The sequence below is a fragment of the Nothobranchius furzeri genome, chromosome 12 (genome assembly GCF_043380555.1).
Source record: "Nothobranchius furzeri strain GRZ-AD chromosome 12, NfurGRZ-RIMD1, whole genome shotgun sequence".
Lineage (NCBI taxonomy): Eukaryota > Metazoa > Chordata > Actinopteri > Cyprinodontiformes > Nothobranchiidae > Nothobranchius > Nothobranchius furzeri.
In genome coordinates, this window is record NC_091752.1 from 66,019,747 (window position 1) to 66,154,111 (window position 134,365).

At 42.4% G+C, this 134,365-nt stretch overlaps 7 protein-coding genes, 1 long non-coding RNA gene and 1 other non-coding gene across 18 annotated transcripts in view; 3 read left to right on the forward strand and 6 right to left on the reverse strand.

The window, feature by feature from the left end:
* Positions 1 to 8,807, reverse strand: part of LOC107376315 (phosphomannomutase 1) — a 22,715-nt gene extending 13,908 nt beyond the window's left edge. For both annotated transcript variants that reach the window (XM_070542087.1, XM_015945348.3), the window contains exons 1-2: positions 8,001 to 8,807; positions 4,140 to 4,257 (exon numbers count right to left, since the gene is read on the reverse strand). In XM_070542087.1, coding sequence (XP_070398188.1) covers positions 4,140 to 4,257; positions 8,001 to 8,084 — 202 coding nt within the window. In that variant the 5' untranslated portion in view covers positions 8,085 to 8,807. The remainder of the gene's footprint in view (positions 1 to 4,139; positions 4,258 to 8,000) is intronic.
* Positions 8,808 to 18,873: 10,066 nt separating this feature from the next.
* Positions 18,874 to 61,783, forward strand: gucy2ca (guanylate cyclase 2Ca). Of its 3 annotated transcripts, none has more exons than XM_054750729.2 (27): positions 18,874 to 19,456; positions 22,538 to 22,650; positions 25,355 to 25,422; positions 25,499 to 25,717; positions 25,795 to 25,913; positions 27,868 to 27,967; positions 28,082 to 28,193; positions 28,476 to 28,620; positions 30,961 to 31,046; positions 31,132 to 31,249; positions 32,480 to 32,561; positions 32,844 to 32,937; positions 34,386 to 34,448; positions 34,543 to 34,614; positions 34,712 to 34,816; positions 37,576 to 37,674; positions 37,811 to 37,943; positions 38,009 to 38,146; positions 46,110 to 46,198; positions 46,305 to 46,396; positions 46,567 to 46,725; positions 46,840 to 47,032; positions 48,246 to 48,420; positions 59,825 to 59,923; positions 60,003 to 60,097; positions 60,194 to 60,270; positions 60,353 to 61,783. In XM_054750729.2, the coding sequence occupies exons 1-27, from the start codon at positions 19,246 to 19,248 to the stop codon at positions 60,558 to 60,560; spliced, it is 3,264 nt and encodes a 1,087-aa protein (XP_054606704.2). In that variant the 5' UTR covers positions 18,874 to 19,245; the 3' UTR covers positions 60,561 to 61,783. The 3 variants fall into 3 exon arrangements, with proteins under 3 accessions (XP_054606704.2, XP_015800832.3, XP_070398954.1); XM_015945346.3 differs by having other exon boundaries at positions 37,588 to 37,674; XM_070542853.1 differs by lacking the exon at positions 37,576 to 37,674.
* A 782-nt stretch (positions 61,784 to 62,565) lies between these two features.
* LOC107376313 (uncharacterized) lies at positions 62,566 to 69,896 on the reverse strand. The gene is made up of 4 exons (XM_070542855.1): positions 69,519 to 69,896; positions 68,776 to 68,995; positions 68,443 to 68,619; positions 62,566 to 63,661 (listed from the first exon to the last, which is right to left on the reverse strand). Exons 2-4 carry the CDS (start codon positions 68,930 to 68,932, stop codon positions 63,357 to 63,359), a joined length of 639 nt encoding a protein of 212 aa, XP_070398956.1. The 5' UTR covers positions 68,933 to 68,995; positions 69,519 to 69,896; the 3' UTR covers positions 62,566 to 63,356.
* Positions 69,897 to 73,425: 3,529 nt separating this feature from the next.
* plbd1a (phospholipase B domain containing 1a) lies at positions 73,426 to 83,573 on the reverse strand. Its single transcript, XM_015945344.3, has 11 exons — positions 83,309 to 83,573; positions 82,538 to 82,760; positions 81,942 to 82,025; positions 81,464 to 81,605; positions 80,997 to 81,137; positions 76,637 to 76,781; positions 76,237 to 76,437; positions 74,621 to 74,761; positions 74,358 to 74,543; positions 74,176 to 74,282; positions 73,426 to 74,101 (listed from the first exon to the last, which is right to left on the reverse strand). The coding sequence occupies exons 1-11, from the start codon at positions 83,373 to 83,375 to the stop codon at positions 73,925 to 73,927; spliced, it is 1,614 nt and encodes a 537-aa protein (XP_015800830.3). The 5' UTR covers positions 83,376 to 83,573; the 3' UTR covers positions 73,426 to 73,924.
* Positions 83,574 to 83,681: 108 nt separating this feature from the next.
* trnar-ccu (transfer RNA arginine (anticodon CCU)) lies at positions 83,682 to 83,754 on the reverse strand. Its single transcript has one exon. It is a non-coding gene; the product is annotated as a tRNA-Arg (tRNA).
* A 2,905-nt stretch (positions 83,755 to 86,659) lies between these two features.
* On the reverse strand, positions 86,660 to 92,709 carry pick1 (protein interacting with prkca 1). 3 transcript variants are annotated; one of them, XM_015945340.3, is made up of 13 exons: positions 92,569 to 92,709; positions 92,064 to 92,128; positions 91,803 to 91,914; positions 91,551 to 91,679; positions 90,775 to 90,841; positions 90,592 to 90,681; positions 89,128 to 89,181; positions 88,958 to 89,020; positions 88,751 to 88,884; positions 88,580 to 88,672; positions 88,439 to 88,489; positions 87,811 to 87,955; positions 86,660 to 87,724 (listed from the first exon to the last, which is right to left on the reverse strand). In XM_015945340.3, exons 2-13 carry the CDS (start codon positions 92,102 to 92,104, stop codon positions 87,471 to 87,473), a joined length of 1,233 nt encoding a protein of 410 aa, XP_015800826.3. In that variant the 5' UTR covers positions 92,105 to 92,128; positions 92,569 to 92,709; the 3' UTR covers positions 86,660 to 87,470. The 3 variants fall into 3 exon arrangements, with proteins under 3 accessions (XP_015800826.3, XP_015800827.3, XP_054606705.2); XM_015945341.3 differs by lacking the exon at positions 92,569 to 92,709 and adding an exon at positions 92,307 to 92,442; XM_054750730.2 differs by lacking the exon at positions 92,569 to 92,709 and adding an exon at positions 92,199 to 92,333.
* LOC107376309 (galectin-1) lies at positions 91,570 to 98,461 on the forward strand. Of its 2 annotated transcripts, none has more exons than XM_015945342.3 (5): positions 91,570 to 91,708; positions 95,846 to 95,914; positions 96,098 to 96,177; positions 97,847 to 98,018; positions 98,102 to 98,461. In XM_015945342.3, exons 2-5 carry the CDS (start codon positions 95,906 to 95,908, stop codon positions 98,246 to 98,248), a joined length of 408 nt encoding a protein of 135 aa, XP_015800828.1. In that variant the 5' UTR covers positions 91,570 to 91,708; positions 95,846 to 95,905; the 3' UTR covers positions 98,249 to 98,461. The 2 variants fall into 2 exon arrangements, with proteins under 2 accessions (XP_015800828.1, XP_015800829.1); XM_015945343.3 differs by lacking the exon at positions 91,570 to 91,708 and adding an exon at positions 92,320 to 92,400.
* A 4,105-nt stretch (positions 98,462 to 102,566) lies between these two features.
* cdc42ep1b (CDC42 effector protein (Rho GTPase binding) 1b) lies at positions 102,567 to 112,386 on the reverse strand. 2 transcript variants are annotated; one of them, XM_015945339.3, is made up of 3 exons: positions 112,247 to 112,386; positions 110,931 to 111,469; positions 102,567 to 103,616 (listed from the first exon to the last, which is right to left on the reverse strand). In XM_015945339.3, exons 2-3 carry the CDS (start codon positions 111,382 to 111,384, stop codon positions 103,018 to 103,020), a joined length of 1,053 nt encoding a protein of 350 aa, XP_015800825.3. In that variant the 5' UTR covers positions 111,385 to 111,469; positions 112,247 to 112,386; the 3' UTR covers positions 102,567 to 103,017. The 2 variants fall into 2 exon arrangements, with proteins under 2 accessions (XP_015800825.3, XP_070398955.1); XM_070542854.1 differs by having other exon boundaries at positions 112,145 to 112,281.
* On the forward strand, positions 111,479 to 116,287 carry LOC129166937 (uncharacterized). 3 transcript variants are annotated; one of them, XR_011515785.1, is made up of 5 exons: positions 111,483 to 111,845; positions 111,964 to 112,041; positions 112,240 to 112,836; positions 112,960 to 113,090; positions 116,049 to 116,287. It is a non-coding gene; the product is annotated as an uncharacterized lncRNA (long non-coding RNA). The 3 variants fall into 3 exon arrangements; XR_011515784.1 differs by having other exon boundaries at positions 111,479 to 111,845; positions 111,964 to 112,060; positions 112,240 to 113,090; XR_011515783.1 differs by having other exon boundaries at positions 111,480 to 111,845; positions 112,240 to 113,090.
* Positions 116,288 to 134,365: the final 18,078 nt, after the last annotated feature.

The window sequence follows — 134,365 nt, forward strand, 5'->3', positions numbered from 1 at the left end:
TAAGCTTTGGTGTTGTTCATATCAAGAATGTGAATGGCCATTTCTGAATTGATGAGATATCACACTCCATTTGTATTATGCGTGCGTCTGTGTAGCGGTGCTCTTGAATTAAAACGTTTGAATCTGTCACTGGCGCCACCGTGGCTGGACACTACAGCAGCTAAGTTGCAATGAAATGTGTTCGCGGCCTGTGCTGTATCAGTTCCATTTCTTTTTTTCTTTTTTACAAGACTAGTCCATGTGCAGGGCCAGGCCCGCACTGTCGTTCGTAACGGAGGAGATTGTGTTCATATTAAAATGTTCGGAGTTTTTAAGAGTTTAAAAACTGACTCAGAGGACGAGAGGAGGAGACGAGAGCAGCACAGCACGAAGAGGGCGAATATTGGGATAATGTAGCTACAATTGCTTGCAGGTGTAGCGGAATATAGTTGGTATATTCTTACACTTTATTAAGGTCAAGAGATTAATCTTACCTTAGAATCACAAGAGGTTGTTTTTACCACAGGGAATTTTATTCAAACACTTTGTATTGACTTAGAGACAAGAAAAGAGAAATATGGGACATTTAAGAATATTTATTTTTATAATTATTCGAAACAATTACCAGGACTAACTCTCTAATGATGGATGGATATGGATTTGGATGCTGAAGTGTTGGTGTGTGTGTGTGTCAGTTCAGAATCCCCATCTGATGCGAGGCGAGTCTGAGTGTAAGATGTTGTTTTGACTAACTAACCACAAGGGACTTCAGGAGGAAGAGACATGAGACGCCATCTATGCCGAACTACGTACCTTCGGAGACTCCCGTGTTAGATCCGGAATGCCAGGTCCTCGGACCCTCCTTTGGTGCTGGAACTGATAGCACAGCGTCTGCAGCACGACAAAACAGTCTACGGATCGACTCCCGGTAGCAACGGCAGGTGTCAGCGTCACGTAGAGAGTTCAGCTTTTATTCTGAAGGAACCGTCGTCTTGTTGCTAAACGACAGAATTTTCCAGCTTGACAGTTCTCAGCTTAAAAGTAGAAAATACAGCTGGCCAGTCTGCACTTCACTTAGCGATGATGGATTTGAGAGCTGGTCGAGTCCTTGGTTGGAACTACGTTGAAGAGCTTCGTTCGAACTGACTTAAAATGGCGTTGTTCTGTTTTATTAACTTAGTTGTTTATAATTCTTAACAAATCAGAGTGGACCAATTAAGTAAACACCTCAGTGCTCTGCCCCGCAACAGAAAAGAAGTTCTGATTGGATGAGTGAACAATGTGTCATGTGTTTATCTTATGTGGATCAGAATGTCTGGCTCAGTTAGTCCTGTTACTCATTAAACACATAAATCATAACATTGTGATTTCACAGATTGATAACCTGATTATTATTGACCAACAGTTGTTTTGATTAGCTCTATTAGAAATAAAGTTCGATTAACCAATGAAAAGCGTTCTTCGTCCTTCTTCTGTCTTCTTGGCTGTAATGTAAACATCAGAAGCAAGCGCACGACCTTGGCAATTTATGCACACTGTCACTGCGTCAAAGGGCAGCTGGTAAGGGCAGAAATGAGCATATCCGTAACGCTACACAGGTCTGGTCATTGTTGACCTTTTTTTTGACTTTTAAAATTTTATTAAGATTCTGAGGAAGAATAATGACTCGTGAAAAATATTTACAGCCACTCTGCTGCAACTTTCGTGGTTCTTTTAGATCTCAGCAGGTCGGGAGAAAGATGATCCACGCCACCTCGACTTTATTATCCATTTGCGTTGTTTTTCCTTCTCTCTGACGGACAAATTCACTGATCCAGTGAAAGTGACGCTGTACGTCTGCTGCGTGCAGCATCATCTTTGCTTAACGAGAGGCTTGGAGCTTGCAATCTCCATTCAGCAGATTTGAAGCATATTTTGTTTATTTCACCATGTTAAGGACATGGTGGGTGTAAAAGACAAAAATATAGCTAATGATGACAGACGTAGCAGGAATGTAAAAAAATGTAGGCCAAAAAAGCGATACAGTAGATGTGCTTAAGTGTGGAAGTCAAAGTGTGCCACATCATCATACATATGTATGATTATGGGCCGCCAGGTGAGGGATCAGACAAAGAGCAGCCCAAAGACCTCTTATGATGATTTATATAAATGGAAACCGTGTTCCCTCGCCTGGACGTGGGTCACCGGGGCTCCCCTCTGGAGCCAGGCTTGGAAGGTGGGGCACGTTGGCGAGCGCCTGGTGGCCGGGCTTTCACCCATGGAGCCCGGCCGGGCACAACCCGAAAAGGAAACATGGGTCCCCCTTCCCATGGGCTCACCACTCGTGGGAGGGGCCAAAGGGGTCGGGCGCAGTGTGTGACGGGTGGTAGTCGAGGGCGGGGACCTTGGCGGTCTGATCCTCGGCTACAGAAGCTGGCTCTTGGCACATGGAATGTCACCTCTCTGGTGGGGAAGGAGCCTGAGTTGGTGTGTGAGGTTGAGAGGTTCCGACTAGATCTAGTCGGACTCACCTCAACGCATCTGTAAACATACAGGCCTTCCATTTTGTTGGTTGGTTATGTTCTGGTGATGTGTAGAACTTGGGAGAGCAGGCTGCTGCCTGAGAGGTGGTTGGAGACGGAGTGTCTCCATGCTGCTTTGTTTTGGTCACTTATGTGTGTGAGGCGAGTGGTGTTACGACCCTTCCTGGGGAGTTTGGCTCGTGTGCAGAAAGGAAGGGACGATAACACATGATTTAAAAGTTAAAATGATGATCAGTTTTATTTACAACAACAACAAAAACATAAATCTTTCCATCCACAGGTTGGGAATAATAAAACTAATTCTGCCTGTGGGGAATTAAAACAAAAGTACAAATAAGTAGGGATGTCCCACTGGGCAAAGATTACTGGGTTCTGGACCAAAATAAGGATCTCCAAAGGTCCAAACTCTAAACTGGGTGGTTAAACCAAACTCAAGGTGATATTTTAAACTAAACCAAAAACCCACAACACTCTAAATGTAATAAAAGGGAGATCTGCACCACAAAAAAGATGAACTCTAAACCAAAACGTAACAGCTTATCCAAACGCAAGAAGCTGTTAGCGAAAATGCTAACAGTAGCTTTACCAACGTTAAGTTCAAGTTACCAAGTTTAAATAAACCAAAAATATCCAGCAAACAGACCAGCACGGAGGAGAGACTGCTACCACCAAAACAGCTCTCCTAATGTCTGAAAGAAGCTCCTCTATGAAGGGAGAAACGCTCCCGGTGATTTTCTACATCTGCGGTAGAGACGGAGCAGCGCATCTGACCCCGGAAGTTGTTGTCCGTTGTCGGGAGACGAAGGCGGGCAAAACAGGATAGGAATCTAGTAGCGGACAGACATTGTTTCGGGTCTTCGGTATTTGGTGGAGATGTTAGTGAAGGCGGAGAAGAGGGCGAACTAGAGGAGAAACAGGCAGATTCCTCCTCTATTTACAAACTCCTGGGAATGCAACAAGTGGGCGTGGCGCGTCGACTACCGGATCTGACGTTGACACATTTTTAGAATCGAGCCGTCGACGTCATCGAGGCTTCGCTACAGCCCTAGTGATGATGTCCACACATCAGTAAGTGCATCAATAATCCTGGAAAAATATTCTTTTTCAGTCACATCCGCAGCCTTCCACAAGGTGAATGTGCTCTGCAGGGACTTGTTAGTAGCTGATGACACACCTCCTCATTATGCACCAACACGCCCCTTTTTCCTAAAGAGTGTGTTATGTTAAACGGGTTCATCTTCGGTCCAGGCATGCCCCCTACACTCTGTGTTAGAAATGATAAACCTGAATTTTCTACTACACAGGAACATGAGCAGTGACTCAGAACGAAGGAAGAAAACACGGACCTGCAGCCCTCAAGTAAAACCACATGACCGTTGCTCAGAACAACACGTTTGCATTCCAGCTTAGTCTAACATTTACACATAGGCGTGTTGAAAACCTGTCAGTGCAGGTTGGGTTAAGGTTAAACGCCTGGTGTGTGGCTTGGCAGCAGCTCCAGGAGAGACATGCAACCTCATTGGTCAGTGACAGTGCATGAAGATTGTTGCTCCAGCTCAGAGAAGGAGAAAGGGCTTCCAAAATGCCGTAACAAAAAGGTCATGTCAGGTCAAGTGGATGAACCCGTAAGGAACTCACCATCATCTCCCTCCCCGAGCTGCTCTGCGATTTTTGGGTAGTCTGACCCCCCCACGATGCCGATCTTCACTTTCATGCGCAGAGTCTGGAAGAACTCATCTAGCTTTGGGTCGATTTTCTGCAAATGACAAGAAAATTCACTTAAAAGTGAACAAAGCCTCCATTTGCTGGGAGACGCATGCCCATAACTCATGTTTGGAAAGCAACATGAATGCAGGAAAACGTCATTAGATGGGGTGAACTGGGAGAGAAATGTTACGTCAGATGGTTTGAGCTGCAGCTGCATGGAGGTGCGGATGGTAGCACTGATGCCCTGCAGCAAACGAGTTGCAGGTCTGAATCCCAGCTGTAGCCTCTCTGTGCAAAGTTTGCATGTCCTCTACATGCATGCATGGACTTCCTCCCACAGAGCAAAAACATGCACGATCACTTAACTGGTGAGTAAAAATTGTGGGTGTGAGTGTTTCCCTGTGACACCTGTCCAGTGTCCCTCACCGATGTCCCTCTAACAGGTGGCTCAGAAAATGAGCGAGTGAGTCTGAGCAGCACACTCAATAATCTGTGTCCTCGGATGACCCCATAACCATGACCAAAATGTTAGCATTCCACCCTAAAAATGACTCAGAAACATTAATGCTGACTGGAAGCTAACTACAAATATACATTTAAACTACAAACATGGAGATTTTTACACAGATGTTTGAGATCATGTTTTTAGGATAGATGTAAATGCAGCAGAGCAGAAAGGGCTGGAGGAGGTTCTAGAACAAACCTGGGCATTTTACGGCCCGCGGGCCACATACGGCCCTTTGGTTGACTTTGACCGGTCCGCGTAAGGTTAATTGGAAATTACAAAATAAATGTATTTTTTCATTTTACCTCATGCATGGACTAAGGCTGCATTGCTTTTATTTTGAAGTTGTTTTTTTACGTGCACAATGACGCAATGCGTATAGCAACAAGTGCCCGCGGTTGACATGGTGATTGTAGCCCCCAGAAATGTCCGCTCATGCAAAAAAAAAAAAAGAAAGATAGATGCCGAATGCAGGATTTTCAACAAAAATTGGACTGCTAAGTATTTTTTTTTTTACTGAAGTCGGAGGTAAAGCCGTGTGTTTGGTTTGCAGGGAGGGGATTGCCGTGTTTTAGGACTACAATTTGAGTCGGCATTACGACAAGAAACACTCGGAAAAATACAAGAACTTGTCTGATGCTGAGAGGGCACGGACATCCGAAGCTTTGCTAGCAAAGTTGCAAAAGCAGCAAGGCTGTTTTACTAAGCTTCACACATCCAGGGATGCAGCAACCAGGACCAGCTTTGTGATATCCCACAAAACAGCTAAAACAGCAAGCCGTTTTCGGAGGGAGTTTGTCAAAGAGTGCGTGGTGGACTCTGCCGCACTAATATGCCCTGAAAAAAAAGGTGCATTTGAGCAAATCCCGCTGTCCAGGCGAACCGTGACCAGGAGGATCGAGGACATTGCGGGGAACCTGGAGCTTCAGCTGCAACGTGAAGTGGCAAGTTTTGACTTTTCCTCATTGGCCTTAGACGAGAGCTGTGATGTCCGCGACACAGCCCAGCTGCTCGTATTTGTCCGGGGGATAACGGAGCTCACAGAGGAGCTGGCAGCAATGCGGTCGATGAAAGGGACAATGACAGGGAGTGATCTTTTTACAGAGGTAAATGCGTGCACGGACTCTCTGGGATTGAAATGGGAGAGACTGTCAGGTGTCACAACAGACGGTTGTCCAAATCTTACAGGGAAAAATGTCGGACTTTTGAAACGCATGCAAGATAAAGTGACAGAAATTGATGCAGATCAAAAATAGGTGTTTTTGCATTGCATTATACACCAACATGTGTTGTGCAAGTCAGTGCTAAAAATCAACCATGTTACTGATGTTGTTACTAAAATAATAAACTTCATCAGGGCACGGGCGATGAATCACAGACAGTTTGTGGCTCTTTTGGAGGACTCCACACAGCTGTCAGATGGCTCAGCCTGGGGAAAGTGCTGAAGAGGGTTTGGGACTTGAAAGCAGAGATTCGAGAGTTTTGCGAGAGGAAAGGCTAAGACATCCCAGAGCTCTCAGATGAGGATTGGATGGCAGATTTTGCATTTGCTGTTGATGTGACTGCACTGATGAATGAACTGAACACCAGACTGCAAGGCAAGGGCCTTTTTGTTCATGAAATGCACAGCCTCGTGAAGGCCTTCATGAGAAAGCTGCAGTTTCTTTCAAGTCAACTGGAGAGCAACACTCTCACTCGCAAGCAAACCCTGAACGAAGTCACACCTTCAGCTGATCACCTCAGCAGGTACTCATCCATGTTAGGAGCATTACATGGTGAGTTTTCAAGGCGTTTTGAAGATCTCAGAACAATTGAGGATGAAATGCACATGATTTCCTCTCCCTTTACCTGCAGTGTGGATAAAGCACCCAGTGATGTGCAGCTGGAACTCATTGACCTGCAGTCTGATGCAGTACTGAAGTCAGGATCTCTGCTGGATTTCTACTCTTCTCTTAAGGAGGAGAACTTTCCAAACCTGAGAAGATGTTGGTTCTCTTCGGCTCTACCTACATTTGTGAACAAACATTTTCAATGATGAAGTTTACAAAATCCAGGTAAAGATCCTCTCTCACTGATGATCATTTGTCAGCTGTGCTTCGCATCTCCACCTCAGACATTCAACCTGACTTTGATGCACTCGTTAAAGCCCAGCAGAGACTAGATTTCTCTCGTGTGTGTGTGTGTGTGTGTGTGTGTGTGTGTGTGTGTGTGTGTGTGTGTGTGTGTGTGTGTGTGTGTGTGTGTGTGTGTGTGTGTGTGTGTGTGTGTGTGTGTGTTCTGTCTTCTCGATCCCCAGTGAGTCGTGGAGGATGGCTGCTTATACTGAGCCAGGATTCTCTGGAGGTTTCTTCCTGTTAAAAGGGAGTTTTCCTCTCCACTGTCGCTGCATGCTTGCTTAGTATGAGGATTGCTGTATAGTCACTGACACTAGTCAGTGACTTGATGCAATTTGCTGGGTTCCTTATATAGGAAACATTATTTCTGATTGGCTTAATGAACTGTGAATTGGAATGTTTATTATGTGAAGTGCCTTGAGACGACTCTTGTCGTGATTTGGCGCTATATAAATAAACTTGAATTGAATTGAATCACTGAATAAGAAAAAAAATCGCTTAAAAACACAAAATAAGGTGTTTGGACCACAAATGTAGGCAACTAGCAGTGAAATGGGACACTTTTTTTAAACTTCTTTCTCAAGATCACAGTTCAGTGATTTTATTTTACAGACAATACTGTGTGTCTGTAGAATGCTAAGAACCTCTTTCCAACAATATTTGAAACTCAAAATGTGTTTGTGAGTGAATGTGACTGAAACTGTTAACTAATAGAAGTCACAAGTGTTTAACAAAAACCAAATGCGCACTTTGTTTACCATTGCCTTGGGAAATTTGAATAAATCACATTTTTGTAAGCCGACCTCACTTTTTCCTTTTTGCTCATTTATAACATATAGTCTACTCTTACCAGCTTGAAAGAACAATAGTATTTACTGCTTTTTATAAAGAAATACCATTAATATTATGCATAATTGACTTCAGCCTTTTGGCCTGGCCCTCCACAATATTTTCTGTTTCTCATGTGGCCCCATGGAAAAAATAATTGCCCACCCCTGTTCTAGAAAGGCGTTACAAATGTGTCTGAATGAGCACATGGTGATGAGGAGAGGACACCGTGTGCTCTCTCCTCCTGACACTGGGGGGCAGGAGGAGAGGGAGGAGCTCCAGGAGGAGGCTGGTAAACCAAATAAACACAAATATGATGAGCTAAGAGCGACCAGAGTGTCTTACTTCTCTCGGCTGTGTCAAAGTGCCGTCCACATCAAACAGACACAGCACGCGTCGGTCCGACGGGAAGCCGGTAGCTTTCTCCATTTCCTCTACAAGTCTGAGGTCCGGTTCGGTGATTCACGGATGGAGTAAAGGCATCTTAGTTTGCAGCACTCGGAGGAAATGTTAGCAAAGAAATGTTAGCAAAGAAAAATAAACAGACTTGGAGGTTTTTAACGGGTCTGTTTTTGCTCCTCCTGTCTGCTCGAGCAGAGAGCCACGCCCCCTCCGTTTTCTGGTTCCCTCCGAATATCTCCAGGGTTCGGGTTCGGGTCCGTTCAGCTCAGACTGACCTTGTCAACGTGCCGTACGTGACATGGTTCTGCAGCGGTGGTACAGTGAGCGGAGCCATACACAGCCATGGGGACAGGGCGGGGTCTCTGGAGTGGGCGGGGCTACAGCCAGATGAACTTTTCCCTAGAAAGATGAATGTAGGGCAGGCCATTGTGGTAATTAAGCAAACTGCAGAGACACATTTGGAGATCTGTGGTACAACTTCAGAGAACTTTAATTTTTCTTTGCTGTCTAAAATGATCCATTCTTTCAGTTTTCTTTCACAGATATTTGTGATAACATGGAAGAAGAAGAAGAAGAAAGTATCATTCCTGATGAGATACAAACAGATGCCACAGAGTATGTTGAAAGAAATAAAAATTCTGTTTTTTTAAGAGCAGTTGATGAGGAGATTTATGAGATAGTTAGAAATATGAAGAATAAAACCAGTACAGACTGGAACGATATTGATATGAAAACACTGAAATGTGTGATTGAGGGCATTGTAAAACCATTAACACACATTTGTAATCTTTCTTTTCAAAAGGGTTTTTTTTCCAAATAACATGAAAGTAGCAAGGGTAATTCCTATTTACAAGACAGGAGATAAGCATCAATTTACAGCAGGATCTGTTGGAAGCCACACATCAAATATGTTATGGGGAAGCTTGCACAGGGCATTGCTATATTGGGGAAAGCTAAGTATATTTTTAATCAGAAAGCACTTTATATATTATACAGTACGATGCTACTGCCATATTTGAGCTATTGTGTAGAGGTCTGGGGAAACACGTACAAAAGTAATTTACAAACAATAACGACAATGCAGAAAAGGGCTATCAGATTAATAACAAATGCAGGATATTTGGATCACACAAATGAACTTTTTATTAAAACACGGACAATGAAGTTCCAGGACTTGGTTAAATACAAAACAGCACAAATAATGTATAAAGTAAGAAATAAATTAATGCCTGATAAAATACAGAAACTGTTCACAGAGAGAGAAGGAGGATATAACCTGAGAGGGACACTAAACTTAAAGATACATAAGTTTAGAACAACATTAAAACAGATGTGTATCACAATAATTGGGGTTAAATTATGGAACAATTTAGAAGAAGAAATCAAAGTAAGTACAAATATAAATGTGTTTAAAATGAATTATAAAAAACATATTCTGAACAAGTATATAGTGGAAAATAGATGATTTATGTGGGTGTCCTTTATTCCAAAGAAAAGTAAATTGTATCAATTGTAAAAAGATGTTTTTTTTCTTTTTTTGTTTTTTTCCATATAATTTGGTGGTTTTTTGGTGACTTGTACCATTTTGTTTGTTTTAATGTAGGTTTTGTGTTAGATTTAAGTAAACAAGTAAAAATTACTTTTATAAAGGGGTAGGGATATATAAGTTTCCACTTCAGCCTACTCCTTTTCAAACATAGAAGGGATGATATGTATTTTTTCTGTTTGTGGTACTTTTAAAAAAATTATGTATGTTTTCTTTGTTTGAAATAAACTAAACTAAACTAAAGACATTTGTGATAACATGGAAGAAGAAGAAGAAGAAAGTATCATTCCTATAGCGCCTCTCAAGATAAAAATCACGAGGCGCTTGACAAAAACAAAAAATGTAAAAATATAAAAAGCATTTAGAAAATGTTTAAAAATATATTTAAAATGAGCAAAAATAGACAATTGTGATTAAAAAAATGTTAAGAAAGAGAGAAAGTGAACAGAAAAGAGGGAAGATGGGTGCTCGTCTTTCCATTAACTGATGGCCCAGAGGGCATAGGTCAGGCATGTCTGAACAGCAGCCCAGGGGCCATTTTCAGTCCTCAGGATGAGTTTGTGTGGCCCCCAGTTGCATTTCTAGAATGGTAAATTTTGTCCCTCCAGCACGTAGTGAAAGTGCGTGTGCATAAACTGCATATATGCTGCTCTGACATCAGAACACTTGTTTGAATATGACCAAATGAAACATTAGCCAGCTTAAAACTTCCTCAATATTCCAGGTAATAAATGCGTTCAGGCTGGCATGCTGATACTGACCGGAAGTATTCTTCTGCAGTCAAACCTCTTACCAGCACCCCGTACGGGTAATATTCTAAATTAGAAATGAAAGAGGACAATAAATATCCCAGTAAGTAAAATTAAACTTGTTAAGTAGGTGACTTTAGAACTTTTAATGTCACCAAAGTTTATCTAACAAGCTTAATTTTACTTACCGGGATATTTATTTTCCTCTCCTTGTCTTTTGCACGAAACTGATTTCTGCAATTTACCACCTGACTCCTTCCTGGGCCAACGTGAATGGAGACCTCTGCTTTTAATGCTGTGCTGCATTTACTTACAATCAGACGTTTGAGCTTTACTGTGAAAATGTCATCTTACATTTGATATTTTATGGTTCATATACTCTAGATTAAATGTATTTTTTTGTTTATATGTTATAGAAGAGTGCTGGTGGTTTTAAACTTCATTCACTTTTGGATGCTGGAGGTCACTATGCTGATCGAGACCTTCAAAGATGCAGACATCTTCCCCGGATGTATCTTGTCTCAGAGGTCCACAGACACTACCTTTGACCTCGTGCTTGGTTTGTGGTCTAACCATCGACATATAAATACTGGACAATTCATTTCCATAGGCTCCAATAACACGTTTTTGAGGCCAAATGGGAGGTGGCCACCACCGCCATTTTGACCGTGTCACAGGTTCCTTCAAGCCCAGACAATTCCACAAAAGGGAAGAGAGGTGGAGCTGAAGGTGGGGCTGTAAGGCTGGGACCAACTGACGACACCCGGTCGAACTAGCTACAAGCTAACCTGAAACTAACCCAAAGCAAATGAGGTGGGAGCTAAGCTAACGGAGGTAGCAACCTAGCTACAACCGAAGTTAACTGTGCACAACACCAGAGCTTCTGAGTCAGAGATACGCCGGGCTGGCTGCTGGGTAAAACCGGGTAGAACACAGAGGTCTCCGAGACCTCCACAAGCTGGCAGCCGCACAGCAGACAAGCGCCGCTGCGATCTGAGATGCGCAGAGCTGCCGCTGGGGAGAACCGGGTGGAAAGGTTTCCATCCCAGAGCTCCACAAGCCGGTAGCCCGCGCAGCAGGGGAGGCGTTAGGCCCAGCTACTTGAGCTCAAGCCCCGAATATTTTATGAAAAGCCCCGGATCTCAAACGTGGAAGTAACATGCAGTACCAAAGTCCAACAGAGAGGGAGCAGCTGGCAGTAGTTTGTATACAGCCTGCCTGAGCCTCCACCACTGAAGAAGAAGCTCTTCAGCAGCCAGCTTCTTCTACACTCTCTGCCTGAAACGCATGAGTGAAGATGGACATAAGGATGTTTTTTAGACCAAAAGTACAACGACAGAACCCCAGCTTTGATGAGACTGGTGTTGACTCAGGTTTGTGAGTCTTATTTGAAAATATTAGTTGTGCTGTTGGTTTGCCTAAAGTTAGCTTACTATCAGGTAAAGTTGTTGGAGAAAGAACGGGAATATTTACCATCATCTCACACTAAACACTAACAGGAACAATACTCTGCCCTGAATATGCTTAATATGTAGCTTCAGATTAAAAATTATGTGGTAGAAGACAAATATATATGATGTTGACTAGAGCGTGTCACGTGTGTGTGTGCGCGCGCGTGCGCGTGTGTGTTAACCCCCAGATCATCTTCAGTCCTAAATCCGCCCCTGGTCGGAACCCAGCTCCACCAACATGTTATATTTCAACCCATTTTCTAAAGTGCAGCATTATGTTAAATGCACTGGGTTTTACCCTATTACATTTAAATTTCATGGTTAAACAGTGCATGTTCAAATCTAAGCTCAGCTCGGCAGTGACCTAAAATACATAAATATAATTTTACTTACCGAAAAAAAAATGAAGCAGAGACTCCTTGGACACTCTATTAGTGCAATTAATGCCACAGCAAGTCATTTTGTCCAACAATTGCACAAATAATATCCAAAACAGAATACACAAACACAGAGACTCAAAATCCCGGAACAGTTTCCAGGCCAGACCGAGGCTCTACTGAGGCCTTTCCACGGAGCTAGCTCTGTGGTCACGTGGGACTGATACTCATTAATTATACAGAATTTTAGGCTTTTAATACACTTAAACAGAAGAGTGAGAAAAAAAGTCACCCCCCCCCAGAGTTGTCATGAGTGTAAACTAGATCATTTAAACCAAAAACATGTTTTGGAACCAGGCTGTAAACATGTTTATTTCTGCTGTGAAATTGGTATTTTTAACATGGGAGTCAATGAGGATTTGCTCGCTTCTGACACCAGCCCCTAGTGGATGAGGGTGGAACTGCAATTTTTGGTACTTCCGGGTTGGCCAGAATTTTTGAGCCGCATTGTGGGGGCTTAGGGTCTAACATTCATTCAGGTCTGACTCTACACTGCCCCTAGTGTTACTTACTTTAAATCACAAGTCCTCCTGGAAATTCTTGCTGTTGTACTTTGGTCTGAATCAAAAATCACTTTCAAGAAAAAAAAAAATCTTAAAATATTCAGTCTTTTCGTGGCAGAAAGGGATATATGGTCCCAACATCTTAGTCCTGAGAAGTATTTCTCATGTGACTGATAACTAGCAAAGATCCTGCAGTCATCCATCTTTGTTTTTTTTTTTTTACATGTGACAGTTACTATTAATGCAGGGATTCCCAAAGAGCTGCCGCTAGGGGGTGCGCGAGGTGAAAAGTGTAATGGCTGCGGAGCTCAGAGAAGTCTGTCATATGTCACCATTAGTGTAGAAACTCATTTGTGGGTGGGCCAAAGAAAAAGTAAGTGGGCACAATAAATGTAATTGAAAACAAGTATATTTTTGCGCGCGCGCGTGTCCTCCACATGTGCCCTAGCTTCATAATAACAATGCGCCGAGCTTCAGCACTCTGGCCTGCGCACGCTGATATGTTCCGTATTTGATCATTTTTAACGGTGTTGGAGGAATCTGAAGGTGGTGAGTCATTCTGGCAGATTGTAATTAACACCTGTCTCATGCAGGTGTTCTGACATTGTAAACCTCACACACAGAACATTGTGGATGTAACTAAATAACAAGAAATGATTCCCATTCAGGCTATTGACAGCGCGCTGAAGATCTGAAGTTCAGAGTGCGTCTGTCAGAGGTCAGACGTGTTCCAGCGGAACCACGGCTCACAGGTGCACATGTGAGCACATCTGGGTTGGGCAGAAGGAATTTTACAACATTGGTTTGAATAGCGCCAAATAACGAGACGCGGTGACTTGAGCGGCTGTGACGCGAGCGCGCGCACACACACACACACACACACACACACACACACACACACACACACACACACACACACACACACACACACACACACACACACACACACACACACAGATTCAATAAGCGCGCACGCTGCTTTAACTCCCGCGCTGTCAGACTGAAGGCAGAAATGAACGCTGCCTCCACCGTGATAACAACTTTTAAGAGGTTGTTTTTCATTCAAGGTCAAATTAAGATATTAGCTTCTGGGATGAGTCGGGTCGCTCCAGCCAGTGACTCCTCATGAACCTGACCACAAGTCCTATTACTGCACCATTTGTTATTCCACTCAGCGTGGCAGCAGATCGTAGATTCAGCCTCACCATGAAACAGCAATAAGTCGGTCTGAGGTAAAAGTGAACCTCATGGCTATATCTTGTCCCCTATTGACATTTGATTACGCACAAGTAGGTGATCAGCTCAGGTTTAAGCAGAGCAGAAGGAAGGAGAGCGCTCTGGCCGCGCAGGCTAAACGTTCCTACTTTAAGAAAACCGTTAAATTGCATTGTTTATGTGCTACCTGGGCACTCTAAATATTTATTTAAAATGAAATCAAAGGAAATTGTAATGGTATCGAATGTTTATTAATTACTATTTAAAAAATGAAAGTGATGGGGATTTTTTTTAACCCTGTCTGTTTAGCTTGACATCTGATATATATATATATATAGAGCCATGCCCTGATGTGGGGGCGTGGGGGGGGGGGGGGGGCGTCGACATGGTCGGGACATAGAAGGGGGTGCGCGGCTAAATAAGTTTGGGAACCACTGTATTAATGTATTTGTGGCTTATGATGGACCTCTTCATACCATATAAGTTATCCTATTCATTGGATTTATTTGGTATTCCCTGATTAATTGATTGACAGACTAATTTATTTTTCAAAATTTATTCAATACATTTAATCTGCTGATTTCATGGTGACAGCGTGCATTTTCTGACTGGCTCATGGTTATCTTCAGTGCTTTTTTTAAAAGATTCAACTTAATTCAAGTATGGTGCTAAAGCCAGCAGACCTTAGAAAATGGAAAAATGGCTACACAAACCAGCCATTTTTAATGATTTTGAGCTACAGTTTGATGTAGCTGTAGCTGAGAATAATGCAGAGTTGTTAGGCTAGGCCACGCCAGCAGTAACAGACTCAGCTCAGCTCCTGTTTAACAACCAAGAGAAAACCATAAAATGAAGAGTCTCATTTCTAACGTGTTGTTATTATGTCTTCCATGTTGAAACAGACAGAAAACCCCTTCGCATAAAAATGTAATGGGACTAAATGACAGTGATGCCTGAGCCAGTTGAGCTGTTGCGTCATGGGAGTGTTTGTTTCGGACATTTACGACTCTCTGAACTGGCAGCCGGACATGAAAATGTGTGAGCAGAAGCATAAATGTGTTTGCTTTATGTGATGGTGTTGCAAAGCTTGAGAACTTAGTGGTTTTGTAGGTTTACTGAGAGAACCATCAACAGTAGAATTGGTAAAACAACAAACTTTCCAGAAAATCTGATACAAAACTCATTCAAATTAGTAATAAATACGAAAATAGTTCCCGAGTGTGGCCACAGCTGCAGATCACCGCTCCCCACTGGGATGGGTCAAATGCGGAAATGAATTTCACCGGTGAGTGATGACGACTAATAGGGAGCCTAAATCTCCTCCCTTTCCGGTCCCCAGAAGAACGAATAAATGGATGCAAGTCAACGGGGCTAAAAGAGCTATTTTCTAATCCGTTTAGCCTTAGACCCTGGATCGCACATATGTTTTACCGTATTTTAAATGAAAAGTAATGAAGGGTGTTTCGACCACGTCAGTCACGTACTTTTGAGATTCATCATCTTGTAAAAGTTTGTAATTAGCATGACTACATCGGCACGTCGCATATATGACGACACCACATAATCTCTTCTCCCCTAGCATAGCTGCTACTTACCAAATGGACAGATCTATGATGGTTCTTTCCTCCTGAAGGAAGGATTTGAAGTTTGCTGAACTTACAGCTATTTCCCCTCTGTTTTCTCTGTGTCTAGTTCGATGACGTGACTTTTGTGAGCGCATTTGTAGTCCTGGACTTATTTTCACACAAAACCTAAAATAGTGTTTCCCCTTGTTTGAAATTAAGCGAGTTCTTGGTATCAAAAAGCTTCTTTAAAATTCACAAACATCATATGTGAAATCCATGGAACATAACAGGCGAAATTATAAAATAGTCCTGTTGACTTGCATTCATTTTTTCATTCTTCCGGGGACCCGTGGTCCGGAAGTAGATGGGCGTGACTTAGGCTCCCTATGGGACTCTAACTTTAACAAAAACACATGGCATGTTTGATTGAGTCAATGTGAGTCTTTCCTATCTAAGAACACCATACCATTTGTCAAGCATGGTGGTGGTAGCGTCATGAAACCTGGGCACATTTGAGTGTTTTGAGTGTTTAGGGTCATTGACCTGGTGGTCAGAACTTGTTGCTGATTGGATAAAGCAGGTTAACATCAAACACGAAGTTCAATTGATTATCAACACATTTGCAGTGGTCCCCAGTATAAATTATTGACTTGTGTGGCGATTTCGGTGGGGAAAAAACTCTGGCGCTCCTCTTTCAGGAAGTAGAAGTGAGCAAGAGTAAGCTGAACAGTTAGCTTCTTCTAGCCAAGAACAGCTCTGCTGTTTCCTGGATGCTAAACCAACAACAGCCTTCCCCATTGTGAACCAAAATGGTTGAGTCCATGAATGTTAAATTTCAGTGTGACATTGATCTCACTTGCTTTTCTAACCCGAGTGTTTGCCCATCTATTTCTATCACAACTAATGCAGGAAATAGGAAAAGACTATTTTCACGTTTAGCCTGCGTGTGAAACTTAGAGCGACCGTTTAGTAAAAAAAATGGTTATTCTTTAAGCTTCTGGAATGGCCTTTCAATAATCTCAACCTCAAGCTTGTGGAAATCTAAAGATGTGTTTTTACTTGAAAGCCAACTAAAATAAATAAACTATAACAATTCTGCCCAGAAGACAGATCAAATATTCATCCATTCCATTCCATTTATTTGATAAAGCACATTTAAAAACAGCATGTGAGCTGAACAAAGTGCTGTACAGGGGTAAAAACATATAACGTTGAACGAATAATATAAAAGAATAAAACAGCTAGAGCATAGCACAAAGAACAAAACAAGAGAAGTCGTTGTCGCATTTTGTATCAGCTGAAGGCGAGATAATGCGGCTTTTGAAATGCCAAACAGAGTTGAAATGCCAAACAGAATTGCACTGGAGTATTCCAACCGCTTAAAGATGAAAGTTAATGTTAAACTTCCTAAAGATTAGTCCCAGTGGAAGAACATAAATGCGAAATAAAAGGAGGCCGAGGATAGAACCCTGTGGCACGCCCCAAGGAAGAGCAGCAGAGGGAGATGAACAGTCGTCCATTCTAACTCTAATAGACCTGTTGTCAAAGTAGGAGCAGAACCAGTCAAGCGCAAATCCCTTAATGCCGACCAAATTCTCAAGGCGGGACAATAAAATGTCATGGTCAACTGTGTCAAATGCAGCTGAGAGGTCCAACATCACCAAAGCAACATGGGAACCGGAATCAGTGGCTAAAATAATATAATTAAAAACCCTGATGTGAGCGGATTCTGTGCTGTGATATTGTCTAAAACCAGACTGAAATTTATCCAAGACCCCAAAATTGTTCAGATGGGGCATAATTTGATTATAAAGAGCCTTTTCCAACACTTTTGACAAGAAGGGGAGCTTTGAAATGGGGCGAAAGTTCCCGAGGACAGTTGGGTCTAGGCCGGATTTTTTCAATAGTGGTTGAAGCACGGCAAGTTTATAAAAGGAGGGTATAATTCCCGAAACAAGGCTGGAGTTAGCAATCCAGGATTGTGGAGAAGCTTGTTGATGGATACAATAAAATGTGATCCAGGTGGATCTTCCTGGGAAATTTAACCAAAATCAGCGACAGTGTGTGCATTTACTAGAGGCTGTTTGTGTAATTCTGACCCTGTCTGTGGAATAATGAAAACACACACACACACAAAATTGTTTACTAGTTTTTTGAGGTTGTATGTTGTGTAAACATCCCACCATAAAAAAGAGTGTCTAAAATCAACGATTACATTTTCCACACCATGAAAAAAAAACTATGAAAAAAGAAAGAGTTTTAGCACTTTTTACACATTTGGGTAAATAAGGGTTATAAAACATAAATATAACATATGATAGAATGTAATTATGATCAACTTTTCATTCAAACATTGCCAGCATAGCACTTTTTATTTTGTCCCTCTTATGTTTAGTGCACCTTTAAGACCCCTGACTGGATCTTTTTGTCCCACATAGATAAAGGGAAAACTCTTTCTAGTGAGCCATAAATATGTAAAGTTTTGAACCAGCATCTTCAGTAAAAACTAGGAAACAAGTAACTCATTTAGAGTTTTATGCTCCTTCAAGATGAAGTACAGCATCACCAGACTGAAGAAGTTTCATTCATTCTTATTTAATTTTGGGCATCTGAGGGTTTTTAGACAATCAACAATTTAAAGAACTTAACAGAGAAAAGAGAACACGAAGAGTGAGATAACAAATCCCTAATGGTTTGATATGTGCAGGACGCCTTAATGCTGAGAATAATAAATAAAGCTATTTTAATTCTTGTTTTAGTGATCTACCTTTAACTTTTACATTTGAATGATTAAAGATGTGGGGGTGGTTCCAGTGCACTTCTCAGTAACATGGCCTTTTCTACCTGAAGCACTGACTTGGTTTTAGAGTTGGACAGCATTAAAACAGTTTTTCTGAAAAGCGGTAACGATGGTTTATGAGTGGACTTTTACAGGCTAAATCCACCCAGCGTTTACAACCCTCACTTTTATGGCCTCCTGTGACCTTTGCCTCTTTCGTCAGACGAGGTTTCCTCCCCCTCAGCTTAAGATGAGCCCCTGGAACAAATCAGAGTAGGAAAAAAGGCTAAATAAGAGCTGAACATGTTATAGATGCGTGCTCATTTAAAAAAAAACAATCAATGAAGAGCAGAGTTTATGTGTAACAAACATCTTCCCAACAGTCGCACACATCGTTATAGGTGTTTTGATGTGTTTTAAAGAGAATTAAGATAATCACGTGGCTTGGGCGAGGTGAGGTGTCAGTGCAGATGGAGTGTGGGAGTTTTTCTTCTGTGCACCTCTTCCTCTGATTGGTGCACAGATTGTCAGTTGTTCATTAACCCATTGAAGACAGGTGGAGCAGTCGGAATCAGGAGCCAGAACTGATGTCATTGGAACAAAACACTTAAAAACAGATTTCTTTTTTCTTTTTCTTTCATCCACCTTTTTTTTTTCATTTGAAGAAAGTGTTTCCAGTAAAAACCTCAGAGAAAATCTCGCTTGGTCCAACCTGGATGCTGGATGGTAAATCAAGAGGCAGAGTAACTTCTGCTTAGTCACTCAGAGGCTTCGTTCACTTCTGCTTTTGGATATTTCCTCTTGATGGAACGGATTAAATCTGGTAAACCAAGATAAAAAAATTGCTTCTAGTTTATTCGAACCGACTTTTTCATCACTGACATGTAGAAAGTGGAGAAATCACAGATTTTTCAGTTACAAGGAAAAGTGTCCAAGATCAGGAATGCATCGCTGGCATTGTTTTCTCCACCTGGGAGGGCTGATAATGGTGGCGATGGCCAACAAAATGCTGGATGAATGTTTGAAGTCAAACCCCAAGTACACCATGAATGTGGTGCTGCTGGAGGACAACACCTACGAGTGGAGTCGTCCGTTTGTGCAGAAAGCTGTGGAACACGCCATCGAAAAGGACAAACAGGAGAACATCAACAACAGTAGGAGCTGATTTCCAACACACACACACACACACACACACACACACACACACACACACACACACACACACACACACACACACACACACACACACACACACACACACACACACAGTTTGGTTTGTATGAATTAAAATGATCATTAAAACATGAGAAAACTTAAACTTTTGCTTGCAGATCAACCACTTAGAAGACATTTCTGTCCCTTCGTCTTATTGTGTCAACAAACATAACTAGAAAAATAACAATTTAAAAAAATTTACAAAATATGTTTCAGTAGAAACTTAGGCCTAGTCCACACGTAGCCGGGCTTTTCTAAAAACGAATATCCGCCCCTCCAAAAACTTGCATCCACACCACCTCGTTTAAAAAAAAAACCCTGTCCACACGTTGTCACGGTGTAGGAGGTGGAGACGGCGGACCATGTGTGGATGAGCTGAGCAGGAGGTAAAAATGCAGGCTTCGGATAAAGTAAAAATGGTTTAATGGCAGGATGGGATGAACAGGAACAACACCAACAAACAATGATCTGACAAAGGACAGGGGCAAAACAGGTGGTATAAATACAGAGGGCTAATTAGGGAAACATGGGCAGGTAAACGAGGGACAGGTGAGAACAATAAGGGTAATCATGGCAGGAGAGGAACACAGTCAGGCGGGCAGGGGCAGATCGTGACACACGTACCCGGATAAATACATACCAGACCTGTAGGCGGCAGTACTTCCCCCGAATTGTATCCAGTCAGCGTAACTTTTCGTCTTCCTGTGGTCTTCCGCAAGGAGCAGTAATTCCGCTTGCAAAAACAAACAAGCAGAAAGCGCTTGGACAATTGATAAAGCGAGCGCAGCTCTGAGGGCATCCATGCTGTCGGCTGGTGTAAACACAGGTCGCACACGTGATGTCAGCAAATTTTTTTTGTAGCGGAAAGTGACGTTGCGGACCTTAAAACTCCGGTTTTGTCTGTCCACACGCAGACACCCAAAACGGAGAAAACGCAGATCTTCACTTTGGCCGGAGTTTTTAAAAAGATCCGTTTTTGTGTGAATGACCGGCCAAAACGTAGAAAAATATCTACGTTTTGCCAGATCCCCGGCTACGTGTGGACAGGGCCTTAAACTGTCATGTGCTGCTGCCCAGCCCTCGTCTCCCCTTGTTAGTGTTTAATTAGTTGCACCTGCCTCTTGTTAACCTGGTCACCTGCTCCCAGTGTTTTTCGACCCTGTCAGTCCTGTGTCTGGTGTCGGTTCATCGGTTGTCCATGTCGATGTGCGTCGGTTCCTGTTGTTTCTGCACTCCCAAATCCCTGCAATGAATGGATTTAAGTATTTTATACGTAAAATAGGTTTTTATCATCTCAAGAACATCACCAGAGTCTGCCCCATTCTCTCTTGGGCCAGTACAGAGATGCAGATGCTTTTATCACATCACTCTGGTTTTAGAATCACGGCATTGGCTCCCCGTAAGTTTCAGGATGGATTTAAAGATAGTTTTAATGGTTTTTAAGTGTCTTAATGGTATTGGCCCATCTTATCTCTCGCAACTGCTTTCACCATATGAACCCTCGCGGTCCCTGCTCTCCTCTGGCAGCCATCTCCTTGTCATTCCTAAAGTCAGGACTCACACTCATGTCACGTCACGTCACGTCACGGCGAGGCAAGGCGAGGCGTCTTTTAGTTATTATAGCCCTCGCCTCTGGAACAGGCTGCCGGAGGATCTCAAGGTCGCAGAGAACGTTCATGTTTTTAAGATCAGGCTCAAGACCCACCTTTTTAGTTTAGCTTTTAACTGATTGCTATTTATTGCATTGCTGGTTTTACTTAATTATTTCTTTTAATTACTGTTGTGTTACACATTAATGTTGTTTTATTTATATAATCATATTTTATTGGATATTTTACTATCCGTATTAGCTCTTGTGATTTTACATGCTACGTATTTTAATCCTTCCAGTGTTTCCTCTGTGGAGCCCTCTGCCTCGGGACCGGTGGTCGGTGGGGGCGACTGGGGCGCTCCTTGGGTAGTGCCCAGGTAGTGGTGGGGGGTTGCCACCCTCCCTCCCAGGGCGCTCTGGATTGGTGTCTTGGCTGCTGCCGTGGATCTGCTGCTGTCGAGGCAGATGGCTCCCTTGATGGCGTGTCTTTCATTACCTGTCCAATCTGAGCTCAGCCTAGTGTTTACTCTGGTCTTTTAATGTGGTGTGTGTGTGTGTGCGTGGGCGTGGGAATGGTTTGTGGTCATAACTGTTTTAAGTGTGGGAATGTGTGTTATATGGGTCATTTTAATCTGTTAAGCACTTTGTGCTGCTTGCTTTGCATGAAAAGTGCTGTTTAAATAAAGTTTGATTTGATTTTGCTGCCTCTGAGCAACTCACCTGCAAATGGGTCCACCAACACTCACCATAACATAAACATTGCTATCATGAATCGTTATGCCATTAAAATTATATGAATCTTTGCTATATATTTTCTTACAATGAAGTATAATCATTATTGCCCGAAATCAACAAAAATGCAGTAAATATGTATTTTTAATTTGATGAAAGATGAAATGGCTTACAAACCAAGGTACAGATGGTCTTCATGCATCTGAACTATTGTGATTCACAGAGAAGGACAAAAATCAAATCTAATTTTAGAATTCAGAATGAATTTCAGAATCATATGAGAATTATGTTTATATATTAAATGTGTTAACCTAATCCATAAAACACAGAATCTACCTACAGAAGGTAAAGAGCCTGGCAGACATGTAGGGTTTATTCTCAAATAAAAATCAACAACAGAATCATTTAAAAGTGAAGAAAAAGAACAAATGTGAGTTATAAGGAAAAAGCACAGCAAGGGAACCACCATTATTTTTTATTAACTAATGCTGTAAAAAGGAGGATTGTATTAAGATTGCAGTTTACGGACAGTGTGTGTACTTTTTATTAGCTAAATATCTATCAAAATATAATTAGATCAGAAAAATATTTCCAGGTAATCTGTTTACTAAAATCTGGCTTGTTTGGAAATGCTTCCACGTTATAAATTAATGTTTTTTTGTGTTAATCACTAATATCTTTGTTTCTGTTGCTCAAGACTTGACTTTCACATTGTCTGCAAACTACAACTGGTTCAACACCACCGTGTACAACAGGCAGGGCTGTGGGAGCAGCACGTGTGAAGGCGTGGCGATACTCAAGATGCTGCACGTAAGTTTGCATAAATACACAAAAGTCAATGAAACAACTTGCTCAAAGGGATTCATTAAAACGTTTTATTCAGATTTAGTGAACCAGAGTCCTCACAGGGTTAGGGTCAGTGAATGCTGTAAATTAGCATTCACTGAGTCACCCATCTTGGCTCGCGAGATGGGCTGGCTGTTGTAGATTTTTGCATCCAGGAGAGAACAGAGCTCGTTTCAGCTATAGAAGCTAACTGTTAGCATTAGCAACTCTACAGCATGGCAGAATTCCTCCAGGCTTGAGTTATGTGTGGAGATGAAACATCAACGTTGCAGAGCAAACTGAGTCAGTGATAGAGTTGTGTTGCTGTTAGCCAATCAGAGGTGAGATGTCCAAATATGGCATAATTAAGTAAGACAAATCCTGCTGTTTTCTGCTCACCTCTCCTCCAGCTAACTTCTATTTCCTGAAACAAGAGCGCCAGAGCGTTCTTCCCACAAGCTCACAAGACATTCATTTATACCCAGTGTTGGGAGTAACGCCGTTTAAGTATAACGGCGTTTCTAACGGCGTTCTTTTATAGGTAACGGAATAATCTAATTAATTACTTTTCCCGCCGTTGCAACGCCGTTACCGTTACTGGGGACGGAACGTTGTGCGTTACTATGTGCTTGTAGAACGTTGAGCAGCAGCGTGAGGCTTTCTGACCGCCACACTTCAGCTGCAGCCAGGGAGAGAGAGGTGTCGGTAACACACTTACAAACACGATGATGATTGGCCGGGTGGGCGGAGACCCTCACGGTCTCAGTCGCTGCATTCTGTAGACACAACGGGAATAACTCTGTTTAAAATAACCGCGTTAATAAAAAATATTTCTTTCTGTAACGAGCAAACTAATTAATTACGTCTTCTTTTATCAAAACGTCGTTCCTGTTACTGATAAGGAAATGCGTGCAGCAGCGAATCTGCGGATCTGCAGCCGTGCCCTTAGCATGACAGCGGGACGTCCCGAAGGTCCGCTCACCTGTTCACCGCTCAGACATCCTGATCTTCTACCTTCCTAGATCATCCAGCTGTAACCTGTTTCTGATCATGTCTTTAGTCCCGCTGTAACACTGATGCATCAGTCTCAAACGTCATGGAGCTCAGGTGTTATTAGAACTACCTGTGTGTGTTTACCACCCAGCTTCAGCTCTTCTGTGGTTGGGTCTGACCCAAGTTAGTACATTTAAGTCCTCCATCAGGCTTGTGCCTCTTCTAGTGTCATTTTAAAGGATTTTATTTATTTATTTAACCGTTACTAGATTAGCAGCAACAGAAATGCACCTAAAAACACACAATTATGTGAAGCTGGAAAAATTAGAATGCTGTGCAAAATTACATTTATTTCTGTAATTTAACTAGACTGAGAGACCATTTAAAGGCTCGGGAACCTTTACAGGTGTTTCTTTTTGCAATTTTAAATTTTAGCTGATTGGGTTTTTGTTAAATATCACACAGTGACCTTTTAATAGTCTAGATTAGTGTAATGCTCCTGTTAGTAGTTCCTCCTGTTAAGTGCTTATTTGTTTAACTTATTCAGGTTTATATAAAACATTTGGACATACATTTTATTATGTTCCAGTCATTAGTCATTTATATTTTACTATTGTAGTAATTCTTGCATTCTTTAATGAAAAAAGTAACTAAGTAGTTACTTTTGTTGGTAATTAGTTACTTTTATGATCTTGTAACTCAGTTAGTAACTGAGTTACTTTTTTGACAAAGTAATCAGTAACTATAACTAATTACTTTTTTAAAGTAACGTTCCCAACACTGTTTATACCAGAGACCACTGCACACGTACTGAAGTAATGAGTGAATAAGAGCTTTTAAAATGTAGATAATTATGTTGAAGTGTTCAGTTATTGTGTCAATGTTACCTGTGTTATTTAGTATTTAGTAGAGCCCTGGCAGTGGTCTATGATTTGATGCAGCTTGAACTTGTTTTATCTCCGGTTCTATTCTTCTTCAGCCAACACGTCGGACATGTTCAGAAGAATAGAACCGGAGATAAAACAAGTTCTGGTTCGGAGCAAGAGTTCATAAAGAAGTTAGCAAGATCCAGCATTTATTTTGGTAACCAACTTCCGCTTATTGGCAAGCAAATTTGCATATTAGCTAAATGTTTAAGTACCAGCTAAATATTTATTTTCCACGATTTAGCTCCACATTATATTTTATCTTTTTGGGTCAGACTTAAATATTTATTTCCCAAATACTGATTTTGCAAACTAAATGTTTAGCTCCAAAATAAATATTTAGCTGGGATCTAAATATTTTTTCGAAAAATAAATATTTAATTTACAAATTAAATATTTAGTTGCAAAATAAATATTTAATTAGTAAATTAAATATTTAGTTAGTGAATTAAATTTTTATTTTACAAGCTAAATATTTAGATCAGACCTAAATATTTAGTTTTCAAAATAAATATTTAACTACAAATTCAATATTTAGCTTGCTAACTAAATATTTATTTGGAAACTTTAACATTTATAAATGTATGAATAACATGATGAAAATAAGACTTCGATAAAGTGAACTCCCAATTTTTTCTCTTATGATATGCTAAATAACCAAAAATATTGCTGTTAGATTATGACTGTTTGACTTTACAAATGGCACCCCATATTTTAAAACCTGTTTATAATAACAAAAAAAAAGAGAAAACCTTGAATCTGTGTTTCAGAGCATGGGAGAGGTAGGATGTGTTATGCTGGGCCCTTCCTGTACTTTTGCCACCTTCCAGTTAGTAGAGTAAGTAGAAGTGACTTTGTGCTCTACTTTCTGCTTATTATGTCGATTCTCTGAAAATCTCTTTACCGTCCCACAGTGAAGTCATCGGCTTGAGCCTGAGCATTCCTATCATCTCTGCTGGGAGCTTTGGCCTCTCGTGTGACTACAAACCAAAACTCACTCGCCTTTTACCTCCAGCCCGAAAGCTCACTGACTTATTCCTGAACTTTAAGAATGAAGAACTGCCATTTAAGCCGAAGTGGGAACATTTCTATGTCTACAAAAAGGCTAGCAATACAACTGAGGACTGCTACTGGTGAGCCATGGCACAAATCAACCCGTGTGACCTTTGTTCTGTGGTCTGCCGCCATCAGTGCTTTGCTTCTTCCACAGGTACATCAATGCATTTGAAGCACCTTCTGCCAGGTTTGCTTCAAATTTAGACAGAGAGATGCTGCGCGGCGAGGACGACCTGAAGAAGGTCCTGCAGGCTTCAAAGAGAAAAAGCAACAGTAGGCTTTTAAATGATTACAAATACTAATTTATAATTTACTCTAAATAAAGGTGGTGACCACACGGACTTAACCCCATAGTGTTATGGCGCGGTATGGGGGCCAAAGTTAAGACTACTGCCCAGCAGCAGGAGGCTATATAAATTCCAAAGCAAACTACTGATCTGATTAATGATAAGCTGGCGCTGGTAACTGAGAGGCTGGCGCTGCTTACTGAGGAATAGCACCTTTACCGGCGTTACTACAAGATACGCCAGGGCCTAGCAGCCCTCGGCTGGTCATTGACTGGTTCACACACTCCCTCTGCTGTCTATTAGCATGGATAGGCTAGCGTTAGCCTGGACGGGCTGGTGTTAGCATTGGAAAGGCTAGCCATTAGCGTGCCTAGGCTGGCCACTAGCTGACTAGTGACTCTCCGAGACATGCTAATGACTAGCCTCTCCGATGCTAATGCCAGCCTATCCATGCTTAAGGTCCGTCAAGGGGGTAGGAAATCCAGCTAGTGGCATGCCTAGGCACGCTAATGGCCAGCCTCTCCGATGCTAACACCAGCCTATCCATGCTAATGGTCTGTCAAGGAGGTAGGAAATCCAGCTAGTGGCCAGCCTAGGCACGCTAATGGCTAGTCTCTCCAATGCTAACACCAGTCGGTCCAGGCTAACGCTAGCCTATCCATGCTAATAGACAGCAGAGGGAGTGTGTGAACCAGTCAATGACCAGCCGAGGGATGCTAGTCCCTAGCATATCTAGTAGTAACGCCGGTAAAGGTGCTATTCCTCAGTAAGCAGCGCCAGCCTCTCAGTTACCGGCGCCAGCTTATCGTTAATCAGATCAGTAGTTTGCTTCAGAATATACACAGCCTCCTGCAGCAGGGCAGTAGTCTTAATTTTGGCCCCCATACCGCGCCATAATAGTCAGGGTTCGAATTACACACAGGCTTCTGGGGAAGCTCCATGAGAGCAAGGGGAAGGGGTTGCATCCAGCATCCTGGAAAAGCACGTGTGTGTGTGTGTGCGTATGCGGGTGAGTGAGTGTGTGTGTGTGTGTGTGTGTGTGGGGTGGGGGGGGGGGGGGTCTAATTGCTTTCGGGAGAGCCCATCACCCCTTTATGAGAGTGGGCCTCCCCTTAGTGCCTACATAATTTCAGCCCTCCACAAAGTGGTTTAGAGTGAAACTTGGCCACACCAGTAGTATAAAGTGGCACTAATGACTGAATACATAAAAACATTGAATATGAGGGGAAATTATGTTAGCAATAATTTATGTTCATGCGTCAGTTTAAGAGGAATTTAAAAAGTAATCTATAGCGCCCTCAACATTGTGCTCATTGGCTATGACTCTGGAAAAGTTAGAGACGGTTGATTTCTCACCAGTGTAGATGAACAACCTCAGTTCTGTGAAACAAACAACAGTTATGACATTTCTGATGGACTAAGCAATGTGTCTGTACATGGTCAAGATTACACTCCAGTCTTTGAAAATCACCACTGGTTCTTACAAAAGCCATGTTGTTGGTGAAGATCAGTTGACAAGGTTTAGGATGAAGGCACTAACTCTAATAGCTTAACTAGATGCTTTAAAGCTCAATGTTGTTGGAGACAAATTCACAACAAAATTCAACACGGGGCTAAATTTAAGTGGTAAACCCTGTCCTGTGTTGTTTTACAACTGGACACATAAATTACTTAACAAATACGTGTACTGTTGTCCCTCAGTTCCCCTATCCCTCTCTTTCCCTGTGTGTGTGTGTGTGTGCTGTATGTCTAGTTTCTCCCTGCCTGTCAACTCCAGTGCAGAAGCAAATTAGTCCTTTCCTTTGAATTCAAATGTAACTCAGAGCCCTGGAGGCCAGTTTGTGACAAACTTCTACAGCCTCATCTTAGCAATAACTACTATTGTTAACTCAGATGTTTTTCTCATCTTATTTATTTTCTAAATGATTGATTTCTTCTAGTTTTCATTTTGTGTGGGGGCATTGGTGACATTATTTCAATCAAACAGAAGGTGCACCAGATCCACCCCGACACCTTGTTCATCCTCCTGGATCTTTACAAGTGAGCTCAGACCTGATTTGATCATCTTCCCTTACCGCTGCTGTCACAAAGCTTAAGTTGTATTAAAACCATAAAGACCTGAGGTGTTTACAACGTGTCATATTTTGGTCCTAGTCCTGATTATTATGTGAACTCAACATCCACTGAGGAAATGCGGGACGTGCTGGTGGTCACTCTGCCTCAGAGGAACTTCAGCCGTGGGTCAAACTTGTCATACAATGACACGGTAAGCCTCTCAAAAACACACAAATGCCACCTTGATGCAACTTAACATGTTTTAACCCTCCCACTGTCTTCATGTGTGACCCCGCCAGGTCCACCGGTGTGAGGTCCACGTGGCAGGGGTGAGGTGGTGCTCACTCCTCACCCCTGCCACATGGATCCAAGGGATAAACCATCAATCCTACTCAATGGCCAACTTTCCTGGCGTGGTCACCCATGAAGACAGTGGGAGGGTTATCGCAAAACTGAAGTATTTTTCCCTTTTTTTAACTAATGCAATAAAAAGATCAATGACTATGTGGCTGGATATCACGATGGGGCGCTGCTGTTTGGTAAAGTGCTCAGACAGAGGATGCTCGGCCAGCTACGCAATGAGGACTCAGTCTTCGTGCCTCTGGGTGACAACCCTTTTGGAAACCAGTCTTTAGATGGTGAGTAAGATTAGCAGAGTGAGATATAGAATTAAGACAATAAGGTAGAAGGATGCTGAGTTTGGAGCTACCAGGCAGGAGACTGAGAGGTAGATCAAAAAAGAGATTTATGGATGTGATGAAAGAGGAAATGAAGTTAGTTGATGTGAGATTAGAAGGATGCTGAAGATGGGACCAAATGGGGAGACCAAATGGGGACAGATGATTGGCTGTAGAGACTGCTGCCGGGACAAGCCCAAGCCCCTCTCAGAAATTTGCGCTCCCCACCTAAGAGCAGCCATTCAAGGGATGAGTGGGCGTGGCCCCGCAACAGCTCATTCTGGAAGGTACTGAAAATGTCAAGAATAAATAAAATGTGAAATCGCTTTACGTGAGACGGATTTGGTACGGAAAACTTAAACATGTTCTGTGTGGACCATAGAACAAAAGTATTTAATGCAATATTTAAAGGGGCATTATGGAAGTTTGACAGCCAAAACATGTATAGAAATAATAAATTTATTCTTCATACATTCTCCTAGCCTAGTGAACTAGACCAAATTCTTGCTTTGCAAAGAATGGTCTAGGCATGCTCCATTGGAACATCAGCAGCTCCTACCAGGACTCTGGCTGGCCAATCACAGCTCTCTAGAGGGGTTTCAAACACATAAAGAGCTGTGAATGGTCCATAATGGTGGGCCAATCATGGTGCTCTATCTGCTTAGTGAACAAATCACAGAGCTTTATCCGCTTTGTGGGCCAATCAGGGCCCTCTATATGCCTGGTGGGTGGGATGATGCAACAGAGTGAAACAAGAGGATGTCACATTCATTGTCCAGTGGAATGCGGAGATCATTTGAAAGACAACGGTAGAACCCGCCCCACAACCGAGAGCCGTCAATGGAGCATGGCCAGACTAAATAATACATTTATTTAGTCTGGCTTGCCAGGCTAACATTCTCCTGCAATGCCCTGGTCCTGTAGAATGAGCCGTGGCATTTTTACTGTGATTGACTGTTTTTCTGTAAAATCACAGAAAAAGAGAGCTGCTCGGGTCGAGCACGCTGCTTCATGCGCGTTCACGCTCAGGCATCGCCCGTAGCATTTGCTATCCGTAGCTTTAGCAGCAGAGAGAGAGGTAGTGCCAACTCAGTGACTTTGTTGCTGTTCCTAACGCCTAGTGACGAACCTAGCTACATTTCTGAGGACCCTTAGCTACTTTCTGTAGAACTTTCTTCTAGATATTTCCTGCAAATTAGCAACAAAATAGCCATTTTCGCTCTGAACCGTCCTTTGAACGTTGTTTAAGCTGTCAACAAGAATATAAAAGTTACAGACACAATAGACATTACTAGCACTGTAGCTCACCTAGTAAGATGTCGGACTGTTGTGCAAAAGACCCGGGTTTGGTTCTGGATGTGATTGTAATTTATGTAGAGTTTATTTTTTACATTAATGGTATATTTTTTACAGTAAGATGTCCAAATTTTTATTTGAGACTTGCCGAACGGCATTGAATTCACAGATAAAAAAGATGTGGGTTCAACTTTCATTTTGGAACAATTTTTCAAGCAAGGGAAGGGAATGATCTGAGCATGCAGGAGGACTGACCCATCTTAAACCTTTGTCGGCTGTGCTGAAGAGAAAGCTACAGAACCAAATTATTTAATTAATTAGCTGCGTGTTCTCCTGTCTTCTGTCCTCCGGGCCACACACACACACACACACACACACACACACACACACACACACACACACACACACACACACACACACACACACACACACACACACGGGACTGTCTCAGCTGTTATTTTCGTTAAGGAGTGTGCACGTACAGCATGCGCGCCACGTGCACGAGCCTACTATTGAAGCTGCCTTTACACTTTTGGCCTGAGGGGGCAATCACGAGCATAAAAATTCAAAACTCTGTAAAGTCCCTTTAAAGTTTGCTGTGTGCAGAGCTTGCTGCTGCCACAAAATATTGAAATGAGGCAACTGTCTCTTTTATGACAGCACTTTTCTTTATCTGTGCAAAATAATTCATGGACCAAAGAATCAAAAGCCAAGAGACGACACTGAAACTTCATCTGGTTCAAGTTTCAGAGATTATAGTGTTTTCTTTACTGTGGAAGGGCACCAATAAATCTTATAATTCGAAAAAGTAAATAATAACACTCCTGCTGTTGTGTGGAAATCGACTCACCTGATAAAAGCCTGATAACTTTAGTTTTATGATCTGATTTAATTTTTTCCATTTAACTCAAGCTGACTGGAACTCTTTACGTATCAATAAAACCTCAGGTATTTATTTTGTTTCAGTCTTCTTTGAGTGTGTGTGTGTGTGTTTGACGCTTGCAGGAATGGGAGGCCACTATGAGCTCGACGAGTACGGTGACAGAGACATCAACTTATCGTTCATCTACACATCAACTCACACTGGCAAGGTGAGGCTGCTGAGCATTCAACGGTCGGTGCAGAGTTTGTTAAAGAAAGAAGCTCTTTCTGTTCACATATGTTGTTTCTTTACAGTACGAAACTCTGCTAGTGTTTGATACATCACAAAATAAAACCATAGCAACACATCCAAGCCCTGCCCTGCCCTGGAAAGGAGGCAAACTTCCCAAAGACGAGCCAGAAATATCTGATCGTAAGACATGTTAAATGAACCTTTTAAAAATGTGTCGAAATCCAGGCGTAAGTCAGGAAATATCTGTACAGATAGTTCTGGTGTTTTAGTAAGTAAGGAGTTGTGTGGAGATGTTTTGCAGTAGAGAACACCAAAGTCTGAAAAAACTGTTAGAAATTCTCTGTTTGGGTCAATCTAAGAGCCGCTCAGAATAGAAACTACTGTGCTCAAAGTCGGGCAATTCACAGAAGCTACAGATTTCTTTGCAGGAGTTGCAGGTTCCTCCTGCCTTGCCGCTGGAGATTGAAACACATTCAAAAAACTACTGTTTTCCCTTTAAATGATTAGGAAGTGTTCCTGAGCACCTGGACCCCTTCCCAACTTTCTAAGTAGGAGAATGTGAGACAGTTTTATGAGGGGTTGGAGACTTGTGGAAGGAAACTACAAATAACAAAATAAATATGCCATTTTTGGTAACATGATATGCACCATGCAAACAAAAGTGTCTTACTTCCTAATTCAGTTTGATCTCAACCAGGAATTAGCAGATTTTTTTGCAACCGTGTTTCTCCAATGTTTTCGTTAGCAATAACAACCCAGTAACACTGGTTTCATAGTGAATTTTCACCAGTAAAAACGTCTTGAAGAAGTCTGAGAAACCATTTTTACTTCTTATGTTTGAAAAGGATCAGTCTCTCCGAGTTTTCATGCAGGCTGAATGTGAAAATAGTCTCCTACACCTATTTCCTGCATTAACTTCTGATAGAAAATAGATGATAAAAATCTAGGACTTCACCACTCAAGCTGTCGCTTGACTCATCAATGGGGGGACTCACAATGACTTACGATGGGGAAAGCTGTTGTTGGTTTCAGCGTCCAGGAAGCAGCAGAAAACTTCCCGACTAGTAGAAGCTAACTGTTAGCATTAGCAACTCCACAACACAGCAGAACTCCTCCAGGCTTGTGTTATTTGTGGAGTCAGTGGTAGAGTCATGTTGCTGTTAGCCAATCCGAGGTGATGTCCAACTATCAGACTCAAAATCCTGCCGTCTGAAGCTACTTTCTCCTCCAGCTGACTTCTACTTCCTGAAACTGAAGCATCTGAGCTTTTCCCCCTACTACAGACCACTGAAAATGTATTGAAAATATGAGCGAAGGACCTCTTTACACAAAAAATCTATTAGTTAAGCAGGAATCTCTCTCAGGTTTTGTTACTTTTTCTAATAATGTAATTGCATATGTTCTTTTCAGAAATATCTACACAGGATATCATTGTGATTGTTTTGGGTGTTAGCGTTGTCGTGGTAACAGCCATCGCTCTCATCTTCTACAGGTAAACAACAGCAACATTTAGCATTTTAGCATCATTGAATCAAATAGAAAACAGTCTTCACAGCAATAAACAAACACATTTTTAAAAACGACTACAAATATTTTCTCTGTCAGAGTAAAGTCTCATCGTTAAAATACTTACGAGGAAAAACACGAAAATCCAAGAAAGTTTCAAGAACAAAAGTTTCAAGAGTCAGATTTATTTAGGTTATTTTTCATTACACGCAATATGACCCAGTTTACAATTTTCCCATGTTTTCATATGCACTTGAACATTTATCAGGCAAAACAGGAAGGAGCGTCTTATGCAGAAGAAGTGGTCCCACATCGATCCGCATCTGATTGGACCTCTTGATGAGAGGGAGGTCTCGTTGAGGGTGAGAACCGCCATCATTATGTAATGTTTCAGACATATGCTGATGATGCTGTTGTTTATCTCCAACAAGCTGCAGAATAGTTTTCAGTTTTTTACAATGTTAGTGAAGCTGTCTCAGCTGTTGATATTTTATCCCTCCCACTGCTCTTTCACAGCATCAGGCCCGATTCACTCAGCAGGATTTAAAGATTATCAGCTGATTTTCAAAACACGAGAGACCAAACACTCGGGGATAAAACAAATCAGAAAGATAACAGTGTTGGTATTGATTTGATGCTATAAAAAATAAACTCAATTGTTGTTTTAGTGTCCAGGAAACAGCATTGAATGCCGCGGCTAGCAGAAGCTAACCATTAGCATTAGCCTAACCCCGGCTTTCCACAGGAGCCGTCAGCAGCACGTTACTGCAGCAGCACGTCATAGCTGCTGATAGGAACCGCTGTGGTCAACAGAACCTTTTCCACTGGAGCCGTCAGCAGCGCGAGTCGGCCGCGTCTCAGGAGCAGCATGTCGCGGCCTTTACGCGCCGGTTCTATTTTCTACGCGTGACGCCTCTGAAACGGGTCAAGTTCAACATTTTTGGGGAAGGAAAGACAGGAAATCGGACGCGGAAATGAAGAGAAGCTCCCGAGATAATAAAGAAACGTACTGCCTTCCAGTTGCTTTACTTTTAAAAGAAGTTACTAAATGTGCGGCCCCGTTATAAGTTATCACCTCGCTAGCGGTCTCCTTTGTTTTTCAGGTCCGTATTGGCGATTATAAAACAGACAGAACATAAAACACCTGTACCTTTTGGAGCCATGTTGTAGTTTTCTCCTGCTTGTTGTTGTGTTTACTGACTAAGTCACTCGTGTGACTTCGTGCTCGGTCGGTGACAGCTGCTCCCCTGCTGCTTCGCATCTCGTGGGAAGGGCCAAGCAGCAGTTTACGCGAGCAAGACGTGCTGCTGCAGTAACGTGCTGCTGACGGCTCCCGTGGAAAGCAGGGGTCACAACCACACAGCAGAAGCATCTCCAGGCTTGTGTTATTTGTGGAGATAAAACATCCATGTTGCAGAGTAAACAGAGTCAGTGGTAGAGTTGTGTTGCTGTTATCCAAGAGACAAGATGCCCAAATATCAGGAGATTCTGCTGTCTGCTGCTACTCTCTGCTGCAGCAGACTTGTCCGTGCTGATCCAGGTGCTTCTGGGTTCTTTAAAAAAAATGTGTGCATTAAACAAAGTAAAAGGAAACCAGCGTCTTTGCCACAAACCGGGTCCCATCAGAGTCCAAATCAGCTGCTTTTGTAAAATAGAGATAGAACTGAGAGACGCAAATAGATGCAACATAATCGTATAATTTGAGCTTTGAGAATAACTGATACGTGACATTTTTGGGTGTTTTATTCATCATACATCAAACACAGGTGCTGTGGGCTTTGACATGTCTTCTGTTGTGTTTCTGGAACAGATTGATGAAGTTAAAAGGAGAGACAGTACCTACCTAACTCACAGAGGCTGCTATGATAAGAAGGTAGCACTATGACAATGAAAACACTCTAATCATAAAAACATTTAGTTGATGAAACAACATGAAGGATTTAATCTCGGCCTGCTCTACTCTCCAGCCTGTCATCCTGAAAGAGCTGATACACACTGATGAAGATTTCTCTGCAGAGCAGAAAACTGAGCTAAACACTGTAAGATGCTTTTGCTTTCTCCTGAGAATTTAAATAAATTATCTATATAAATTATGTTTGTACATTATCTCCACTTTTGTGTGGTTTCATGTTCCAGCTGCTGAGGATTGATTACTACAACCTGACCAAGTTTTATGGCACCGTGAAGTTTGAGTACGGCGTGTTTGGGGTGTTTGAGCTGTGCCAGAGAGGCTCCCTCAGGGTGAGAATATACATTATATTATATTTAAACTTTTTGTAGTTTATTGTTTGTTATGTACAATCGCCAAACCACCAACAGCTTCTGAAAAAGTGGGACAAAAAAGTCTCTGGCAGCCACTCATTATGCGAGCTGTCCCACTTAAATAGATGAAAGAGGTCGGATGAGACCGAAAAATAACTCTTTGGTATAAACCCAACTTGCCGTATTTGAAAGGGGAAGAATACTGAGTTGCATCTCATCCATCCATCCGTCCATTTTCTGAACCCGCTTTGTCCACATGGGGTCGGGGTGGGGGGGCTGGTGCCTATCTCCAGCAGTCAACGGGCAATCAGGCGGGGTACACCCTGGACAGAGAGCCAGTCCATCGCAGGGCAACACAGAGACACACAATCATGCACACGCACACACCTAAGGACAATTTGGACAGACCAATCAACCTAACAGTCATGTTTTTGGACTGTGGGAGGAAGCCGGAGTACCCGGAGAGAACCCACACATGCACAGGGAGAACATGCAAACTCCATGCAGAAAGATCCCAGGCCGGGAAGCGAACCCAGGACCTTCTTGCTGCAAGGCAACAGCTCTAGCCACTGCGCCACTGCACAGCCCTCGAGTTGCATCCCACAAACACTAAACCCAATGTGAAGCATGGGGGTGGAAACATTATGCTTCGAGGCAGCATTTCTGCTAAAGAGACAGAAAATCCAAAGAAAAGCTGCATGTTCTCATGAGAGATGTGGAAAATTTGATTCATGCTTTTATGGACTCTCACTTGGGACTATTGCAACTCTCTACATGTTGACTATGATCATTCATTTCTCCTGTTTGGCCTTCCCGCCATTGGCTGTTTTAAATGAAACAAATCGTATTATTTGCAACTAGAGAAAGCAGCAGTAGCAGCTAGGTGCAGGATTTATGGTGCAAACTGGAGCATTTCTTGCAAGAATGTAAAAAAATGCTAGAATAACCGCGTCTTGTGGCTGTGATGGCTCGCCATATATGTGTAAAATGTTGGCTCCAACTGCTTTTTAAATTTGCATTTGTATAATTTGCCACAAAATCTTAGAGTTAAGTGAATTTAAGATGGCAGCTGTTTGTTTGTCTGTGGCTAGCTGTTAGCTTGCCTGTCCAGTAAGAACTAATCTCCAGTTCTCAGAACTTTTCAAAGAGTTATCATTAACATGTCCATTTTCTGTACACCTTTATAGAAACCCACTTCCAAACCTCTCAACTCTTTCCGGGCCTTTCCACAGCATTTAGTTGCCATTGTAGCAAACGGGTGTGTTTTCGCCACAAAGTGCTGCGTTTTGGAAGCGACCCAGACACATAAGGACGTGTTGCTTATGCTTTCAGTTTATTTTTTATGAACTATGCTTCCAGAACGCATCAAGCTCAGTAGCTCAGATCGGGCCAGACAGGAAGTGAAACAAAAACACAGTGAAAACATATTGTAGCGGTCTGCGCCGCTCTCCAGCGGGGTGTGTGTGAAGCAGCAAAGAAGAGTCGACAGGTAGCAGACATAGAACACTTTTAATGGCTGGATGGCTCCCCTTTTCATCCCCCCACACGTGCGTTTAACTCGCGGTGCCAACAGGCACCGGATAAGAACAACACAGCGTGAACTCCAAACTGAAGCAAACAACACTAACATAACCCCGAACAAAACGACCCTCAGAACACCACAAACTGAATAAACAACCCCAATTTACCCTCCCCCCAGAGTGCAATGCGGCCTTGCCGGCCTATCAGTGGCAGGGCCGCCACAATATGGAAACTTTCAAAATAAGTCACGTGCAGATTTCCAGTGGCTTAACTAGACAAAAGGTACGTCACGACTTGTGAAACTTCTGTAGCAAACAGAACATAAACCACAGATCTTTTAGAAAACATGTTTCTTTATATGTTGTTATTTTAGCATTCACTGCGTGCATGGACGTAATTTTGGGGGGGAACAGGGGGGACATGTCCCCCCCCCCCCACACACACACACACTTTTTCAAGTTTTGACCCCTGCAATTTTTACCATCCAAAAACAATATTATGCTATATTAAATGTTTATGTTTATTTATTTAGCAGACGCTTTTATCCAAAGCGACTTACAATTAATAACCTGTAGGGCATGTTGTGTTCTGTGGGGGAAACCGGAGTACCCGGAGGAAACCCACGCATGCATGGGAAGAACACGCGACTCCACGCAGAAAGGCCGCAGCCGAGTTTCGAACCTGCGACCTTCATGCTGCAAGGCAACAATGCTAACCACTACGCCACCATGCAGCCCATGAATTGACACTGGTTGATCCATGCTTTTCGTTCTTTTTTAAACACAGAAACAGTTTTGTTTACCTGTTTGTAGCTACGGTTTCGCCGACAGCTGCCGGCTTCTTCAGGCTGACGGCAGCGTCAGCCTGAAGAAGCCGGCAGCTGTCGGCGAAACCGTAGCTACAAACAGGTAAACAAAACTGTTTCTGTGTTTAAAAAAGAACGAAAAGCATGGATTTACAAAGACACAGCAAGAACACACCTAAGATGACACTGGTTGAGTTCTATGACCAAGCGGAAAACAACCGTTTGTGTTGAAGCCTGTTTCCTATTAGAGCATACTGTAAAGATACCCCCCCCCCCCACTCCCCACCCCCCACCCCCGTGTACCCCCCACTTCTAAAGTGAAAATTACATCCATATTTCCATTTTTCATTAACTGAAAGCAGCAGAGTCATAAAAAGTCATAAAAGTGATGAAACATAAAGTTCATCTGTAGTTTTTTCCCCAGTACATTCTCAGTGACAGGATATCCTACCCAGATGAGACCTTCATGGACATGGAGTATAAGATATCGGTCATGTATGACATAGCAAAGGTACTGTTTGGCTGTGACTAACAATCCCTGTTTACAATCTTAATTTCACTTGATTTTAAACATCTTCTTTGATAAAAGTATTCTGGAACTATTGTTATTCATCTACATTCCCATTATAAAAATGTGTGCATCGTAGGGCATGTCGTACCTTCACTCAAGTAACATTCAGATCCACGGTCGTCTGAAGTCTACTAACTGTGTGGTTGATAACCGCATGGTGGTCAAGATCACAGACTTTGGCTGCCACACCTTACTGAAGCCAGGCAGAGGTATGATCATCACTGAGGTTTATTGTTGATCTTAGTCAGAGACTCAGGTCTAGTTGTCCTCATAGATCTGTGGACAGCCCCGGAGCATCTTCGTAAAAATGATGTGTCACAGAAAGGCGATGTCTACAGCTACGGAATCATCGCCCATGAGATCATCCTGAGGCAAACCCCGTTTTATACGCAATGCTGCTCTAATACTATAGGTAGGTCTTCTTTACTTATCTATAAACAAGCATCTTTGGTGTGTTCTTGCTGTGTCTGATTTCTAATTCCATTTTTGGTTCTTCTTTAAACCACAGAAAATGTTTCTTTTTACCTTGCTTGCTGACATTTTGTTGGCGGCTGTTACGCCCCCTCTGAAGGTCTAGGATGATGAGGGGACTAACACAAGAAAAGAGGTGTAGGTGTGTGTGAGTGGATAAAGGATGAGGAGGTTAGTGTAAAAACAAAAGGATTTATTAACACAAGGTGTCCGCTGCTAACGGCATAAACAATACTAATGGAAACTAAAAACATAAGCAGCCGGACTTCCGGTATGGCGACAGAGTGAAACAGACGCAAGTGACAAGAGCTCCGTATAACCAACATAAACACGAACTAGAAAACGCCTGAACTGTAAAGGGAAAAATAAGGAAAAGGAAAAGCAACAATGAGCGGAGGTACAACGAATAAAGGGAAGAGCAAAAAGCAGCCAGAAGATCCAAGTAAGGACACAAAGCAGATGCTAACAGTGGGGGCTACAGGAGAGCTAACACGAGTAGCTAGTTTGGATAGCATTAGCCTCCAGATACGAACACTAACTGCCGAAATGAAGACCGAACTCCAGGCGAACAAAGAGGAGATTACAACAGAAATGAGAAAGGAGTTGACCGACTTCAAGAGAGATATTAATAAGCTACTTGATAATATGGACAAAGAAATTAAAGAACAAACGAAAAGGATACAAGACGGAGAAACACGAACGGAAGAGCTCGAACAATGGAGCTGTGAAGCTAACGAGGCCATACAGCACATGTTACAACAACAGAAATACATCGGAGACAAACTAGAGGACATCGAAGCAAGAGCAAGGAGGAACAACTTAAGGGTGTATGGAATCAAAGAAAGTAAGGAAGTTAAACCATCCGAATTGAAGGAGACAATAGAAGAATGGCTCAAGAAAGAACTAGGATTAGAAGAAGATCTGCAAATACAAAGCGCACACAGAGCGCAGGCGCCCAAGCCGAAGGAAGGGCAGGCACCCAGATCCATAATAATACAATTCCAGCAAAGTAAAACGAAAGACATGATTCTGAACAAAGCCTGGGAGAAGGGGAAAAAAATTATGTTTGAGGGAGAGGGAGTGTATTTCGATCATGATTACACTGCAAAAGTACTGCAACAGAGAAAGGCGTATCTCCCAATAAAGAAGAAATTAAAAAGCATGAAAATTCGATTCCAAACGCCCTACACTAAAATGCGCATCTTCTGGGAAGACGGAATGAAGAGCTACAACAGCGCGGAGGAGGCGGTGAGGGACCTGAAGTCACGAGGATGCGCAGTGGAAGGACTCCAGATGGCAGAGGAAGAAATGCAAAAGAATAAAGAGGCTAATGCGAAGGGGCCGGCGAGCTGGAAAAAGGTGGGGGAGAACGGAATGCTGAAGAACAGAGTCAGAGAACGTCTGCAAGAATACGAACTTAGGAGAAAAAAGACAGAGGGAGGGGAATAAATAAGGGGAAGTATCGCTCTAGGAAAATGAGGCGAACATGTATAAAGGTAAAAAGTTTAAAAATGTTGGTTAACGAGTGTCACTAGGCACGGTTTAGAGTGGAATGACTGAGACAGAAAGGGAGGTAGGGGGGCCCTTCTGGAAAGGAAGGCATTCCCCCCAGAGGAGGGGTAGAGAGTCACAAGAGGGCATCTCAACATGGAAGTTCAAAGGCAGTTACCTTGTAGCAACAGGTTCTAAGTTTGGTTGTTACAAGGAGGGGGTTCTTAAAGGGGGGCGGGGGTACTTTATTTACTTATTCTGTATCAGTATTTTTTTTATTTTTTTCTTTCTTTTTATGTATCTCAAGACTAGAAAGGCCATCTGCAAGGACAAAAGGGAGAACTTACTGAGAGAAAGGGCAAGACACAAGAAGAATAAGAAATGATGTATGATAAAAACCAGGAAATCAAAATAATGTCACTGAATGTAAATGGGCTGGGCAATCCAATAAAAAGAGCGAAAATAATAAATAAAATCAAAAAAGAAAAAATACAAATTAGTTTTCTACAAGAAACCCACCTATCACAGAAAGAACACGAAAAACTTAAAAAACTTGGGTTTAAAAATACATACTATAGTTCATGTCCCAATAGCCGGAAAAGAGGGGTGGCAATCTTAATATCTAATTCACAGAACTATGAAAATGTAAAAGAGGTCCGAGATAAAGAAGGCCGATTTATCATAATCAAAGGAAAGATAGAAAATGAGATGGTAACACTAGCCAATGTATACGCACCACCAGAAAGTAATAAACAATTTTATGAATATATACTAAATATGTTAGCAATGGAAATGGAGGGGGTTTGTATATGTGGGGGAGACTTTAATTTAATAATGAATTCCCAACTCGATACAACAAGTACTGCAACATATAAAAAAACACTAACCAAATTAATAAATACAATAACTAAAGAAATGGGACTTATAGATATATGGAGAGAAATTAATCCAGCGCAAAAGAACTATACCCACTACTCTGCTCATTATAAAACCTACTCGAGAATTGACTATTTTTTAATACAAAAAGAACATAGATATAAAATAAAGGAATGCGAAATAGGCGGGTCGGATCTATCAGATCATAATGCAATATATCTCAAAATTCAACTAAACAACAAAATTAAAAGGAAAACTTTATGGAAAATGAATACAGGAATACTTAATAATACAATAATGACAACACAGATCAGTAAAAATATTAAGGAATATTTGAGAGAAAATGATAATGGAGAAGTACAGCCAGATATACTGTGGGATGCGATGAAAGCAGTGATCAGAGGGAAATTAATTGCGATTACAAGCAAAATGAAAAGGGATAAGACTAAACAATATGAAAAACTTACAAAGGAACTAGAAGAAATGGAAAAGAAAGACAAACAGAAAACAGAAACAAAGACACGGGAACAAATAAAAAACATCAGGAACAAAATAAATGAAATGCACCAAAATGAAATAGAAATTAAGGCAAAATATTTAAAACAAAACTACTATGAAGCAGGGCCGAAAGCAATGAGGCTACTAGCAAGAAGAATAAGAAAACAACAAGAACAAAATAACATAAGTAAAATATGCAACCCGAAGACAAAAAAAATAACACACGAACCTAAAGAGATTGAAGAAATATTTAGGGAATATTATAAGGAACTATATACGCAACCGCTAGGAAGCAACAATAACAAAATAGAAGAATTCTTACAAAATTTAGATTTACCATCAATAGGGACAGAACAGAATAAGAATATTACAAAGACAATAACGGAAAAAGAAATAATAGAAGCAATAAATAAACTTAAAACAAATAAGGCACCAGGAAGCGATGGATACCCAGCAGAATGGTATAAAAAATTAAAGCAGGAACTTGTACCAATAATGCATAAAACATACAACTGGATTATGACCAACAATAAAATACCACCAACATGGCAAGAAGCTATTATCTCTGTAATACCTAAGCCACAGAAAAACAAAGAAGAAGCAACAAACTATAGACCGATTTCAATTCTTAATATAGACTACAAAATATATAGAACAATAATAACTAATAGAATTAAAGGATTTCTTCCAGATATAATCAATGAGGATCAATGTGGCTTTGTTGTAGAGAGAAAAACGCAAGATAACATACGACGAACACTGCACATAATACAAGAAATTAATTCCAAAAGAATACCGGCAACTATAATAAGCTTTGATGCAGAAAAGGCATTTGATAGGGTAAACTGGGAATTCCTATATGCAACATTAAAAAAATTTGGATTTAATGAACAGACAGTAAACTGTATTAAGGCCCTGTATACAGAACCAAGAGCACGAATTAAAATAAATGGATCAATAACAGATGAGATACAGATAACAAGAGGAACAAGACAGGGCTGTTGTCTCAGCCCTACTCTGTTCGCGCTATATATTGAACCTTTAGCACAGGCAATTAGACAGGAGGATGAAATAAAAGGAATAGAAATTAATAATAAGGAACATACCATAAGCCTCTTTGCAGACGATATATTAATATACATAAACAGTCCGACTAATAACCTAAGGAACCTATTGGGACTAATGAGAGCCTATGGGGAACACTCAGGATATAAGATTAACATACATAAAACACAGGCATTGTTATATGATCACACACTAAAAACAGAATTGATCAAATATAAGATTAAATGGGATAATACCCACATTAAGTACTTAGGAGTCAACATAACTAAAGACCTGAAGAATCTATTTCAACAAAATTATGAGGAATTAAATCAAACGATTAACGCAGACCTAAACAGATGGACATCCTATCCATTACAACTATACGACAGAATAAACATTATCAAAATGAATATCTTGCCACGACTCTTATATATGTTTCAATCCCTCCCAATACAAATACCAACAATACAATTCAATAAATGGAATAAACAATTATCAAGATTTATTTGGAAAAGCAAAAAACCAAGAATTAGAAGGTCTACCCTACAACTAGCAAAAGAACAGGGAGGGAGGGCTGTGCCAAATATATACCATTACTATCAGGCAGCACAAATAGCACCACTCATTGATTGGTGTGACCCGCAAAACTTGAACCACTGGAAAATAATGGAGACAAAGAGAAAGGAAATACCAATCCAAACATTACTGGGGGAAAATACCAGAAAAGAATACTGGACGAAAAATATTGAAAAACTGGACCCGATAACTAAGTTTAGTTTAGAAACCTGGTGGAACATAAGCAAGAAACTAAAAATAGAGGGAGAGCTAAGATTGCTAAGATGGATAGGGTGGGACTCGGACTTTGAACCTGGAAAAAGGGATAATAGATTCAAAAAATGGAATGAGACAGGAATGACAGCATTAGGAATAATTCAGAAAGAAGGGATGATAAACAGTTTCCAAGAATTGAAAGAAAAATTTGACGTGGAAAATAAGGATATGTTTAGATATTTACAACTAAGAGATTACTACACTAACAGAATTCAAAGGAAAATTCGAGGGAATAATCAAATAATAACAATGATGATCCAAACATATACAAATCCAGCACCTAAACGGAAATTATCCATAATATATAAAACATTATTGACGATAGAAAACCACTCAACACAGTATATCAAAGAAAAATGGGCAAAAGAAATTAGGGAAGAAATACTGGACGGGGAATGGGAGGAGATGTGGAAAACACAAAATAGGACAACACAATCACAAAAATGGAGGGAATTTGCCTGGCAGAACCAAATACGATACTTCAGCACACCGAAAATCATAAGTAAACAAATACAAAAACAAACGAGATGTTGGAGGAATTGTGGAAATATAGAATCCAATCACGCCCACATATTTTGGGAATGCAATAACATAAAACCTTTTTGGAATCAAATATATGAGAACACCAAAATAATATTAGGATATTATTTTCCACAGACATTTAAATTAATGTACCTAGGATCCATACGGGAAGAAATAGCGGGGGGAGACCAATATCTGATGAGGATACTCATGATAGCAGCCAAGAAAGCCATCACTAGAAAATGGTCCAGACCAGAGACCCCAACAATAGAAGAATGGAAGACAATTGTTGGAGAAATACAGGAAATGGAGAAGCTGACATTTAGACTAAGACTGAAAGGGGAACAAATGCATAAACGATGGGCTAAATGGAGACATACAGATATATAGAACTGGAGAGAAAGAAGAAATCTGCAGATGAGCCGACCTTTTGATTTATTTATATATGGGTTTTTTTTTTTTTTTTTTTTTTTTTTTAAATCTTTTTATTATTATTATTTTTTCTTTTTTATTTATTTTGTTTTTCTGTCGTCTTTTTTTTCTTTTCGTTTTGTATGCATTGTAAGTACTCAAAAGAAGGAGAAGAAAAATGAATGATTAGAAAGAGAAAACAAGCCAAGAAGATAGAAATAGAAAAACAGGTTAATCGGGGAAGGAAGAACAACGGACACGGAAGGGAATGAGAAGACAAGAAGACAAAGGTAAAGAATGGACAGAATAACGGCGGAAGAGCACAAACAAAGAAAGACTTCTAGAAAACGAACGAGGGGAAATGAACAGAACTCAATGTTAAAAATATGATGAATGCTGAGTACGAAGGGGAATGTGTTTGTAAAGTAAAAGTTGATAAATAAAAAGTTAAAAAAAAAAAAAAACATAAGCAGCCAAACTGCTTATGAAAAGGCATCCTGCCAAACTCAAACAACAACCTCCTAAACGATAAATATCCCCGGCTCAGAAGTCCTATGGGGATAAAAGAAAACCACCGCGATCAGAAACTGACGTTCAGTCAGCTGAATCCTTCACTAGAGGATAAACAAGAAAAAACCCTTTTAGCAAAGCGTGTGAGACAGCTCAGAGGGTACCCAGGCTAATCCTGGAACCTTAGCAACAACTTTAAACCCAAACGGTAACGGTGAAAATAACCTTAAACCCGAGTGGTAACGGTAGCAAACCGTGTCCGTGAGCTAGGGAGAATCTCCGGCTAATCCAGGATCTCCTCGACTGTCTGTTTCTCCTCCTTTTAAGTCCCGGGAGCTGCTTGATGGCTGATGCAGGTCAGTTGCGGTCTTTGCCGGCGTGCCTCTCTCCGAGGTCCTGAAAGGGCGCTGGGGCGCCGGAAAGTGTGAGCAGGCCACTCCTGGCGCTGTCCCTGGTGCTGGATCCTTTGCAGCGGGGACAAAAGGTTCAGGTTGGGATGAGAGGACGGACCGAGGGGACGAGGGTCGTCACAGCGGCTGCAAACATCCTCAGAGCTGACGCTGATTGTGGCGTCACTTCCAACTCCGTTTATCTGCGGGGAGCAGAGGACGTTGTCGCCCTCTGCTGCCCGCTCTCCCCTCTCCGATGATGCAGTCCCATGCACGATCCAAAGTGTAGACCCCAACGTCTCTGTTCATGGTATCAAAACACCCTACTATACACAAAATGTCAGTAATCAGAACATTATATCACCAAGCAAACATGATAACCGAAGAAAGAGACCGTAAACAAGAGGACAAACATACAACACGCTTTAAAGACCTGCGGAAACCCGACATGGGCGATAAAGAAAGGAAAACAACACACAACAACAGAAAGAAAAGAACAACCAAAGCAAAGAACCAGAAACCCAGAAAGACAAGAACCAAAACCAGTGATAACCCTACCATACATCAAAGGCATAACAGAAAAAATAAGAGCAACAATGAAAAACACAACATAAACACACCAACAAAACCATACACAACAGTTAGAAACAGACTAGTGCATCCAAAAGACAAGACACCAGCTGGACTTAAATGTGGAGTCATTTACGAAATCCCATGCAAGCTCTGCAATAAAACATACATAGGAGAAACCGGACGCCAACTCAATACACGAACAATAGAACATAGAAAGGAGTGCGAGAAAGAAACAAGTCAAAGACGCACAAGAGCAGCAAAAGAAGAAGCAGAAAGCACAATAAAGAAGTCAGCCGTAACAGATCATAAGAGGAAACCATATAAAGGACTGGGACAACACAAGGATCATAAACACCGAACAACAGAAATACAAAAGATGGATAAAAGAAGCTATCGAGATAAGGAGACGTGGATGTGGGACCATGAACAGAGACGATGGGGTTTACTCATTGGATCGTGCATGGGACTGCATCATCGGAGAGGGGAGAGCGGGCAGCAGAGGGCGACAACGTCCTCTGCTGCCCGCGGATAAACGGAGTAGGAAGTGACGCCACCATCAGCGTCAGCTCTGAGGAAGTTTTGCAGCCGGGAACGAAACTGTCAGCAAGTAAGGTAAAAAGAAACCTTTTCTGTGTTTTAAAAAAGAACCAAAAAATGGAATTATAAACAAGCCTGCTGCAACTAAGGAAACATGTATGTGCAAATAAACGTCATCCAGTCATCATTTGTTTAATGTATTATTTTGTAATTCCTCAGAGAAAATGCACAGAGTGCAGTTTCCCAGAGACAACACTTTCTTCAGACCTGATCTTAACTTTGAAGGTGCATCAGACCGAGAGGTCGAGGTAAACCAGTCCTCTCACACTGCCTGACTGCATTTCCACTTAATAATGTAAGGTTAATCATTCCAATTACAGCTAAGTAAAGGGCTTTATTCTCATATGTGTACAGTTGTACATGCTGATAAAGAACTGTTGGGATGAAGACCCTGAGCGGAGGCCGGATTTCAAGAAAATTGAGTTAACGCTTGGAAAGATTTTCAGGTAACCCGACATATTGTTTGTTTGACGTCTACAACATGCATCATGGATTCATGTGGACGGGTTTGTGCAATCTGCTCCATTCCCTGAAATCAAAAACTATTCAGTGAATGTAAAAAAGGTGTTTTTTCCACCGAAGTCAATAACATTCATCTATCTTTGCTGTGCCAAAGTAACTTGCACAACCAGGCCACTGAGACGTACATGGACAACCTGATCCGACGTCTGCAGATGTACTCCAGGACTCTGGAGCGTTTGGTGGAAGAGAGAACCGCTCTGTACAAAGCAGAGAGGGACCGAGCAGATCGCCTTAACTTCATGTTGCTGCCTGGGTAGGTTTACCTGCTGTTTCACTACAGGATGGGAGTGTAACTGCATCTCAAATGACAGGTAAACACATCTTTATGAACACGTGATAATATTTTGTCCTGTCCGTCTTCCCTCAGTCCCGTGGTTCGCTCCCTGAAGGAGACGGGCAGAGTAGAGCCTGAGCTTTTCAAGCAGGTGACCATCTATTTTAGCGACATTGTGGGTTTCACCACGCTCTGCCACTACAGCACCCCCATGGAGGTCGTGGACATGCTGAACGACATCTACAACAACTTTGACAGCATACTGGACCATCATGACGTCTACAAGGTCATTTTCACAGCTTGTAAAAAGTTTCTGAAAGGAAACAGCACCGCTATAAACTTATGCATGCCTGAGTTGTGTAAATCAGATTATTATGGATCATTAGTGTCTCACTTCTTGCAGATTGCACTGATGAACAGCCTTTGTAGGAAGAAATAAAGACTGATTCTGATTGGATTAACTTGCTAGTGGCTAGTCTAAGTAAGAGTAAGAACAAAGTTGAATCCTGGGTTATTAAAACAAATCTATCCTGGTTTATCGCGGTAGATGCGTTCCAGACCTGGCCGCGATAGGTGAAAATCCGCGAAGTAGGGACACCATATTTACAGTACAGTACTATATTGAATTATCGTATGATCACATTCTCTTTTTGTGGGTAAAACTCAAGAAAAAAAATTTTTTGCTTGGTTTTTTTATAGTTTTATTACAAAAAGTGCATTTTATGATGAAATTGATGAAAAAAACCAGGAATTTCTTGATATTTCGCATAGAAAAATACCGCGAATCGGTGAAAAATACCGCAAATCGGCAAATTTCCCTTAAATAAGGCTCCAAAGAAAAAATCCGCGAAGTCGTGAATCCGCGATAAACGAACCGCGAAGTAGCGAGGGATCACTGTAGTTTCCAAAGATAAAAGCAGGCCACGCAAACGTTTCATGAATCCTGACTTCACAGTTATTTTCTAGTTACATTTTAGTTAAATAGCACGTTGAGGCATTTCCTGCATGTAAATAATACTATTCTACTGGGTTAATTATGAATACTACATGAAGGTTTTTTTAATGTAAACATACAAGAACATCTTTGAGATTGGAGTTGTTTTAAGACAGCTGCAGTCCACAATTGCCTTGACCCCATTTAAATAAACCCGTTAGCTCAGCATCCCTCTCCGACCCAGAATTTCCAAAACTATACACCAAGGTTGCCCAGTTTTGGTCCTGGAATGCCAGTAGCCTGCATGTTTTAGTTGTTTTTCTTCTCCAAGTCGATTCAGATGTTGAATCATCTGCTCAGCTACTCATAAAGCCCTGCAGAAGGCTGCCAATCACCTGCTCATGGAGACCAGGTGTGTTGAAGCAGGGAAACGATCAAAATTAAGGGTCTGGATTAGGGTAGAAAGTAGAAAGACATCACTCACACTTGATGAATTGTCTACAGCTAGTAAGATGTTTCCTGCTTGCAACCATAAAAATATTAAAATGTAACATTTACACTTCAGGTTGAGACAATAGGAGATGCCTACATGGTTGCATCAGGTCTGCCCAAACGTAATGGAGACAGACACGCGGTGGACATTGCCCACATGGCCTTGGACATCCTGTCCTTCGTGGGGACGTTTGAGTTAAAGCACTTACCTGGAATTCCTCTGTGGATCCGGATTGGCGTGCATTCAGGTACCAGATATTCCTGATCCTTTTCTCCAAATTTTCTCATTTAAATAAAACTTTGAGTGTAGCGACTTCATTTTTTTAATGCTTCTGTACATTTTTTTGTCCTGTCACTTAAATGATAAATGACCCGCACTTGTATAGCGCCTGTCAGAGTAAGGACTCCAAAGCGCTTTACACTACAGTGTATCATTCTTCCATTCACACACTGGTGGGGGTGAGCTACGATGGAGCCACAGCCGCCCTGGGGCACACTGACAAGAGTCGACAGTGACACTTGTCATTGAGCTGCTGACATCTGGTGGCTGAAGAGCGTAACTACACTTGGCCTGATGAGAGTAAAGGCAGAATGAGCAGCAGCTCAGATGATGAACGAACGAGTCTTTTTGATGCCGTCTTGCTGCCATTTTTCAGCAACCCAGAGAAGCTTCTTTTAGTCCTTCACAATAAAAGACTCAAACATACACACGTCTCAAAACATCTGAAACACTCATTTTGATGTTTATTCATCATCACATCATCATCATCATCATCTTTATTTATAAACACACCTCACAGCAGAGGTGTGGAGTTGAGTCACATGACTTGGCTTCGAGTCAGACTTGAGTCATTATTTTAATGACTTCTGACTTGACTTGATAAATGCTTTAAAGACTTACGACTTGACTTGGACTTGAACGCCAATGACTTGCGACTTGAATCAACTTGCATCTGTTGACTTGATAATGACTTGAGCATATCTGATATTTTAGCACAGAAATGGCGCGACATGGACAACAATCACAAATCATTCTTCTTTCTGGGTTTGATTCACCGCTAACTGCAGAAGCACTTTGTTTATAATCTATTTCCGTTGTACTTCCTGCTTGTTTGAGCAAATAAATGAAGCTTTAAGAAGCTTTATTTCTGGAATTTATTTTATCATTGTCAGTAAATTGAAGTTGGACAGATGACTGGAATATGACTTGAAAATCCAAAGTTAAGGACTTGGACTTGACTTGGACTTCCATATCATTGACTTTGGACTCGACTTGGACTTGGCTGTCTTTGACTTGGACTTGACTCGAGACTTGACTGGAAATACTTGTTACTTACTTGTGACTTGCAAAGCAGTGACTTGGTCACACCTCTGGCCTATGGACATATGTTATGCCACCAAGGTGCTGAACAGGACTAAGATAAGAAAACAAATAAAAACAATAAATACATTAAAAAAAAAGTCACAAAATACAAGAAAATGAAAATAACAGCAACTAACACACAGAATTAAAAGCCAGGTTATAAAAATGGGTCTTCAGCACCTTCTTACAAACACCTACCGACATGGAGAGCTAATGGAAGATCATTCCATAATTCTGGGTCTGCTACCGAAAAGGTCCAACCTCCTCTAGTTTTAAGCCTAGTCCCATTATTGAGGAATAATATCAGGAAACTACTTCTATTAACTTCCGATGCTTAAAAACGTTTATTGTGGATAACTGAAAGAATGATAAATGACCCGCACTTGTATAGCGCCTCTCAGAGGAAGGACTCCAAAGCGCTTTACACTACAGTGTATCATTCATCCATTCACACACACATTCACACACTGATGGTGATGAGCTACGATGTAGCCACAGCTGCCCTGGGGCGCACTGACAGAGGTGAGAAGTCCTTGAAGTTCTGCTGGAGAACACTGCTGCAGAAGAAGCCAGAAGATGGCGCCTCCTATCAATAACCTTATTTTTTATGGTTAACTCAGGATGAAAACCACAACCAACGTTTTAAATAATAAAATAAAATAGAGCACACACAGTTGGCTTAGGGTTTACCTTCTTGGGTGAGTCTGTTCTTGCCTTTCTGGTCCTCAAAATACTAGTAAGATTTTTTTTCTTCACATTGTGGTTTAAAAGTTTTTTCTCAAATTTATTTTTCAAATAAGAACTTTTTCTTGACATTTTATCCGATTTCCTAATATAAAATTTGGACTTTTGTCTTGACACTTTGTCCCTTTTTTCTTTTCTTTTGTTTTTCTCAGAGGTGGCACAAAAGCTTCTTTGTAGTATAAATAATTCCATCCTGCAAATCACAAAAAATAAACGTACTGTGGTAAAATGGGAGCATTACAATTATTTAGCTGGTTGTCATACATAATTCTAGCCTGGCAAGCCATCGTATATGTATGGTTAGGGTTATATATGTAAATATATATTCTGGCCATGGACCATTGAAGCAGCTAACTCCTAGTTCGCACGATGGGAGACGTTGTCTATCAACTGTCTCCACATGCAACACTTGGACCAATCAGAGCAAAGGGCAGTGTAACTCTATGAATGTCAGTCAACGGTGCAGTTCGTCATAAGCAGACGTAAATATTAGGGATGCAACAATACCACTTTTTTCCAAACTGTTACGATACCGATACTTGGATCTGAGTACTCACCAATACCGATTACCGATACTTCTACCACACAAGAAAATGCAACGAATTGGAATAGATGTTCTTTTTCTTCTCTGTTTTCAATATGAAAAGACTGTGATGTAGATAAAAAGTAAAATATGTTAATATAAATGAACAGAAAACTAAAATATTAGGTGAACAGAAATGACAAGTTACAGTGAAGTCACTTTCAAGCAACTGCATTGGTATCGGTTACTGGTATCTGTTAACTTTTACCGATACCAATACTGGTATCGGTGTCATTGTCGTCGTCTTCCTCTGCTCATCCGGGTCCGGGTCGCGGGGGCAGCATCCCAACTAAGGAGCTCCAGGCCGTCCTCTCCCCGGCCACCTCCACCAGCTCCTCCGGCAGGACCCCAAGGCGTTCCCGGACCAGATTGGAGATGTAACCTCTCCATTGTGTCCTGGGTCGACCCGAGGGCCTCCTGCTGGCAGGACATGCCTGAAACACCTCCCCGGGGAGGCGTCCAGGAGGCATCCTGACCAGATGCCCAAACCACCTCACCTGACTCTGTCGCGTGCCCGTCCCATTTACCGGTTCCTTTAAAACCCAGTTCCGTTAGAACTTATGAGACGGTGCATCCATCAGGGTTCGGGGGTGTATCGACGAGTATAATCGTACCAGACCCGGGTTTGGACTATCTAATTAGAATCTTGTCTTTTATTTTAAAGGTGAAATGACTTGCACGAATAGCCAGCCTCAGAGTGCTACACTTCTTTTAAACTCGTTACCTTTTGGTTAAGATACTAGAGAGAAGTCTGGAGGCAAGCCAAGCCTCTCAGCAATTGTTTGGGCTACCCGGAATTAATTGCGCCCCTAACAGCTTATGTGGGAGGTTGGTAACTATAAAATGATTTATGCTAGTTGATCAGGCTAACATAAGTTTATCAATTTATTTATTAATCCAACCTTCCAGCTGATTAGAGACTTTTTCAACCTGCAATCAGAGCCAAAATAACCTCGAATATTTTGCTTTTATCACCCTTAAGACAACTCGTTACTCGCAAGGGGAGAGAAGTTAAAACTTCCCTTATCTTAAGGTTTCTTTATATTATTCTGTTATAAACTGTAAAGTAAGTCCTGATAATTCAGAGACCGATCTTCGACATGCTTACCTCTGTGCAATTATGGCCAGGGCTCCAAACGTGAAGCTTTAGAGAAAACCTGAAAGAATCAGGATTATGTTTCTTTTTCAAAAAAGGTTTATTACAAAATCAAAATACAAAAATGGGTAAAGTAAAAAACAACTACTATCCCCCACGGAGGAATTAGTTCAAAATGATTAAATGAGAGTCAGTTTACACCAGCTCTCGTCTTCTCAGAATCTCCCCAAGAACGAAGCCTGAAGCCCTCTCTCGAAGAACCAAGCCCTGCTCGATCTGAGCTGCATCCTTTTATATCATTTCTGAGACTGCTCTAAACAATGCAAGAGTCACAAGTCATTCTCTCCTGACAGTTTAGGTCAAGGGGTCATCTACCAGATACACTTTTTTTTAGCTCTACATAAGACATTTAGTATCATTTCACTACATGCAGTATTCACATGAGGGCACAAAAGTTACATGCTGCACTCCTGGAATGAGAGCACAGGTCATAAATCTTCATATTGGTAGCAAATTGTAGATCTTCTTTCAGCATTCCTGAGAGCTCCTGGGTCCAGCTGGACCTCTCCTCACTCCATGCCATTCCTTCTTTTCCCGCCAGAGGTGGAGTTATGGGCGGGCCCAGGGGTGTGTCCATGGGTGGATCTAGAGAAGACAGCTTGTCTTTTGACCCTTTGCCTAGTTCTGTCCTCACCAGCAAGTCCTGAACTCCTGTCCTCTTGACCCTTGTGTGACCCTTGTCCCTGACCACTGTTTCTAAGCCTTGACTGGTTGCTCGGGCTTGCAACATCCCCCATGAGGACGAACTGAGGCAAAGGACCATAAAAAGATAGAGCAGCAATGCAAGCTTTCATAAATCTAGCATCCATCTCACTCAGGAACGGCTGAACACTCAGACACCTAACTGTGGCCTCCACATCAACCCTCATTCTCATCATAATGCCATCATCAGCTACGGGTAAGCACAAGGTCCCTTTGCGGGTTGTTACATAACCTTTAAACTGCTTTCTCCCATCTGTGGGATCTTCGCCCAGAAAGAATAAAGATAAATCCATCACCGGAGCTTCTCCACGTGGAAGCGATCCCATCATTTGAGGTGGGAAGCTGGCGCTGAAAACCAAAACATGATTTTTCGTATCCAACAAAGGTGCGGTTCCAAAAGAGTTACAGACTTCTGGGCCGAACCATCCAGTCTTTACAGACAAAATATTCATAAACTGAAAGCAATCTATAATCTTGCCTTGACAAACAAAGTAACACCCCTTCTGGGATTTAATCCTCCATCTCATTTCTCTCCCAGGTGCAATTCGGACAGGGGAAGGAATGCCTGCTGGCTCACTACTTAGACAGACCATAGGGATTTCACGTATCACATCAGGACACGGGACGCATGTCGAAGCTGCCGTCATTACTGATACAACCTCTTCAGCCACGTCAGATGAGGGCGCCGTTGTCAGCTCCTCGTCGTGGGCCTGCTCAAGCAGGGCATCTACTCCCGGGGAGGACAACATTAGTATGTCGTCTTCCTGATCAGTCTCCCGCTTGAATCCCTTTTCCATTTGGTCTGGATGTACTGAATAAACCTGCAAGACACGCAGCGTTTATTCATCGTAGCATGTTCACACTGGAGCCCGATTGTCTTAGTCTGAGGCAATCCATCCCTCCCGTGATTCACGGTGCACAAATAGTATGCGCCATTCAGAGAGAAAACAGTTGATGGACCTGCGGAGGGGATTAATCCCTCTATGATATTCTGCCGAATCGAGTCCATCTGGAAGGAACATAAAATATGTTCCACATGAGATATATAACTCATTCCATGAAGCAATAAGTAACTGCATTACTGCATAAACACTTCTTAATTATAGGAGAAAATAAATCATCAGAAGCTGCAGGAAGAACCACACTACAATTCCTATCTGCAGGCATAGTTTTACAACAATAATCCTCACAACAAGTGTACACCAGTTATGAAATGTCTACAACATCCTAAAGACAAACTGGATAAAATAGTTACAAAATCCTAACATACCTCCAGATTCAGAGCGTCAATCAGCTCAGATTCAGGATGAGTTTGATGAGCCATTGGTTCACTTCAAGTTACAGACTGACAGTTAAGGAGCAAGTGACACGCGGTGCAGAGAGGCCTGCACTTAAACAGGAGCAACAAGAAGGGGGGCTAATACTCCCTCTACCTTGACACCTCTCTTCCCATCTTATCTGGATCTACCAGGTCCTTTCTCCTTTCTCCTAACAGCTTTCTTCCTGTCAACTGCCATTTGTTGTTTTTACAGGCCAAAATCATACCGATTATTATACCATAATACCGTAATATTTCCTGTTTGCTAGGAACTTAAACTACTGTCTTTGGTCTGAAAACACCCAAATTCGATTCTACGAGGCCACCATCTTTCTATCTTTATCACTTTGAAAGTGGTGAAGTTGTGTCCCCATTCTAAATTATTTCTAAGGCAATATTTGTAAACCCACAACTCTACTTCACCTGAAGTTTGATTTAAGATTTTCTTTTTCCTCAATATTATCTGACAAGATCGATCAAGCTCTGTGGATCCTGTCTGATCCATTAAGACTGCCATATACTCCGCCCATGGGCCGGTCTCACCACACTCCGTGTCATTCTTCTCCTCCTGCTCTGCTGCAGAAAATGATGTCACGGGGGGTGTGGCCATGATCCGGTCAAATCCATTTTCTCCACAGGGCAAGCGCAGGCAGCCAGTTTTGTTCCCTGTTACACTACCAATCTTGAATCCAATCTGTGTTGCTATCATGCAGGTGGTTATATTCTCATTAAAATCTTCTTTGGGCCATAACAGCTTAATTTTGGATACATTCCAATTCCCTATTAATTGTTGCGGTCCTCCGTGAGTTATGTTATATGTCACCGAGGACACATGATACGTTCGGAGATATACATGTACCCCATATGCAATCGCTATACTTAATCCTATGAGGCTAAATTCGAAAAGGATAAAAAAGGCCCATTTAATCCATTTTATTATCCAATCCTTTCCTTTCGGAATATTTACATTTCTCTTTTTAACTTTGGGGTCAACTCCCGCCGGAGTTGCATACCTGACCACTTTTCGTTTTCTGCTGCTTTCCCTCTTATGCTTCTGCGTAGATAACATCTGTAAGACAGAAGCATAAAAATCAGCAGAAATGAAAGCGCCCTGCTCTAGTTAGGTAGAGTCAGATTGGGGACCAGCCTTCTACGAGACATTCTAGTGTGAGCAGTCCCATAAATCTTAGGCCAATATGCCTCTCCTCTCCGGGTGGTCACTATGTTAACAGCCGAGCTGCAAACGCGACCCGACAGGTCTATTACCTCTATCAAAGTTAACTGATAAGGCATGAACTTACGCTCCGCCCCTGGTCCAAGACTCTTCAGCTCAACCAGGTATGATGTAACACGCTTACGCATCCCTGGGGGCTCCTGAACAGACAATCCTGTATGCCAGTCCAGAGTCCCTGACAGATAAGTTCCCCATCTGTCGTCTTTATACTCTTGAGTTACCCCAATCTGTGTACCTGTTTCCCATGCATCAGCCAGCGTACCAAATTGCTGTCCTAATATTAAGCTCTTAAGAGACTCAAATTTGGACCGAGCCTGAAGCTCTTCCAGTCCTTTTTCTCTGGTCTTGAGCTTGAACACAAATGGATAAGCTTCCACCCATAAATCTCTAACCGGCTTCACCAGGCTAGGATTCCTGAGCAGCTCTCCTACAAAAAACATACTTGGCTGGCTTGTCGGTAAGCAGGTAGTCAAAACACCATTCTTCGTGAAACAGCACCCATCTTTGACTTCACCTCTGTGGGTGCATTCACAGACCTGTATGCAAGTCTGTTCCTCTCTCCAGGTGAGTGGGCTTCTGCTCCCGGAGCCCCGACCATTTAATTAGGGTGCACAGAGATTTGCATATCACGCATGTTCCCGGCTTCAAGCCTCCCCATTGCGCGTAACGATACGCATTTGCAGATTCTATGAAGCCCGGAAACATAGCCACTTTACAATCTCTAACAGAATTCCCCATCGTTAGCAAAATTAGGCCCGTAGCACCTGAGATCTTACAAGTCATTTCTTCACTAGATTTTGGCCCAGCCATGACCTTTAATCAAGTAATTAATTAAAAAAAAAAAATTATTTATTTATTTATTTATTTTTTCAATTAATTACTTTTATTTTTCAGAGTTATTTTATAACTTGATGAGGGTGAACGCGCAAACCAGTGTCAGTTAAAACCACGTTCCCAGTTACGTCTTTTATTATAAAGGGACCACTTACGTTATGCTTAATGCAATCTCCTTTTTCTGCTCTCTGGGGTTGCTGCTCTACATTTTCTCTGTTCTCACCTTGCTCATGGGCTGTAACTGGGGATAACCAACTCACTTTTTCAGGTGTTTTGCCTCCAGGGATCCGAGTGCTGCATTTTTGACGGGATTCGCATTCTGACCTGAGCGTCCCTTTGGGTGTGCCACGCACCACCAGTTGGGAACCCTGTTCTTCCTCCGATTCAGCCTCGCTCTCGCTGCTTCTGTCTCTGGCCTCAAACCAATGTTTGACTTTCTTCTCTACTCGCGGCAAGGCTGACTTATCCACTAAAATTACGACCGGGATGTCTCCTAGCCTGCTAGAGGCTTCGGAATAAATCACCAAACCTGCGCCATATGCTTCAGTTATCCGACACACCTGGGGTTTGTACATGTAGAAACGGGTTCCACTGCGCCGGCCGAACCGCGTCAGGCGGGTTCGGTGGGGGTGGAGGAAATCCGCTCTCGGAACCGGGGCTCACAGGGAATTCCCCGCGGAGCGCTGGATACAAAGGGGGCGCGGTCGGAACCGATTGGGCTTCATCCCAGGAGTCCGACATTTCAACTGCAGCTCGTCTCCGGTACATTTCCGCTTGGAGCTCCGTGATCCCCAGTCGGTTACATAACGCCTGTCTCATTTGAATTGCCTCATTTTTGCTTCTAGATAAGAAGTAAATTGTTCTACTATTAGCCTGTTGAACCACGAACTCCGCCATAGCAGAGTACATCGCTCCCTGATCACATCGGTACTGCCCGACTCCAAATGGAGTGAGAACTAAAGGTTCCGGTCCAATTGGTATTTGCTCAAGTAATCCCAGAAGGATCTCATACTGCTCGCCCGTGGGGAGTTTCGCTGGATTTTCCCAACAACACCACGCTATCTGATTAAAAACAGGATCATTTTGTTGTTCTGCTAGAATCACCAAATCACCCACTAACGGAAATACATGATTATTCTTTACTTGAGTTTCAGCATTCGGACAGCGCTCCGCTGCGGCTTGAGCCGTTTCGGCCTTGTTATGAAAGCTCCGGTTACAGGATACTGCTAAAACGCTTTGTGGTTCACCTTGAAATGTCGCTATTTCTCCGGTGACAAATCTCACATTAAGGAGAACATTTTCCGGTTTTACCGTTAAAGATCTATCTGCCATGGCTGGTTGAAAGTTTCTCTTTTTTATTATTTGTTTTATTTTTATTCGTTTTCACGTCTTATTCTTTATTCTTACTCTTTATTCCTTTTTATTTTTTGCCTAGCTTTTATCCTTGGCTTTTCTTACGTCGGAAAGCCGTGATTTCTTTATACCTCTTTGAGTTAATCGTCCGTTCTCCCAAATTTCCTTCCTTTTCGAGAAATTGGTGCGGTTTTCGCTCCAAGGTTATAAGCTTATCAGGTCCATTGTGCGTAAGCTTTTATCAGCCTAAAAGACATAGTTCTACGTCGAATAGTCCGGTATCTAATATTTAAACCTTCGCCGATTAGCCTCACGTTGCAGGCGCCATGTCGCGTGCCCGTCCCATTTACCGGTTCCTTTAAAACCCAGTTCCGTTAGAACTTATGAGACGGTGCATCCATCAGGGTTCGGGGGTGTATCGACGAGTATAATCGTACCAGACCCGGGTTTGGACTATCTAATTAGAATCTTGTCTTTTATTTTAAAGGTGAAATGACTTGCACGAATAGCCAGCCCCAGAGTGCTACACTTCTTTTAAACTCGTTACCTTTTGGTTAAGATACTAGAGAGAAGTCTGGAGGCAAGCCAAGCCTCTCAGCAATTGTTTGGGCTACCCGGAATTAATTGCGCCCCTAACAGCTTATGTGGGAGGTTGGTAACTATAAAATGATTTATGCTAGTTGATCAGGCTAACATAAGTTTATCAATTTATTTATTAATCCAACCTTCCAGCTGATTAGAGACTTTTTCAACCTGCAATCAGAGCCAAAATAACCTCGAATATTTTGCTTTTATCACCCTTAAGACAACTCGTTACTCGCAAGGGGAGAGAAGTTAAAACTTCCCTTATCTTAAGGTTTCTTTATATTATTCTGTTATAAACTGTAAAGTAAGTCCTGATAATTCAGAGACCGATCTTCGACATGCTTACCTCTGTGCAATTATGGCCAGGGCTCCAAACGTGAAGCTTTAGAGAAAACCTGAAAGAATCAGGATTATGTTTCTTTTTCAAAAAAGGTTTATTACAAAATCAAAATACAAAAATGGGTAAAGTAAAAAACAACTACTATCCCCCACGGAGGAATTAGTTCAAAATGATTAAATGAGAGTCAGTTTACACCAGCTCTCGTCTTCTCAGAATCTCCCCAAGAACGAAGCCTGAAGCCCTCTCTCGAAGAACCAAGCCCTGCTCGATCTGAGCTGCATCCTTTTATATCATTTCTGAGACTGCTCTAAACAATGCAAGAGTCACAAGTCATTCTCTCCTGACAGTTTAGGTCAAGGGGTCATCTACCAGATACACTTTTTTTTAGCTCTACATAAGACATTTAGTATCATTTCACTACATGCAGTATTCACATGAGGGCACAAAAGTTACATGCTGCACTCCTGGAATGAGAGCACAGGTCATAAATCTTCATATTGGTAGCAAATTGTAGATCTTCTTTCAGCATTCCTGAGAGCTCCTGGGTCCAGCTGGACCTCTCCTCACTCCATGCCATTCCTTCTTTTCCCGCCAGAGGTGGAGTTATGGGCGGGCCCAGGGGTGTGTCCATGGGTGGATCTAGAGAAGACAGCTTGTCTTTTGACCCTTTGCCTAGTTCTGTCCTCACCAGCAAGTCCTGAACTCCTGTCCTCTTGACCCTTGTGTGACCCTTGTCCCTGACCACTGTTTCTAAGCCTTGACTGGTTGCTCGGGCTTGCAACAACTCCTTTCGATCCGGAGGAGCAGCGGTTCTACTCAGAGTCCCTCCCGAATGTCCGAGCTCCTCATCCTATCTCTAAGGCTGAGCCCGGCCACCCTACGGAGGAAACTCATTTCGGCCGCTTGTATCTGTGATCTCGTTCTTTCGGTCATTACCCAAAGCTCATGACCATAGGTGAGGATTGGGACGTAGATCGACCGGTAAATCGAGAGCCTGGCTTTCTGGCTCAGCTCCCTCCTCATCACGACAGATCGGCTCAGCGTCCGCATCACTGCAGACGCCGAACCGATCCGCCTGTCGATCTCCCGATCCCTCCTACCCTCACTCGTGAACAAGACCCCGAGATACTTAAACTCCTCCACTTGAGGTAGGACCTCTCCCCCGACCCGGAGTTGGCAAGCCTGGCATCCCTGGTAAATATATCATTTTTCAAAATAAAAGACTTATGTACGTCTGTCTGCTCATCTCTGAACGAAAAGCACAAAACAGTCCAAAGTTGATGCCAAAGCCCTTTTCCATCCATCATAGCTGTAGCTTTAAGCCCGCCCAACTAACGTAGAGCGCTGTGATTGGCCAGACACAAAACTGTTCTACTCAGTGGTGGACCTGCGGGGGCTACAATGGAGCGTTGCTGCTTTAACTAATGTATTTGTAATCAGGCCCCTGTGCAGCTGGAGTGGTTGGAAACAAGATGCCTCGCTACTGTCTCTTTGGAGACACGGTCAACACGGCGTCACGCATGGAGTCCACAGGCCTGCGTAAGATACGCACATCTCAAAACTTCAAAGTTTTCTTCTGTTAACTTAAACCAAGTAAGGTCCTGATTTCCTCTTCCAGCTTTGAGGATTCACACGAGCCAGTCCACCATCAACATCCTGCAGAGGGCAGACTGCAACTTTGAGTTTGAGAGAAGAGGAGAAACTTACCTGAAGGTGCATTTTTTTTAATCTTAGTCTGATTTTTAGTGCTCAATCATGCAGGATTCAAACATGTCTGTGTCTCTGTGTCCATATGTGTGTGATCCACAGGGAAAAGGTAAAGAGGTGACGTACTGGTTAACAGGGGTGACAGGGTCGAAATACAACCTGCCGACACCACCAACAGCGTGAGTAACGTCTATCTGGAGTTCTTGGATGTTTAAACTGGATGTGTAACTTGGGTTAAAGATGCTGATGTTTCTGCTTCAGTGAGAACTTCCAGCGGCTGCAGCAGGATTTGGCAGAGATGATCGTTTCCAGTCTGAAGAAGCGTGGAGACGGGAAAGAGGCCTTTGAGGAGAGGAAGACCTTGTCCGCCAAAGTCAGTTGGAGAGACACCCACGGCAGCCTGCAGAAGGAAAGCTCACCGGAGTACTTCCACCTGGCCGTGACTGAAAACCCCAGCACCTACTTGTGATCGCAGCACACAGAGGCTTAGTGGCAAGGGCTTGATGATGATTGTCATCGACTGTGTGAGTCACAGGTTGGGTCTGCTTCAGATGGCGACAGCGGTGGAAAATGGACCAGGAGCGGTGGCGCTTCTGGGTTTTTACGCGTTTCTGTTCCTCACACAAACCTGAACCACTTAACCAACTGAAGAATGCGCAGATTTCACAATTCAGTTAAAATAATTCCTAAACCTTAACATGTGTTTTCCTCTGAATGGACAAAGACTCCTGCATGTCTACTGCTTTGGTTATAATGTGTTAGAAGAAGAGCACCATCTTACATTGGTGATCTTCTTAGTCCCTACACCCCCAGCAGGTCCCTGAGGTCCAGTGACCAAAGTCTACTGGTTGTGCAGCACCAGGCTAAAGACCAAAGGTGACAGATCATCTGCTGCTGTGGCCCCCAGACTCTGGAACTCTCTCCCCCTGAGCCTGAGATCAGTGGACTCAGTGGTCTCCTTTAAAAAGCAGCTGAAGACTCACTTGTTCAAGCTGGTTTTGGTGTGACCTTCTTCATCCCCTCTCTCTTTGTTCTGCTCTCCCCACCTATTCCACCTTCCTCAGGATCCACTGATTTCCCTCTTTCCTATTCACTCTCTCTCTTTCTTCACATTTTTTAATCACAATTGTCTATTTTTTGCTCATTTTAAATATATTTGGAATCATTTTCTAAATAATTTTTAATATTTGAATTTTTTTTTGTTTTTTGTGAAGCACCTCGTGATTTTTATCTTGAGAGGCGCTATAGAAATGGTATTTCTTCTTCTTCTAGCTTCTAGCTATTAGCTTCTAGCTATTAGCTATTAGCTTCTAGCTTCTTCTTCTTCTAGCTTCCTGAGAGAGAGAGAGAGAGAGAGAGAGTGGGACATTTAGAGTGTTGGTCGAGTTTTATACACAGCCTGACAGAAAAGGAACTTTTATTAGCTGATAAAGTGGCAGTTTCACGTTGTGTTTACTGCAGTTCATCAAACCTGACTTACTTTCCCCAAACTTTTCCATAACACAGAGTCCAAAGAAATCTTTGCTTGTTCCTGCATGAGGAAACTGTTGTGTATATAAAACTATAAAGACTTTAATATGAACCTGGACCAATCAGAAGAATGCATAGTCGTTTTCATCAGATAAAGATGAGTAAAGATAGAGGATTGCTTTATTTAGGTCCACTGTTTTTTTATGGAGTTCCATTTTTTTTTAGAGGAAAAACATGGCAGTTCATTTTTTAAAGTCACATTTTCACTGTTATTCATACATTTCTAAATTTTTGTTAGCAGGCTAAATATTTAATTTATACCTAAATATTTAGTTCGTAAAAGAAATAATTAGTTTACTAACTGAATATTTAATTTCCATCCATCCATCCATTTTCATCCGCTTATCCGTAGTCGGGTTGCGGGGGCAGAAGCCTAAGGCGAGAGGCCCAGATTTCCTTCTCCCCAGCCACTTGAGCCAGCTCCTCAGGGGGAATCCCAAGGCGTTCCCTGGCCAGGTGAGAGACATAGTCCCTCCACCGTGTCCTGGGTCTACCTTTCGGTCTTCTCCCGGTTGGACGTGCCCGGAAATCCTCACCAGGGAGGCGTCCTGGAGGCAACCTGACCAGATGCCTGAGCGGGTCTACTCCTCATTTACAAACTAAATGTTTAGATACCAGCTATGTATGTAATTTGGAGATAAATATTTAGTTAGCAAAACCAATATTTAGGTTTAGCCCCAACATAAATATTTAGCTGGGATCTAAATATTTATGTTAGAAAATAAAAATTAAATTGGTGGCTAAATTTTAAGTTTGTAAACTAAATAGAAATTTAATATTTAGCTTTCTAACTAAATATTTATTTGGGATCTTTAACATTTATAAATGTCTGAATAACAATGAAAATATGACTTATTTTTTTCTAATAATAGACAAAATAACCAAAATATTGCTGATAAGATATAACTGTTTGACTTTACAAATGGCACCTCATAGATTTTTATGTGCAAGATGTCTCCAGGAAACGTTTTAAGTTTGTAAAAACGTATCTTGTAAGTTTGGGCTGCTGCAGAGACCAAAGTAGCAAAGTCACGTAAATAGTCTGAGACACATATTAGTAAACATAAATACATACGTGTACAGGAAACCGGTAAAGGAAAATCCAACGTTACTTTCTAATTTCATTAGCTGATTTTCATTACATTTCCTATTTTCTCAGTTTCAAGTTTCAGCGAGCCTTGTGGGTTTCAACAGCTGTTTCCACATCTGTAAATATAAATATAGCTCATCAGCATCTCATGTTTGTGATAATAATGAAGCAAACATTTATTCCAGGACGGCTTTATATTTGCTTTAAAGTGTATCTAATAAATTAGTGAGTCAAAATAATGTTTTGAACATTTTAGGAATTTTTGTTTTGTGGTTTATTAAATAGTTGAAATAAGATTCACAGTGCTTTTTTGAATGTTTTGTCTTAAAAGTCACACATTATAAATGTTTATTTTCACTGGAGTCATATTATTATGCAGTTTAATATATTTTTAATCTAATAAAATAAAGAAAATATGATTATTGGGACAGTTTTTGAGAACCATAAAAACATGGTGGATGAAATCTCACCACAGAGTTGTTGTGTGGTGACGAACGGTCATGCTACATGACATCACATAACGACAGCCGAGCGTTAACCTGCTAAAACCTCATAATAAAATCAGGAGATTTGCAACGTAAAGAGTTTGTTTTTGTCCCAGAATGAAAGTTTTTCTCTGTTATGTGACTTCAACAACACACAACCCTACAGGGTCTTAGTTGTAACCAGTGCAGTGCCTCCCAGCTCTGTGGCAGGAAGTGGGACTCTGTGGTCGGCCATATTGCTGCACACATGCAGCCCTCCACCTTCCTCTTTGCCACTGTGCCTCTCGGGGCCTCTGCAAACTGTAACTCCGTCCTCCCACTGAGGCGCCGTTTGGGCTCCAGGATGCAACTGATGACAGGCTGAGGAGGCCCCAGCTGGTCCCCGACATGCCTGACCTTTTTCAGAATACTGAGGGTTAAATGGTTTTGTTTTCTGAAGCAGGTCTTGCTCTGGTGCTGGATCCTCTGGAACACAAACATAATAAATTATACTTATGTTGATTAAATACAAACACAACTAGACTGGAACCAGAATAAGTAACATCAACAGAAATTTTAAATGGAAGCAACACACGAGTCTTTAGGCTTTTACCACACAGCTGCATGCAGGTGGAGATGTTTTTGTGACGGTTTCATTTTTAGTCATAATTAATTCAACAAATGACTCAAGAAAATTGCAAATAAACTCAAAAGATGAAAAATTGTTACTACATACTCCTTTATTTGTAAATCCTATAAGGAAACATTCCTTCAGGGCCATTTTCCCTTTCTTATCTCAGAGTCACATGTGGCTAAATGATGAAGCAGAAACTTTTTCATCTTTAAATTTATAGAATTTACATTAACAAAACATATTAAACTGGTGTAATTTCATAGAGATTTTCTGTAATTAAGACCCGGTGGCAGGATCTGCTCGGATAATGCACTCAGGGCTTGTTTTGGTGCTGGGCCGACTCATCCTGGAACAGAGTTCCCTCCTAAAACACACCCTCCTCAAGTTCTAGCAGTGTAATAAAACAGAGACATTTTCTGGAAAACAATTCAGCTCAAGTCATTTTTTTGCATCCTTGTGGATGGAGGCAGGGGCGCCTCCAGAAAATTTTGATAGGGGTGGCCAGATGGGGCCAAAGAAATTTTTGGGGTGGCACACCAAATTGGTCCTCGTGGTAACTCTGGTTGAATTTAGTCTGTGGCGACGTGCTGCATTGCACCTTTATTTGTTTTAATTAAAATAACAGTAGGTATCCAAAACATTAAACTTAAATTTTACAAACAAACATTTTAGAAAAATACATTTCAGTTATTTAAAATGTTATCCCAAATTTAATTAAAAACATTTATTTTTAGGTTTATTCACCTGTTGTTGTGTTAATAAAACTATGGAGATAAAAACTTCTGAGCAGCAGAAACATATGTATTCTTAAAATTCTGATTATTTCTTTATGCATTAATTGTAATATTTTATTTTATTTTACAATTATGTCTTGAATAAACAAGATTAATATGTGGTTTGACTGAACATAAATATGATTTGTTAACACTGGCTTTTCCTGGGGGGGCCAGCAATTTTCTAGAGGTGGCCCTGGCCACCCCTTGGGGGCGCCCTTGGATGGAGGCGGGGTGTTTATTGCATACAAATGTGTATACTGTAGTGGTGCTTTCTTTCTGCTTGGATGTACTGAGATTTGGGGTGGGGGGTGAACTGTGCAAGCTGTTCTGAGTGTTTGAGTGGTTTGTAAATGTTTTTGATAATTATTTATTCATTTAAATTTCTTAAAATATTTCTTGCTTTAATTAATTGTAAATGCTCACTTTCTTTGTTTTCTTAATTTTGCTTAAGAGGACCCTCATGAAAACGAGATGGCACAACTCCTCTTTAAGTAAATGTTAAATAAACTGTTCCCAGGCACCCATAAAAATAAAAATAAAATAAAAATTTGGGGGGAAATAAAGTTTTTTTCTCTCACAAATTACAGGTATGATATTGAGTCATCAAACAGGCATTTCAAGGGTTAAAGTGATCTAAATGATTGAATTCTTACAGGTCTGAGGAGCGCTGAATGAGTTTGACAGATCTATGAAATGTTGAGTCGTGGTGAAAAGTGAATGAAACGCTGGACGAAGAATAGTTTTGTGAAAACTCAGATGATTATTGAAACAAGGCCACAGTGAAAATGCACCATAATCACAACTAAAGGTGGTTACAGCCGTGGTTCCCAACCTGGGGTCTGCGGCTCCCCAAAGGGGTCACTAGAGATTTCAGGGGTTCGCCACAATTTTATCTGTGCGAGTGCGTGTGGATGTGAGGTTAACAGGATCATTTGTAAAAATTACATTAATAAAATCCCCAAAACACCCAATAGTAAAATTAAAACTCTGTATGAAGTTTGTAATTAATCAGTTTTATTGAGTGTGTGGGTAGGAGCTCTAACTTCCCTCTGGGATTAATAAAGTATTCTTGAATTAAATTTTGAGGAGCTGGGGTTGGGGGTCATACAGGAAAACAGGATGGATGCGTATGACTTGTTTTGGTGGAGACTTCTTTTGTGACCAGGAAGTGTATCATCGATCCTAAACTATGTCATTATTGCCTGTTTTTACAACATGAACCTTCAGTTGTGTTTCAGGCTTTCAGTCCCGATCACAACAGCTGCTCGAATAAGAAATGTTTTCAATCCAAGTCTCATTCTGGAGGGAAACCAGATTCCCCATAGCTTCACAGATACAAACCTATTTCTCTTTGCAAACAAGTTTTACTTCTTCCAATCCACAGGATGGGCCATGAATTGTGTGTGCGTGGATGGACTGTCCAATCTCGGGGGCAGAAGTTGCTGAGGTAGTCAAACAACTACACAGCGGCGGAGCCCCGGGGGCGGATGAGATTCATCCTGGGTATCTCAAGGCTATGGATGTTGTAGGGCTGTCGTGGTTGACACGTCTCTGCAACATTGCGTGGTCATCGGGGGCAGTTCCTGTGGAGTGGCAGACCGGGGTGGTGGTCCCCATCTTTAAGAAGGGTGACCTGAGGGTGTGTTCCAACTATAAGGGGATCACACTCCTCAGCCTCCCTGGAAAGGTCTACTCCAAGGTACTGGAGAGAAGGGTCCGATCAATAGTTGAATCTCAGATAGAGGAGGAGCAATGTGGTTTTCGTCCTGGCCGTGGAACTGTGGACCAGCTCTATACCCTTGTAAGGGTGATGGAGGGGGCATGGGAGTTTGCCCAACCATTCGACATGTGTTTACTGGATTTGGAGAAGGCTTATGACCGGGTCCCCAGGGGCACCCTGTGGGGGACGCTCCAGGAGTATGGGGTGGGTGGCTTTCTGTTAAGGGCCATTCAGTCCCTTTACCAGAGGAGCGTGAGTTTGGTCCGCATAGCCGGTAGCAAGTCAGACCTGTTCCCGGCGAGGGTTAGACTCCGCCAGGGCTGCCCTTTGTCACCGGTTCTGTTCATTACCTTTATGGACAGAATTTCTAGGCGCAGCTGTGGTGTGGAGTGTGTCGAGTTTGGTGGCAGGAGAACCTCGTCTCTGCTGTTTGAGGGTGATGTGGTCCTCCTAGCTTCATCCAGCTCTGACCTTCAGCTCTTGCTGGGTAGGTTCGCGGCCGAGTGTGAAGCGGCTGGGATGAGGATCAGCACCTCCAAATCTGAGACCATGGTTCTCGACTGGAAAAGGGTGGCTTGCCAACTCCGGGTCGGGGGAGAGGTCCTACCTCAAGTGGAGGACTTTAAGTATCTCGGGGTCTTGTTCACGAGAGAGAGTAGGAGGGATCGGGAGATCGACAGGCGGATTGGTTCGGCGTCTGCAGTGATGCGGACGCTGAGCCGATCTGTCGTGGTGAAGAGGGAGCTGAGCCAGAAAGCCAGGCTCTCGATTTACCGGTCGATCTACGTCCCAGTCCTCACCTATGGTCATGAGCTTTGGGTAATGACCGAACGAACGAGATCGCGGATACAAGCGGCCCAAATGAGTTTCCTCCGTAGGGTGGCCGGGCTCAGCCTTAGAGATAAGGTGAGGAGTTCGGACATTCGGGAGGGACTCGGAGTAGAACCGCTGCTCCTCCGGATCGAAAGGAGTCAGTTGAGGTGGTTTAGGCATCTGGTCAGGATGCCTCCTGGACGCCTCCCTGGGGAGGTGTTTTGGGCATGTCCTGCCGGCAGAAGGCCCCCAGGTCGACCCAGGACACGTTGGAGAGGTTACATCTCCAATCTGGTCCGGGAACACCTCGGGGTCCTGCCGGAGGAGCTGGTGGAGGTGGCTGGGGAGAGGACGGCCTGGAGCTCCCTAGTTGGGATGCTGCCCCCGCGACCCGGACCCGGATAAGCGGAGGAAGACGACGGCAACGACAATCAACAGGAAGAAACACCAGCTTGTGGGTTTTTAAAGTTTTATTGAGACCGAACGTGTCCTGTCCAAACAGCAGATGTGTGCTGACACTAGAATAGAGCGGTGACGACCCAAGGGATGTTGTAGAAGACGAGAACAGAAACTGGAGTTTCTGCCATGATGAATGTCACACTTCAACACCTGCCTGGTTGCAACTCTGTTTCCTCCACATAACTCTCACATGTCTGCTCCACGTATTACTCAAATCTAAACGGGGTCACCAATCTCGGGCCCGCGGGCACCATGGGGCCCCCAGGAACCATGCCAGGTGCCCGCAGGCCTTCTATCTAAATAGCACCAGTCCAAAAATTTGTTTAAAATTTCTGCTGCCATCTATTTGAATCACCAATGCATTAATATAATTTAAAAACTACAAATTCTTAAAAAAAAGAAAAATTTAAAACACTTTCAAATATGTTCATTATGTATGGAGTTGAATTCAACTCTGATCTCTTCTAGTTGAAAAGTCAATATTGTTTAAACCTGGTGGCCCTTCAGATGGCTCAGTACCCAGTACCCAGTACCCAGAGGCCCTGCAAACGCTCCACTAGGTTGATGCGTGGAAAAAAATTCATGTTTACTTCATAAAACATTTTAATTTTACATTTTGAGACTCGTGTTACCTTTACAACTGGGGCCTTGGTGAATACTTTCCAAACATAACTGATTACTACTCTATATTCTGCTTTTGCCGTAACAAATCTATCTATCCATCCATCTTTACCCGCTCATCCACGCAGGGACACGGAGGGGCAAACAGGCGGGGTACACCCTGGACGAGTTGCCAGTGAAGTTGAAGAAATATTTCACAATTTTTCCAAACAGAAAAACATAAGAAAGGAACTTTAACCCTTACCAGAGTTGTTGTTGACTCGGCTCTGTCGTCTGAATAAGACCGACCAAAGAATCAGAGCCATGGCAGAAGCCAGGGTGATCAGAACCAAACAGATCCACAGAGTCTGACTCAGCAGAAACACGGTTGGCAACTCGGTGGTCGTGGTTCTGACCTGGTCCACAACCACCAGGACTGGTTCTGAGGGGTTAAATAAAAAAAGGAAAAAGCAGCACGGTGAGGCATTTTCTGATCCGTTTTGAGATGAACGTTTACGCCAGTTTAGTTTACAAGGAACAAATTCTAACATTTTCTCCAGAAATACAAGAAGACAAAACAAAAATCTGTGAAACTTACTCGTTGATGGATGAGGCTTTTGAAAAGGTTCTGTTCTAAGACTAGGTTCTATCCCGTGGCCCGGTTCTGTCCTACGTCTGGATTCTATCTGCCTGCTGTGACAGATTTTCAGCAAGTTGTCCCATTTCAGCCCCTCAGGACATGTCTTCTTAGCCATAACTGGACCAGCATGAAGATGCTGTGTTCTCCTGTAAACGGGTGCTTAGGACAGGAAAACGACCTGAAAGACAGATCGTACGAGAGGTTTGGTGAAATGAACGCAGCGGGTTCAACAGATGTTTCAATTCCTGTTTGATAGGAAGAGTGAACCACTCTGGGTCCCACGGGGACAGAAGCCCTCGCACAGGCGCAGCGTGTTGGAATCACGCACACACAATATGATTCTCTCTGTATGACACACACACACACACACACACACACACACACACACACACACACACACACACACACACACACACACACACACACACACACACACACACACACACACACACACACACACAGGCTGCATGGTGACGCAGTGGTTAGCACTGTTGCCTCGCAGCACGAAGGTTGCAGGTTCGAAACTCGGCTGAGGCCTTTCTGCGTGGAGTTGCGTGTTCTCCCCATGCATGCGTGTGTCACGATTCGGAGGGATGGTAGAAACCAAATTGCAGAACCCAGGATGACACGAGGCAGGGATGAAGGTTAAGTAAAAATAGTTAATTTTAAGGTGAGCGAGAAACCAAAAGTTAAATCCAAACCTGGGAGCCCAGAAACCAAAAACCAGATAGAGTACGGGAAATCAAAAAAAAAAAAAAAAAAAAAAAAAAAAAAAAAACCAGTTATACACAGAGGGCCGTGACTGACAGAACTACAAACACACTGACAGCAACAATGGACCGACAAACACAGAGTGACAAGACAAGGCTTATAAACAGGAGGGAGGTAATCAGGGAAACAGGTGACAGGTGTGAGGAGTGTGAGCTGAGGAGAAACTGGTGGAATCAATTAACAAAATGGGAAGGGAAGGAGCTTGACCAGAGGGCAGATAAACATTAACACAAAACTAAACCTAAAGCCTGAGGGCCAAAAACAAACAACTAATAACCAGACGGATGAGGAGGACTAAATAAAGAATGATTAGGAATGGGGAATGATTAGAAGGACACCTGGGGAAGTCTACAGAGGGCTAGAGGTAAAACTTAAGACACACAACAGAAATGCTGACAACAGACACATGAGGGCGTTAAGAGAGCACAAAAGGAGAACCTGGAGTGGCAACTGAAGGAGCTGGGGGAGCAAAGGGACACAGAACATGACAGCGTGGGTTTCCTCCGGGTACTCCGGTTTCCCCCACAGATCACAACATGCCCTATAGCTTTGGATAAAAGCGTCTGCTAAACAAATAAACACAAATAAACACACACACGCACACACACATACACACATGCACGCATACACACACAAACGCACAAACAGACACACACACACACACACACACACACACACACATGCACGCATACACACACGCACATGCATACACACACACACACACACACACGCACAAACAGACACACACACACACATGCACACACATGCACGCACACACAATGCATGGCTCAAAAAAAAAAGGTCACACACTGTAATATTCCGTTGGACCTCCTTTGGCTCCTCTAGTTTTGATGACGACACACATTTGCTGTGGCGTTGTTTCGATGAGCTTCTGCGGCTCATTGGTATCTCCATCCATTGTTGCATTGAAGCTTCACCAAGATCTTGCGTAGATGATGGTAGAGTCTGACCGCTGCACAAAGCCTGCTCCAGCACATCCCAAAGATTCTCATTAGGGTAAAGGTCTGGACTCTGAACCACTCTTTCACAATTTGAGCCCGGTGAATCCCGGTACTGTCATCTTGGAATATGCCCGTGCCATCAGGGAAGATGGAATAACCTGGTCATTCAGGGTAATCAGGTAGTCAGCTGACCTCATTCTTGGAGCACATCCTGTTGCTGAACCTAGACCTGACCAACTGCAGCAAGCCCAGATCATAGCACTGCCCCCACAGGCCTATACAGTAGGCACTAGGCATGATGGGTGCATCACTTCATCTGCCTCTCTTCTTACCCTGATGCGCCATCACTCTGGAACAGGGTCCATCTAGACTCATCAGACCAATTTAAATATTGAGTTGGACGGTTCTTAACCCAGTTTCAGTCGTTTCTGCATCTCCTTAGATGTTTTCTCTGCTTGATGCCAATGACCTGACCCTTCTCACACAGACTAACATCTTTTCCACCACCAGATGTGTCTTTCACATAGTTGTCTAAGAAATGAGAAGCAACTTATTGCACCAGTTGGGTTACATAACTTGCTCCCTGCTGAAAGATAATCGCTCATGCAGTAATTATCCAATAGGAGGGTTGTACCAGTTTGCTTAGTTAAATCCAGGTGGTGACTTTGTTTTTGGCCAGGCAGTGTAGATAACATCCAGTATCCCTCAGGGAAAGGGTCGTCCAGAACACACGCAAACTTTATTAAAGTGAAACTCAAGAGTTTCAGCATCCGGCCAGGCAATTAGTTGGGCTCCCAGGCCACAAGGGGGCCTCAGAGGGCTGACAAACTATGACGTGAGAACAACAACAGCAGCGAGACAGAGAAAAGCATCATCTGAAGGCACTGAAGAATGTCTCACACTCCCTGATGGGGCACACTTCCTCCTTCCCAACTCAGTTCACTTCCTCGTGTGGACAGTCAGTCCTCGTGGCCTGTTAGGAAGCCGAAGGCCAAGTTGAGGGACCCAGATCAGCATTCAGTCTGAAATTATGCTAATTATCTGCCAAACTTTTTAAACACAGTGGTTGAAAGTCGATATGGGACTATAAGGGTACAATTAAAAAATTTAATAAACAGAATCAGAATCAGAAAACTTTATTGGTCCCCATGGGGCAATTAATTTGTAGCTTACCACACAGAATAACTCGCTCATAAAAACAGCCAAGCAAACAATCCATTTATACAATCACACAATCACACAATGTGTGTCACTACCAACATGCCGAACACATCCTAAATGAAGGGTAGAGGATGAGCAGCAGCCCTCCAAAAATGGCACATGCTTAAAGCCGATGATACTTCGCTGTTATTTCGCCACCCCTCCCGGCTCAGAGTTAAGCAGTTCAATAGCTGATGAAACAAAGGAGTTGGCAAAGCGGTTTGTTTTTCGAGAAGGTACATAATAACGACGTCCTGAGGGCATAAGAGAGAACTCAGAGTGCAGAGCATGGAGGGGCTGACCAAGGATACATTTAGCCTTTTTTCGCGCCCTTTCCTCCCAAAGAGACTGTAAGTCTCTTTGTTTGGCGCCAATAATTTTGGAGCAGATTTTTACAATGCTCTGCAGCTTCTTTTTGTCCTTCATGGACAAGGCTTTGTACCAACAAACAAATGAAAATGTTAAAATGCTTTCTATAAAACAGCTATAAAAGTTGCAGAGAATCCTTTTATTCACGTTAAAATAGTTCAATTTCCTTAAAAGATAGATTCTCTGCTGAGCTCGTTTAAAAATGGAGTCCGTGTTTGTGACAAACCGCAGCTTGTTGTCAATCCAAGAACCAAGGTATCTGTACTCTTCAACCACCTCCACCACTTCACCGTGGATGATGCTACTACCAAGGTGGGGTGGTGCGGAGCGTCTAAAATCAATAATCATGTCCTTGGTTTTTTTGACGTTCAGGTCCAGGTAGTTACTGTCACACCATTCTACAAAATCTGACAGCGCGGGACCATGGTTTATTTCAGATCCCGAAAGTAAGGACATCAAAACAGTGTCGTCCGAAAACTTAACCAAGAACCTGTTGTTCTGAGTGACCCTGCAGCTGTCTGTGTACAGGATAAACAACAGGGGGGACAGAACGCATCCCTGAGGAGATCCGGTGCTGGACATTAATGGGAGAGAAATCTGACCATTAACCAACACCCGCTGGGTCCTCCCCGTAAGAAAGTTCAAAATCAGTAAGAGAAGCTGATCGGGCAAATTAAAAACATTGGCAAGTCTTTCAATCAGGATGTGGGGCTGCATCTTGTTAAAGGCTGAAGAAAAGTCTGCAAACAAGAGCCTTACACAAGTCCCCGTTTTATCAAGGTGCTTGTAGACCGTGTTCAATACACAAAGCACTGCATCTTCTACCCCCTTATTTTGCTGGTAGGCAAATTGAAGTGGGTCAAGTCTCCCCTCTGTCAGAGATAAAATTTCGGATTTTAGAATTTTTTCAAAAGTTTTCATCACAAGTGATGTGAGAGCTACTGGTCTAAAGTCAGACAGTTCCTTTGAAGTACTTGATTTAGGGATTGGGATTATAGTCGAAGTTTTCCACAAAGATGGAATCTGACCCACATCCACACATGTTTGAAACAATCTGCTAAAACACTACTCAACTGGTTGGCACAGTGATGCAGGGTACGCCCACAGATGGCGTCGGGGCCCCTTGCTTTCCCCACCTTTACCTTTTTAAGTAAGATGGTGACCTGGTCTAGTGAAATTACAAATCCCTCACTAGGTTTGAGGGCTTCCTTGCAGACCCCAACCTTTCCAATAAGGTCCCCCCTCTCAAACCGACTAAAAAATGAATAAAAAACATCTGGCAGGACAGAGTCAGGCACTCCTTTTACATTGATAAGTTTCTTATCCTCTTTTTGGTGATTACAAGAAGCCATACATTTGATACCCTTCCAGGCTGCCTTAAGGTCACCACCGCTATACATTTCTTCTATTTTGTCCTTGTATTTTAGTTTAGCTTTCCTGATCTCATAAACATCAGATGAAATGATGGCACAACACACGTACACAGAAATATCCACAAGATCAGAGAAATAAATAAACCTGAGATGCTAGACGGGACTTTGTCAGAATAAATCATGAGAGCATCGGCACCAATCTGCTGCATTTATGATTATAATGACAGCGTTTGCATCTATAACGATATTCAAGCGTTTTAAAAAACATCAAAGGAGATTTAGTGCACTGATTTGATAAAATTATAGTTACTGTCAGTGTTCAAGGCACCAGTGGAAGAAAATTCATCCTGCATCCTGCACTCATCATCCCGAGAGAAATACGTGCAGAAAACCAGATTTAAAATCTGTCTGAAGCTTTAGTTCGAACACACGTCACGGTTCGAAGAGAAGAGGCTTCATCGGGACAAACGTGAAGTTGTAGAACTGTGGGAGGCCCTGGTGGCTGATGCTGCTGAATTTATCCCAGACGAAAGGCGGGAGTTCGCCCTGCGTCGTCGGGCCGTTGATCGCCTCTGCAACAAAATCCCCCGCCATGTTGAAATCTGTCACCTGCGTGGAGAACAGCATGAGCAACACTAAAGGGATTCTGAGAAGTGACCACATCCATCATGACTGGAGACTACCTTGGTGTCGTAGCAACCTCCAGGTGAAGGCTTCTCTGCTTTCAGGTCGTTACGGCAACAGATAGTTTTGCATGGGTTTCCCTCAGAGTACGGGTCGTTCTTGTAGTCTGACAACAAGGAAACAAAACATGTTTGGATTCTGATAAAAGAAAAAAGTCGGTTGAGTGAAAACAGCAACGCACCGTTGAATCTCATGATGTATTTTAAAGAGTCCAGATCCTTCACACTGGCCTGGTCACGGCGGAAGATCTTAGCTCTGGGACAGAGATCGTAGGAGAAGTCGTCGCCGTACTCCTTCAACATTTCTCCATAACCGCTCATCACATAGATTCTCCGGTGGAAGGGAATATTATAGGATGGCCAGTATCCTGAGTCACATCCAGAAAGACTTGTTACAAAAAGGGCCAAAAAGGACCAAGACGGTAAAAACCAGACACGAAATTACCTCTCCTTAGAGCCTGTGACTGGTCAGAGTACTCCACCAAACCAGGGATCTGCTCCACTACGGTCAGAGCGCCGTCATCAATGCTGTGGCCCAACTTCACTTTGCTCCTGTCCAGGACCATGTACTGGTTGTTGTAGGTGCCTGTGCAGGTGGGCAGTCAGCGGTGGTTCACGGAGCATAAAGGAGCAATGGTTTTAGGTGTAATACTTTACTTTGTTAAGTAACTAAGTAAGTAATTGTATTTATAAGTGCATATATTTATATTTATTGAGTGCATAATTTATTTTACACTCATGAAAATATTAATTAAGTAGAAGATATATGTCACGGCACGCATGTCACCCACATTTTATGTTAAAGGCCAAGTATGTGGAAATAAATGGACTCTTGCCATGCAGTTCAGAGTAGGTACTACATCTACGGTAGCCCAAATGCAACAAAAAGGCAAAATGTTGTCAATTTTATTCAAAGGCCCAGCCCCAATACTTGCACTTCCCCTCTTGCACCCTTCAATTGTGCGTTCCCAGCTTGGGGTGCGAGAGCTTAGGATGTCTTGATTCACAAGTGTGAAAGGTGACCACACCCCTTTTGCACCCTTAATCCCTACTTTGCCCAAGTCTGCATCGATGTGGACTTCGGACAAGGGTATTACCAACAATCTATTGCTGTGTCTCAAGAAGTTGAAGCATTGGCTCAAGTGTCTTTTCTTAAAGTATGTCTTTTCACATTTCAAAAGGCCTAACTGAGTACAGAAACAGTGCGTCTGTTCTCTTCTTCTTGGCTGGTTTGGCAGACTGAATGCTTCCAGGGTGTACTGCTGCCCCCTGCGGTTTCTGTCAGGTTACATCATGTCATCATGTCCCTGAAATGCTTCCATTTTTCAAGATGGCACACGCTATGAAGGGTCAACCAGTTTATTTATATAATTATCAATTTTTTCAAGCTGATAGGAATACTTAGAATAGATGTTTGGTGAGAAATATATATATATATATATATATATATATGTATATATACATATGTTTGTATATGTGTATGTATACATATATACATATATATATGTATATATGTATACATACACATATATACATATATATATGTGTATGTATACATATATATATGTATATATGTATACATACACATATATATATGTATATATGTATACATACACATATATACATATATATGTGTATGTATACATATATATGTATATATGTATACATACACATATATACATACATATATATATATACATAACACATACAACACGTACACACACACACACACACACACACACACACACACACACACACACACACACACATATATATATATATATATATATATATATATATATATATATACACACATATATAAGTATAAAATATTACACTATTTGCTTTTAAGAAAGGCTGAATCTAGTCTTTTTGTTAAAAACCAGTTTTCATGAGGAGTGAACAACTCAGCTACTTTTATTCAATATCTATTAAATGTACTGATTTATAGCCACGTGTGTATTTCAATTAGCTGTGCTAACTACTTTCAGAAAAAGACTCAATTTCTAAGAGTTTTCATGAACATGGGATTGCTACATCTAATAACTGAGCTAAACTGACCAGAGTTGTGCATGGAGAAGGTTCTGGCCCATTCCTCTCCTGAATGAGCCAAACTGTGAGCCAGCCTGACCCTCTGCCACGCCAGCAGGCTGTTTGGGGTGATTTTATCAAACAAGGAGGAGTTGAAGACATTGTTGGTGGTTTGGGTCATCATCAAACCGCTGCCCAGGAGGTAAAAGTCATCCAGAGAAACCAAGAAACCTGAAATCACAAAGCAGGTTCTTGAAATGGCGTTTGCTGATAATCTATAAGGACACAAGCCTTTGGTCAGATGTGAAGAACACTAACAAATCCCCCACAGATCAGCATAAAACAGCTGATCTGTTTCGCCTTCGTGGACATCATTGACTGGTTTTTATCTCTAAATGTGTCCTCTAGAGATTTGCTGAGGTCTACACACCAGGGTAGCTGCTGAAGGACAGTTTCCCAGTGGCTGTGTTGGGGTCAGAGATAAGGAAATCCCAGTGCTTGTAGATGCGCATGGTGGCAGCGTACGTGTACCAGCTGGAGTGGGCAAACAGGAGGTTCTCATAGCCTGGAAGCATCTGAGGAAGATGACGGAGAACAACAAAACTGGTTTAAAGTTCAGAACTCAGAAAAATATTTCTAATCCATAGCTCCACTTTTAAAGGAATTACTAAACAGGCAGAAACCGGTTTATCCTGCAGCGAAAGGTCACAAACACGAGCTCAGCTGAGGTGGTGTGCTCTCCAGTCCTGGTGTATTTAAAGGGACATCCCACCATAAGTGAATTTAGTCTGTTGCTGTCATGGACGTAATTTTCACTTTAGAAGTGGGGGGAACACGGTGGGGGTTGGGGGGGGGGGGTATCTTTACAATATGCTCTAATGGGAAACAGGCTTCAACACAAATGGTTGTTTTCCGCTTGGTCCTAGAGCTCAACCAGTGTCAATTTAATATAGCGTAATATATTATAATATAGCGTAATGGGGCTTTCTCTGTCTGTGCACCGAAGCTGTGGAACGCATTACCACTGCTAGTGAGGCAAGCACCAACAGCTAGCATTTTTAAATCACGCTTGAAAACTCACTACTTCAACCTAGCTTATATAACATAATTATGACCATCACTTACATCTGCATTGTTTAAAAATGGACTTTACAATATCAACTTCCATACTATTGAGGTTCTTTTTTAAAATGTTTTTCTAATTTTTATTCTCCCTGTGTCTTATTGATTTTTAGCTGTTAGCTTTTGGGAATTTTGTTGTATTTCCTTTTTATCTTTTATCTGTGTTCGACATGTTTGTATACCGCCGGTTTGATTAACTAACATCTTTAGTGTACAGCGCCTTGTTTGGTTGTAATGCCTTGTGAATGCGCTTTATAAATAAAATTGGATTGGATTGGATTGGAATATTGTTTTTGGATGGTAAAAGTGCAGGGGTCAAACCTTGACTATGGAAAAAGTGTGTGTGTGTGGGGGGACATGTCCCCCCGTCCCCCCCAAAAAATTACGTCTATGGTTGCCGTAGTCCTCAGAGTCAGGTAAGTGGGAAAAAGCATTTTGGAACCAGCCCAGTAGCTTTGCCGCCATCGTCCCATAGACAACAGGAACACGAGAGCTGAAATATCTTCAGTAAACAAGAAAGCTTTTCCTGTCTAAGTAACTAGGATTACCCCGAGCTGACCTGCGTCTACAGACATCTCATCCTAACAGGTCAGGTTACATCCTGAGTGAGCAGAGGTGTAAAACACGGAGCTGGTGGACGGCTGCAGTTGTGGAAATCACTCATCTGAACAGAGTTTCACCTCAGCGTTGGGAGTTCTGATATCTTCATCAGTAACACTTTAACTCTAAACTTCTGTGCAGATCACATGAACAAAAAGTTCCCTTTCTTTTCATTCTGCATGGCTACTGCTCAAAAACCATCCTAGCCCAGCTGATGGTACTGATGCATCACTAATTAGTTCTTCAGGAGCTTTGAGGAACTTTGAGCAACACTAAATAAGTTTCACTCCTACTGGTTGAAAGTGGAATTACAACTGGCGTAAACAACCCTGCCGTAGCTAGCGCTAACAACGAGCTAACACTAAATACAGGAATACAACAGCTAACCTCACGTTGACGCAGCTTTGGTCAAAAGCTGACAGTCTGCATTTATAGCACATTGTGTTTTTTTTTCATTTCAAATCCATTGTGGTGTATAACAAAAATGTTGATGTTCCAATATTTAAGGGCCTGACTGTCCTTGCTGCTGCACTGCATGTAGTACTGGAGGATTATGCTAGGGGGCACAGTAGAGAACTCAGACCAGATAGAGAGCCGGTGTCGGTACAGTATCTGCTCGGGTGCAAGATCGGCTCGGGGTCCTTCGACTGCCGATGACGTCAAAGTACGGCAAACCCACTCGGACAAAATACACTACACATCTATACTGTTGGAAAGAATTTAGCAGTTTCGTTATTAAAATAATGTTTCTTAAGACGTAAGTTTGTGTTTATAATAGTATTTGTAAAATAAAACACTATATTTGATTCATGTTGAGCTCCTCTTTGAGCACATCTCTTGAAGAATCATAGGTATTAGCAACACCTGTGAAATTGTATTTGCAGGAAAGAAGTGTGTCCCGTTTATTGAAGTAATTGTGTTGAGTTTTTGACGTCTTGTCCATGCGTAGTTCAGTTACGCTCATAGCTGCTAGCCAAAGCTCTGGAGTTAAAAGTTTTCTGGCTTTACTAAAATACCTGTCTGTACCTATTTGATTGATGGTAGTTTTACTTTATATTAGACTCCAAATGTAATCATTTGGTACGTTTCTAATTCATAATTTGTAATAATGTAATCGGCGATATTAGCATTAGCATTCCTATGGGTTTTTCCATGTATATTAGCATTGCGCTAACCACTCGCTGCCAAATTGCAGCCTTTGCCATTAGAAAATCTCCTTTTGTCACATCGCAATTTAATTGCACATGCAGTTAATCGTTCAGCCCTAATATACTTGCAGCTCTATGCTAAAAGTGTATTTTCAAAGAGGTAATGATGGATTTCTTTGTAAAAGTTGTCCATCTTTCCAATAGAAAAAATTTGCCTGGACCAACGTCACGTGATAACAACATTACGTGATTACGTAATTCCATAAGGTTCATGTTCAGCCAATCAACTACTTAGACGTCATCGGCAGTCGACGGACCCGAGCCGATCTTGCACCCGAGCAGTTCTTGTACCGACACCGGGTTTGTGGGTACAACCAAAACACACATGGCACCATGACAGAAAAAAAGGCAGCATCAGTATCGTAGATAACAGGGATGTGTATTTTTGAAATTTTGGCGATACGATACGTATCACGATACAGGGGAGACGATACGATGTATCACGATATATTGCGATATATTCAGTCAGACGTTACAAGCAATGTTTTTACTGAATTTGTTGTAAGAATGTTCAATAAACAGTCCAAACTGATACGTAACATGTTTAACATGAGGTATCTGAACCATGATGGAGGGATTTACAGTTCAACGGTGGAAACAAACCCGTTGCACACTGCTGCCAACTAGCGGGTGGCGATTGAATTGCACAAAACGAAAAGAAAATGCACAAAAGTTTGCATGTCAATTCTTTCAAGAATTAGATACATGGCTTTTGAATATCGATGTAATAATCGCAGGAAAAAATATCACTTTACATTGCCATATCGATATTTCCGATACATGGCTTTTGAATATCCATGTAATATTGCTGGAAAAAATATCACGATATATTGCCATATCGATATTTTCTTACATCTCTAGTAGATAATATAAAAGACCTCTAAACCAGAGCCGGAGTCACCATGGTAAGGGTGTCTCACTCGTTTTGTCAACTCCGCCTACTGGTTACTCGTATACTGCAGCATTCGAACACATCTGATTCATTTACAAACAATGCTTCAAATTAACGCACACTATTAAAAACACACTGTTAAGGTGTAAAACACTCTTAAGTGTTGCTTTAACTTCCTGCATTTTCTGTCTTGCAGCCTGAACAGTGGCAGATTTAGCAATTTGGGGGCCCAAGGCGAACACAGACACGGGGCCCCCCGTACACAAAATTTTCGACAATCTTTAACTGGATTTGCAAAACTCTCCCCTCTTCTGACACGAGTTATTTTCCCTTTTTATTAGTCCTCCTCGTTTTTCCTGTCTTTCTCTCCCTTTGAGTGCCTTCAATATTTGCTCTGTTTTCTTCTTCCTCTCAGGGCTCCTGTGCTTTTGCCTTTCTTTTTTTTCAATTTTCCATTTTGCTCTATGTTTTCCTCCCTTTAAACATTTTCCATTGTCTTTCCTTTCTGCTTCCTTTGATGTTTACATTGAAAAACGACGTCACTTTTGGAAGTGAAGATAAAATCTTTTTTGAAGCGAGCTGCTTCTTTCTCTTATTGGAGCCATTAGGACAACTCCATTTCATGCTTAATGTTTTCACTACCACTTCGAGTTTGTTATGAACGCTCCCGCCTCTCTTCTTCTTCTTCCGCTTTTTTTTCTTCTTCTTCTTTGTGTTCTTATGGCACTTGGCAAACAACAATTTGGTGCATTTCTGCCACCAACTGGATTGGAGTGGAATGACTACCAATCGCTTCCTGTTTGTTCATCGGCGTCTTAAAGGAATAGTCCGTTGTGGCATTGACAGAGGGGTGCCAGCGGTCAGGGCTAGGGGGCCTCCCAATATAAGGGGGCCCCAGGCGGCCACCGACCTATGCCTAAATGTAAAACCGCCACTGAGCCTGAATAAGGCATGTTTGGGCCTGTCACCTTAATGAGGGCAGAGCAGTGCCCCATTCCTGGAAGTCTGAAGTCCCTGATGGGAGCGTTGGAGCCAGGAACTAAGGCTGGGATCAGGTCCAGCAGGTCTCCTACTGCGTTCAGGAACTGGACGTCAAACAGCGACAACGGCTGTGGGAAGAGCGGGAGATTAACACCTGAAACACAACACTACCTGAGAAAGGAAAATATCGTATTTTCAATGCAAAACTGAGACTTAAAGCAGCACAAAGTGAGGAAAAAATAAAGGATGTCTCTTTATATTTAAAAGTTTGAATGGGAAGTCTGACTGAAGCTTCCACCTTTTACACAGGAACTTATATGAATAGTAATTAATCTCTGAGACTAAGCGTTAATCTTCTTAAACTACCAAAGTTGCTGTTAACCAGGATTTAACGACGCTCCACTTTAATTTTGTTATTTTGCAGGAAAAGTTGATGCTTCTGTGAGATAAACACCTTCTTCCCGTGCCTCTTGGCCCACTCGGCCACTCCTGCCTGCAGCCCGTCCATCTGGGCCACAACGAAGCCCGCGTGCTTCCAGAGAGGATCAGCGCTCTTGTTCAGCTTCACCTGCTCTCGGACCCACGAGTCCTGCTTCCTGCATGGGGGGGGGGTGACACTTCCTGTTTATTCACCGTGTCATTTACGGAAAAAGCAACCCGAGCACAGAGCGCACGGTAAAATGTTCCATCGACACGTGGTGGAGCTGCTAAAACAGACTTAAAGTGGGAAGAGATGATTCACGGAAATATTGTAGCAACAGTTTTTCACACACAGCTGTAAGCCAGCGCGGAGAACCAGACTGTCACGCGACCTCAGCGTGAGCCCGACCGAGAAAAGGATGTGAAAGACGAAGAACGAGATGTTCATCTCAGATGGTCTACTGTGTGTGGCCACAGAGCTGAAGCGGAGGTTTCAGACAGAAAATACTTACGCCATGAACGTCTTAACTGAACCGAGGATCTTTGGATCGCTGATCAGCTGTGGATACATGTTGGTGTAGTGATCCATCATCTGCCTGAGGAACGAGAGCCACAGCAGACAAACACATTTAGGAAATCACACTTTACAGATTTACAGTAAAAAAAATAAGTAACCGAACCCATCCATCCATCATTTATCCAAAATCAGGCTGCTGAGACACTTTCCTGCTCTTCCTGAGGGAATCCAAGGCGTTCCCAGACCCGTGAGGATATAAAATCCCTCTCTTGAGCTAATCAGCCAATCACATGGTACCATTTAGGTGGTGTTGAGGTCAGAGGAGAATAGTCAGACTGGTAAGATGATTGAAAGACAACAGCAGCTCAGATAACCACTGGTTCTGTCTGCAGAACACCAGCAGCAGATGGACTCCAGCAGCAGAAGACCACACCAGGTGTCTCTCCTGTCAACTAAAAACAGGAAACTGGGACTACAATTCACATGGATCACCAGAACTGGACCAGAAACACCTGATAAAGTAGATGGTCAAACACAAGCATCCATAACAAGAGAAGAAAATGATACAGCTGAGATGTTTTTGCAACTTACTGAGCAGTGAGGAATCCTTCTAGGTAACCAGCCAGGAAGAAAGTGACCTCATCCGTTTCAGGAGTCTTTCCATGTCCAGCACGGATCTCGAGGACACTCCAGCCTGTGGTGGACAGGGTGTTGTTCAAGTAGCCATAGGCATCCCCGGCTGTCTCCATCACTCCCTCCTTTAGCAGGACAAGCTTGTGGTCCGGGTCCCAGTACACAGTGGCTGTTGTCACCTCTGGGCAAACAAACAGTAAAAAATTATTTTAATTAGGGAACAAATTCTTCTTCTACAGCTGATACAGGTCTGTTTTCAGTGAAACAACAATCATTCATTCATCGTTTGTAATCACTCCTTCCTGAGTTGGGTCACAAGGTGCCTATCTCCAAGAGTCATTGGGCAAGAGACGGGGGACACCTGGACAGGTCAGCAGCACCGGGACACACACTCACCTCCACCTGAGTCACCCATTAACCTAAAAATGCACGTTTGTGTGTGAAGGATGGTGGTGGTCAGAGGGGCTGATGATACAATCCTTAGTAATAGTTATAACTATATTCTAACACAATGTTGTTTCTGTTGGCATATGGATGTGTTTAGGGGCTCATCCTCTTTAATAAATAAGAAACACGCTCAGAAATCACAGCAGTTATAAAAAAAACTTTAAATGTTTTTGCTTATTAAGGACTTAAAACCAATCATTACTGTCCAAATGTCTTAAATGTGAAAGCCTAGACAGTCCTTATGAAACCAGCTGGGGATATTCCCACAAAGGCTCTACTTACGTTCAGCAGCCACGGTAGGAGCCACGCGAAGTAAAAGCAAGAAAAACAGCCTGTTTCCAAATAACATGTTAGCGAGGGAATGGTGAAAAACACTAAGACTGGCGCAACATGAAGAGAACGACTACATGAAGTGGAAGCATCGGGTGGAAGCAAAGAGAGGAAATCAGATGTTTGGTGGCAGAGGAAAGTCCAGGACAGCTCGAGTCACGGGAGTGGAGCGCTTCCTTATTGGCTCAGGGCACGGGGGTGGGAAAATAGTGATTTATCAATGAACAGCAGTGTAAAGCTGCCGATGAAAACACAAAAGCTGCTAATTACTACATTTTCAATGGATTTGACCTTGTAAAAAAACAACACACAAAATATAGTACACCACCCCAGATGGGACTCGAACCCACAATCCCTGGCTTAGGAGGCCAGTGCCTTATCCATTAGGCCACTGGGGCGCTATATGTAACTCTGAATGTACTTTTAATGAAATTTGTACACGCCGACTGGCAACGTATTTATAGCTTTTTTGCAATAAGCGGGAGACACACGCATTTATCTGTCTTGACCCGCCCTCACGCCACACATACTTTACACACTCCCCTAACTACAGCGCTACAATAATAGACATCTTAGATTTATATGTCTATACAATGAACGACATTGGTGCCCTCCAGTGGCGAAAAGCTAGAACTGAACTCAAGTTCTGTTAAACAATTTAGAGAACATTTTAACCAACTTATCTCAGTAAAACTGGCAAAAAATATTTGTTTCTGTCATCTTCTGAATATTAAGGAGAATAACGAGGAGAAGGAGAATAGGGAACTCCATTATAATAGTTAGTAGAAAGACTTCCTGTAAACTATTTCAAAATAAAATGCTACAGCGGCGTTAGCTACAGATTTTCTTTTTCTCAGTCTTTTTCTCTTGTAATTTAGCTAAAGTCACAATTCAAACTGTATATAGGTACCCCGGAGGGTTACCGGGGTCCCACCCTGGAGCCAGGCCTGGGGTTGGGGCCCGTGAGTGAGCGCCTGGTGATCGGGCTCTCGCCCATGGGGCCCGGCCGGGCTCAGCCCAAACCGGATACATGGGCTCATCCAACTCTGGACCCACCATCCGCAGGAGGAACATGAAGGGTCCGGTGCAGTGTGGATCGGGTGGTAGACCAAGGCGGGAGCCTTGGCGATCCGATCCCCGGACAAGGAAACTGGTTTTTGGGACATGGAACGTTACCTCGCTGGCGGGGAAGGAGCAGGAGCTTGTGGCAGAGGTTGAGCGGTACCGGCTAGATATAGTCGGACTCACCTCGACACATAGCATTGGCTCTGGAACCCAAGTCCTTGAGGGGGTTGGACACTCTCCTTTGCTGGAGTTGCTCCGGGTGAGACACGGAGGGCTGGGGTTGGCTTTTTGTTAGCCCCAAGACTCTCTGCCTGTGAGTTGGGGTTTACCCCGGGGGACGAGAGGGTACCTTCCCTGCGCCTTCGGGTCGGGGAATGGGTCCTGACTGTTGTTTGTGGTTGTGGGCCAAATATCAGTTCAGACTACCCACCCTTTTTGGAGTTCCTGGGACGAGTGCTAGATAGTGCTCCATCAGGGGACTCCATTGTCCTGCAGGGGGACTTCAATGCTCACGTGGGCAATCTACAGTGAAACAGTAAATGTTTGATCGCAACAGCTAATTTCATTTGATTTGCTTGTTAATCAGAGAAATGAAAAAAAAAATTGCAATTAAAGTATATGGATGTAGCGTGGCCTCTAATTTGTGACAAAGGTCACATTTTCCCAGCTGGGTTGAACTGTAACTTTGCCCCACAGATTAACCCGCCAGGAGCCGTGATGTCTGTTGAAACAACATCTTTATCTGCTGCTGTTCCGTCCCAAGATGAACACTTCAAGATTTTACAATAATAATTTCAAGAAACTCTTGACTTTATTACTGCTTATTACAACCATCATAAATAATCTCTTGGTTCAGTATAAATGTATTTTAATTACTGAAATGACTGGGTTACAATAATAATCAAGTAATGTGTGTTCAGTAAACCAGAAGGTCATCTTGCACGTTAACCACCTCACGCAGAGTATCCAGGGTAAAGTTAAAACACCTCACATGTTCCTTATTTCATAACATCAAGCTTTCTGACGTTGAGAGGGTGTGTTCTGAAGTTTTGTCAAAACCAAATCCCTCAGCTGTAAGTTCAGTTCTTGAACCATACCAGGAGACGAGGGAAGACCGCCCAAATCTCGACTAAGCTGTTTTGTCACGCCGATAGACTTGCTTCGAATAAACGCACCTGTAGCCAGCTGACTCAAAACTCCTTCAGAGTTATTGATTTTGAGACGCAAACAGTTTCACCAGTCGAGTGACCCACGAAGACATCTCAGGACCGATTTGGTTGCACTAAGGTCCTTCTACCAACCTCGTGCCCGGAGGACATCATCTCCACCTGACATCTCGGATCCAGAAGAGGGCCTCCTGATACTGGGTGAGGTAGACACTTTTGACAGATGGTGTCTGTATGCTGTTTTCTATAAAACCAACTCAGCTAGCTTCAAAACCAACTTTATCACCCAGAACGATTCTCTCGCTGAAAGAAACCTTCTGATTCATTCACGCATCCAAAACCTCGCATTTCATTTTAGTTTCCATTCAGTCACAGGTTTGCTTTTTAAAACAAGTTTTAATATCAAATTGTCTGTTAAAAATTGTCATTTCAAATTGCCAAGTGTTGGTAATAAATTCTTAACTTTTTAAAAACTCTGACTCTTCTTTGAAATTAAACACAGAATGGTGTTTATTTTTGGTTATTGAAAAAGCAAAGATTCCTTTAAACTTCTGATTAAATAAACTTTGCTATTAAATTTAATTAGCTTAAATTTAAAAATTAATCATTGGATTAAAAATAGATGAAGCTCGTTGGCATATGAACTTCTATCGAATGTATAATATCCTAGATATTTACATATGGTAGAAGCTTCATTTGTTAACTTGTTTGGATCTTTTCTCAGGATCTAACCAAACTGATAGCAAACAGTGTTATCCTAGTATGTAGTTAACACGCTACATGGTTTATAAGGCAAAACTGAAATAAAATTTTATAACTCAATATTAAAATAATAAATGAAGGTAGAAGAAACACATTTCCAAATCACTTCTTCACAATAAAGCTTTAGTGATCTTCCAATAATGTATTTACATGTTAGACCAGTCCAACATAAATACGGACCGTATTATTAATAAAATATTATTTCTAAGAATGAACCACCTGTATGCTTTGTTTACTTAAAAATCACTCTTTTTTTATCTGCATCTGGTGTAATGCTGCCCTCTTGTGGACAATAGAGCACATAGCCATAAAAGAGATCAAATTAATTTATTAATATTTTTTAAACAGTAAATTTGTCTTTTTCAATATAGATTCTTGAATATTTGAAAAACAAACAAAATAAATAAACACAGTGAAAAACGAACACCACCGGAGCACATGAGCACTTGCTTCCTTAAAAACATTCATTAAGTCTTCCGAATTCATTCACGATCCTAAATCCAAGTTTGTGGGTCACAGCTGGAATGTCAAAAGCTTCATGACTTGCAAATGAACAAAAGACTAATAAAAAAAATACATTTTCAAATTAAAGCACACAGTACGAGACCTAAAACCTGACAAAAACAGCATTTTAGTTTAATTTGGAGTTGGAAACAATTACAGAACCACCTCTGTGGAAAGAAAAAAGATCTGTGGTGTAAATAAAAGTGTTTAACAGCATTATGTGTAAATCTTTCTTTTTGTTAGGGGATCTGTTTCAGGATTGTTTACAGCAAACAGATGCAGCGCTGGCGTTTAGGTAATGAAATGATGTCAGAGAGAAAAGTGCAATATAAAATAATATAAAGGTACAGCATTAATGGAGACGGACAAACACCACACACCCAATAAACTTCAATATAGACAAAATTATTAAAATAAAACAAAAGGCACAACCTCGTGAGCCCTGCAGTAAGAAAATCCCGTCACCTCGTTCAAAATGGCAGAAAATGAATGAATGAATGAATGAAACACAGCAGCAAACCTAAGAGGAATTCCCCTTCGTTACATCAGTGGGAACTATTCCAGCAGCGATCTTAAACAACAGTGGTGGGCTAAACGTCTGACACACACACACACACTCATTCATCGTCGATCAGCTTCGCCGTGCCGTTTTCTACTTGATTGCTTCCTCCCTCCTCTCCTCTTCCTCCTCCTCCTTCCTCTTCCTCCTCGTCTGTGTAGGATAAGGACTGGCTGCTGTAGTTGAACGCGGTGCGGGACAGGTCCACCTCGATGGGGAACACGTCCGCCTCCTTGAGGATGGCGTAGCAATCGTCGTAGTAATGCGACATGCCGGAGACGAAGCGCTGCAGCTGGAACACGATGTCCTGAACTGGAGAGGAAGAGGAGTCCCAGGAGAACCGTTACGTTCTGGTGAACACGAGTTAGAGGCACGAGCTTAACGGTAAGAGAGCAAACCGTGTTTCTGATCCAGCAGCTCGATCTTCTCCAGAACATCCTTCCTCATTTTGGCAAAGCGAGCGCGGGCCTCTTGTCGACACCTCAGCACCAAACGGTACTCGTAGTTGCCGGTGCTGACCCGGTATAGCGGTTCTCCCATGGCCTGCACAAACCGGTGAAACGTAGGTTTTTACAGGATAAAATAAAGCAACATAAACATCAAAACACAAGTTTTACAGAGTTTTAAAAAGACCACAAGAACACATCTGCAGGGGTCTCTTGAATAAATGAACGCCTTATGAGTCGATTTCTGTAGGGAAAAGGCTCTCATGCTCCCGTTTCAGGAAGTCAAAGTGAACCGCAGCCGAGTCGAGCTTCAGACGGCAGGATTTGGACGTATGTCCTGATATTTGTACACCTCACCTCTGATTGGCTAATGGCAACGTGACTCTAAGATCGACTCTGCTCACTATGCAACGTTGATGTTTTATGTCCACAGATAACTCCAGCACGACGGAGTTCTGCTGGGTGGTGAAGTTGCTAATGCTAACAGTTAGCAGGGTTTCCCCCAGCTAACAGCTAGCTTGATTATTCTATTAAAAAAGCCACACGTTGCCCCTCAGGAACAGTTTCTATAAATACTCACAATACTGCTGTATTCCTCATCATCCATCTCCTTCACCTTCAGGCAGTAAGACTGAAACAAACAGGAAGTTCAGACACCGACTAAGTGGCACTAACACGGCGTCTTGTGTGACAGCGGAGAAACTAAACGCTGCGGCCTCACCAGGTACTCAAACTTTACATCCAGGTACTTGCGGATGGTGAGCTTGGTGTCGGGTATGGCCTTGTGGAGGTATGTGTTCAAGTCATGGAGCATCTGAGCGTTGAAACATAACACGTTACTCAAATGAAATGATTAATATTCTACAGAATCTTCTCTAAATTCTGTTCCTACGGGCTTGATGGTCTTCAAGAGCTGAATTCCATATTTCTCAATGCTCCTGTGAGCATCGGCGAACTTGACAAACGCCTCGCTGGCTGCAGCCTGAGGCTCTCTCACCCCGATGATGGAAAACACGTCTCCAAACGCTGCAACAGACACGTTTTCCACCATGAAGACATTCAAATGCAGAAAGGAGCAAACAAAGATCTAAATACTGACCTCTGTGAGTTTGGGAGAGCTCAAAGAAAGCTCTGAGCAGCCTCTTGGTGTGCTCCATCAGGCCTGAAAACAGAACCAGAATCTGGTGGTTTCAACCAAACACATCGGATCTACCAGGGTTAACCAAATCAGATTTTTTATTGGGAAACCTTTTTAGTTCGGTTCTTCACCTTTATAAAGCTCGGCTGTTTTCTCCAGCTCTTCCAGTCGTTTGACCAACCCATCTGAAACAAAAAGGATCCGCCTTAACCCTCTGGGGTCCAGGGTGCAATTTGCCGTTTTTGACTAATTTAGAGTTTTCCTTTGTATTTCCCAAATAAAAACCATAACCACTGCCTTATGTGGTATCAATCTTTTCAACACAACCTGGACTTTATGAATTTATACTTATTTTTTATATTTGGACATAAAGGGGTTGCATATTAGACCTCAAATCACTCAAAACATAAAATCCGATTTGGAAAAAAAGTTGTTTATTTTACTGTGAAACCAACAAACATTTATGACAAATGTTTTTTTATTATTGAGAATGGTAATCTAGACTGTACATGTATAAAAAATATGACTAAATACAGCAAATTACAATTAAAAAAAAATATTAGCCCTCTGGGGTCCAGGGTGTAAATCACCTTTTTTGACTCATTTAGGTTTTTCTTTTGCATTTTCTAATAAAAACAATAAATATTGCCATATTTTTTTTTCAGGACAACCTGGACTATCTGAATTTATACTTATTTTATTAATTTGGCAATAATGTACATGCATTTTGGAGTGGGGAGTGGCTCTGACAGCTGCGCGGCGCCGCCCACTCCTCTTGTTGGATCTCCGAGGAGCTGGATCTCTGCCTTCATCCTCTACCTCATCATGACCCAACTCTTCTATGAGGAAGGATGGATTTGCCACATCGTCATCAACATCCTCGCTGTTTGCCTCAGACTCCGGCTGCGAGTCTCCGCCCACTTCCTCTGCTTCCAGTTCAAAAAACAGCCGTACTTTCTGAACTGCCTGGTGGACATTTATCCTTCTCATCATCCTTTATATAAGCCTAATAAAAGCCGACTAAACTGCAGAGACAATATTTCTGTCCGGATCGCTCCAAAATATGAAGTTTACCGTCAATATCTGTCTAATTGTTTGTTGTTACTCCGTTGGCGCCACTCCTTTCCCCACAAAGCGGCTCCTTTTAGCGCACGTCTCGTTACTCGTGCGGCCTTCCTCTCTCTTTCAGCTACACAATGATACTTTTTATCAGCTGAATATGTGAGACTTCCACCAACAGCAACAGGATCTCATGTTTTTGTGGGTTTTTTATGTTCACAAGCACATTCCCGCTCACGGATTACCAAACTGCTGTTTTGACAAGTTATCAGATTGTCTAAAAATAGGTTGTTTTTTTTGTTTAGTATAACTCCGCTTTTACTTGCCTATGAACAAAATTTAAAAACGGGGGTGTAGTTTATAATCTCCTTTCTAAAGCTGAATCGAAAATGAAACTCAGGGAGGCGGAGTCTTGCTGCTACAGCGTCCCAAATCAGACCTGTTCAATAGACTCGTGTACGCGTCCATGGACCCCAGAGGGTTAAACCAACCGTCACCTTTTAAACAACAACAACAACGTTTAAAACAAGACTTACCGTTACACAGAATGGCTCTGCTGAGTCCGAGAGCATCAGCTGTGCCTGAGCTCATGTTCTCCACCAGGCGGTGCTTCACCTTTTTCAGCACTGAAACAAACAAACGTCATCCAGCGTGACTTAAGAAGACGACACAGCGTTACACTAAAACATGAGAGTGGTAGAAAATCCAGATTAGGGTACCGATATCTAGAGACTTTCCCTGTTTGGGGTCAGCCTGCAGCTTGTTGTAGTGGATCACCGCCTCCCCCTGTGAACACACACACAAATTTAGGATCTTCTTTATGTAAAAACAGGAAACATCTGTATTCATTTCTAATATTCAAGCATTAGGAACAAAATGGTTTATGTGGTCAACTTTGTGGTACAGAAGGGGACCTTCACGAGCAGCGTGCGTCCTGAAACGGTAACGTCAACAGTGTAAGCCTTTAATTCCCACACTGAGACCAGTTTTTATCCCACCATTCAGGAAGTCATGTTTTCTTTTGGATGGACAAAGGAAGCCAAAAGCAGCAGTCGCTCTGTCCTGCTGATGTGACGCCACGAGCTTTGTCCCTTTGTCCTCTTTTAAACAGCCTGGAACGCTGAAACCGTCCCTCTGCTCCTCTGAGTGAAACTGGGCTCACAACCTCGTGGAAATATTCACAGATGAAGCAGCAGAACTTCAGAAAGTAAGCCATCCTCTCTCCTTATTGGTCTGCATGTTGTTATGTAACACACTTTAAATTCTACATCATATTTAAGTAACATAATTATATCTATCTAGAGTATATCGAGGTGAGATGAAGTCAGTTTAATGGTTTAAGTTTGGTTTGATGATATAAGAATAACATAGAAGAAAACAGTAATAGAAAGTATTGCTGTGTTTAATCTTCAATCTCAGAAATATGTCTAATAGATTCTCATAACCTCCTAATGTTCAGATCTTTAAATAACAGACTGGCGTCATTCCCGAGTACCTGGACCGTTTGAATCATCTTGGCCACCTCCACTTTTGTTTTTCCTTTCACCGTTTTCCCATTCACACCTGTGATTTCATCACCTGCTGCCAGCGTCCCGTCGAGAGCTGCCGGCGTGTTATCAAAGACCTGAGAGACCAGAACAATCACAAATCACGGTAACAATGACTAGAAAGCGATTGGATTTCTCCACTGACATCTTCAAATGGAAGTTTAGTGATTCTTTTCCCTAATTAATGTCGACACAACAACCTGAACGATGTAGAGGCAGGGACAGTACTGTGCTCCACCACCAATGCTGATGCCGATAAGATTGTTTGCATCTTTCTTCAGGGTCACAGTGCCGGGTACCGTTGGGATCCCGCTAATAAAGAGGAAACGTGTTGATATCCAGAAATCACCGCACATCAGCAGATAATCATAAAGGGTTTGGTGTAAACAGAAAAGTCTGTGTTACAAGAGGCATCAACGCGTGTAAATGGATTATAGAGATTATAAAGCATCAAGACTCACAGTTTGTCCTCCTCCAAATCATAGTCCATGTCTGTGAACATTGTAGGACAATGTCTCTACTGTCCCTGAAAAAGAAACAGCTCAACTTTGAGATCTAAAATATAAAAACTAAAGAAATGAATATCAGGAACTTACTTTTAACTCTACTAAGAGCGATTTAATTACAAACGAGTAGATGTTTTCTGGGATAAATATGGAAACGTTTTAAAGTAAACTACTTTTTCCAGTAAAATAAACAGTCACCGTTTCTAATCGATGCTGAACTCAGTCGATGCTGACAGAGGAGAGATACCGGAGCGGCAGAAACATCTGGTTACGAACAGCTCTTGCTTCCCAGGTAAATGCCTCTTTAAAGACGTATGAAACCCTGGATTTATGGTTAAAACCTAACAATACATTTCTACTTCGTGACCTAACCAAACTACATGCTAACACCGCTGCTAAAGCTGCTAGCTTATGTAGCTTTCAGGCAGCTGCTATTGAAATGTCGCCGCAAACCTCTTACCTTTGCTAGGGTTAGGTTTATTAGAGTTCGTCCTATACTACCCGCTTTCTATTCATTAGGTCAATTTTTTTTGCAAATCTTGCCTTAAAATATCAATTATTTTAACTTCTTGATGCACTGAGTGACGACTGTTTACTTAATTCGTCACTTCCTGCACAGTAGCGGAAGTTGTGTTGAGAATGCTCCTCTTCTGCCATCTAGTGGCCAAATGTTATACTACACCATAAACATTCAAAAACATCTGACTGGCCCGGAGTGTTAATCTATGAGAATCAAAATTTCTGGCTCAGAGATTAAATTGTTTAGATTAAACGATTTTATTGATTATTTTTGCGCACTTTATTTCACTGAAGGTTTGCACAATTTTCCCTTAAGGATTCATTATTAGCCAGATAATACCAAAAACCTAAAAATTAAATAAAAAGAAAAAACTCCTGTATCGGTACTGAATATTTACTAAACTGAAAGGGAAAATCACTTGATGGCAGTTTTTGCTTCAGTACTATTTAACAGTTATAGCACTTGCTTTAATAATATTTAAACCTCCAACCACATTGTGACGCCTGGTTCTCAGTTTATGTTAAGACATCAGTGTAACGTCCAGAAAAGGGCAATTTTGACCTATATATTGACCTGCATAGTGACCGGTCATCTACAGACATAATTCCACTTTCTAGGTGGATTTTCTATTCTATCTTCTCATAAGATTATTCAAACATTTTACATAACATCTGGTTCATTCAACCTTATGATTATAAACATACAAAACATATCTGGATTCAGTTTTTAAATTGCAAAAAAGAGCTATTAGAATAATAAATAAAGCTGGATATAGGGAGTCCACAAACCAATTTTTTGTAGGATCAGCTATGTTAAAATTTAAGGACATTATTTATCTTAAAACTTTAGAAATGGTGTATAGAGTGGTGAAAAAGAATGTTCCAATTAGTATTTTAAGTATGTTTAAATTAAGAGATGGAAAATATGATTTGAGGGGGTCTTATATGTTTGAAATACCTAAAGCGAGAACTAATGCTAAATATAGATGTGTGTCGGTTTTGGGAGTGAAGTTATGGAATGGACTTACTGATGAACTGAAGATGTGTTATTCTTTGTCATTTTTCAAGAAAATTTTAAAAATTTGCATCTTCCAAAGTTATAGAAATTTAGTTTGATGTCTAACCTTGTGTTGATTTGATTTCTTGATTTATCATTGCTTTTTCTTTAAATGGTATGCATCTTATCTATCAGCCTTGGTTAGGGATTTGATTATCTCTGTGGGAGTTAAGGATAGGCTAATTATAAGCCACTAGGCTTCAACCTATTCTTTTTGGTTGCTTGATTACTTTTATGTAAAATTGATAAATTGTTGTAGTTGACCGAATAAAAATATCGATAAATGATTTACCTTATGAGTTGTAAAAGTTCACTTTTCATTCAGAGTGTGGAATCCAGCAGTCTGAGATAAGTTTGACAATCTTGTCTTCATGAAATGTCAACAAGCACTACAAAATCTTCTGGGTGTTAGAAGATAGAATAGAAAATCCACCTAGAAAGTGGAATTACATTTGTAGATGACCGGTCGCTATGCAGGTCATAATTTTATCATTGAACAACAACCATGTTCTCAATGAACCCCAAAAACTCATTAATATCAAAGCTGAATGTTTTTGGAAGTAGTTTTTGGTTTTAGCTATTTTAGGGGGATATCTGTGTGTGCAGGTGACTATTACTGTGCATAATTATTAGGCAACTTAAAAACAAATAAATACCCATTTCAATTATTTATTTTTACCAGTGAAACCAATATAACATCTCCACATTCCCAAATATATATTTCTGACATTCAAAAACAATACAAAAACAAATCAGCGACCAATATAGCCACCTTTCTTTGCAAGGACACTCAAAAGCCTGCCATCCATGGATTCTGTCAGTGTTTTGATCTGTTCACCATCAACATTGTGTGCTGCAGCAACCACAGCCTCCCAGACACGGTTCAGAGAGGTGTACCGTTTTCCCTCCTTGTAAATCTCACATTTGATGATGGACCACAGGTTCTCAATGGGGTTCAGATCAGGTGAACAAGGAGGCCATGTCATTAGTTTCTCTTCTTTTATACCCTTTCTTGCCAGCCACGCTGTGGAGTACTTGGATGTGTGTGATGGAGCGTTGTCCTGCATGAAAATCATGTTTTTCTTGAAGGATGCAGACTTCTTCCTGTACCACTGCTTGAAGAAGGTGTCTTCCAGAAACTGGCAGTAGGACTGGGAGTTGAGCTGGACTCCATCCTTAACCCGAAAAGGCCCCACAAGATCATCTTTGATGATACCAGCCCAAACCAGTACTCCACCTCCACCTTGCTGGCGTCTGAGTCGGACTGGAGCTCTCTGCCCTTTACCAATCCAGCCACGGGCCCATCCATCTGGCCCATCAAGACTCACTCTCATTTCATCAGTCCATAAAACCTTAGAAAAATCAGTCTTGAGATGTTTCTTGGCCCAGTCTTGACGTTTCAGCTTGTGTGTCTTGTTCAGTGGTGGTCGTCTTTCAGCCTTTCTTACCTTGGCCATGTCTCTGAGTATTGCACACCTTGTGCTTTTGGGCACTCCAGTGATGTTGCAGCTCTGAAATATGGCCAAACAGGTGGCAAGTGGCATCTTGGCAGCTGCACGCTTGACTTTTCTCAGTTCATGGGCAGTTATTTTGCTCCTTGGTTTGTCCACACACTTCTTGCGACCCTGTTGAATATTTTGAATGAAACGCTTGATTGTTCGATGATCACGCTTCAGAAGCTTTGCAATTTTAAGGCTGCTGCATCCCTCTGCAAGATATCACCATTTTTGACCTTTCTGAGCCTGTCAAGTCCTTCTTTTGACCCATTTTGCCAAAGGAAAGGAAGTTGCCTAATAATTATGCACACCTGATATAGGGTGTTGATGTCATTAGACCACACCCCTTCTCATTACAGAGATGCACATCACCTAATATGCTTAATTGGTAGTAGGCTTTCGAGCCTATACAGCTTGGAGTAAGACAACATGCATGAAGAGGATGATGGACCAAATACTCATTTGCCTAATAATTCTGCACTCCCTGTATTTCAAAATTGCAGTTTTCTGGACGTTACAGTGAGTTTTAGTCTGTGATGAAACAATGCTGTGATAGGATTTAAATAGTCAGGATGATAACGATGCTGATTGATTTAAATTTGAATAGATACAAGTCCTGTCATGTGACTGTTAGCATTAATAGGCACAGCACTTCTGTCTCCCAGGAAAAGCACCAGCCGGAGTAGAAACACCATTTTCCTGATTCTTCCACAGCAGCAGCCAGGATGAGTATGGTGAGTATAAAGCTGTCTGTTTTAATGTCACACTAGTTTTTTAAGGGCACTGCAGTCTTTAAGTTTTTATTCACAAGAAATAAAGCATTTTAAATGGAAATATTAAAACATTTGGGCATTGAATGCCTCTATGACCAACACATCTTTTAATGATGTTTGAAACTCCAAATAACATTTTCCCAGCAACTTGAACTGAAGAACACGGACCTGAGAACAGGCGACAAGCTGAAAATAAAGGGAGAGATTCTGCACGATGCTGAGAGGTACGTCAGTCAAACATAAAGATGTCTTGGTGTAGTTGTTTTGACCCACGACATGTAGAATCACCACTGAGGCAAAGTTAAAAGTATTTATTTTGTTTGGTAGAAGTGCAGGTGAAGGTCAGGGGGTTCGGGAGGGTCCAATAGCGTTCTGTAGCAGAGACAAAGATGAATGGTTGCAGAAAAATACCAATAAACGGGGTGAGAGGAGGCTTACGGTTTCCAGAGCGTTTGGGGAGCTGGAGAGGAAGGCGAGTCAGGTCTGGCTGAGCGAGATGGTTGTGAGGGGCTGAGATGATGGCTGGGAGCTGAGCGCAGGAATCCAAAGTATCCGAGCAGGGCAGGTGGGCGTTGGAGAGCAGGCGGTCAGGGTGAGCGGCGTGGCTGGCAGGATGATTCCGGGAGTTTCTTTCTTGAAGAGGAGTGCAGTCAAATGAACGAGAGGCACCTGGGGGGAGTCGGAGGAACAGGGCAGGTAAGTACGAGGCAAGCAGGGAACACAGGAGACAACAAGTCAGCGACAGGCAGAGTAAAGGCGAGATACTACCTAATACAGCGTAATCATCCGGCACTGGTGAGTTGTCACGCCGCTCCTTAAATCCGCTGACCTCTGATGAGAAGATTCACAGCAGCTCCTCTCTGGGACACACCCACCTGCAAACAGAAAGACTCGGGCCTAGTCCACACGTAGCCGGGGTTTTTTAAAAACGAATATCCGCCCCTCCAAAAACTTGCATCCACACCACCTTGTTTAAAAAAAAAAACTCTGTCCACACGTACCCGGATAAATACGTTGTTAAGGACATGCCAGACCTGTAGGCGGCAGTACTTCCCCCATTCTTAACCTCGTCCTTCGTCTGTGGTCTTCCACAAGGAGCAGTAATTCAGCTTGCAAAAGCAAAAAGCGCTTGGACAATTGATAAAGCGAGCGCAGCTCTGAGGGCATCCATGATGCCGGCTAGTGTAAACACAGGTCGCACACGTGATGTCAGCATTTTTTGTCGCGGAAAGTGACGTTGCGGACCTTAAAACTCCGGTTTTGTCTGTCCACACGCAGACACCCAAAACGGAGAAAACGCAGATCTTCACTTTGGCCGGAGTTTTTAAAAAGATCCGTTTTCGTGTGAATGACAGGCTAAAACGTAGAAAAATATCTACGTTTTGGCAGATCCCCGGCTACGTGTGGACAGGGCCTCAGAGAGGTTAGCTCAGCCCATGACAAAAGACTTCTTCTTGGATGTTTTCAGTGGATCTTTAATCTACGTTTACTGCAAACAAACGTAATAATCAAAGATGGACGAGCTCATTGGAGTTCACAGAATCAGCTGATACAAAAATTAATCTTAACTATTGGTAGTTCAGATAAAACTCTATTGTCTTTAATCTTAACTGGAAGCTTCTTCAACATCAACCAATGAGAAATCAGAACCATGAGCTGAAACAACCGCTTCCTGTTTAGTTTGTCAAAATAAAATGATTCCTAATCCTCATTAAAGGCAGCGCTACAACGGGCCATTTTAGACAAACCGAACAAAACAAATAAAATAATAAAGTGTGGAAAATTTTAGAAAGTTTTAAAGAATTAAGACTATTGTCACATATTTGTTAGAAAAATGTTTTCACCATTTTGTCTCGTGTTAAATTAATACGATCTCTGATCCATTTCCTTCAGATTCCAGATCGACCTTGGCGTTGACTCAGATGACCTGGCGTTGCACTTTAACCCCCGTTTCCATGACGATGCAGACGGAGCTGTCCTTGTGTGCAACTCAAAGATTGATGGCTGTTGGGGCGACGAGAAACGGGAGATAGACAACCCTCTACAGAGGGGCAGTGATGTAAAGGTGAGAAAGTTTGGCTCATGATGCGGTGAATTAGTAAAATACACTTACCCATCTTGTATGAAATATTTATGTTTCTCTTTTAGATTGAGCTGAAACTGTCTGGAGACGTGTTTGAGGTGGAACTTCCTGATGGAAAGGAAGTCCAGTTTCCCAACCGTGTCGGGATGGACGTCATCACGTACGTCCGAGTGATGGGAGATTTCAAACTGACCAGCTTCAAGATCTGCTAAGAGATACAGCTGTTGTAATGCACGCTGTTCATAAAGACAAAACAAGAGAAACATCCAGTTAATGGATGACACGTAATCCTTATGATAAGTAGCTCTAAATGCATGTGTTGTAAAAAGTTGCAAATGCGTATAGGTGATATCTGCATGACTGTGTTAAATTATGTCATGTTCTGGACAATCTTCAAAATTAAAACAATTAAGCTTTGTTGTGAATGAATTGTTGCTAATCTTTGTTTGAGAACTTTTTTTTCCTGTAAAAATCAAAGATACTTTATTAACCCCAGAGGGAAATTAGAGTTTCAGTACACACAATTCAGAGATCAGACATACATGGGCAAGACACATGACAAGAATTGGTGACTGTGGTCATTCGCAACCCTGAGTCGCGCTACCTTAATAGAGTTAAGAGGGTTACATGAGGATTGGTTCAGGTGGAGGGAAAAAAAGGCACATCAGAACTACCCTCCAGCAGGAGAGCAGCTTTGCTCTGCAAAAAAAAAAAAAACACCTCAGACAGATATGCAACAGACTTCGGACAACACATCATAAGTGTCCACTAGGTGGGGTGGTGGGTTGGGACTATCCCCACTTCAGTTCCTGCAGCCACGATGAAGCAGCGCATGTCACCTCAGTGTGGATAGGGGGAGGAGCATTTAGGGTTGGAGGGTTGCGGTGACCCTGGATGCTTCGGTGGCCTTCCCACAGTCCCGCCCAGGCTGGGAAAGGAGGTAGAGTTGAGTTGCCATAGTGACGGCACATTCCACATATCTTCTGAGGGGGGAGTTTTCGTTGGAGCCTTGCAGGCTCAAGGACGCCAGATTCCGATTAGAAATTGTTTTGGGGCCAGACAGAGATAACTTCCTCTCTGTTGTACAGTTTGTTGGTCCTCAAACTCTCAGAATCCCAATTAATGGACGTTAATCTATCCCAATCCGTGCTGATTCGTCCGAAGCAAGCAACAACAATAGTTTACCATAAGATACCGGACTAGAATAGCCAAGATGACAACACTAACCACCAATCCACCTTGTCCTGCCATCTAAGTTTAACAATTTTCCAGGTGTTACTTTTTGATATGCAAGTCTTATGAGACTCTAAATTCCAACCTGCCATGCTGTCAAAAACATACAGTAAGAGATCAACTGTGAAGTCTTTCCTGATTTGGTAGTTCTTCTGTGATTCAAACTCTGCACATTTCTTTTTAACATGGTTGGCCGCTTCTTGTAAGTACGTAGGTTGAGCTGAATCCTCTTGTTGCTACGGGTTTGCTCTTAATCATCTTCAGACACTCACGTTCAACATCATTAATGAATGATCTGATCTTCTGTTTCTTCATGTGGTAATTTAGACATTTTCATAAATTTCAAAACATCTCATCTCTTCTTTGTTATGTAATGAGAATAATCACCTGCTTTTGGCAGCTTTTTGTAATTCTGAGTTCTTTTTGACTCTTCAATGAGAGAAGACTCAATACCAAGGTCCTGAAGGACAACAGACTGATCTTCTTCCAACTTGATGTCCTCGATGGGTTTTGTACATGAAGTTAATTCTTTAACCCAGTGAGTCCAAACAACATCAAGCTGATTTTCAGTTCCTTCCCCTCATCAGCAAGACATTTTAATGTGTGAGCCAGCTCTTTGCTCTTTGCAGCAATTAATTCTCAAATTCTGCCTTCTTAGCATCAAGTTTTTTTCCGGCTTTCTTCTGCTGGATGATTTCATCCAGGTCTTTTCACTTCTCTTATGAGATCCTCACAGAAATTGTTGATTCTTACTTCAAGTGTGTTCCACCCTAATGTCGATGGTTCCACCATTGAACCAAGGTATCTTTCTCCGTGTCTTCCTCAGAATAAACTCATGTTTTCCTTTTTGTTTCTTCATATGTTTTGTTCATTTCTCTGAGCTCCACATGGTCATGTTGTCCCTTCTCGATACTAAGATAAAGTTGGTTTTCAATGGTCAGCATCTCACTCTTCAGAGCCCAGGTCCAATTCCCATACTGGATCTCAAGTTGCCTGTAAACTGCGATTTCTTGGGTGTTTTGAAAGCTAAAAACAAAGTTTTCATTCATCAAGGCATTCCACAGGTACTTAATCTTGCTGTTGAACTGAGACGGAGTGATTCCAGAAGACTTTGAAGCCTTGGACAGGAGGAAGTTGTTCAGGTCTTGAACACATTCACTGTAACCTGGATTAGGAGGAGCCATTGGTGGACTTCCCTCCCAAAGCTGAGAAAAGTATTTCACATATTTTTTCACATCAAAAGCAATGACATCACTGAAGCATTCAGCATCACAAACCTCCTCCTTGGCAACGAGTTGAGCCCTTTTGTCCAGTTTTTCTTTTAAGTGTCTTTTTCCATCCATGTTTTTTCTGCAGCTGTTACGTCTGTAGCGTTCTGGTGAACAAACACACAACTCGGAGAAAAACTAACTTTCTTCATCCTCATGAAAGCCTGAACAACAATCTGCAGGACGTCCTGCATATCAGCAGGACTCTCTCCAAAGATGTTGATCAATGTCATGTTTCCCAGGCCAATGTTACGCCCCCGACAAGAGGTGTTAAAATGTGAAGGAGGGGGCAAAATAAGAAATGCGACAGTGGAGTTAAAATGGGTTTCAATGTTATAAAAGGTTCTAAAAACAAGTGCAAACAGACAGAGAGCATTATTAAAATAATGCCAAAAAAATCAAGACTAAAAGGTTAACAATTAAAGGGCGAATTATCAACATTAAAACCAAACAGGAGTTTCTAAAAAAATTTCTAAGTTGATAATAAAAACTGACGTCAGATACTCTTGACTTGACTTTGAGTGATCCACTTTCATTGGCTGTTAACATTTATGGGTGTGTGAGTCATGATCTGCCTGTCACATTGTCATTTTTAAGTAAATTCAACTTAATTGGGTCAGGGTTTAATAGATCCATTTAGAGTTCATACAAGTTATATTTAAGTTAGTTAAAACATGTAATAAAGTTCAAATTAAATAAAATAAGCAAGTTTAGTGAAATTAAACTTTGTAAATTGCTTGAGTGCTAAGTTATAGGTTGGAGGTAGTTACATGCTTTAATTTTATTCAGGTCGTATTTTTAACGTTATGGTAAACTTATAGTTTTTAGACGAGTTAACTTAAACATTATTAGGCAATCAGTTTCCTCATACATTTTGAGTTCAGTGAACTTATTCGGGGTTACAGTGTAAAACTCCTCCTGCTGTTAGAGCTGTTTCCTTGACATCACGTGACTCTAATGGGCCATTACCATCTGTACCGGGTCGGCCCGGGCCGGGTAGCCCCAGTCGGCCCCAGCCTGGCCCGGTTGATTCCACACATCCTTGCCTTAAGTCCATGTGGGCTGATTCTACCCACCAATCAGAGGCTTGCTCTAATGGAAGGTGTGAATTTGCTGTCAGCAGTGGGTGTGTTGGCCCTGGTCGGCCTGAAGCAGACCCCCTCGAGAAGAGGGCTGAGAATGAGCCTTGGTTGGCCCGGAAAAGTACCAGGCCACCCAGATATGTAAACAACCTACGCGACCCGGCCCGGGCCGACCCGGTACAGATGGGAATGGCCCACAAGTAAAAGCAGGTCAAATAAAAAAGAGCATCAACTAACAACGAACCTTCAAAAGACTAAATACAATTTTCTATTTAATGTCTTATTAAATAACAGGCCCTCAAAATTCACTCCCCCTCTGGCTCTTTTTCTGAATCGCTTCTCCTCCCTAGCAGGGAGATGGTGTCTAACTCCAGCAGCCGTCCGGTAAGAGCCGGGGACCCCAAGGACAGGTCTACAGTCCATCGTAGGGACACGTAACACACAATCAGTCACACGCTCACTGACACCTACAGAGTACAGTTTACAGCCTCCAGTTAACCTAACAAATGTGTTTTTGGTCTGTGAGAGGAAACCAGAGTAGCAACTCACCAATGCATGAATAGAACATGCCAACCATGGACGTAATTTTCACTTTAGAAGTGGGGGGGACACAAGGGGGGGGGGGGGGTATCTTTACAGTATGCTCTAATGGGAAACAGGCTTCAACACAAACGGTTGTTTTCCGCTTGGTCCTAGAGCTCAACCAGTGTCAATTTAATATAGTGTAATATTGTTTTTGGATGGTAAAAAGTGCAGGGGTCAAAACTTGAATTTGGAAAAAGTGGGGGGGACATGTCCCCCCTGTCCCCCCCCCCCAAAATTACGTCCATGATGCCAACTCTACATAGAAAGGCTGCAGCCAGGATTTAAACCTGCAACCGTCTCGCTACAAGGCTACCAACTTGGAACGAACCTACTTAGGGGTGAAGCAGTTAGGATAAAGGACGGATGGTTAAATAATACTGTTTTAATCAGGGTGCAGGTAACCAGAGGAGGTGAACATCAATTCTAACACTACCGTGTAATGTAGTCTAAGTAGTTGAACATTACACTTTTTACAGGAAGTTATCACAAAGTCTTCAGATAAATATTACAAATGTACACAGCATAAAACACGAGTTAGATTATTTATAGGTGTGTAAAATAATGTATTAACATAATGATTCTGAGTAAATGATGAACTCACAAATATAGTTTTTATATGTTTAAACGTTTAAGTAAACAGCCGAGAGTTTGCTGAGCATCATAATTGCATCAGGTTAGAAATAATAAATCTATTTAAAAAGTAGAAAAAAGATCTGTGTGTTTGTTAGATAACATAAATAATAATTCATGTTTCAACAGGATTATTGTTCATCTCTGTTTTACATGTATCGATGGGTTTCTGAGTCCTGAAATCTAAACTTTGATCTCCTCCTCCTCCTCCTCCTCGGAGAAGGCGTATGATTTTTTGTGATTCCTGTAAAGAGCCGGCGATGCCACTTTGCTGCTCGTCCTCGTTCCTCTTGAGAAGGAGCCTCCACCGTAGTGACGAGCCAGAACATCAGCTGCTTTATGGAACCGCTCTGCCTCCATTACTGGCTCCTCTCTGTGAGAAAACCCAGAAGACATGTCCCGTGTCCTCGTAATCCTCCCGTCCTCTGTCCCTGTCTGATTATAACTCTGTCTTCCATTCATGTTGCGACTGAGTGACTCGCTGCACATGGAAGGGTTGGGTGAAGTCACGGTAGGGGTCTGCACAGGTGTCTCCATGAATGAGCTGTCTTCATCTTTTTCCTCTTCCTCACCTGCAGCCTGGCTGTGGTTGGACACTCGAAGGGAGCCGGGGTTGTCAATCAAGCTCAACACTTCGGTCATGAGAGACGGGCCGAGGTCGACGGTGAATGAAGTGAGGGAATCTGAGCGAGTCAGAGAAGACCTTCTCCAGCTGTCTCCATCTTGGAACTCTCTCTCAAGTCTGGAGAATCGAGGCAGGGTGACAAATCCAGACTGGACACCTGGGAACAGAAAACGAAACTCAGATCGTTCAAATAATGAGAATTACAGCAAGACAAATCACTGTGGTGTATCTGAGAGCACGAGTTGAACGGGTTTGATCTGAAAGTCAGTAAGATGTTTGATGCATTCCCCAGAGGTTCTGCTCCATGTTGACATGGCAGCATCAACAGTTGCTCCAGACTTGATTGCTGCCCATGATGGGAATCTCCTGTTGCACCACATCCCATACCACGTTATTTCTAAAGCACTAAAACCCACTGTAGGGCGAACCTAAGTGCAGAAGATAAAAAACAGAGCATAAGAAGCAAGAGAAGACCCATGACCTAAAACACGCATGTTTAAGATGTCAGAGGGACCTCAAGATTAGGTCATAAAACAGCCTGTTTGTCCTGCAAAGGCAAAACAAACCACAGAGATAACATTTCATGCTCTAATGGTTGAAAATTTAAAAAAATAACCTCTAATTTTAAACAAATACTAACACAGGGTATCTGCAGGTTTAAGGGAGCCAAATTTAAGACTTTTTAAGACCTTTTTTAAGGCCACTTTGACCAAATTTAAGCTATTTTAAAAATTAAATGTAAGCTATAATTTCCAGCTATTGCCTGGAACCGGTGCTAACCACATCGCGAACGTGGGGATTAGCCATCCATTTACCATTAAGCTTACACTTCCCCATGGCGCAGGCTCCCACTAGCTTAACCAGTTAATGTGCTCATATAAAACAGCCCCCTTTCACAACCAAATGAATGTATACGGTTCCGCTTACGCCAATATATATACAAAAAATGTTGAACACCAACTAGAAATTCACGAAAATTTTATAGAAATAAAAGAATCTTGTTTATTGGGTCTTTGGTAATTTAAGACCTTTGGAAACTGTATTTAAGGATTATTTGTCATTTTTAAGGATTTTTAGGGCCTTAAATTTGGAAACGCCAGTTTAAGACTTTTTAAGGATCCGCGGATACCCTGTAACATGAAGAGGCTGCTGCAGAAACAAAACCAGAGCTGTGATCATGTGCACTTGATGTGTAGTTTCTGTTAAAAAATGGGCATCAGCATTTTCCACCAGCTGGAGGCGACCAAAGCTGCTTCCTGTGTAACACTAGAATGTAATCCAGTAATCCAGATGGGAAGTAACAGAGGCAAAGATTACTGTCTCCGTTGGTCATGTTCTAGAAACCAGCTAGAGATGATCTGAGATTAGAGACATGTTGCATGCATAAATAAGTTGGGTCCACTGTTAATAAATGGATGGACATGGTCAGCAACAATACTCAGGTAGGCTGTGGTGTTTAAACCAGGTTCAGGTGGGACTAAGGGGTCCAAAGCGGGACAAGAACATCCCCCTCCATCATCACCACCAGCAGTAGCCTGAAGCATACAAGGCAGGAAGTTGGTGACACCAAATTCGGACCCGACCATCAGACCATGAAACGGTTTTCCAGTTTCTTCCGGTCCAGTTCTGGTGATCCTTGTAAAATCAGCTTCCTGTTCTTATCTTACAGGAGAGACACCTGGTGGGGTCTTCTGCTGCTGGAGTCCATCTGGCAAAGCTGGAGTGGTTCGGAGATGCTGTTCTGCAAACCTTGGAAAGAGCCAGTGCTTATCTGAGCTACTGGTATCTTTCTTTCATCCAGAACCAGTCGGATCATTCTCATCTAACTTCAACAACTGAGACTCACTGAATATTTTTGTTTTTCAGAACATTCTCTATAAACCATAAAGATAGTTGTGGGTGAAAATCCCAGTAGATCAGAAGGTTCTTGAATACCTAAACCAGCCTGTCTGGTACCAACAACCAGGCCACAATCAAAGTGTCTAAATATCCTCTCTTCTCCCTTCTGTTGGTCAGTTTTAACTTCAGCAGGCTGTCTGTATCCCATCTCATCACTGAGTTGCTGCCATGTGATTGGCTGATTTTTGTTGATAAACAATTTAGCAGGTGTACAAAAAACTGACTGTAAAGTTTTTACTATTTAAAACAATTTTAAGCATTTCTAGTGTCAGAATTTTTTTTAGAGTTGGAGTTTCTCCTGTAAAGAACTGTTTCACCAGCAGGGGGTAGTGTTTGTTAGCCAAAGAGTGGCTTAAACCCAGGGGTGGGGAACCCTGGTCCACCGAGGTTCGGTATCTAGCATATTTTACTTTCAACCCTGCTTCAACACACCTGATTTCAATCAGCAGGTGATTAACAGGCTTCTGCAGAGCTTGATGAGCTGCTGAACTGGAGAATCAACCGCCGCTGAATCAGAAGCGTTGGAGCAAAGACGTGCGGGATACCGGCTCTTGAGGACCAAGGTTCCCCACGCCTGCTTTAACCGAATGATTCTGACTTTAGATTCTGGAAGTCTGAGGTTTCTGGTTTATGCTCAGCAATCAAATTAAATAGGATTCATGTGGGTAATTATTGATAAACATGTGTATAAAATGTAAATGCAACACTTATAAAACTGTGTCATTAACCAGTGTTGTACACAATAATCTGTGTAATGAAGCCATGAGGTAAATAAAAGCACATTCCCAAGTTCCCTGATTCACTGTGCCAGCTCTAAATCAGTCCAAGTTGGAAAATTCCTTTTGTGTTGGATAATAAATCCGATGGGGGAATTCCACACACAGCTGTCTGACAGCCTGTGATTGGTGAGCAGATGAGTTTGTGCCTGCTCATTCAGGCAGACACACACAGAAACTAAGTTTCTCTCTGCTCGTCAAAGCAGCTGTGGGAGTTTGTGTTTACAGGCTTCTCTGTGTACAGGTGTTGCCATGGTGATTCCTGATGACTCAGAAGAAGGCTGATTGTTTGCTGGTAATTTTGGAGGAAAATGCGAAAGGCTGTAAAAAAGAAAAGCGTGTCTCTATGTGATTATGTATCTGCGGACATTTATAGTCCTGTTTGCACCAAATCCACAAACAGTAGAGGACACGGTGATGTAATGCTTTCCTGAACTAAGTTGTTTCGTCATCAATCAGTTTCATGATCATTCTTTTAAGTGACACACTAAGTGCACATTTCACAGAATAAAAAAATATTTTTGTATGTGTTTACTGAATTAGCAGGAGACACAAATGTATTTGTTAACCCTTTTCTGACATTTGAATTATTAGCTTCACTTTTCTGGAACATTGACTTTCCCGGAATGTGACAAAGAAAGAGAAAAGTGCTGCTGATAGGAGGCCCTGAGACTGAGTACTAAAGTCCAACGACAATCCTACCAGACACTCATAAAAGTGTTGAGTCATTCCTCATTTTATCCAATCTAGTCTTATCTGTATCAAAAGTTATTCGTGTTTTCTGAATTTCATAAAATTTGTGGGACTTTGGTCAATTTTTCCACTCACTCTTTAATCCATCACGAACATTTTCAGAGAAGCCAAATTTGCTGGTTTCACTTAAAGGTGCAAAAAGTAAGAATGACATCCTGTGGTCAAAGTTGGGTACTGCGGTCCGTGTATCAAAACAAACAAGTCCAATCTCAGATATGGTTGCCAGTTATGGATCAGTGCCAGAAGAGTCTAGATGAGGAGGGAAGACGAGTCACACACAGCAAGTCGAAAAGAATTCAATTCAATTCAATTTTATTTATATAGCGCCAAATCACGACAAGAGTCGTCTCAAGGCACTTCACATAATAATCATTCCAATTCAGGTCAGTTCATTAAGCCAATCAGAAAAAATGTTTCCCATATAAGGAACACAGCAAATTGCATCAAGTCACTGACTAGTGTCAGTGACTTTACAGCAATCCCCATACTAAGCAAGCATATAGCGACAGTGGAGAGGAAAACTTCCTTTTAACAGGAAGAAACCTCCAGATGATCCAGGCTCAGTATAAGCAGCCATCCTCCACGACTCACTGGGGATCGAGAAGACAGAGCAGATACACACACACACACACACACACACACACACACACACACACACACACACACACACACACACTAACGGATCTCTCTGTGCTTGCTTCACTGTTCACGTTTCTTCAGTAATCCTTATGTTTTCTTCAGTTTGCTTCCTTTTAAAGTTACTTTAAAGTTATTTAAAGTTACTTTTTTCGTAACGTACGTGGTGCATTTGACAAGATAGAGCTGAAAACGGCTCGTGCTGAGTCGGTCACTGCCTCCGATCCAGTCGGGTTTTTTGTTTTTTCCTCTCTCTCTTCTTCCTCAGGATCCACTCCCTATTTCCTATTCACTCTCTCTCCTCCTTACATTTTTAATCACAATTGTCTATTTTTTGCCGTCGTCGTCGTCGTCTTCCTCCGCTTATCCGGGTCCGGGTCGCGGGGGCAGCATCCCAACTAGGGAGCTCCAGGCCGTCCTCTCCCCGGCCTTGTCCACCAGCTCCTCCGGCAGGACCCCAAGGCGTTCCCGGACCAGATTGGAGATGTAACCTCTCCAACGTGTCCTGGGTCGACCCGGGGGCCTTCTGCCGGCAGGACATGCCCGAAACACCTCCCCGGGGAGGCGTCCAGGAGGCATCCTGACCAGATGCCCAAACCACCTCACCTGACTCCTTTCGATCCGGAGGAGCAGCGGTTCTACTCAGAGTCCCTCCCGAATGTCCGAGCTCCTCATCCTATCTCTAAGGCTGAGCCCGGCCACCCTACGGAGGAAACTCATTTCGGCCGCTTGTATCTATGATCTCGTTCTTTCGGTCATTACCCAAAGCTCATGACCATAGGTGAGGATTGGGATGTAGATCGACCGGTAAATCGAGAGCCTGGCTTTCTGGCTCAGCTCCCTCCTCATCACGACAGATCGGCTCAGCGTCCGCATCACTGCAGACGCCGAACCAATCCGCCTGTCGATCTCCCGATCCCTCCTACCCTCACTCGTGAACAAGACCCCGAGATACTTAAACTCCTCCACTTGAGGTAGGACCTCTCCCCCGACCCGGAGGTGGCAAGCCACCCTTTTCCGGTCGAGAACAATGGTCTCAGATTTGGAGGTGCTGATCCTCATCCCAGCCGCTTCACACTCGGCCATGAACCTACCCAGCAAGAGCTGAAGGTCAGAGCTGGATGAAGCTAGGAGGACCACATCATCCGCAAAAAGCAGAGACGAGATTCTCCTGCCACCAAACTCGACACACTCCACACCACGGCTGCGTCTAGAAATTCTGTCCATAAAAGTGATGAACAGAACCGGTGACAAAGGGCAGCCCTGGCGGAGTCCAACCCTCACTGGGAACAGGTCCGACTTACTACCGGCTATGCGGACCAAACTCACGCTCCTCTGGTAAAGGGACTGAATGGCCCTTAACAGAAAGCCACCCACCCCATACTCCTGGAGCGTCCCCCACAGGGTGCCCCTGGGGACACGGTCATAAGCCTTCTCCAAATCCACAAAGCACATGTGGATTGGTTGGGCAAACTCCCATGCCCCCTCCATCACCCTTGCAAGGGTATAGAGCTGGTCCACAGTTCCACGGCCAGGACGAAAACCACATTGCTCCTCCTCAATCTGAGATTCAACTATCGATCGGACCCTCCTCTCCAGTACCTTGGAGTAGACCTTTCCAGGGAGGCTGAGGAGTGTGATCCCCCTATATTTGGAACACACCCTCAGGTCACCCTTCTTAAAGATGGGGACCACCACCCCGGTCTGCCACTCCCTAGGAACTGCCCCCGATGACCACACAATGTTGCAGAGACGTGTCAACCATGACAGCCCTACAACATCCATAGCCTTGAGATACCCAGGACGAACCTCATCCGCCCCCGGGGCTCCGCCGCTGTGTAGTTGTTTGACTACCTCAGCAACTTCTGCCCCCGAGATCGGACAGTCCATCCCCAGGCCTCCCAGCTCTGGTTCCTCCTCGGAATGCGCATTGGTGGGATTGAGGAGCTCCTCAAAGTATTCCTTCCACCGTCCGACTATAGCCTCAGTTGACGTCAGCAGCTCCCCATCCCCACTGTAAACAGTGTGAACGAGTTGCTGCCTTCCTCTCCTGAGGCGCCGGACAGTTTGCCAGAACCTCTTTGGAGCCGATCGATAGTCTTTCTCCATGGCCTCACCAAACTCCTCCCACGCCCGAGATTTTGCCTCGGCAACTGCCACTGCTGCACCCCGCTTGGCTATCCGGTACCTGTCTGCTGCCTCCGGAGACCCACAGACCAGCCACGCCCTGTAGGCCTCCTTCTTCAGCCTGACGGCTCCCCGAACCTCTGGTGTCCACCAGCGGGTACGGGGGTTGCCACCACGACTGGCACCGGCCACCTTACGACCACAGCTAGCAACAGCCGCCTCGACAATCGCAGAGTGGAACAAGGCCCACTCTGACTCAATGTCCCCCACTGCTCTCGGGACGTGGTCAAAGCTCTGCCGGAGGTGGGAGTTGAAGACCGTCTTGACAGGTTCTTCTGCCAGGCGTTCCCAGCAGACCCTCACTATGCGTTTGGGTCTGCCAGGTCTACGCGGCATGTTCCCTTGCCATCTGATCCAACTCACCACCAGGTGGTGATCAGTTGACAGCTCCGCCCCTCTCTTCACTCGGGTGTCCAAAACATACGGCCGCAGGTCAGATGATACGACTACAAAATCTATCATCAACCTGTGACCCAGGCTGCCCTGGTACCAAGTGTACCGGTGGGCATCCTTATGTTCGAACATGGTGTTCGTTATGGCTGGTCACATGGGCCCTGATCTTTTTACCGTCCAAAACAATATTTATGCTATATTAAATAGACTGGCTGAGCGCTAGGACCAAGAGTTCAGCTAGAATCTGATGTAAATGAGCTCTATTGAACAGATATTCAAAAAATAAGTGTAAAATGGTGACAATAAGTTGGAATGAAAATGACTAACAAGGTGAAAACAAAGTAGAACTGAAAGTATTACTTTTTTGTTTTTGTTTTACTGCCACCTGTGTACTTCACAGTTCTGCATTTCTGACACTGCATAAAAGACCCTCTAGGCTGTAGTTTTATACATAATTTTGTATACTTACTGTAAAGACAACCCCCTGCCGGTTGTGTCCCCCCTAATTTCTAAAGTCAAAACTACGTCTACGGCTGACCAGGACCATTTTAAATTGCTACAAGAATATCTGGCTCAATAAAAGCAAAATAGACCTATTTTATCATCTGTGCAGCCTAACTGGTGTGTGTAAAACCTTTTAGATGAACGGCAAATATGTGGTGTTTGCTTCAGTACTAAGCTTCGTCTATCTTCATCTTCATCACGATTCATCATGTGCTCAGACCATCATGTCAGAGTGAGATCACTTCCTTTTAATGAACATAATCTCCCTCCTAAGGTGCTTTGCATGAATCCCACACTGGGACTGATTATCTGTATTATCTCACCATAGGCGCAGAAGGAATCGTCCGCTGAGCTGATGGAGTTTGGGAACAGCGCCCCCTGGAGGCATCCATTCACGGAGTCTACGTTCAGCTGAGGCAAAGAGATGGCATTTTTAATGATGGGTGAGATGTCTGGAGGAGGGGATGACAAGTCTCGGGAACCAGCTCGGGTCCTGGGACCAGACGTCCGCCGCACGTGCCGAAAGGTGCGCGTGAAGAAACCGGTTGACTTGGAGCTGCTCGCTGAGTCTGGACTTCCTGGTTCCTTGACACCCCCATAGTTGCTCAGGAAGGAAGTGTCGCCAAACACGTCCCCTCCACGTCCGACGTGCATGGTGTGTCGGAAGTCAGCCAGCGGCGGGCTGATCATATCCACGGAGAGCTCGCTCTTGAAGCGCCGTTTCCCCTGAGAGCCCGACACGAGGCCTTTAATCCCTGGAAGCTTTCCCAGACTCATTGTGGAAGAAGAACTTTGTGTTTTTCCTTTAAAATGAATCAAATCCGGACTCTGACAGCATGTCAGTCCAGGTTCGGGTCCACTGCTAAACGAGAAAGAAGAAAAAGAAATCAAATGCCTGGACAATAACCACAGAAAACACAAAAATGTTGTTGATCCATCAGAAAGTGAAACCCATTCCTCATCCAGCACAGTTTCTCTTTATCATCTGCTCTGTATGTGTCTGTTTACACGCCTGCCTCTCGTCTCTGCATGCCTCTCCAAAAGGACCCAACTCTCTCCAAGTGCACAGCAGCAGCTTTCAATCATGACAGAATAACAAAGAGGATAAATTACAAGGCCATGCTTGGTTTCCTCTGGTTACCGCAGTCCGTGTGGTTGGAGCGTTTTGGGGCTGACGGGGCACTGGGTATATTTGGTCCGGTGAGAGGCTGCCCAGACGCAAAACTCCAACCGCGAGTGTAAATACGCTTTTAGCTTATTTACTTATTTACTTTTAGCTTATTTTAGCTTATAGCTTTTCTTAATTCGGATAGCTCAGCAGCGGTGTTCATGCAGAGCTTCTTTTTATTGTTTTAGACATTGTGTTTCGTAAGAGGATCACCTCACCAGGACATCCCATAAAGCAGCAACTGTGCTTGACCTTTACAACAAACCGTAAGAAGACATTTTTAAGGTGGAATGCAACATTTAAATGTTGAACTGAAGCCATGATTTGAGTTCTGCCTTAAAGATGTTCCTTGTGTTTTTACCTTCTTACCTGTGAAAGCTTTAAGTCCTGTTTGCTAGCAGAAAATCAAGGTTTTTAATGTGATTTGACTTATTTTTTATTTTTTTATCTCAAATAACCAACAGCACTCACTGTCAGTGAGGTCTGTCAGTGCATTGACCCTCTTCTCTGGTGACTCCTGGTTGGACAAGTTGAGAAAAGGAACAAAAAGCAGGAATCCAGTCAAGCAAAGTCTCCGTCTGAATAAGGTTTATCCATGTGTGCGACCTCCACGCTGCCCACAGGACAACCTGTCACCTTTGTTCTCAGTCCACTGGGTCTTCTGCTCCAAAGAACTCCAACCCTTCAAGCAACCAGAGTCCGACACGCTTCTCGAAGAGGGCAATGAAGTAGAATGTTGTAATCCAGCAACTGTTTTGTCTGCATCGTTCTGGAGGAAAGATAAAGCTCCTCCGTGGAGTGGATTAGCTGCTAATCGTCTCTGCCATCCCTCCCTCCTTGACTCCTCCACTCGGCCTCTGCCTTCTTAAGACCTCTTAGTTCTTCAGTGTTCTGGGTGGTGGAGGGGGGCGGGGGGTTCTGCTTTCATTCAGTTTAACCTAAAAACCAAAGAAAGGAAAGGAGAAATGTCAGCGGTCCAAACCAAACACAAGACCAAGTAGACAGGTTAAGCATCCGGAGCGTTGGTCTACTGTCGCCTGAAGAGTCTGGGACAGAATCTGGTCAGGTTAACCCAACTTTTCTGAGAGTTTGGCTCACGTGTAATCTTCAGCATGGTGCACAAACACAGATGTACATGCTGACATTATGTTTACTGAAGGCCATGTGGTTTCATTTTTATCTAGCCGCTGATCTTCTTGCCCGTTGAAGAAATTAATCCAAGGTGAAAGAGCACCGCTAATCTCTGAACACGTGACCTGCAGACTGGGATTATCGTTGCAGGCTGCAGGAGTTACAACCTGGGGGCTGCTGCCTGGTCAGTCTTCATTTATGGAATAACAATTTCCAGACCTCCTTCTATAGCATTCAACCCCCCCGGTTTTCTAAGGGTTCAGAGGAAACGCTCAGAGGTGTCAAACGGATACGCGCTCCAAGCCCCCTCTGTGCACCGTACGTACGCGCTGACAGCGAGCTGCGCTGAGCAGTGTCCAGCTCAGATCTTCAGATGGGAATCTTTTCTTGAGTGATTTAGCTACATCTGCGATGTGCGTAACCAATAAAATGTCAGTTCGTCTGCATGCGTCGGGGTAATTCTTTCTATTCTTTCTCCGTCAAAATAAACGGTCAAATACGGGAACTGTCCGGTAAACACAACACAAGCCCTGCTTTTAACTGTTTTTCCATGACTGTAAATGAGGGAAAAACAAATTGATCGGATCCTGCACGTCTTTTAACACATTGATCAGGATTGACGCACTTTGTTTTCATTTAGTTTTTAACCCTTTAACACCGATGCATGACCAGGATCACCGGCGACGCATCGGTGCAGGTGATTTCAAATAACTCCTCGCTACTTAAAATTCTTAAAAAATACATAAAAGAGCTACTGTGTGGTGCTTAAAGGGGTAATGAAATCAAGGCCGTTTCACATTCTATTCTCCTCTGTAATCAGGCAGTGATCGAGGTCGCTTTTCTAAGAGAGACCTGATCGGAGAAACTCCTCCAAATGTCTGACTTGCCTTGCTTTGGTTTTTGTGTCAAAGACCTTGTTTCAGCTTCTTTTCAACATCAGTTGCCGACTCCATAATACTCATCCCGATCCCGCACTGTTTCTTTTAGCCGACCGTTCCCGCCCGCAGCAAAGTTCACACCGCCCGCCCCCGCAAGATTTGTGTTGGGTCCCAATCCCGATGCACAGGCACGTTGTAAGCTTTTCAAAAGTGTGGAGGATGTTGTCTGTGTCTAAAATAATTCCATGTTACTCATCTTGTTAGTTTAATTTCCATAATAGCGGAGCAGGTGCGAATTTTAGACACGTCGCGCACGTCTCCATTTTAAACATGTTTAAACTGTTCAGAATACAAATCCAGGCTCTGTCTCGTTAGATGAGTGTAACTAAAGTTTGTACTGAATGAAACTACATTAAACCATGTTGAAAAGAAAAGGATCCGATTAAATAGTTTCCCCCTCATTTACAGTCACGGAGGACAGCGCAGTGCGCGTGGCTCTGGGGTTAATCACGTTTAGTTGTTTCTCTTTGCAACAATCTTCACAGGAAGGTAAAACAGTTAAATGGCAGGTTACAGATATTTCCATTTGACTTTTATTTTGACGGATAAACTCAAGGATGTTGGTTGTTTTGAAAGAATTACTCCGACGCACACTGATGCGCACACAGACGAGCTGACATTTTAATCGTTACGCACATCGCGGAGGTAACTAAATCAATCCAGAAATGATTCCCATCAGAACATCAGAGCTTTATACTGGACACTGTGCTCAGCGCGGATCGGAGCGCACACGGTGGACAGTGAGCTGAAGATCTGTAGAGGGGTTCGCAGCACAGCGCAGAACCACGGCGCATGCGGTCTGGAAACCCGGTCTCTCTGAGGGATGTGTCACTTGGAAAAATATTCTCTGATTATGAAACTTTGGCTGAACAGCGCTTGTTCCCGTCTCTAATATGGAGACGCATGACACATCCAGTCTGAGGCAGAATAGCCTCTTCAGCTCAGAAAGCACCTGTAGAGACATTTGATTACGCACAAAGTTTATGTGGAGCTGAAGCGGTCGGGCCACGGCAGGTGAAATGTTCCTAGCCTACATGAGGTGAAACTGTTTAAGAATTATTATCCTCTATTCTTTCTCTATTTGCTCTGCTCTTGCCTGGGCTGACGTAGCTGACGGTGCGCGCGGCGCGCCTAACTAGCGGCTGGTGCACATTTTACGCATTTGGAGAGGTGGGCTGGATGCTTTGCTTTTACTGGAAGATGGTCCACTTAACGCACGGGTGTAGACTAAATATTAATGACAAATGAATGAAAATTAAATTGTGAGTTTTTACTTCATATTTTAGAAATAAAAATGACGGGGGAACACATTTATGACGTCTTTTTAAACGAAATTTTCTAGCGCGACCTGCCTGCTTCACTCCAAAAATACCGTAGCCCACCCAAAAATGAAAACCTGGCGCCGCGCCTGTTATAAACCTCTGCAAATTGTTGTTCTTCACTATCAAACTCAGACTTTGTACAGCTAATGTCAAGATGTAAAATTATGAATTCAGTCGAGCTCTTCCGTCCCTCCCTCTCCTGCTCTCCTTGAAACCCGACATCGGCTGTCAGAAGCGGGAGGGGAAGAAGGAGATGAGGCAAACAGAGTGAGTGCGACGTAAAGAAACCAGACTGGTGTGGAGGTGAGCAAAACGGCTGGAGAATTGAGGGTGTCAGTTGAACGATCTCAATAAGAAAAGTGTGGGCGTTGAATCCCCCACATCCCCCCCGGGTGCGACGCCCATGCCGATGCAGCCCTCTAAGCTGGGGCACATGTGGAGGACACGCACGTGCGCGCAAAATATACTTGTTTTCAATTACATTTATTGGGCCCACTTACATTTTCTTCGGCCCACCCACAAATGAGTTTCTGGCTATGCTAATGGTGACATATGACAGACTGAGCTCCGCAGCCATTACACTTTTCACCTCGCGCACCCCCTAGCGGCAGCTCCACACTGACCTTCTTCACCACTCTCTCTTTATTCTGCTCTCCCCACCTATTCCACCTTCCTCAGGAACCACTGATTTCCCTTTTTCCTATTCTCTCTCTTTCTTAACATTTTTATAATCACAATTGTCTCTTTTTGCTCATTTTAAATATATTTTTAAACATTTTCTAAATGCTTTTTTACATTTTTACATCTTTTGTTTTTGGAAAGCGCCTCGTGATTTTTATCTTGAGAGGCGCTATAGAAATGATATTTTCTTCTTCTTCTTAGGGAATCCCTGATGGCGGACAACGTGGACCCCGGTGGAGTGCGAAAAAAAAAATCAAAGGTGTGGGACCATTTTTCACGTCGTAAGGTGGAAAACGTAGTCCAGTGTAAATACTGTAAAATGGATCTAGCCTACCACAACACCACATCCTCCAAGCTGCAGCACCTGACCAGGAAACATCCACATGTAAATGTCACTTCTGCAAGCGGACTCGGAGCCTCTACAAGATAATGCATTTTAGCCTGTATTTCTGTATATTCTGCAGACACTGTGCGACTTTTTCGTTTGTAGCACTCACTTTCAGCTCACACCGTACGTCTGGTAGCAACACGCCGGACTTCAAATGTGCTAAAAATAGCAGTTTTTACAACATGTTGGACTTTTTACTGTGTTGTTATTGATGTCCGTTGTCCCTCAGGATCGCTGCAGGAGGACACGGGTATTTATGAGTGGCGGAGGAAAACGATAGAAAGTAAATAAATATTTTGTGATCAGTATAATTTGACATAACCACAGCAAACATGCTTTCGACAATCCTTGTTGGTGTGAGACAAAAAAAAGTGTAGAAATTCAAACGGACGTGTGTTAATAGGGAAACAGCTGGCGAGCCATGTTTGCGCATGCGCCGTGAGCGGTTCTGGTGCTGTTTGGGCCGCAGCCGCTCGCATTTGTTAACTGTGAAGTAACGTTGAAGTTCTGAAGTTTTGAAAACTAATTTTGAATAAAACTTGAAGAAGAACAACTGGCAATTGCTTTCTCATTTCAAGAGGTCTTTCATATTTTATAACATGCTGTTTGATATAAGGGTTTAAAAACGCAAAAGAGTAGTTTATTAGAGTACTCGATTAATCGATAAAAGATTCGATAGAGTACTCGATTACAAAACTATTCGATAGCTGCAGCCCTAGTAAGGTCCTCAGTTTCTCTGAGTCAGTTTCAGATACAGTTACCTTTTCCATTGTGATGCTGTTTCCCTGTGACATTTCCGTGCTCTAAACCGGATTATTTTTGATGGCTGCCTCACCAGCTGCTGTTTCAGAATTGAAATCGAACAATTTTTTTCTATTACTCCACGCACACACACAAGTGTGATTTCCTTCTTCCCTTGTGACTTCTTTAGTGGTAAGCTCACTGTAACTGCTCATGTCAGGAGCAATCCCAGCATATAAATCTGCTTCAGGAACTTCATTCCCCCAAATTATCCTTGATGGGAGACATGCTGAGGTCTGTTAAACATGGTATTTACTTCTAAACCCTACCTGCAGGCGTCCATAAACAAACCTGTTTCACATAAGATGTCTGACTCACTGCAGACATGGAGGTAGGAGGCTGTAATGTGGGAATAGCGTGTGTGGTGGGGGGGACTAAACCGGATGACATCTATTAAGGACATCAAATAAAAGATCCGAGCAGCCTGATGGAAAACACGTTTCTACCTTGTCTGTGTGTTTTATTTTTTATCTCTGTTTTCAATCAATGTCTTGTTCCTGTTTTCCCCCTCACACACATCATCAAACATGCTTCCTGTCTCTGTCTTTCTCACCGCTGCAAGCAAACTTGTTTCAGCCAAACATCTGGTACTACCGAGACGACACGACTCCGGTTACATCTGAAGATTTGCTCAGTGTCCTCACACAGAGACACATCTGTGCATTTCACTGTACATAAAGGAGAAAAACAGAAACCGATCTGTGTCGACGCGAGCCAGCTCCGAGGCTGTTTCCTCCACAGGACCCGAGGCCCGCGGTCCTGCGAGAGCGCGGCACCAACGAGCTGTGGTTGAGGTCAGAACATCCTGACCGTTAGCTCAAAAATACAACATGCAGAAAGTTTACAGGGGTGTGCAGCCGCTGCTGCTGCTGCTGCAACGTGGCAATGCACTTCCTGTCCACCCACCTGGGTCCTACAGAGAGATCCCATGCAGGCTTCTTCTCTGCTCACACACGTTTTTGAGAAGTGAGCGTGTGACAGCAACACAGTTCACACCACCTTTGACACACAGATGAGAGCAGTAATGACGTATTTGTGTTATTTGTAATCAAACTTCCTGTTTTTTCTCTGAAACTTTCCTTGACGATCTGCTGAGTCACCTCAAAAGCCCACAAGTAAAAAGAGCGTTATGTACTTGCGAGCCCTTTACCCCTTCAGAGTCGTGTTTAATGATGCTCAAACACGATTAAGAAACCGCTCCTGAACAACAGCAAGGAAAGCAAACAGACGCGTCTTTATGAGCTGGTTTAACCTTTCACAAGTTTCAGGAATTCTTTTTTTTTAATCATTTAGGGCGCTTCAGTCAACAAACCTCCGGGGAAATTAGGTCGAGCAGGAGTGGACAGCAAACATATCCCTGTCTGTTTAAAAGCTCGATGAACACAGAAAAAGGACAAAAAGGAGCAAAACAACATCAAACTGTCTGTTTAAATACGTGCTTTTATCTCTCCTAACGAACAGAAATGGAGTAAAGCATATTTAATGTTTTCAAGAGTGCAATCAGCCTCAAATAAAGGGCATACCTAAAGCCCAGAGGCGTGACTGTAGGTCAAGTCCTCCGTAGGAAACCGCACCAAGCGGAAACGCATTAGAGACAAATAGAGACAGTTATTAAACTGAAAATGAATAATACCTCAAATTTGACATAACTATTATCTTAAAATTAGTAATATTGTGTATATTATTATTCATTTACATTATAATCTGACACTTAATACTTTTGAAAATGCAAAAGAAAAACAGTCTTATTGTTTTTATGCGGTGTGGAAGTACGGAAGCATGTTGCTGTAAGTGCAAGAAAAAATAAAGGAGCATTTATTATAAGAAAGATTGTTTTAAATTTGATTAAAATATATTTTAATAGTAAAACAGCTCATGGCAGTCAAATGCGGACATCTTCCAGAATGCACAGAGGGAGAAGATGGAGTCAGAGTGAACCCCTTTATGCCGTTTTAAGAAGTTTTCAGAGGAACATGTTCTCCACATTTCGGTCAAGCCGTCCTCCATTTTCAAAACAACCCTCACGTCACGCAGATTTGACGTCTGTGGAAATTTGACATACTTATGCTTTCTAGCTGATGTGCAGCTTTCAAAGTAAAAGCTGACTTCCTGTTTGTGCTTTTTCACATTTAACAACGTCAACATTTATAGAACGATACATAAAAGTAAGTCCTGATAATAAATTAGAATCAATAAGATTAATAGAATAAGATCATTAGAATTAATAATAAATTAGACATTTTCTCTTTGTGGGGGGAATGTTTAGATGTTTTTGGCGTTTTTCTCCAGTTCCGCGGTGTCTGTTATCTTGGTAACGAGCTGTGTCATGACCCAGCTCCGCCCATGCCCCGTCTCCACGTCACCCACAGCCTGCTCCTCATCAGCCACATCACCCACGCCTGCCCAAGCCTATCAGGATCATGCCACTCACCCGTTCCTACTGCGATATAAGCCCCACCCACCCATCCAGCCTCGGTCAGATTATTGAAATCCTCGTGTCATTAATGTCCAGCAATTATTCCATGCCTGCTTCCCTGTTCATGACCTTGTTTCTGCTCCTCAGATTACCCCACCCTGTCTGGATTGTTCACTGACCTCTGACCTCAGGATATCCATCGTGGATTTGCCCATGAACCTGTGCCGCTCTTGTTTATTTCCAAGGATGGCTCCACATGGATCCACAGATCTGTCAATAAGATTTGGTCTGAAGTCTTCCCGGGTCTGGTTGTCTTTTTGGGTCCTCTGCTTGAGCCTTTAAAGGTTTGTGAGTGTAGAAGCCAGCAGAGAGAAAGCTAGCAAGAGGAATTTTTTGAGATGCACCCGTTGTTCTGTTCCGCCTCTGTTGTGGCACTGCGACTGCTGTAATTATTAAAAGTTAAACATCCAGAACTAGAAACACTGCCTTGTTCATTTGGAGACGAATGCCACAACATATGTTGCTTTTATGTCACTACAAGAGTTTTTGGGGTAAAATTGGATTTTTATCACAATATAACAAGAAACATTTTCATTATTATGAGATGCTGTTCCTTATTTTTCCTTGCACTGATTTAAAATATGCATCTATATTTACGTTATAAAGGCTTGTTTTATATCTATTAAATGAAAACACAGAACAATGAGATGCAACTGCAGCTGCCAGACGATCCACATCTATGCAAGTGATTACATGAAAATGAATCCCAGTTTTGCATACTTAAATATGGAGATGATCGATAGTATTTGTGTTTTTAAGTCAAACCCATCTAGAAAGGCAGACTGAGCTGTACATCATTCTGGCATAGTTAATATCAGCAATACCAAATCATTGTGTTCAAGTGTGTGAAATGCAAACACACCAAGTTCTCCCGTGTGTGATGTGTAGAGAGGTAGAACAGTAGTGTTTCTTCAAAAAGAAGACAATGACTTGTGGGATTATTTATAAATTGATTGATTTTTATCATGTGGCAGATATTGTTGGTGTCATGTGTAACGTCCAGCAATAGTCAGTTTTAGGTACTGTTTGACCATCCAACATCTGGTCAAAAAGGAGACACGAGACTGTATGTGCCTCCTCTAAATCAGCCTGCTTCCATCACACCAGCTGGAGCTCAGAACCTGCAGCTCTGACACAGATAATGAAATGTCAACAATAACATTCTCCCCTCAAGGTCCCTCACAGAGCACCCTTTTATCTAAGACTCTTTGCTTCACAGAAGAAAGAAGATTTAAAATTAAATATGAACTTCTAAAACATATAAGCTAGATAATCAGTAAATACATGTTTGTTTATTGCTACTTATGATAATTAATACAATGAAATGCTTTCATTAATCTGTGCTCAACGATTGAAGATTGAAATTGTTGTGATTACATCGATTGATTGCATGTTTACTTGACAAGGTCACCACCATTTGCACTCGCACAAGAACAAAGTGAGGTAAAGTTAAACCCGTGACACATGAATAGTCTTTTACCCAGATCAGAGCATCCGGTATCAAAGAAGGTGCATTTCTGAGATTCTTGGTAATATTCCTCCAACTTGTCAACCTCTGGTTGGCTACACAGTCATAACAGGAGAACATTAAAACCAGATTACTCGGGTTTTTCCTCAGTTCTAGAGAAAGCTTCAGACCGGCCACCTGAATCAAAACCCGCATTAACCATCAAAGCTTTTGACACGTCGTCAAAATCTTTTTGCACCTGTAAAGCTGATGCAGCAAACAGTTCCTGCAGAACGAGCTGATATTGTTTAAACTCCTTAAGTCCACCAGAGACGCGCGGTTCCATCCGTCTGTCGTGACCCGAGATATCTCTGGACTGAAGGGACGGTGCCACGGTATTCTACAGCCCTCCGGTGCCAGAGGTCATTCGGCCTCCCTGACCTTCAGATCCACCAAGAGGGTCTCCGAAAACGGGTGATGTGGTCACACAGATAGCGTCTGATGTGGTTTTGATAATAATCAACTTCATAGCTTAACACTAACCAAATTCTTCTACATCCAGAACTCAGCTCTCCTAGATACGGAAGTTCTGACTAACATCGCATTCACACATAGCTTTCATACATCACATCTAGTTCCATCATCACAGTAAATGCTTAGTTAACTTGTCATGATTTAATTGTTGGTCAAATAAATTCTTACTTTTATGAACCTGACTCTTTTCTGAATCAAAACGAAGTGTGTACAATCCCCTAATAAATAAAAAAAACTAGAATCTTCTGATTAAAGCACAATAAAGACCAGGCAGGGTGATATTCTATGTTTAGATAGAGTATCACAGCTTATTGGTGCAACGTGATGAAGGAGCTATTCCACCAAAGGTTATTTACCCTCTCTCCTCAGATGTCTCTGACACAGAACTAATCTGCATGAGCTATTGCTCAAGGTCATGCATTTGCTTCTAAAACTGTTTCCCTTCCAGCTCAAGAGAAGAATGAAGACGAAGAACTATTTCTTTTAATAAATCAGAAGAACTCTATTTTTAATAAAGCTAATCAAACAAAGTGTTAGTCCAACAATAAATGTGAACCAATCTGTGAAATGACAATGTTATGATCAGTAGATTTGAATAAGTAATAAAACGTTAAATGGGGCTGCGCAGTGGAGCAGTGGTTAGAGCTGTTGCCTTGTAGCGAGAAGGTCCTGGGTTCGCTTCCCGGCCTGGGATCTTTCTGCATGGAGTTTGCATGTTTTCCCTGTACATGTGTGGGTTCTCTCCGGGTACTCCGGCTTCCTCCCACAGTCCAAAAACATGACTGTTAGGTTGACTGGTCTGTCTAAATTGTCTTTAGGTGTGTGTGTGTGCATGGTTGTTTGTCCTGTGTGTCTCTGTGTTGCCCTGCGATGGACTGGTTCTCTGTCCTGGGTGTACCCCGCCTACTTGCCCGTTGACTGCCGGAGATAGCCCCCCCCCCCCCCCCGACCCCGCGTGGACAAAGCGGGCTCAGATGGATAACGTTAAATGTTTCCACTAGACACTGATCACATGTAACGCTTAAAAGTCACACAACACCTTGCTTTTTCTGATCCAATCAGAACCTTCCAGACCTGATGCGAGGCGTGGTTTTGGGGGTGCTTGGTAAACCTGTCCCTTTTTGATTTGACCGTAAATCAAAACATCCAAGTTATAAAACTATGCCCACGTCATCTTTAAGTTCAGTTCAAGCGTTCTAGAGAAGTTGTCGGGAGTGGCCAATCCGTAACTTTCTTCTTCAGCCAAAAGAACCAACGACAAGCTGGATAAAATCTGTTGCTGTTCCACCTGCTGCAATGGTTCCTTTCAGAATAAAAGCTGAACCATCTACCCCTTTTTGGGTCTCACTAGATGCCAATAAAATGTCGTGACCCGGAAGTATCTCAAGACTGGTCTGGTCGGCAGCCGCTGCTTTTCTACCGGCTTCGGTACCAGAGAAGGTCAAGCTGGACCTCGACATTCCTGATCTGACGAGGACCTCCACCAAGGGTATGTAGGCCGGCAGAATGGTGTCTCAATGTGTGTTATATATCGCCAATCAAGCTTAGTGCGAAACATCATCTTCACTCCCAACAGAACTAATCGTTTCTCCGGATTTGCTGGTTCTGAAATATTCACACATACACTCAGTCTTACCTCACCTTAGTTACACCATACACCTAATGTTATAGTTAGTCCAGCTAAATTTGTTTAGTAATAAATCTTTAAACTTTAAAAACTTGGCTCACTCTCTTTTCTTGAGGTTAATACGAAGTGTTGCTCAATCCCTGCAATAAAAAGATCCAATCTTCTGATTAAATTTACTTAAAGATCCATTAAGGTGATATTTCATACTTCGTGGTATTTCACATTTTATGGTTTTTAATCAAATGTAGGAACATCTTCTCTACATTGGTCATAAGTATAGGTAATATCTATTGAGCTCTTAAAGCACTTAATTTACCAAACCCTACACATGTTGCACAGTTGAAATGCTAAAACGTTTTTAAAAGACCTGCATCACACTATTTTAAACCTTCTAGAGCAACGACAGGCACACCACATTATAAAAAATTACCATTGAATTGTCATTTTTAAATTAAATATAAGTTATTCTAATGGCCCATTTCTTCAATCTGCATTGAACACACTTGGATGTGATGAGACTTCGCCTACCTCTGTGCGAATTCCACAATAGTACACAGCTACAGACCCGTATGCAGATTCACATCGTCATGTCCTACTCAGTGATTGAGTGTTTTTCATCAGGAAATAAGAATAAAATGTGATCAAACGCTCCAAAAAGTGGATTTTGCAGGATAATTGACTGTAAAGTCCAAAAGTGTAATTCTGTTTCCAGTTACAACAGCTGAATGTGTCCTTGTTCATTAAATATATATTTAGTTCACTCATTATTGGGCCTGCAACCCTCTTCCTTGTTACTGTTGGAGTCAAAAGAAACACGTGACAGGTGTACAGCTCTGAATAAAAGAAGTTCTTGAACTCAGGAGAAGTTTGAGTTCCTCTACAACTAAGTGAAGGTGACACCATAATATTACCAGGGCCCCTCAGCCCAGATCCATGCATTAACCACTTCCTTTGCTAAGAACTCTTGTTCACTTTTGTTTTCAATAAATCTGCAGTTGTTTCTAGAATAAATGAATGCCTTGTGAGTTGTTAACTGGGGGGGGGGGGGGGGGGGGGCTCTGCCGCTCCTGTTTCAAGATGAAGAAGATACAAAAGAGTTACGCGACTCTACGACTGACTCGGTTTGCTCTACAATGTTGATGTTTTATCTCCAACAACAACACAAGCCTGGAGGAGTTCGGCGGTGTGGCGGAGTTTCTAATGCTAATGCTTAGCTTATACTAGCCGAGACGTGCTCTGCTCTCTCCTGGATGCTAAACCAAAAACAACCCCGTGGCGAGCCAAGAACCATGAGGAGTCCATGAATGCTAATTTACAGTGGCACATAGATCTGCGTGGCTTTTTCTGACCCGAGCGTTTCTCCGTCTATTTTCTATCAGCGATGCAGGAAATATTCTATTTTCACATTCAGCCTGCATCTGAAACTGAGAGTGACAGGTCACATTCTAAAATAACAAGTATAAAATGTCCTTTCAGTGAACTTGGTCTTTAAAATCTTGCACATTAAATATTTACAAAATAATAAAATCTAAATAAATTCATGAGTTTTATTGTTAATATTAATTGTTTTATTTATATAGCACCTTTAAACAAAGTGCTGCACAATATGGAATAACAAACACAAAAGTGTAAAACAACAAGTAACAGTTTAAAAGTAACTATTTTATATTGAAATTAGAAAGAGGTTTACCAGAGATGCACCAACTTGCTGATATTTATGAATATCTTGGATTTACAATAATATCCCCCTGTTTCAAAACTAAATATGTTGCATACGGTATTTCAGAAGAAATTGAGTTCTTTTTAATTGTGTTCAGTCTTTATCCATGTCTGAAAGAACCTGTCAGCATGTCAGCTCACTGACCTCAGATGGAGCATGTGGTGCATCACTTTTATTTTTTTTTATGGAGAACAAGAACGTTTAACAACATCCCATCATCTGCAGAAACAAACTCATGTATGGACTTTGCTGTTAAAAAGACAGAAGCACGTAGCAGTGTGAACAAAATAATTAAACACAGTACATAAAAGACTAAAAGCTGCTTTATTATCAGCTTTTTACGCAATCAGACGCGGTGAACTAGAAAAAGACTAAACCGCGCACTCACAGCATTCTGCAGCTGCAGGCTTTCTGTTCAGTCCTACCTTAAAAAAATAACTCAGAGAACTCACCTTCTGTCATCCTGCGCGGTTTGCGGTGCGCATTGACCGTTACTGCTCGGACGTGGACCGTGCGTAAAGGCAGCGCTGCGGAGGAGTTCAGTCCCGACTGCTGCTGCTGCTGCTGACGAGTGAGCTGGAGGTCGAGGGAGAGAGAGGAGGTACGAGGAGGAGGAGGGTGGACCCCCCCAGAGGCGTCACTTATTAACCAGTGTTTAAAAGTTTGGTGTGTTTAAAGTTGCTGCAAAAGCGGGATGTAGCTGCACCTTGCAGCAAATGCAGCACCAAGACGTAATATTTATGCTGAAAAATACAGAATATACGGGGCACTATTTCTGAATTAAACAGATACTTTTAGCGTTTTAACAACATCGTGTAGCCTATTTCCTCATCTGGGGACGAAACTGTTCATATATCACCTTATCAAAAAGTGATGTTTTATGTAGATTTAGATTCAATTTTTAAAAATCAGATTTAATTGTATTCATGGAACTGCTGAATATTCTAAGTGGATTTACCTGTTTTCATGTTTGATTTTAAATATTTAGACTTAACTGTCATGTCATGTATCCCCATTCCCTTGTTAACTTCATAGAATAAATTAGATTGTAGTCTAACTTATTTAGATTTACTTCTAAATAGACCTTTTAAAAACCTTTTCAATGCTTGATTTGAAAATGTAGGTTTCTCTTTAAAATTTGCTTTTCTAAATGTGATTTTGCATGACCCAACCCGGAATACGCAGAGGAAAATGGATGTGGATGGATGAATATTTCGACTGGAGTCTTAATATTTAGGTTTAACTTTTATGTTTAGTTTTCATTCCAGATATTTAGAATTAACCATATAATTTTAGAATAATGTCTCCATAGCGTAGAAGAATTTAGCTTTTAAATCCTTGAATCTAAATATTTAGCTTTAGCTTCGAAATGGGATGTGTGTGTGTGTGTGTGTGTTAGCCTGGTTTGTGTAACAGAAACACAATTTTAATTATCTGCTCAACTCAAAAAAAAAAATGCCCAAAATAAACAAAAAGCTTTTTTTAGTCTTCATCCTTTCTCGGATCAATGCCTGATCTGTGATTTCACTCTAACCTGCAGCACAGAGTTGATCTCCACACCAGCTGGTCCATCCTGAGAAACAGCCTTTCCACATCGATCTGCTGCACCTAAAGGATCTTCTGACATCCTTTAACTCTGCAGTCAGAGATGTCAGGGTTTCCTATTTCTCCAACCTGGTGTCCCAGAGCAAAGGGAACCCCAAGGTGCTGTTTAACACCATCAGCAGCATCGTCTCTCCTGCCTCTCCTACAGCCTCCATCCACTCTGTTGCAGACTGTGAGAACTTTCTGTCTTTCTTTGTGGACAAAGTCAATAAGGTTAGATCTAGCATCTCTCCTTCAGCCTTATCGCCGCCTCTCCTGACTCCAACCAGGCCCATCATCCTAGATAGCTTTGCTCCTGTTTCTTTGCCTGAGTTAACCAAACTAGTTAACTCTATGAAGACCTCTGCATGGCCCCTCTACATCTTACCCTCATCTTTGTTTAAAAGTGCTTTTCAGTCCATCGGTCCCAGCGTGCTCTCTATAATTAATGCTTCTCTGGTTTCTGGTCCGGACCCTGCTTACTTTAAGAACGCTGTAATCCACCCGCTTCTTAAAAAACCGAGTCTCGACGCCTCTCTCCATAGCAGTTTCAGACCCATCTCTAAACTTCCGTTCATCTCCAAGATCTTGGAAAAGGTCGTGGATAAACAACTCACAGCTGCTCTTGATGAACATAACATCTATGATAGCTTCCAGTCAGGTTTTCGTAGAGCTCATTCTACTGAAACTGCTCTTCTTAAGCCTGGTTTATGCTTCTCCGTCAGCTCCGCAAGGGACAGACATGCACGGATTGACGGAAGCGTTTTGCTCTTTTACTTCTCCGTCTCCTGGAGAGTGTTGCAAAGCAATTGCCCGGCAGGACAACAGAGGGCGTAGCGCTGTTCTGTGGTATCGTGTCAGTCCAAGATCGTATGTTTATATTGTGTTTTTGTGTATATAAGAGACTTTTAACACGGACATATTTGTCTCTCATTCTCCCACCTCTTCATGCGCTCGCCACCTCTAAACCCACATTTCCTGTCATTTCCGTCCACAAATAAAACGCTTGCTGCGCATCTTTTCACTCCTCCAGTCACGGGAGAATTAAACGTTCATATTTTTAGAGTTTTTTCGCGAGATATTCTTCAAGCTTCTCCGTGTCTGCCGCTAGTTATCCTCGGCTTTCTTTGCAATGGCGGCGCTGTAAACAACAGCGGCATCCTGACCAATCACAAGCTTGCGTAATCCGTCTCGTTCGACGGATGTTTAAAAAAGTGGGCTCGACTCCGTACGTACTTGCGTGCCCTACGCAAGGACGGATAATGGTGTTGCGTGTCTCCGCACTGACGCAGACGGAGAAGCATAATTCAGGCTTTAGGGTCTCTAATGACCTTCTGACCCACAGTGATGCAGGGGACCGTTCTGTTCTGGTCCTGCTGGACCTGACTGCAGCCTTTGACACTGTTGACCATCACCTGCTACTGGAGAGGCTGAGAGACTGGGTAGGCCTATCAGGATCTGCTCTGGAGTGGTTCTCCTCTTATCTCTCTGAGCGCTCCTTTTCTGTGGCCGTCTCCAAGTTTAAGTCCTCCACCACCTCTCTTACCCATGGTGTCCCACAAGGTTCTGTGCTGGGGCCTCTGCTCTTCCTCTTCTATCTGCTTCCTCTTTAGCACATCCTGAGCTCCTTCAAAGGAATCTCCTACCATCTTTATGCAGATGATGTCCAACTCTACATCTCCTTCAAGCCCCATGAGATGTCTAAGCTGCAGCTGTTACACACCTGCTTAATCTATCAAAACCTGGATGGCTGGGAGCTTTCTTCAGTTGAATGAAGATAAGACTGAGATCCTCATCTGTGCCCCAGACAAGCTGGTTCCCAAAGTCAGAGACTCTCTTGGTCAGCTTGCTTCTCACAACAAACCTTCTGTCAGGAATATTGGTGTGACCTTTGACCCAGCTCTCGCCCTGGATTCTCATGTCAGTTCTCTTGTTCGCTCTTCCTTCTTCCATCTCAGGAACATTGCTAAGCTGAGTCCCGTTCTGTCTCGATCTGAACTTGAGACAGTTCTCCACTCCTTCATCTCCTCACGCTTAGACTACTGTAACTCTCTTTTCACGTGTCTGAGCAGAACCTCCCTGAACCGTCTACAGGTGGTTCAGAACGCCTGTGCTCGGCTTCTGACCAAGTCCTCCAAACACACCCACATCACCCCGCTCCTCCTCCAGCTTCACTGGCTGACAGTCAACTTCAGGGTTCATTTCAAGATCCTGGTTCTGGTCTATAGGGCCTTACATGGACAAGCACCATCTTACATTGGTGATCTTCTTAGTCCCTACACCTCCAGCAGGTCCCTGAGGTCCAGTGATCAAAGCCTACTGGTTGTGCAGCACCAGGCTAAAGACCAAAGGTGACAGATCATCTGCTGCTGTGGCCCCCAGACTCTGGACCTCTCTCCCCCTGAGCCTGAGATCAGTGGACTCAGTGGTCTCCTTTAAAAAGCAGCTGAAGACTCACCTGCTCAGGCTCTCCTGATAATAACTTTTTGCTTTCCTTGACGTTGGATGTGCTAATACTCGTTTATCCGTTCAATTATAGATCCACTAGGATAAATACAAATAAAGTTTATCTTTCACCAAATAGAATATTTACTAAGACATCACAATATAACTATAGACACATTACTTGTCGTTGTGTGTGTGTGTGTGTGTGTGTGTGTGCGTGCGTGTGTGTGTGTGTGTGTGTGTGTGTGTGTGTGTGTGTGTGTGTGTGTGTGTGCGCGTGTGTGTGTGTGTGTGTGTGTGTGTGTGTGTGTGTGTGTGTGTGTGTGTGTGTGTGTGTGTGTGTGTGTGTGTGTGTGTGTGTGTGTGTGTGTGTGTGTGTGTGCTCTGTCTTCTCGATCCCCAGTGAGTCGTGGAGGATGGCTGCTTATACTGAGCCAGGATCCTCTGGAGGTTTCTTCCTGTTAAAAGGGAGTTTTCCTCTCCACTGTCGCTATATGCTTGCTTAGTATGAGGGTTGCTGTAAAGTCACTGACACTAGTCAGTGACTTGATGCAATTTGCTGGGTTTCTTATATAGGAAACATTATTTCTGATTGGCTTAATGAACTGACCTGAATTGGAATGTTTATTATGTGAAGTGCCTTGAGACGACTCTTGTCGTGATTTGGCGCTTTATAAATAAACTTGAATTGAATTAAAATGCAGCTGAAGACTCACTTGTTCAAGCTGGCTTTTGTATGACCTTCTTCAGCCCCTCTCTCTTTATTCTGCTCTCCCCACCTATTCCACCTTCCTCAGGATCTACTGATTTCCCTCTTTCCTATTCACTCTCTCTTTCTTGACATTTTTTCTTTTAAATCCCAATTGTCTATTTTTGCTCATTTTAAACATATTTTTAAACATTTTCTAAATGCTTTTTTATACTTTTACATTTTTTGTTTTTGTGAAGCGCCTCGTGATTTTTATCTTGAGAGAAGCTATAGAAATTATATTTTCTTCTTCTTCTTCTTTTGAAAGCTTCAGGATTCCTCCACATGATCAGAAAACCAGCAGTTGGAGCTAACAAAGAGACAAGAAGATACTATTACATGTGGAAAAGTGGAAACTCTGGAATGGCTGAATGGGTTAACAGTTCATAATAAAGAAGATAACTCTGAAGAAGCAATAACAGGAAGCCAGACATCAAACTAAACTCTAGTTTCTTAGATATTGTCGTCTCCACCAAGGATTGTGTAAGATAATATTTCTGTCCTGGCTGCATGTTTAGTTTAAAATTAGAATGAGATCCAGCGTGGATAAAAGAGGACCTCCAACATGTAAACAATGAGCTTGTGGTTAAAAATAGAGGAGGAGGTGAGGAAAAGGGTGGAGTGATTCTGATTAAACAGGATGAGCAGTTTGAGCCAGGTTCAATTCACAGGAAATGAGTTTCTCACAAATCTGACTTGCTGCCAAAAATCCTAAACTACCTCCAGACTTCACCCAGAATCTAAACATCACCAACATTCAACATTTAACATATCAAAGGTAACCCAATCAGATGAGAACGTTTGTTTTCATGGATGCTCATGGTGAGGGAAAATATAGAATTAGGAAGTTCTGATGGGGCTCACAGAGAAAATGCATCAGAAATTTGGAGATGGTCTTAGCCAATTAGAGAGCTGGGATTTTCTCTGTGGACATCAAACCGACCGAAAGGCAGGTTGTGACAGAAGGACATCGGAAACTCAAACTGCTGCAATGACTCACAAATAAATAAATACCTTTATAGAGAATAGAGTGATGTTGTTTGATGGCTTTAAACAAAATGAACATTTATAAAATAAAAGGTTAAATCAAAGAATGTGGAAGCCATCTGAAAAAACTGTTTAGATGGTGGAGCATGTGGCAATGGTGGCAGAGAAGTTAGGTATCTGCCCCACAAGCAGAGGGTTGCAGGTTCGTGCAACGCTTACCCCGGCTTGTCACCAGATGTGAAAGCGTCATGTAATTAGCAGCATTTTACCTGCGAGCTTCCTTCCAACTGGGAGTGATTGTAACGCGATAGGGAGCAAAAGTGTTCCATGTCGCTGGTCCTGCAAAGCCACAAAACAACGGGAGCATTGTAACACCATGCGTGATTTCAGAAGTCCACACATGAACAAGCGAGGAGAAAGACAGCTCCATGTATCCTAAAAGGTCTACGATTTTGTGTACAGGAAGAAAGAAATAAAACAAGCTTTTATGTAACGCCTCTCAAGATAAAATCACAAGACACTTCACAAAAACAATTAAATTAATAAAAAAGATTTCCAAAAATTTGTTTCAAATTAGAAAAAAATAAAAATTGTGGCTAAAAATGTAAGGAAAGGAAGGGAGAAAATGAAGAGGAAAGAGGGAAATTAGTGGATCCCGGGAAAGGCTAAATAAGAGCAGAATATGGAAAGGGTGGTGATGATTGATGAAGGTCATGCAAAAGCCTTCAGCTGCTTTTTAAAGGAGACCACTGAGTCCACTGATCTCACGCTCAGGGGGAGAGAGGTCCAGAGTCTGGGGGCCACAGCAGCAAATGATCTGTCACCTTTGGTCTTTAGCCTGGTGCTGCACAACCAGTAGGCTTTGCAACCAGATGCAATGGGGCAAAAAACGTTGAGGTCAGAATCAGAATCAGAATCAGAAAACTTTATTGGTCCCCATGGGGCAATTAATTCAGATGTGTGGTGTGACGCCTGTTGAAAAGAGAAATGTGTGCGTGGCGTGAGGAGGTGTTACTGTGTCCAGGAAGTACCTCCATCCACCATGAGGTACAAAAAAAAAAGCAGCACAGGGGTTCTCGCAGGATACAGGTCACCTGATCAATGTTTTTCTGTCTCCTTGTGTTGCATAGGGGGGTTTTCTCTGGGTGCTCCAGTTCACCCCCACCCAAATTCCTAAATCTATGACACATTTCCCTGATGGATCTGCTCAGCTTTTCAGTAATCACCATTCAAACTGCATTTCTTCAAGAAAGGTAATTTATCTAGTTATTCTACTGACATAATTACATCACACATTAATAAGTAGGGGCAATAACTGGAAAAAGTTAATAGAATTGAACAAGCATCATTCATCCTTTTGGGGGATCCAGGCTCCCCCGTAATTCAAACCCTGTCTATGAGAAGATTAGCTCTATACGCCATTCCTCCAAAACCAGGGTATCTGCAGGTTTAAGGGAGCCAAATTTAAGACTTTTTAAGGCCACTTTGACCAAATTTAAGCTATTTTAAAAATTAAATGTAAGCTATAATTTCCAGCTATTGCCTGGAACCGGTGCTAACCACATCGCGAACGTGGGGATTAGCCATCCATTTACCATTAAGCTTACACTTCCCCATGGCGCACGCTCCCACTAGCTTAACCAGCTAATGTGCTCATATAAAATAGCCCCCTTTCACAACCAAATGAATGTATACGGTTCCGCTTACGCCAATATCATATACAAAAAATGTTGAACACCAACTAGAAATTCACGAAAATTTTATGGAAATAAAAGAATCTTGTCTATTGGGTCTTTGGTAATTTAAGACCTTTGGAAACAGTATTTAAGGATTATTTGTCATTTTTAAGGATTTTTAGGGCCTTAAATTTGGAAACGCCAATTTAAGACTTTTTAAGACTTTTTAAGGATTCGCAGATACCCTGAAAACAGAATAAAACGTACTCTGATAAGCTCTGCTTTTGTCTTCCTCTGCTTCTGCAGCTGAAGTGGGTGAGGTGCATTGTGGGTAGTCATATTTTACTTTGTTTTGTTTGGGGTGTTATGCATGTTTACTTTGGGGGGCTGTGTTGTTCTTAGTTATTACTTTGATCACGGTTTCAAATGTGGTGTTACTTGTTGTGTCATGTCGTAAGCAAGGAGGTTGATCAAAGGAATTCGACAACTGTGCCGTTCCACTTTTCCGCTCTAAAAACAAAGGGTGTTTCACATTAAATGCTCCTTGTGTTTGGCTCACGCTGGCTTTCAGCAGTCACTTGGTGAGGTACGAGTTAGCTAGCATTTGTCACTGGCTGCTAGCTTCCTGGCTTTGGCTGCTAAATGTTAGCTTCCTGCCACGAAAGCAACCACAACATAAACACTGTTTAGAATCACAATTTCATTATTTCATGGAGAATTAGATCACTTGAAAAATAGCAGTGTCATATTTGAAGAAGAAGAAGAAGAAGAAGTAGAAGAAGAAGAAGAAAAGATCATTTCTATAGCGCCTCTCAAGATAAAAATCACGAGGCGCTTATAAATAACACTTACTCAAAGTAATTTAACAGTTGTGAGAGTTGAAGCATTTTTCCGGAGTATTTCTCTTATCCAATGGCACCATCTAGTGGCTGACGAGCTTATCACACAAAAAGTATGTCAATCCGTTTTATTAACATGGTGATTTCATGTTTCTTGTTTATAAATGTGCTTCTGTAACCGACTAACAGAGCTAAAACACATTGTTTTACAAATATTATTCTCATGTCATGCTGTGGTTTCATATATTTATATTTTAAAGACTTACTTGTCCGTGAAAAGTTAATCAACTCTGCATCAGCCAAGGTATTCCTTAAATTTGATGTACATAAGCAGTAGTTTTACCTCCACTGGAAACAAAAGCGTCACTGAACGGCAGCAAAATGGCACCACTTCAAATAGAATCCATTACAGTCTATGGGGTTTAACAAACCAGCCACAATGTGGTATTTTCAGAAGGGTCCCAGAAGCGGTACGCAGCGCCGCTAAAGATATGTTTGGGTTCTATTTTTCTGCAAGCAGCTTGTGGGATGCATCAATTACCACAATCAGCATAGGGCTAGGCAGGAAATCACACACAGTTTCAGTGTAAACTCTCTGGTAATTTTCAAAATAAAAGTATTGCAGTGATGCAATTTCAAATATACAAAGCTTACATGTAACCTAACGGCTAACCCTACTCACACCATTGTTCAAGAAGTGCAGCAGTGTTTTCATGGCTTTAATTCTGGCAGTGGAGAGGAACAACATCAATTATCTGTTCATCTCTGTAGTTATGCTGCTATAGGCTTAGACTGCTGAAGGACATACTGACCACTTTCCACAATCTACTATTTTCTTCTACAATCTGCTCTTTAACTGTATTATTTTCTGCTATTTCAGCTGTTAACTTTATTGCTTCTCTAAGTGTTTTTCTCCCCAGAAGAAGCTACAATGATGTTCTGCTGAGCTGTGGTGGCCTCATGGTGGGGGCCATTGGCTTGAACACTGCTGCTAACCACTTTAAATATTCTCTCTCTCCTGATAATAACACTTAACTTTCCTTGACACTGAATGTGCTACTACTGGTTTACCCGTTTAATTATAGATTCACTAAGATAAAGACAATAAAGTTTATCTCTCACCAAATAGAATATTTACTAAGAAATGTAACCATAGAATTACTACTCAGTATATATGTTGTGTGTGTGCATGCGTGCGTGCGTGCATGCGTGTGTGTGTGTGTGTCATACTGAGCCAGGATCCTCT

Bases quoted from the DNA above. Each gene is read 5' to 3' on its own strand.
- gucy2ca (XM_054750729.2), top strand. From the start codon at position 19,246: ATGCATCGCTGGCATTGTTTTCTCCACCTGGGAGGGCTGATAATGGTG. The intron at 48,421-59,824 runs GTACCAGATATT...ATTTGTAATCAG, and splicing joins CCGGATTGGCGTGCATTCAG to GCCCCTGTGCAGCTGGAGTG. The intron at 60,271-60,352 runs GTGAGTAACGTC...TTTCTGCTTCAG, and splicing joins CTGCCGACACCACCAACAGC to TGAGAACTTCCAGCGGCTGC.
- LOC107376313 (XM_070542855.1), bottom strand. From the start codon at position 68,932: ATGGCTAAGAAGACATGTCCTGAGGGGCTGAAATGGGACAACTTGCTG. The intron at 68,620-68,775 runs GTAAGTTTCACA...TTAACCCCTCAG, and splicing joins AAAGCCTCATCCATCAACGA to AACCAGTCCTGGTGGTTGTG. The intron at 63,662-68,442 runs GTAAGGGTTAAA...TTTGTGTTCCAG, and splicing joins CCGAGTCAACAACAACTCTG to AGGATCCAGCACCAGAGCAA.
- plbd1a (XM_015945344.3), bottom strand. From the start codon at position 83,375: ATGTTATTTGGAAACAGGCTGTTTTTCTTGCTTTTACTTCGCGTGGCT. The intron at 74,544-74,620 runs GTAATTTCGTGT...GATGTGACTCAG, and splicing joins GTCACAGGCTCTAAGGAGAG to GATACTGGCCATCCTATAAT. The intron at 74,283-74,357 runs GTGCGTTGCTGT...CCTTGTTGTCAG, and splicing joins ATACATCATGAGATTCAACG to ACTACAAGAACGACCCGTAC.
- pick1 (XM_015945340.3), bottom strand. From the start codon at position 92,104: ATGTTCACAGACATGGACTATGATTTGGAGGAGGACAAACT. The intron at 90,682-90,774 runs GTACCCTAATCT...TGTTTGTTTCAG, and splicing joins GGGAAAGTCTCTAGATATCG to TGCTGAAAAAGGTGAAGCAC. The intron at 88,490-88,579 runs GTGAGGCCGCAG...TGTTTGTTTCAG, and splicing joins ATGTAAAGTTTGAGTACCTG to TCTTACTGCCTGAAGGTGAA.
- LOC107376309 (XM_015945342.3), top strand. The intron at 96,178-97,846 runs GTACGTCAGTCA...CATTTCCTTCAG, and splicing joins ATTCTGCACGATGCTGAGAG to ATTCCAGATCGACCTTGGCG. The intron at 98,019-98,101 runs GTGAGAAAGTTT...TTTCTCTTTTAG, and splicing joins AGAGGGGCAGTGATGTAAAG to ATTGAGCTGAAACTGTCTGG.
- cdc42ep1b (XM_015945339.3), bottom strand. From the start codon at position 111,384: ATGAGTCTGGGAAAGCTTCCAGGGATTAAAGGCCTCGTGTCGGGCTCT. The intron at 103,617-110,930 runs GTGAGATAATAC...TTCTGTTCCCAG, and splicing joins CGATTCCTTCTGCGCCTATG to GTGTCCAGTCTGGATTTGTC.